Here is a 144,179-nt window from a genome sequence, read left to right as displayed (position 1 = left end):
TGAAGCAGTCTACGCTTTGATCGTTCCCTGGAAGACCAGTAGTAGTTTCCAATGCACATCCGGTGGCATTCTGTAATCTGTGGACTATCAGAGTGTTAATGAAACACAGAAAATGCATCGGGATTGAATACAACAGTCACCATGCGCACTTTCCTCCATAAAAGTAATGTATCAAACAGTCTACGCTTTGATCGTTCCCTGGAAGACCAGTAGTAGTTTCCGATGCACATCAGGTGGCATTCTGTAATATGAGGACTATCAGAGTGTTGATGAAACACAGAAATTGCATCGGGATTGAATAAAACAGTCACCATGCGCACTTTCCCTCATGGGAGTAATGTCTCAAACAGTCTACGCTTTGATCGTTCCCTGGAAGGCCAGTAGTAGTTTCCGATGCACATCTGGTGACATTATGTAAACTGTAGACTATCAGAGTGTTGATGAAACACAGAATTTGCATCGGGATTGAATACAACAGTCTCCATGCGCACTTTCCTCCATGGGAGTAATGTCTCAAACAGTCTACGCTTTGATCGTTCCCTGGAAGACCAGTAGTAGTTTCCGATGCACATCTGGAGGCTTTCTTTAATCTGTGGACTAACTGAGTGTTGATGAAACACAGAAACTGCATCGGGATTGAATACAACAGTCAACATGCGCACTTATCTCCATGGGTGTAATTCTCAATCAGTCTACGCTTTGATCGTTTCCTGGAAGACCAGTAGTAGATTCCGATGGACATCTGGTGGCATTCTGTAATCTGTGGACTATCAGAGTGTTGATGAAACAAAGATAATGCATCTGGATTGAATACAACAGTCACCATGCACACTTTCCTCCATGGGAGTAATGTCTCAAACAGTCTACGCTATGATCGTTCCCTGGAAGACCAGTACTAGTTTCCGATGAACATCTGGAGGCATTCTGTAATCTGTGGACTATCAAAGTGTTGATGAAACACAGAAATTGCATCGGGATTGAATACAACAGTCACCATGCGCACTTTCCTCCACGGGATGTATGTCTCAAACAGACTACGCTTTGATTGTTCAGTGGAAGACCAGTAGTAGTTTCCGATGCACATCTGGTGCATTCTGTAATCTGTGAACTATCAGAGTGTTGATGAAACACAGAAATTGCATTGGGATTGAATACAACAGTCACCATAAGCACTTTCCTCCATGTGGGTAATGTCAGAAACAGTCTACTCTTTCATCGTTCCCTGGAAGACCAGTAGTAGTTTCCGATTTACATCTCGTGGCATTCTATAATCTGTGGACCATCAGAGTGTTGATGAAACACTGAAACTGCATCGGAATTGAATACAACAGTCTCCATGCACACTTTCCTCCATTGGAGTAATGTCTCAAACAGTCTACGCTTTGATCACTCTCTGGAAGACCAGTAGTAGTTTCCGATGCACATCTGGTGGCATTCTGTAATCTGTAATCTATCAGAGTGTTGATGAAACACAGAAATTGCATCGGGATTGAATACAACAGTCACCATGCACACTTTCCTCCATTGTAGTAATGTCTCAAACAGTCTACGCTTTGATCGTTCCCTGGAAGATCAGTAGTAGTTTCCGTTGCACATCTGGTTGCATTCTGTAATCTGTAGACTATCAGAGTGTTGATGAAACACAGAAATTGCATCGGGATTGAATACAACAGTCACCATGAGCACTTTCCTCCATGGGAGTAATGTCTCTAAGAATCTACGCTTTGATCGTTCCCTGGAAGACCAGTAGTAGTTTCCGATGCACATCTGGATGCTTTTGTGATCTGTGGACTATCAGTGTGTTGATGAAACACAGAAATTGCATCGGGATTGAATATAACAGTCACCATGCGCACTTTCCTCCATGGGAGTAATGTCTCTAACAGCCTACGCTTTGATCGTTCCCTGGAAGACCAGTAGTAGTTTCCGATGCACATCTGGATGCTTTCTGTAATCTGTGGAATATCAGAGTGTTGATGAAACACAGAAATTGCATCGGGATTGAATACAACAGTCTCCAAGAGCAGTTTCCTCCATGGGAGTAATGTCTCAAACAGTCTACGCTTTGATTGTTCCCTTGAACACCAGTAGTAGTTTCCGATGCACATCTGGAGGCATTCTGTAATCTGTGGACTATCAGAGTGTTAATGAAACACAGAAATTGCATCGGGAATGAATACAACAGTCACCATGCGCACTTTCCTCCATAAAAGTAATGTCTCAAACAGTCTACGCTTTGATCGTGCCCTGGAAGACCAGTAGTAGTTTCCGATGCACATCTGGTAGCATTCTGTAATCTGTGGATTATCAGAGTGTTGATGAAACACAGAAATTGCATCGGGATTGAATACAACAGTCACCATCCACACTTTACTCCATAGGAGTAATGTCTGAAACAGTCTACGCTTTGATCGTCCCTGGAAGACCAGTAGTAGTTTCCGACGCTCATCTGGTGGCATTCTGTAATGTGTGGACTATCAGAGTGTTGATGAAACACAGAAATTTTATCGGGATTGAATACAACAGTCACCATGCGCACTTTCCTCCACGGGAGTAATGTCTCAAACAGTCTACGCTTTGATCGTTCCCTTGAAGACCAGTAGTAGTTTCCGATGCACATCTGGATACTTTCTGTAATCTGTGGACCATCAGAGTGTTGATGAAACACAGAAATTGCATCGGGATTGAATAAAACAGTCACCATGCGCACTTTCCCTCATGGGAGTAATGTCTCAAACAGTCTACGCTTTGATCGTTCCCTGGAAGGCCAGTAGAAGTTTCCGATGCACATCTGGTGACATTATGTAAACTGTAGACTATCAGAGTGTTGATGAAACACAGAATTTGCAACGGGATTGAATAGAACAGTCTCCATGCGCACTTTCCTCCATGGGAGTAATGTCTCAAACAGTCTACGCTTTGATCGTTCCCTGGAAGACCAGTAGTAGTTTCCGATGCACATCTGGAGGCTTTCTTTAATCTGTGGACTAACTGAGTGTTGATAAAACACAGAAATTGCATCGGGATTGAATACAACAGTCACCATGCGCACTTACCTCCATGGGTGTAATTCTCAATCAGTCTACGGTTTGATCGTTTCCTGGAAGACCAGTAGTAGATTCCGATGCACTTCTGGTGGCATTCTGTAATCTGTGGACTATCAGAGTGTTGATGAAACAACGAAAATGCATCTGGATTGAATACAACAGTCACCATGCACACTTTCCTCCATGGGAGTAATGTCTCAAACAGTCTACGCTATGATCGTTCCCTGGAAGACCAGTTCTAGTTTCCGGTGAACATCTGGAGGCATTCTGTAATCTGTGGACTATCAAAGTGTTGATGAAACACAGAAATTGCATCGGGATTGAATACAACAGTCACCATGCGCACTTACCTCCACGGGATGTATGTCTCAAACAGACTACGCTTTGATCGTTCAGTGGAAGACCAGTAGTAGTTTCCGATGCACATCTGGTGCATTCTGTAATCTGTGAACTATCAGAGTGTTGATGAAACACAGAAATTGCATTGGGATTGAATACAACAGTCACCATGAGCACTTTCCTCCATGTGGGTAATGTCAGAAACAGTCTACGCTTTGATCGTTCCCTGGAAGACCAGTAGTAGTTTCCGATTTACATCTCTTGGCATTCTGTAATCTGTGGACTATCAGAGTGTTGATGAAACACAGAAACTGCATCGGAATTGAATACAACAGTCTCCATGCACACTTTCCTCCATTGGAGTAATGTCTCAAACAGTCTACGCTTTGATCTTTCTCTGGAAGACCAGTAGTAGTTTACGATGCACATCTGGTGGCATTCTGTAATCTGTAGACTATCAGAGTGTTGATGAAACACAGAAATTGCATAGGGATTGAATACAACAGTCACCATGCACACATTGCTCCATTGGAGTAATGTCTCAAACAGTCTACGCTTTGATCGTTCCCTGGAAGACGAGAAGTAGTTTCCGTTGCACATCTGGTGGCATTCTGTAATCTGTAGACTATCAGAGTGTTGATGAAACACAGAAATTGCATCGGGATTGAATACAACAGTCACCATGAGCACTTTCCTCCATGGGAGTAATGTCTCTAAGAGTCTACGCTTTGATCGTTTCCTGGAAGACCAGTAGTAGTTTCCGATGCACATCTGGATGCTTTTGTAATCTGTGGACTATCAGTGTGTTGATGAAACACAGAAATTGCATCGGGATTGAATACAACAGTCTCCATGCGCACTTTCCTCCATGGGAGTAATGTCTCTAACAGCCTACGCTTTGATCGTTCCCTGGAAGACCAGTAGTAGTTTCCGATGCACATCTGGATGCTTTCTGTAATCTGTGGACTATCAGAGTGTTGATGAAACACAGAAATTGCATCGGGATTGAATACAACAGTCTCCATGAGCAGTTTCCTCCATGGGAGTAATGTCTCAAACAGTCTACGCTTTGATTGTTCCCTTGAAAACCAGTAGTAGTTTCCGATGCACATCTGGAGGCATTCTGTAATCTGTCGACTATCAGAGTGTTAATGAAACACAGAAATTGCATCGGGATTGAATACAACAGTCACCATGCGCACTTTCCTCCATAAAAGTAATGTCTCAAACACTCTACGCTTTGATCGTTCCCTGGAAGGCCAGTAGTAGTTTCCGATGCACATCTGGTAGCATTCTGTAATCTGTGGATTATCAGAGTGTTGATGAAACACAGAAATTGCATCGGGATTGAATACAACATTCACCATCCGCACTTTCCTCCATGGAAGTAATGTCTGAAGCAGTCTACGCTTTGATCGTTCCCTGGAAGACCAGTAGTAGTTTCCAATGCACATCCGGTGGCATTCTGTAATCTGTGGACTATCAGAGTGTTAATGAAACACAGAAAATGCATCGGGATTGAATACAACAGTCACCATGCGCACTTTCCTCCATGGGAGTAATGTCTCAAAGAGTTTACGCTTTGATCGTTCCCTGGAAGACCAGTAGTAGTTTCCGATGCACGTCTGGAGGCATTCTGTAATCTGTGGACTATCATAGTGTTGATGAAACACAGAAATTGCATCGGGATTGAATACAACAGTCACCATGCGCACATTCCTCCATTAAACTAATGTCTCAAACAGTCTACGCTTTGATCGTTCCCTTGAAGACCAGTAGTAGTTTCCGATGCACATCTGGATACTTTCTGTAATCTGTGGACTATCAGAGTGTTGATGAAACACAAAAATTGCATCGGGATTGAATACAACAGTCACCATGCGCACTTTCCTCCATAAAAGTAATGTATCAAACAGTCTACGCTTTGATCGTTCCCTGGAAGACCAGTAGTAGTATCCGATGCACATCAGGTGGCATTCTGTAATCTGAGGACTATCAGAGTGTTGATGAAACACAGATATTGCATCGGGATTGAATACAACAGTCACCATCCACACTTTCCTCCATGGGAGTAATGTCTGAAACAGTCTACGCTTTGATCGTTCCCTGGAAGACCAGCAGTAGTTTCCGACCCACATCTGGTGGCATTCTGTAATGTGTGGACTATCAGAGTGTTGATGAAACACAGAAATTTTATCGGGATTGAATACAACAGTCACCATGCGCACTTTCCTCCATATGAGTAATGTCTCAAAGAGTTTACGCTTTGATCGTTCCCTGGAAGACCAGTAGTAGTTTTCGATGCACATCTGGATACTTTCTGTAATCTGTGGACCATCAGAGTGTTGATGAAACACAGAAATTGCATCGGGATTGAATAAAACAGTCACCATGCGCACTTTCCCTCATGGGAGTAATGTCTCAAACAGTCTACGCTTTGATCGTTCCCTGGAAGGCCAGTAGTAGTTTCCGATGCACATCTGGTGACATTATGTAAACTGTAGACTATCAGAGTGTTGATGAAACACAGAATTTGCATCGGGATTGAATACAACAGTCTCCATGCGCACTTTCCTCCATGGGAGTAATGTCTCAAACAGTCTACGCTTTGATCGTTCCCTGGAAGACCAGTAGTAGTTTCCGATGCACATCTGGAGGCTTTCTTTAATCTGTGGACTAACTGAGTGTTGATGAAACACAGAAATTGCATCGGGATTGAATACAACAGTCAACATGCGCACTTATCTCCATGGGTGTAATTCTCAATCAGTCTACGCTTTGATCGTTTCCTGGAAGACCAGTAGTAGATTCCGATGGACATCTGGTGGCATTCTGTAATCTGTGGACTATCAGAGTGTTGATGAAACAAAGATAATGCATCTGGATTGAATACAACAGTCACCATGCACACTTTCCTCCACGGGATGTATGTCTCAAACAGACTACGCTTTGATTGTTCAGTGGAAGACCAGTTGTAGTTTCCGATGCACATCTGGTGCATTCTGTAATCTGTGAACTATCAGAGTGTTGATGAAACACAGAAATTGCATTGGGATTGAATACAACAGTCTCCATGCACACTTTCCTCCATGTGGGTAATGTCAGAAACAGTCTACTCTTTCATCGTTCCCTGGAAGACCAGTAGTAGTTTCCGATTTACATCTCGTGGCATTCTATAATCTGTGGACCATCAGAGTGTTGACGAAACACTGAAACTGCATCGGAATTGAATACAACAGTCTCCATGCACACTTTCCTCCATTGTAGTAATGTCTCAAACAGTCTACGCTTTGATCATTCTCTGGAAGACCAGTAGTAGTTTCCGATGCACATCTGGTGGCATTCTGTAATCTGTAATCTATCAGAGTGTTGATGAAACACAGTAATTGCATCGGGATTGAATACAACAGTCACCATGCACACTTTCCTCCATTGGAGTAATGTCTCAAACAGTCTACGCTTTGATCGTTCCCTGGAAGATCAGTAGTAGTTTCCGTTGCACATCTGGTTGCATTCTGTAATCTGTAGACTATCAGAGTGTTGATGAAACACAGAAATTGCATCGGGATTGAATACAACAGTCACCATGAGCACTTTCCTCCATGGGAGTAATGTCTCTAAGAATCTACGCTTTGATCGTTCCCTGGAAGACTAGTAGTAGTTTCCGATGCACATCTGGATGCTTTTGTAATCTGTGGACTATCAGTGTGTTGATGAAACACAGAAATTGCATCGGGATTGAATACAACAGTCACCATGCGCACTTTCCTCCATGGGAGTAATGTCTCAAACCGTCTACGCTTTGATCGATCCCTGGGAGACCAATAGTAGTTTCCGATGCATATCTGGTGGCATTCTGTAATCTGTAGACTATCAGAGTGTTGATAAAACAAAGATATTGCATCGGGATTGAATATAACAGTCACCATGCGCACTTTCCTCCATGGGAGTAATGTCTCTAACAGCCTACGCTTTGATCGTTCCCTGGAAGACCAGTAGTAGTTTCCGATGCACATCTGGATGCTTTCTGTAAACTGTGGAATATCAGAGTGTTGATGAAACACAGAAATTGCATCGGGATTGAATACAACAGTCTCCAACAGCAGTTTCCTCCATGGGAGTAATGTCTCAAACAGTCTACGCTTTGATTGTTCCCTTGAACACCAGTAGTAGTTTCCGATGCACATCTGGAGGCATTCTGTAATCTGTGGACTATCAGAGAGTTAATGAAACACAGAAATTGCATCGGGAAAGAATACAACAGTCACCATGCGCACTTTCCTCCATAAAAGTAATGTCTCAAACAGTCTACGCTTTGATCGTTCCCTGGAAGACCAGTAGTAGTTTCCGATGCACATCTGGTAGCATTCTGTAATCTGTGGATTATCAGAGTGTTGATGAAACACAGAAATTGCATCGGGATTGAATACAACAGTCACCATGCGCACTTTCCTCCATGGGAGTAATGTCTCAAAGAGTTTACGCTTTGATCGTTCCCTGGAAGACCAGTAGTAGTTTCCGATGCACATCTGGAGGCATTCTGTTATCTGTGGACTATCATAGTGTTGATGAAACACAGAAATTGCATCGGGATTGAATACAACAGTCACCATGCGCACATTTATCCATTAAACTAATGTCTCAAACAGTCTACGCTTTGATCGTTCCCTTGAAGACCAGTAGTAGTTTCCGATGCACATCTGGATACTTTCTGTAATCTGTGGACTATCAGAGTGTTGATGAAACACAAAAATTGCATCGGGATTGAATACAACACTCACTATGCGCACTTTCCTCCATAAAAGTAATGTATCAAACAGTCTACGCTTTGATCGTTCCCTGGAAGACCAGTAGTAGTTTCCGATGCACATCAGGTGGCATTCTGTAATATAAGGACTATCAGAGTGTTGATGAAACACAGAAATTGCATCGGGATTGAATACAACAGACACCATCCACACTTTCCTCCATAGGAGTAATGTCTGAAACAGTCTACGCTTTGGTCGTCCCTGGAAGACCAGTAGTAGTTTCCGACGATCATCTGGTGGCATTCTGTAATGTGTGGACTATCAGAGTGTTGATGAAACACAGAAATTTTATCGGGATTGAATACAACAGTCACCATGCGCACTTTCCTCCACGGGAGTAATGTCTCAAACAGTCTACGCTTTGATCGTTCCCTTGAAGACCAGTAGTAGTTTCCGATGCACATCTGGATACTTTCTGTAATCTGTGGACCATCAGAGTGTTGATGAAACACAGAAATTGCATCGGGATTGAATAAAACAGTCACCATGCGCACTTTCCCTCATGGGAGTAATGTCTCAAACAGTCTACGCTTTGATCGTTCCCTGGAAGGCCAGTAGTAGCTTCCGATGCACATCTGGTGACATTATGTAAACTGTAGACTATCAGAGTGTTGATGAAACACAGAATTTGCAACGGGATTGAATAGAATAGTCTCCATGCGCACTTTCCTCCATGGGAGTAATGTCTCAAACAGTCTACGCTTTGATCGTTCCCTGGAAGACCAGTAGTAGTTTGCGATGCACATCTGGAGGCTTTCTTTAATCTGTGGACTAACTGAGTGTTGATGAAACACAGAAATTGCATCGGGATTGAATACAACAGTCACCATGCGCACTTATCTCCATGGGTGTAATTCTCAATCAGTCTACGGTTTGATCGTTTCCTGGAAGACCAGTAGTAGATTCCGATGCACATCTGGTGGCATTCTGTAATCTGTGGACTATCAGAGTGTTGATGAAACAAAGAAAATTCATCTGGATTGAATACAACAGTCACCATGCACACTTTCCTCCATGGGAGTAATGTCTCAAACAGTCTACGCTATGATCGTTCCCTGGAAGACCAGTACTAGTTTCCGGTGAACATCTGGAGGCATTCTGTAATCTGTGGACTATCAAAGTGTTGATGAAACACAGAAATTGCATCGGGATTGAATACAACAGTCACCATGCGCACTTACCTCCACGGGATGTATGTCTCAAACAGACTACGCTTTGATCGTTCAGTGGAAGACCAGTAGTAGTTTCCGATGCACATCTGGTGCATTCTGTAATCTGTGAACTATCAGAGTGTTGATGAAACACAGAAATTGCATTGGGATTGAATACAACAGTCACCATGAGCACTTTCCTCCATGTGGGTAATGTCAGAAACAGTCTACGCTTTGATCGTTCCCTGGAAGACCAGTAGTAGTTTCCGATTTACATCTCTTGGCATTCTGTAATCTGTGGACTATCAGAGTGTTGATGAAACACAGAAACTGCATCGGAATTGAATACAACAGTCTCCTAGCACACTTTCCTCCATTGGAGTAATGTCTCAAACAGTCTACGCTTTGATCTTTCTCTGGAAGACCAGTAGTAGTTTACGATGCACATCTGGTGGCATTCTGTAATCTGTAGACTATCAGAGTGTTGATGAAACACAGAAATTGCATCGGGATTGAATACAACAGTCACCATGCACACTTTGCTCCATTGGAGTAATGTCTCAAACAGTCTACGCTTTGATCGTTCCCTGGAAGACGAGTAGTAGTTTTCGTTGCACATCTGGTGGCATTCTGTAATCTGTAGACTATCGGAGTGTTGATGAAACACAGAAATTGCATCGGGATTGAATACAACAGTCACCATGAGCACTTTCCTCCATTGGAGTAATGTCTCTAAGAGTCTACGCTTTGATCGTTTCCTGGAAGACCAGTAGTAGTTTCCGATGCACATCTGGATGCTTTTGTAATCTGTGGACTATCAGTGTGTTGATGAAACACCGAAATTGCATCGGGATTGAATACAACAGTCTCCATGCGCTTTCCTCAATGGGAGTAATGTCTCTAACCGTCTACGCTTTGATCGATCCCTGGGAGACCAGTAGTAGTTTCCGATGCATATCTGATGGCAGTCTGTAATCTGTAGACTATCAGAGTGTTGATAAAACAAAGATATTGCATCGGGATTGAATATAACAGTCACCATGCGCACTTTCCTCCATGGGAGTAATGTCTCTAACAGCCTACGCTTTGATCGTTCCCTGGAAGACCAGTAGTAGTTTCCGATGCACATCTGGATGCTTTCTGTAATCTGTGGACTATCAGAGTGTTGATGAAACACAGAAATTGCATCGGGATTGAATACAACAGTCTCCATGAGCAGTTTCCTCCATGGGAGTAATGTCTCAAACAGTCTACGCTTTGATTGTTCCCTTGAAAACCAGTAGTAGTTTCCGATGCACATCTGGAGGCATTCTGTAATCTGTGGACTATCAGAGTGTTAATGAAACACAGAAATTGCATCGGGATTGAATACAACAGTCACCATGCGCACTTTCCTCCATAAAAGTAATGTCTCAAACACTCTACGCTTTGATCGTTCCCTGGAAGACCAGTAGTAGTTTCCGATGCACATCTGGTAGCATTCTGTAATCTGTGGATTATCAGAGTGTTGATGAAACACAGAAATTGCATCGGGATTGAATACAACATTCACCATCCGAACTTTCCTCCATGGGAGTAATGTCTGAAGCAGTCTACGCTTTGATCGTTCCCTGGAAGACCAGTAGTAGTTTCCAATGCACATCCGGTGGCATTCTGTAATCTGTGGACTATCAGAGTGTTAATGAAACACAGAAAATGCATCGGGATTGAATACAACAGTCACCATGCGCACTTTCCTCCATGGGAGTAATGTCTCAAAGAGTTTACGCTTTGATCGTTCCCTGGAAGACCAGTAGTAGTTTCCGATGCACGTCTGGAGGCATTCTGTAATCTGTGGACTATCATAGTGTTGATGAAACACAGAAATTGCATCGGGATTGAATACAACAGTCACCATGCGCACATTCCTCCATTAAACTAATGTCTCAAACAGTCTACGCTTTGATCGTTCCCTTGAAGACCAGTAGTAGTTTCCGATGCACATCTGGATACTTTCTGTAATCTGTGGACTATCAGAGTGTTGATGAAACACAAAAATTGCATCGGGATTGAATACAACAGTCACCATGCGCACTTTCCTCCATAAAAGTAATGTATCAAACAGTCTACGCTTTGATCGTTCCCTGGAAGACCAGTAGTAGTATCCGATGCACATCAGGTGGCATTCTGTAATCTGAGGACTATCAGAGTGTTGATGAAACACAGAAATTGCATCGGGATTGAATACAACAGTCACCATCCACACTTTCCTCCATGGGAGTAATGTCTGAAACTGTCTACGCTTTGATCGTTCCCTGGAAGACCAGCAGTAGTTTCCGAGCCACATCTGGTGGCATTCTGTAATGTGTGGACTATCAGAGTGTTGATGAAACACAGAAATTTTATCGGGATTGAATACAACAGTCACCATGCGCACTTTCCTCCATATGAGTAATGTCTCAAAGAGTTTACGCTTTGATCGTTCCCTGGAAGACCAGTAGTAGTTTCCGATGCACATCTGGAGGCATTCTGTAATCTGTGGACTATCAGAGTGTTGATGAAACACAGAAATTCATCGGGATTGAATACAACAGTCACCATCCACACTTTCCTCCATAGGAGTAATGTCTGAAACAGTCTACGCTTTGATCGTCCCTGGAAGACCAGTAGTACTTTCCGACGCTCATCTGGTGGCATTCTGTAATGTGTGGACTATCAGAGTGTTGATGAAACACAGAAATTGCATCGGGATTGAATACAACATTCACCATCCGCACTTTCCTCCATGGGAGTAATGTCTGAAGCAGTCTACGCTTTGATCGTTCCCTGGAAGACCAGTAGTAGTTTCCAATGCACATCCGGTGGCATTCTGTAATCTGTGGGCTATCAGAGTGTTAATGAAACACAGAAAATGCATCGGGATTGAATACAACAGTCACCATGCGCACTTTCCTCCATGGGAGTAATGTCTCAAAGAGTTTACGCATTGATCGTTCCCTGGAAGACCAGTAGTAGTTTCCGATGCACGTCTGGAGGCATTCTGTAATCTGTGGACTATCATAGTGTTGATGAAACACAGAAATTGCATCGGGATTGAATACAACAGTCACCATGCGCACATTCCTCCATTAAACTAATGTCTCAAACAGTCTACGCTTTGATCGTTCCCTTGAAGACCAGTAGTAGTTTCCGATGCACATCTGGATACTTTCTGTAATCTGTGGACTATCAGAGTGTTGATGAAACACAAAAATTGCATCGGGATTGAATACAACAGTCACCATGCGCACTTTCCTCCATAAAAGTAATGTATCAAACAGTCTACGCTTTGATCGTTCCCTGGAAGACCAGTAGTAGTATCCGATGCACATCAGGTGGCATTCTGTAATCTGAGGACTATCAGAGTGTTGATGAAACACAGAAATTGCATCGGGATTGAATACAACAGTCACCATCCACACTTTCCTCCATGGGAGTAATGTCTGAAACAGTCTACGCTTTGATCGTTCCCTGGAAGACCAGCAGTAGTTTCCGACCCACATCTGGTGGCATTCTGTAATGTGTGGACTATCAGAGTGTTGATGAAACACAGAAATTTTATCGGGATTGAATACAACAGTCACCATGCGCACTTTCCTCCATATGAGTAATGTCTCAAAGAGTTTACGCTTTGATCGTTCCCTGGAAGACCAGTAGTAGTTTTCGATGCACATCTGGATACTTTCTGTAATCTGTGGACCATAAGAGTGTTGATGAAACACAGAAATTGCATCGGGATTGAATAAAACAGTCACCATGCGCACTTTCCCTCATGGGAGTAATGTCTCAAACAGTCTACGCTTTGATCGTTCCCTGGAAGGCCAGTAGTAGTTTCCGATGCACATCTGGTGACATTATGTAAACTGTAGACTATCAGAGTGTTGATGAAACACAGAATTTGCATCGGGATTGAATACAACAGTCTCCATGCGCACTTTCCTCCATGGGAGTAATGTCTCAAACAGTCTACGCTTTGATCGTTCCCTGGAAGACCAGTAGTAGTTTCCGATGCACATCTGGAGGCTTTCTTTAATCTGTGGACTAACTGAGTGTTGATGAAACACAGAAATTGCATCGGGATTGAATACAACAGTCAACATGCGCACTTATCTCCATGGGTGTAATTCTCAATCAGTCTACGCTTTGATCGTTTCCTGGAAGACCAGTAGTAGATTCCGATGGACATCTGGTGGCATTCTGTAATCTGTGGACTATCAGAGTGTTGATGAAACAAAGATAATGCATCTGGATTGAATACAACAGTCACCATGCACACTTTCCTGCACGGGATGTATGTCTCAAACAGACTACGCTTTGATTGTTCAGTGGAAGACCAGTTGTAGTTTCCGATGCACATCTGGTGCATTCTGTAATCTGTGAACTATCAGAGTGTTGATGAAACACAGAAATTGCATTGGGATTGAATACAACAGTCTCCATGCACACTTTCCTCCATGTGGGTAATGTCAGAAACAGTCTACTCTTTCATCGTTCCCTGGAAGACCAGTAGTAGTTTCCGATTTACATCTCGTGGCATTCTATAATCTGTGGACCATCAGAGTGTTGACGAAACACTGAAACTGCATCGGAATTGAATACAACAGTCTCCATGCACACTTTCCTCCATTGTAGTAATGTCTCAAACAGTCTACGCTTTGATCATTCTCTGGAAGACCAGTAGTAGTTTCCGATGCACATCTGGTGGCATTCTGTAATCTGTAATCTATCAGAGTGTTGATGAAACACAGTAATTGCATCGGGATTGAATACAACAGTCACCATGCACACTTTCCTCCATTGGAGTAATGTCTCAAACAGTCTACGCTTTGATCGTTCCCTGGAAGATCAGTAGTAGTTTCCGTTGCACATCTGGTTGCATTCTGTAATCTGTAGACTATCAGAGTGTTGATGAAACACAGAAATTGCATCGGGATTGAATACAACAGTCACCATGAGCACTTTCCTCCATGGGAGTAATGTCTCTAAGAATCTACGCTTTGATCGTTCCCTGGAAGACTAGTAGTAGTTTCCGATGCACATCTGGATGCTTTTGTAATCTGTGGACTATCAGTGTGTTGATGAAACACAGAAATTGCATCGGGATTGAATACAACAGTCACCATGCGCACTTTTCTCCATGGGAGTAATGTCTCAAACCGTCTACGCTTTGATCGATCCCTGGGAGACCAATAGTAGTTTCCGATGCATATCTGGTGGCATTCTGTAATCTGTAGACTATCAGAGTGTTGATAAAACAAAGATATTGCATCGGGATTGAATATAACAGTCACCATGCGCACTTTCCTCCATGGGAGTAATGTCTCTAACAGCCTACGCTTTGATCGTTCCCTGGAAGACCAGTAGTAGTTTCCGATGCACATCTGGATGCTTTCTGTAATCTGTGGAATATCAGAGTGTTGATGAAACACAGAAATTGCATCGGGATTGAATACAACAGTCTCCAAGAGCAGTTTCCTCCATGGGAGTAATGTCTCAAACAGTCTACGCTTTGATTGTTCCCTTGAACACCAGTAGTAGTTTCCGATGCACATCTGGAGGCATTCTGTAATCTGTGGACTATCAGAGAGTTAATGAAACACAGAAATTGCATCGGGAAAGAATACAACAGTCACCATGCGCACTTTCCTCCATAAAAGTAATGTCTCAAACAGTCTACGCTTTGATCGTTCCCTGGAAGACCAGTAGTAGTTTCCGATGCACATCTGGTAGCATTCTGTAATCTGTGGATTATCAGAGTGTTGATGAAACACAGAAATTGCATCGGGATTGAATACAACAGTCACCATGCGCACTTTCCTCCATGGGAGTAATGTCTCAAAGAGTTTACGCTTTGATCGTTCCCTGGAAGACCAGTAGTAGTTTCCGATGCACATCTGGAGGCATTCTGTTATCTGTGGACTATCATAGTGTTGATGAAACACAGAAATTGCATCGGGATTGAATACAACAGTCACCATGCGCACATTTATCCATTAAACTAATGTCTCAAACAGTCTACGCTTTGATCGTTCCCTTGAAGACCAGTAGTAGTTTCCGATGCACATCTGGATACTTTCTGTAATCTGTGGACTATCAGAGTGTTGATGAAACACAAAAATTGCATCGGGATTGAATACAACACTCACTATGCGCACTTTCCTCCATAAAAGTAATGTATCAAACAGTCTACGCTTTGATCGTTCCCTGGAAGACCAGTAGTAGTTTCCGATGCACATCAGGTGGCATTCTGTAATATAAGGACTATCAGAGTGTTGATGAAACACAGAAATTGCATCGGGATTGAATACAACAGTCACCATCCACACTTTCCTCCATAGGAGTAATGTCTGAAACAGTCTACGCTTTGATCGTCCCTGGAAGACCAGTAGTAGTTTCCGACGCTCAACTGGTGGCATTCTGTAATGTGTGGACTATCAGAGTGTTGATGAAACACAGAAATTTAATCGGGATTGAATACAACAGTCACCATGCGCACTTTCCTCCACGGGAGTAATGTCTCAAACAGTCTACGCTTTGATCGTTCCCTTGAAGACCAGTAGTAGTTTCCGATGCACATCTGGATACTTTCTGTAATCTGTGGACCATCAGAGTGTTGATGAAATACAGAAATTGCATCGGGATTGAATAAAACAGTCACCATGCGCACTTTCCCTCATGGGAGTAATGTCTCAAACAGTCTACGCTTTGATCGTTCCCTGGAAGGCCAGTAGTAGCTTCCGATGCACATCTGGTGACATTATGTAAACTGTAGACTATCAGAGTGTTGATGAAACACAGAATTTGCAACGGGATTGAATAGAATAGTCTCCATGCGCACTTTCCTCCATGGGAGTAATGTCTCAAACAGTCTACGCTTTGATCGTTCCCTGGAAGACCAGTAGTAGTTTCCGATGCACATCTGGAGGCTTTCTTTAATCTGTGGACTAACTGAGTGTTGATGAAACACAGAAATTGCATCGGGATTGAATACAACAGTCACCATGCGCACTTATCTCCATGGGTGTAATTCTCAATCAGTCTACGGTTTGATCGTTTCCTGGAAGACCAGTAGTAGATTCCGATGCACATCTGGTGGCATTCTGTAATCTGTGGACTATCAGAGTGTTGATGAAACAAAGAAAATGCATCTGGATTGAATACAACAGTCACCATGCACACTTTCCTCCATGGGAGTAATGTCTCAAACAGTCTACGCTATGATCGTTCCCTGGAAGACCAGTACTAGTTTCCGGTGAACATCTGGAGGCATTCTGTAATCTGTGGACTATCAAAGTGTTGATGAAACACAGAAATTGCATCGGGATTGAATACAACAGTCACCATGCGCACTTACCTCCACGGGATGTATGTCTCAAACAGACTACGCTTTGATCGTTCAGTGGAAGACCAGTAGTAGTTTCCGATGCACATCTGGTGCATTCTGTAATCTGTGAACTATCAGAGTGTTGATGAAACACAGAAATTGCATTGGGATTGAATACAACAGTCACCATGAGCACTTTCCTCCATGTGGGTAATGTCAGAAACAGTCTACGCTTTGATCGTTCCCTGGAAGACCAGTAGTAGTTTCCGATTTACATCTCTTGGCATTCTGTAATCTGTGGACTATCAGAGTGTTGATGAAACACAGAAACTGCATCGGAATTGAATACAACAGTCTCCATGCACACTTTCCTCCATTGGAGTAATGTCTCAAACAGTCTACGCTTTGATCTTTCTCTGGAAGACCAGTAGTAGTTTACGATGCACATCTGGTGGCATTCTGTAATCTGTAGACTATCAGAGTGTTGATGAAACACAGAAATTGCATCGGGATTGAATACAACAGTCACCATGCACACTTTGCTCCATTGGAGTAATGTCTCAAACAGTCTACGCTTTGATCGTTCCCTGGAAGACGAGTAGTAGTTTTCGTTGCACATCTGGTGGCATTCTGTAATCTGTAGACTATCGGAGTGTTGATGAAACACAGAAATTGCATCGGGATTGAATACAACAGTCACCATGAGCACTTTCCTCCATTGGAGTAATGTCTCTAAGAGTCTACGCTTTGATCGTTTCCTGGAAGACCAGTAGTAGTTTCCGATGCACATCTGGATGCTTTTGTAATCTGTGGACTATCAGTGTGTTGATGAAACACCGAAATTGCATCGGGATTGAATAGAACAGTCTCCATGCGCACTTTCCTCCATGGGAGTAATGTCTCTAACCGTCTACGCTTTGATCGATCCCTGGGAGACCAGTAGTAGTTTCCGATGCATATCTGATGGCAGTCTGTAATCTGTAGACTATCAGAGTGTTGATAAAACAAAGATATTGCATCGGGATTGAATATAACAGTCACCATGCGCACTTTCCTCCATGGGAGTAATGTCTCTAACAGCCTACGCTTTGATCGTTCCCTGGAAGACCAGTAGTAGTTTCCGATGCACATCTGGATGCTTTCTGTAATCTGTGGACTATCAGAGTGTTGATGAAACACAGAAATTGCATCGGGATTGAATACAACAGTCTCCATGAGCAGTTTCCTCCATGGGAGTAATGTCTCAAACAGTCTACGCTTTGATTGTTCCCTTGAAAACCAGTAGTAGTTTCCGATGCACATCTGGAGGCATTCTGTAATCTGTGGACTATCAGAGTGTTAATGAAACACAGAAATTGCATCGGGAAAGAATACAACAGTCACCATGCGCACTTTCCTCCATAAAAGTAATGTCTCAAACACCCTACGCTTTGATCGTTCCCTGGAAGACCAGTAGTAGTTTCCGATGCACATCTGGTAGCATTCTGTAATCTGTGGATTATCAGAGTGTTGATGAAACACAGAAATTGCATCGGGATTGAATACAACATTCACCATCCGAACTTTCCTCCATGGGAGTAATGTCTGAAGCAGTCTACGCTTTGATCGTTCCCTGGAAGACCAGTAGTAGTTTCCAATGCACATCCGGTGGCATTCTGTAATCTGTGGACTATCAGAGTGTTAATGAAACACAGAAAATGCATCGGGATTGAATACAACAGTCACCATGCGCACTTTCCTCCATGGGAGTAATGTCTCAAAGAGTTTACGCTTTGATCGTTCCCTGGAAGACCAGTAGTAGTTTCCGATGCACGTCTGGAGGCATTCTGTAATCTGTGGACTATCATAGTGTTGATGAAACACAGAAATTGCATCGGGATTGAATACAACAGTCACCATGCGCACATTCCTCCATTAAACTAATGTCTCAAACAGTCTACGCTTTGATCGTTCCCTTGAAGACCAGTAGTAGTTTCCGATGCACATCTGGATACTTTCTGTAATCTGTGGACCATCAGAGTGTTGATGAAACACAAAAATTGCATCGGGATTGAATACAACAGTCACCATGCGCACTTTCCTCCATAAAAGTAATGTATCAAACAGTCTACGCTTTGATCGTTCCCTGGAAGACCAGTAGTAGTATCCGTTGCACATCAGGTGGCATTCTGTAATCTGAGGACTATCAGAGTGTTGATGAAACACAGAAATTGCATCGGGATTGAATACAACAGTCACCATCCACACTTCCCTCCATGGGAGTAATGTCTGAAACAGTCTACGCTTTGATCGTTCCCTGGAAGACCAGCAGTAGTTTCCGAGCCACATCTGGTGGCATTCTGTAATGTGTGGACTATCAGAGTGTTGATGAAACACAGAAATTTTATCGGGATTGAATACAACAGTCACCATGCGCACTTTCCTCCATATGAGTAATGTCTCAAAGAGTTTACGCTTTGATCGTTCCCTGGAAGACCAGTAGTAGTTTCCGATGCACATCTGGAGGCATTCTGTAATCTGTGGACTATCAGATTGTTGATGAAACACAGATATTGCATCGGGATACAATACAACAGTCACCATGCGCACATTCCTCCATAAGAGTAAAGTCTCAAACAGTCTACGCTTTGATCGTTCCCTGGAAGACCAGTAGTAGTATCCGATGCACATCTGGAGGCATTCTGTAACATGTGGAATATCAGAGTGTTGATGAAACTAAGAAACTGCATCGGGATTGAATACAACAGTCAGCATGCGCACTTTCCATCGTAGGAGTAATGTCTCAAACAGTCTACGCTTTGATCGTTCCCTGGAAGACCAGTAGTAGTTTCCGATGCACATCTGGAGGCTTTCTTTAATCTGTGGACTAACTGAGTGTTGATGAAACACAGAAAATGCATCGGGATTGAATACAACAGTCAACATGCGCACTTATCTCCATGGGTATAATTCTCAATCAGTCTACGCTTTGATAGTTTCCTGGAAGACCAGTAGTAGATTCCGATGGACATCTGGTGGCATTCTGTAATCTGTGGACTATCAGAGTGTTGATGAAACAAAGATAATGCATCTGGATTGAATACAACAGTCACCATGCACACTTTCCTCCATGGGAGTAATGTCTCAAACAGTCTACGCTATGATCGTTCCCTGGAAGACCAGTACTAATTTCCGATGAACATCTGGAGGCATTCTGTAATCTGTGGACTATCAAAGTGTTGATGAAACACAGAAATTGCATCGGGATTGAATACAACAGTCACCATGCGCACTTTCCTCCACGGGATGTATGTCTCAAACAGACTACGCTTTGATTGTTCAGTGGAAGACCAGTAGTAGTTTCCGATGCACATCTGGTGCATTCTGTAATCTGTGAACTATCAGAGTGTTGATGAAACACAGAAATTGCATTGGGATTGAATACAACAGTCACCATGAGCACTTTCCTCCATGTGGGTAATGTCAGAAACAGTCTACTCTTTCATCGTTCCCTGGAAGACCAGTAGTAGTTTCCGATGCACATCTGGTGGCATTCTGTAATCTGTAATCTATCAGAGTGTTGATGAAACACAGAAATTGCATCGGGATTGAATACAACAGTCACCATGCACACTTTCCTCCATTGGAGTAATGTCTCAAACAGTCTACGCTTTGATCGTTCCCTGGAAGATCAGTAGTAGTTTCCGTTGCACATCTGGTTGCATTCTGTAATCTGTAGACTATCAGAGTGTTGATGAAACACAGAAATTGCATCGGGATTGAATACAACAGTCACCATGAGCACTTTCCTCCATGGGAGTAATGTCTCTAAGAATCTACGCTTTGATCGTTCCCTGGAAGACCAGTAGTAGTTTCCGATGCACATCTGGATGCTTTTGTAATCTGTGGACTATCAGTGTGTTGATGAAACACAGAAATTGCATCGGGATTGAATACAACAGTCACCATGCGCACTTTCCTCCATGGGAGTAATGTCTCAAACCGTCTACGCTTTGATCGATCCCTGGGAGACCAATAGTAGTTTCCGATGCATATCTGGTGGCATTCTGTAATCTGTAGACTATCAGAGTGTTGATAAAACAAAGATATTGCATCGGGATTGAATATAACAGTCACCATGCGCACTTTCCTCCATGGGAGTAATGTCTCTAACAGCCTACGCTTTGATCGTTCCCTGGAAGACCAGTAGTAGTTTCCGATGCACATCTGGATGCTTTCTGTAATCTGTGGAATATCAGAGTGTTGATGAAACACAGAAATTGCATCGGGATTGAATACAACAGTCTCCAAGAGCAGTTTCCTCCATGGGAGTAATGTCTCAAACAGTCTACGCTTTGATTGTTCCCTTGAACACCAGTAGTAGTTTCCGATACACATCTGGAGGCATTCTGTAATCTGTGGACTATCAGAGTGTTAATGAAACACAGAAATTGCATCGGGAAAGAATACAACAGTCACCATGCGCACTTTCCTCCATAAAAGTAATGTCTCAAACAGTCTACGCTTTGATCGTTCCCTGGAAGACCAGTAGTAGTTTCCGATGCACATCTGGTAGCATTCTGTAATCTGTGGATTATCAGAGTGTTGATGAAACACAGAAATTGCATCGGGATTGAATACAACAGTCACTATGCGCACTTTCCTCCATGGGAGTAATGTCTCAAAGAGTTTACGCTTTGATCGTTCCCTGGAAGACCAGTAGTAGTTTCCGATGCACATCTGGAGGCATTCTGTTATCTGTGGAATATCATAGTGTTGATGAAACACAGAAATTGCATCGGGATTGAATACAACAGTCACCATGCGCACATTCCTCCATTAAACTAATGTCTCAAACAGTCTACGCTTTGATCGTTCCCTTGAAGACCAGTAGTAGTTTCCGATGCACATCTGGATACTTTCTGTAAACTGTGGACTATCAGAGTGTTGATGAAACACAAAAATTGCATCGGGATTGAATACAACACTCACTATGCGCACTTTCCTCCATAAAAGTAATGTATCAAACAGTCTACGCTTTGATCGTTCATTGGAAGACCAGTAGTAGTTTCCGATGCACATCAGGTGGCATTCTGTAATATAAGGACTATCAGAGTGTTGATGAAACACAGAAATTGCATCGGGATTGAATACAACAGTCACCATCCACACTTTCCTCCATAGGAGTAATGTCTGAAACAGTCTACGCTTTGATCGTCCCTGGAAGACCAGTAGTAGTTTCCGACGCTCATCTGGTGGCATTCTGTAATGTGTGGACTATCAGAGTGTTGATGAAACACAGAAATTTTATCGGGATTGAATACAACAGTCACCATGCGCACTTTCCTCCACGGGAGTAATGTCTCAAACAGTCTACGCTTTGATCGTTCCCTTGAAGACCAGTAGTAGTTTCCGATGCACATCTGGATACTTTCTGTAATCTGTGGACCATCAGAGTGTTGATGAAAGACAGAAATTGCATCGGGATTGAATAAAACAGTCACCATGCGCACTTACCCTCATGGGAGTAATGTCTCAAACAGTCTACGCTTTGATCGTTCCCTGGAAGGCCAGTAGTAGTTTCCGATGCACATCTGGTGACATTATGTAAACTGTAGACTATCAGAGTGTTGATGAAACACAGAATTTGCAACGGGATTGAATAGAACAGTCTCCATGCGCACTTTCCTCCATGGGAGTAATGTCTCAAACAGTCTACGCTTTGATCGTTCCCTGGAAGACCAGTAGTAGTTTCCGATGCACATCTGGAGGCTTTCTTTAATCTGTGGACTAACTGAGTGTTGATGAAACACAGAAATTGCATCGGGATTGAATACAACAGTCTCCATGAGCAGTTTCCTCCATGGGAGTAATGTCTCAAACAGTCCACGCTTTCATCGTTCCCTGGAAGACCAGTAGTAGTTTCCGATGCACATCTGGAGGCATTCTGTAATCTGTGGACTATCCGAGTGTTAATGAAACACAGAAATTGCATCGGGATTGAATACAACAGTCACCATGCACTCTTTCCTCCATAAAAGTAATGTCTCAAACAGTTTACGCTTTGATCGTTCCCTGGAAGACCAGTAGTAGTTTCCACTGCACATCTGGTGGCATTTGGTAATCTGTGGACTATCAGAGTGTTGATGAAACACAGAAATTGCATCGGGATTGAATGCAACAGTCACCATCCGCACTTTCCTCCATGGGAGTAATGTCTGAAACAGTCTACCATTTGATCGTTCCCTGGAAGACCAGTAGTAGCTTCCGATGCACATCTGGAGGCATTCTGATATCTGTGGTCTAACTGAGTGTTGATGATACACAGAAATTGCATCGGGATTGAATACAACAGTCACCATGCGCACTTACCTCCATGGGTGTAATTCTCAAACGGTCTACGCTTTGATCGTTCCCTGGAAGACCAGTAGCAGATTCCGATGCACATCTGGTGGCATTCTGTAATCTGTGGACTATCAGAGTGTTGATGAAACACAGAAAATGCATCTGGATTGAATACAACAGTCACCATGCACACTTTCCTTCATGGGAGTAATATCTCTAAGAGTCTACGCTTTGATCGTTCCCTGGAAGACCAGTAGTAGTTTCCGATGCACATCTGGTGGCATTCTGTAATCTGTAGACTATCAGAGTGTTGATGAAACACACAAAATGCATCGGGATTGAATACAACAGTCTCCATGCGCAGTTTCTTCCATGGGAGTAATTTCTCAAACAGTATACACTTTGATCGTTCCCTGGAAGACCAGTAGTAGTTTCCGATGCACATCTGGAAGCTTTCTCTAATCTGTGGACTATCAGAGTGTTGATGAAACACAGAAATTGCATCGGGATTGAATACAACAGTCTCCATGAGCAGTTTCCTCCATGGGAGTAATGTCTTAAACAGTATACACTTTGATCGTTCCCTGGAAGACCAGTAGTTGTACCCGATGCACATCTGGTGCATTCTGTAATCTGCGGACTATCAGAGTGTTGATGAAACACAGAAATTGCTTTGGGATTGAATACAACGGTCACCATGAGCACTTTCCTCCATGGGGGTAATATCTGAAACAGTGTACGCTTTCATCGTTTCCTGGAAGACCAGTAGTAGTTTCCGATTTACATCTCGTGGCATTCTGTGATCTGTGGACTATCAGAGTGTTGATGAAACACAGAAACTGCATCGGAATTGAATACAACAGTCACCATGCACACACTCCTCCATTGGAGTAATGTCTCAAACAGTCTACGCTTTGAACGTTCCCTGGAAGACCAGTAGTAGTTTCCGATGCACATCTGGTGGCATTCTGTAATCTGTAGACTATCAGAGTGTTGATGAAACACAGAAATTGCATCGGAATTGAATATAACAGTCACCATGAGCACTTTCCCCCATGGGAGTAATGTCTCTAAGAGTCTACGCTTTGATCGTTCCCTGGAAGACCAGTAGTAGTTTCCGATGCACATCTGGAGGCATTCTGTAACATGTGGAGTATCAGGGTGTTGATGAAACTAAGAAACTGCATCGGGATTGAATACAACAGTCACCATGCGCACTTTCCTCCATAGGAGTAATGTCTCAAACAGTCTACGCTTTGATCGTTCCCTGGAAGGCCAGTAGTAGTTTCCGATGCACATCTGGTGACATTCTGTAATCTGTAGACTATCAGAGTGTTGATGAAACACAGAAATTGCATCGGGATTGAATACAAAATTCTCCATGCGCACTTTCCTCCATGGGAGTAATGTCTCAAACAGTCTACCCTTTGATCGTTCCCTGGAAGACCAGTAGTAGTTTCCAATGCACATCTGGAGGCATTCTGATATCTGTGGTGTAACTGAGTGTTGATGAAACACAGAAATTGCATCGGGATTGAATACAACAGTCACCATGCGCACTTATCTCCATGGGTGTAATTCTCAAACAGTCTACGCTTTGATCGTTCCCTGGAAGACCAGTAGCAGATTCCGATGCACATCTGTGGCATTCTGTAATCTGTAGACTATCAGAGTGTTGATAAAACACAGAAATTGCATCGGGATTGAATATAACAGTCACCATGAGCACTTTCCCCCATGGGAGTAAAGTCTCTAAGAGTCTACGCTTTGATCGCTCCCTGGTAGACCAGTAGTAGTTTCCGATGCACATCTGGTGGCATTCTGTAAACTGTAGACTATCAGAGTGTTGATGAAACACAGAAAATGCATCGGGATTGAATACAACAGTCTCCATGCGCAGTTTCCTCAATGGGAGTAATGTCTCAAACAGTATAAACTTTTATCGTTCCCTGGAAGACCAGTAGTGGTTTCCGATGCATATCTGGATGCTTTCTGTAATCTGTGGACTATCAGAGTGTTGATGAAATACAGAAATTGCATCGGGATTGAATACAACAGTCTCCATGAGCAGTTTCCTCCATGGGAGTAATGTCTCAAACAGTATACACTTTGATCGTTCCCTGGAAGACCAGTAGTTGTTTCCGATGCACACCTGGTGCATTCTGTAATCTGCGGACTATCAGAGTGTTGATGAAACACAGAAATTGCAATGGGATTGAATACAACGGTCACCATGAGCACTTTCCTCCATGGGGGTAATATCTGAAACAGTGTACGCTTTCATCGTTTCCTGGAAGACCAGTAGTAGTTTCCGATGCACATCTGGTGGCATTCTGTAATCTGTAGACTATCAGAGTGTTGATGAAACACAGATATTGCATCGGGATTGAATATAACAGTCACCATGAGCACTTTCCCCCATGGGACTAATGTCTCTAAGAGTTTACGCTTTGATCGTTCCCTGGAAGACCAGTAGTAGTTAACGATGCACATCTGGATGCTTTCTGAAATCTGTGGACTATCAGAGTGTTGATGAAACACAGAAAATGCATCGGGATTGAATACAACAGTCTCCATGCGCAGTTTCCTCCATGGGAGTAATGTCTCAAACAGTATACACTTTGATCGTTCCCTGGAAGACCAGTAGTAGTTTCCGATGCACATCTGGATGCCTTCTGAAATCTGTGGACTATCAGAGTGTTGATGAAACACAGAAAATGCTTCGGTATTGAATACAACAGTCTCCATGCGCAGTTTCCTCCATGGGAGTAATGTCTCAAACAGTATACACTTTGATCGTTCCCTGGAAGACCAGTAGTAGTTTCCGATGCACATCTGGATGCTTTCTGTAATCTGTGGACTATCAGAGTGTTGATGAAACACAGAAATTGCATCGGGATTGAATACAACAGTCTCCATGAGCAGTTTCCTCCATGGGAGTAATGTCTCAAACAGTATACACTTTGATCGTTCCCTGGAAGACCAGTAGTTGTTTCCGATGCACACCTGGTGCATTCTGTAATCTGCGGACTATCAGAGTGTTGATGAAACACAGAAATTGCAATGGGATTGAATACAACGGTCACCATGAGCACTTTCCTCCATGGGGGTAATATCTGAAACAGTGTACGCTTTCATCGTTTCCTGGAAGACCAGTAGTAGTTTCCGATGCACATCTGGTGGCATTCTGTAATCTGTAGACTATCAGAGTGTTAATGAAACACAGAAATTGCATCGGGAAAGAATACAACAGTCACCATGCGCACTTTCCTCCATAAAAGTAATGTCTCAAACAGTCTACGCTTTGATCGTTCCCTGGAAGACCAGTAGTAGTTTCCGATGCACATCTGGTAGCATTCTGTAATCTGTGGATTATCAGAGTGTTGATGAAACACAGAAATTGCATCGGGATTGAATACAACAGTCACTATGCGCACTTTCCTCCATGGGAGTAATGTCTCAAAGAGTTTACGCTTTGATCGTTCCCTGGAAGACCAGTAGTAGTTTCCGATGCACATCTGGAGGCATTCTGTTATCTGTGGAATATCATAGTGTTGATGAAACACAGAAATTGCATCGGGATTGAATACAACAGTCACCATGCGCACATTCCTCCATTAAACTAATGTCTCAAACAGTCTACGCTTTGATCGTTCCCTTGAAGACCAGTAGTAGTTTCCGATGCACATCTGGATACTTTCTGTAAACTGTGGACTATCAGAGTGTTGATGAAACACAAAAATTGCATCGGGATTGAATACAACACTCACTATGCGCACTTTCCTCCATAAAAGTAATGTATCAAACAGTCTACGCTTTGATCGTTCATTGGAAGACCAGTAGTAGTTTCCGATGCACATCAGGTGGCATTCTGTAATATAAGGACTATCAGAGTGTTGATGAAACACAGAAATTGCATCGGGATTGAATACAACAGTCACCATCCACACTTTCCTCCATAGGAGTAATGTCTGAAACAGTCTACGCTTTGATCGTCCCTGGAAGACCAGTAGTAGTTTCCGACGCTCATCTGGTGGCATTCTGTAATGTGTGGACTATCAGAGTGTTGATGAAACACAGAAATTTTATCGGGATTGAATACAACAGTCACCATGCGCACTTTCCTCCACGGGAGTAATGTCTCAAACAGTCTACGCTTTGATCGTTCCCTTGAAGACCAGTAGTAGTTTCCGATGCACATCTGGATACTTTCTGTAATCTGTGGACCATCAGAGTGTTGATGAAAGACAGAAATTGCATCGGGATTGAATAAAACAGTCACCATGCGCACTTACCCTCATGGGAGTAATGTCTCAAACAGTCTACGCTTTGATCGTTCCCTGGAAGGCCAGTAGTAGTTTCCGATGCACATCTGGTGACATTATGTAAACTGTAGACTATCAGAGTGTTGATGAAACACAGAATTTGCAACGGGATTGAATAGAACAGTCTCCATGCGCACTTTCCTCCATGGGAGTAATGTCTCAAACAGTCTACGCTTTGATCGTTCCCTGGAAGACCAGTAGTAGTTTCCGATGCACATCTGGAGGCTTTCTTTAATCTGTGGACTAACTGAGTGTTGATGAAACACAGAAATTGCATCGGGATTGAATACAACAGTCTCCATGAGCAGTTTCCTCCATGGGAGTAATGTCTCAAACAGTCCACGCTTTCATCGTTCCCTGGAAGACCAGTAGTAGTTTCCGATGCACATCTGGAGGCATTCTGTAATCTGTGGACTATCCGAGTGTTAATGAAACACAGAAATTGCATCGGGATTGAATACAACAGTCACCATGCACTCTTTCCTCCATAAAAGTAATGTCTCAAACAGTTTACGCTTTGATCGTTCCCTGGAAGACCAGTAGTAGTTTCCACTGCACATCTGGTGGCATTTGGTAATCTGTGGACTATCAGAGTGTTGATGAAACACAGAAATTGCATCGGGATTGAATGCAACAGTCACCATCCGCACTTTCCTCCATGGGAGTAATGTCTGAAACAGTCTACCATTTGATCGTTCCCTGGAAGACCAGTAGTAGCTTCCGATGCACATCTGGAGGCATTCTGATATCTGTGGTCTAACTGAGTGTTGATGATACACAGAAATTGCATCGGGATTGAATACAACAGTCACCATGCGCACTTACCTCCATGGGTGTAATTCTCAAACGGTCTACGCTTTGATCGTTCCCTGGAAGACCAGTAGCAGATTCCGATGCACATCTGGTGGCATTCTGTAATCTGTGGACTATCAGAGTGTTGATGAAACACAGAAAATGCATCTGGATTGAATACAACAGTCACCATGCACACTTTCCTTCATGGGAGTAATATCTCTAAGAGTCTACGCTTTGATCGTTCCCTGGAAGACCAGTAGTAGTTTCCGATGCACATCTGGTGGCATTCTGTAATCTGTAGACTATCAGAGTGTTGATGAAACACACAAAATGCATCGGGATTGAATACAACAGTCTCCATGCGCAGTTTCTTCCATGGGAGTAATTTCTCAAACAGTATACACTTTGATCGTTCCCTGGAAGACCAGTAGTAGTTTCCGATGCACATCTGGAAGCTTTCTCTAATCTGTGGACTATCAGAGTGTTGATGAAACACAGAAATTGCATCGGAATTGAATATAACAGTCACCATGAGCACTTTCCCCCATGGGAGTAATGTCTCTAAGAGTCTACGCTTTGATCGTTCCCTGGAAGACCAGTAGTAGTTTCCGATGCACATCTGGAGGCATTCTGTAACATGTGGAGTATCAGGGTGTTGATGAAACTAAGAAACTGCATCGGGATTGAATACAACAGTCACCATGCGCACTTTCCTCCATAGGAGTAATGTCTCAAACAGTCTACGCTTTGATCGTTCCCTGGAAGGCCAGTAGTAGTTTCCGATGCACATCTGGTGACATTCTGTAATCTGTAGACTATCAGAGTGTTGATGAAACACAGAAATTGCATCGGGATTGAATACAAAATTCTCCATGCGCACTTTCCTCCATGGGAGTAATGTCTCAAACAGTCTACCCTTTGATCGTTCCCTGGAAGACCAGTAGTAGTTTCCAATGCACATCTGGAGGCATTCTGATATCTGTGGTGTAACTGAGTGTTGATGAAACACAGAAATTGCATCGGGATTGAATACAACAGTCACCATGCGCACTTATCTCCATGGGTGTAATTCTCAAACAGTCTACGCTTTGATCGTTCCCTGGAAGACCAGTAGCAGATTCCGATGCACATCTGTGGCATTCTGTAATCTGTAGACTATCAGAGTGTTGATAAAACACAGAACTTGCATCGGGATTGAATATAACAGTCACCATGAGCACTTTCCCCCATGGGAGTAAAGTCTCTAAGAGTCTACGCTTTGATCGCTCCCTGGTAGACCAGTAGTAGTTTCCGATGCACATCTGGTGGCATTCTGTAAACTGTAGACTATCAGAGTGTTGATGAAACACAGAAAATGCATCGGGATTGAATACAACAGTCTCCATGCGCAGTTTCCTCAATGGGAGTAATGTCTCAAACAGTATAAACTTTTATCGTTCCCTGGAAGACCAGTAGTGGTTTCCGATGCATATCTGGATGCTTTCTGTAATCTGTGGACTATCAGAGTGTTGATGAAACACAGAAATTGCATCGGGATTGAATACAACAGTCTCCATGAGCAGTTTCCTCCATGGGAGTAATGTCTCAAACAGTATACACTTTGATCGTTCCCTGGAAGACCAGTAGTTGTTTCCGATGCACACCTGGTGCATTCTGTAATCTGCGGACTATCAGAGTGTTGATGAAACACAGAAATTGCAATGGGATTGAATACAACGGTCACCATGAGCACTTTCCTCCATGGGGGTAATATCTGAAACAGTGTACGCTTTCATCGTTTCCTGGAAGACCAGTAGTAGTTTCCGATGCACATCTGGTGGCATTCTGTAATCTGTAGACTATCAGAGTGTTGATGAAACACAGATATTGCATCGGGATTGAATATAACAGTCACCATGAGCACTTTCCCCCATGGGACTAATGTCTCTAAGAGTTTACGCTTTGATCGTTCCCTGGAAGACCAGTAGTAGTTAACGATGCACATCTGGATGCTTTCTGAAATCTGTGGACTATCAGAGTGTTGATGAAACACAGAAAATGCATCGGGATTGAATACAACAGTCTCCATGCGCAGTTTCCTCCATGGGAGTAATGTCTCAAACAGTATACACTTTGATCGTTCCCTGGAAGACCAGTAGTAGTTTCCGATGCACATCTGGATGCCTTCTGAAATCTGTGGACTATCAGAGTGTTGATGAAACACAGAAAATGCTTCGGTATTGAATACAACAGTCTCCATGCGCAGTTTCCTCCATGGGAGTAATGTCTCAAACAGTATACACTTTGATCGTTCCCTGGAAGACCAGTAGTAGTTTCCGATGCACATCTGGATGCTTTCTGTAATCTGTGGACTATCAGAGTGTTGATGAAACACAGAAATTGCATCGGGATTGAATACAACAGTCTCCATGAGCAGTTTCCTCCATGGGAGTAATGTGTCAAACAGTCCACGCTTTCATCGTTCCCTGGAAGACCAGTAGTAGTTTCCGATGCACATCTGGAGGTATTCTGTAATCTGTGGACTATCAGAGTGTTAATGAAACACAGAAATTGCATCGGGATTGAATACAACAGTCACCATGCACTCTTTCCTCCATAAAAGTAATGTCTCAAACAGTTTACGCTTTGATCGTTCCCTGGAAGACCAGTAGTAGTTTCCGATGCACATCTGGATGCCTTCTGAAATCTGTGGACTATCAGAGTGTTGATGAAACACAGAAATTGCGTCGGGATTGAATGCAACAGTCACCATCCGCACTTTCCTCCATGGGAGTAATGTCTGATACAGTCTACCCTTTGATCGTTCCCTGGAAGACCAGTAGTAGCTTCCGATGCACATCTGGAGGCATTCTGATATCTGTGGTCTAACTGAGTGTTGATGAAACACAGAAATTGCATCGGGATTGAATACAACAGTCACCATGCGCACTTACCTCCATGGGTGTAATTCTCAAACGGTCTACGCTTTGATCGTTCCCTGGAAGACCCGTAGCAGATTCCGATGCACATCTGGTGGCATTCTGTAATCTGTGGACTATCAGAGTGTTGATTAAACACAGAAAATGCATCTGGATTGAATACAACAGTCACCATGCACACTTTCCTTCATGGGAGTAATATCTCTAAGAGTCTACGCTTTGATCGTTCCCTGGAAGACCTGTAGCAGATTCCGATGCACATCTGGTGGCATTCTGTAATCTGTAGACTATCAGAGTGTTTATAAAACACAGAAATTGCATCGGGATTGAATATAACAGTCACCATGAGCACTTTCCCCCATGGGAGTAAAGTCTCTAAGAGTCTACGCTTTGATCGCTCCCTGGTAGACCAGTAGTAGTTTCCGATGCACATCTGGTGGCATTCTGTAAACTGTAGACTATCAGAGTGTTGATGAAACACAGAAAATGCATCGGGATTGAATACAACAGTCTCCATGCGCAGTTTCCTCAATGGGAGTAATGTCTCAAACAGTATAAACTTTTATCGTTCCCTGGAAGACCAGTAGTAGTTTCCGATGCATATCTGGATGCTTTCTGTAATCTGTGGACTATCAGAGTGTTGATGAAACACAGAAATTGCATCGGGATTGAATACAACAGTCTCCATGAGCAGTTTCCTCCATGGGAGTAATGTCTCAAACAGTATACACTTTGATCGTTCCCTGGAAGACCAGTAGTTGTTTCCGATGCACACCTGGTGCATTCTGTAATCTGCGGACTATCAGAGTGTTGATGAAACACAGAAATTGCAATGGGATTGAATACAACGGTCACCATGAGCACTTTCCTCCATGGGGGTAATATCTGAAACAGTGTACGCTTTCATCGTTTCCTGGAAGACCAGTAGTAGTTTCCGATGCACATCTGGTGGCATTCTGTAATCTGTAGACTATCAGAGTGTTGATGAAACACAGATATTGCATCGGGATTGAATATAACAGTCACCATGAGCACTTTCCCCCATGGGAGTAATGTCTCTAAGAGTCTACGCTTTGATCGTTCCCTGGAAGACCAGTAGTAGTTAACGATGCACATCTGGATGCTTTCTGAAATCTGTGGACTATCAGAGTGTTGATGAAACACAGAAAATGCATCGGGATTGAATACAACAGTCTCCATGCGCAGTTTCCTCCATGGGAGTAATGTCTCAAACAGTATACACTTTGATCGTTCCCTGGAAGACCAGTAGTAGTTTCCGATGCACACCTGGTGCATTCTGTAATCTGCGGACTATCAGAGTGTTGATGAAACACAGAAATTGCAATGGGATTGAATACAACGGTCACCATGAGCACTTTCCTCCATGGGGGTAATATCTGAAACAGTGTACGCTTTCATCGTTTCCTGGAAGACCAGTAGTAGTTTCCGATGCACATCTGGTGGCATTCTGTAATCTGTAGACTATCAGAGTGTTGATGAAACACAGAAAATGCATCGGGATTGAATACAACAGTCTCCATGAGCAGTTTCCTCCATGGGAGTAATGTGTCAAACAGTACACGCTTTCATCGTTCCCTGGAAGACCAGTAGTAGTTTCCGATGCACATCTGGAGGTATTCTGTAATCTGTGGACTATCAGAGTGTTAATGAAACACAGAAATTGCATCGGGATTGAATACAACAGTCACCATGCACTCTTTCCTCCATAAAAGTAATGTCTCAAACAGTTTACGCTTTGATCGTTCCCTGGAAGACCAGTAGTAGTTTCCGCTGCACATCTGGTGGCATTTGGTAATCTGTGGACTATCAGAGTGTTGATGAAACACAGAAATTGCGTCGGGATTGAATGCAACAGTCACCATCCGCACTTTCCTCCATGGGAGTAATGTCTGATACAGTCTACCCTTTGATCGTTCCCTGGAAGACCAGTAGTAGCTTCCGATGCACATCTGGAGGCATTCTGATATCTGTGGTCTAACTGAGTGTTGATGAAACACAGAAATTGCATCGGGATTGAATACAACAGTCACCATGCGCACTTACCTCCATGGGTGTAATTCTCAAACGGTCTACGCTTTGATCGTTCCCTGGAAGACCCGTAGCAGATTCCGATGCACATCTGGTGGCATTCTGTAATCTGTGGACTATCAGAGTGTTGATGAAACACAGAAAATGCATCTGGATTGAATACAACAGTCACCATGCACACTTTCCTTCATGGGAGTAATATCTCTAAGAGTCTACGCTTTGATCGTTCCCTGGAAGACCAGTAGTAGTTTCCGATGCACATCTGGTGGCATTCTGTAATCTGTAGACTATCAGAGTGTTGATGAAACACAGAAAATGCATCGGGATTGAATACAACAGTCTCCATGCGCAGTTTCCTCCATGGGAGTAATTTCTCAAACAGTATACACTTTGATCGTTCCCTGGAAGACCAGTAGTAGTTTCCGATGCACATCTGGAAGCTTTCTGTAATCTGTGGACTATCAGAGTGTTGATGAAACACAGAAATTGCATCGGGATTGAATACAACAGTCTCCATGAGCAGTTTCCTCCATGGGAGTAATGTCTTAAACATTATACACTTTGATCGTTCCCTGGAAGACCAGTAGTAGTTTCCGATGCATATCTGGATGCTTTCTGTAATCTGTGGACTATCAGAGTGTTGATGAAACACAGAAATTGCATCGGGATTGAATACAACAGTCTCCATGAGCAGTTTCCTCCATGGGAGTAATGTCTTAAACATTATACACTTTGATCCTTCCCTGGAAGACCAGTAGTTGTACCCGATGCACATCTGGTGCATTCTGTAATCTGCGGACTATCAGAGTGTTGATGAAACACAGAAATTGCATTGGGATTGAATACAACGGTCACCATGAGCACTTTCCTCCATGGGGGTAATATCTGAAACAGTGTACGCTTTCATCGTTTCCTGGAAGACCAGTAGTAGTTTCCGATTTACATCTCGTGGCATTCTGTGATCTGTGGACTATCAGAGTGTTGATGAAACACAGAAACTGCATCGGAATTGAATACAACAGTCACCATGCACACATTCCTCCATTGGAGTAATGTCTCAAACAGTCTACGCTTTGAACGTTCCCTGGAAGACCAGTAGTAGTTTCCGATGCACATCTGGTGGCATTCTGTAATCTGTAGACTATCAGAGTGTTGATGAAACACACAAATTGCATCGGAATTTAATATAACAGTCACCATGAGCACTTTCCCCCATGGGAGTAATGTCTCTAAGAATCTACGCTTTGATCGTTCCCTGGAAGAACAGTAGTAGTTTCCGATGCACATCTGGAGCCATTCTGTAACATGTGGAGTATCAGAGTGTTGATGAAACTAAGAAACTGCATCGGGATTGCATACAACAGTCACCATGCGCACTTTCCTCCATAGAAGTAATGTCTCAAACAGTCTACGCTTTGATCGTTCCCTGGAAGGCCAGTAGTAGTTTCCGATGCACATCTGGTGACATTCTGTAATCTGTAGACTAACAGAGTGTTGATGAAACACAGAAATTGCATCGGGATTGAATACAACATTCTCCATGCGCACTTTCCTCCATGGGAGTAATGTCTCAAACAGTCTACCCTTTGATCGTTCCCTGGAAGACCTGTAGTAGATTCTAATGCACATCTGGAGGCATTCTGATATCTGTGGTCTAACTGAGTGTTGATGAAACACAGAAATTGCATCGGGATTGAATACAACAGTCACCATGCGCACTTATCTCCATGGGTGTAATTCTCAAACAGTCTACGCTTTGATCGTTCCCTGGAAGACCAGTAGCAGATTCCGATGCACATCTGGTGGCATTCTGTAATCTGTAGACTATCAGAGTGTTGATGAAACACAGAAATTGCATCGGGATTGAATATAACAGTCACCATGAGCACTTTCCCCCATGGGAGTAAAGTCTCTAAGAGTCTACGCTTTGATCGTTCCCTGGTAGACCAGTAGTAGTTTCCGATGCACATCTGGTGGCATTCTGTAATCTGTAGACTATCAGAGTGTTGATGAAACACAGAAAATGCATCGGGATTGAATACAACAGTCTCCATGCGCAGTTTCCTCCATGGGAGTAATGTCTCAAACAGTATACACTTTGATCGTTCCCTGGAAGACCAGTAGTAGTTTCCGATGCATATCTGGATGCTTTCTGTAATCTGTGGACTATCAGAGTGTTGATGAAACACAGAAATTGCATCGGGATTGAATACAACAGTCTCCATGAGCAGTTTCCTCCATGGGAGTAATGTCTCAAACAGTATACACTTTGATCGTTCCCTGGAAGACCAGTAGTTGTTTCCGATGCACACCTGGTGCATTCTGTAATCTGCGGACTATCAGAGTGTTGATGAAACACAGAAATTGCATTGGGATTGAATACAACGGTCACCATGAGCACTTTCCTCCATGGGGGTAATATCTGAAACAGTGTACGCTTTCATCGTTTCCTGGAAGACCAGTAGTAGTTTCCGATGCACATCTGGTGGCATTCTGTAATCTGTAGACTATCAGAGTGTTGATGAAACACAGATATTGCATCGGGATTGAATATAAGAGTCACCATGAGCACTTTCTTCCATGGGAGTAATGTCTCTAAGAGTCTACGCTTTGATCGTTCCCTGGAAGACCAGTAGTAGTTAACGATGCACATCTGGATGCATTCTGAAATCTGTGGACTATCAGAGTGTTGATGAAACACAGAAAATGCATCGGGATTGAATACAACAGTCTCCATGCGCAGTTTCCTCCATGGGAGTAATGTCTCAAACAGTATACACTTTGATCGTTCCCTGGAAGACCAGTAGTAGTTTCCGATGCACATCTGGATGCCTTCTGAAATCTGTGGACTATCAGAGTGTTGATGAAACACAGAAAATGCATCGGGATTGAATAGAACAGTCTCCATGCGCAGTTTCCTCCATGGGAGTAATGTCTCAAACAGTATACACTTTGATCGTTCCCTGGAAGACCAGTAGTAGTTTCCGATGCACATCTGGATGCTTTCTGTAATCTGTGGACTATCAGAGTGTTGATGAAACACAGAAATTTCACCGGGATTGAATACAACAGTCTCCATGAGCAGTTTCCTCCATGGGAGTAATGTCTCAAACAGTCCACACTTTGATCGTTCCCTGGAAGACCAGTAGTAGTTTCCGATGCACATCTGGAGGCATTCTGTAATCTGAGGACTATCAGAGTGTTAATGAAACACAGAAATTGCATCGGGATTGAATACAACAGTCACCATGCACTCTTTCCTCCATAAAAGTAATGTCTCAAACAGTTTACGCTTTGATCGTTCCCTGGAAGACCAGTAGTAGTTTCCGCTGCACATCTGGTGGCATTTGGTAATCTGTGGACTATCAGAGTGTTGATGAAACACAGAAATTGCATCGGGATTGAATGCAACAGTCACCATCCGCACTTTCCTCCATGGGAGTAATGTCTGAAACAGTCTACCCTTTGATCGTTCCCTGGAAGACCAGTAGTAGCTTCCGATGCACATCTGGAGGCATTCTGATATCTGTGGTCTAACTGAGTGTTGATGAAACACAGAAATTGCATCGGGATTGAATACAACAGTCACCATGCGCACTTACCTCCATGGGTGTAATTCTCAAACGGTCTACGCTTTGATCGTTCCCTGGAAGACCAGTAGCAGATTCCGATGCACATCTGGTGGCATTCTGTAATCTGTGGACTATCAGAGTGTTGATGAAACACAGAAAATGCATCTGGATTGAATACAACAGTCACCATGCACACTTTCCTTCATGGGAGTAATATCTCTAAGAGTCTACGCTTTGATCGTTCCCTGGAAGACCAGTAGCAGATTCCGATGCACATCTGGTGGCATTCTGTAATCTGTGGACTATCAGAGTGTTGATGAAACACAGAAATTGCATCGGGATTGAATACAACAGTCTCCATGAGCAGTTTCCTCCATGGGAGTAATGTCTTAAACAGTATACACTTTGATCGTTCCCTGGAAGACCAGTAGTTGTACCCGATGCACATCTGGTGCATTCTGTAATCTGCGGACTATCAGAGTGTTGATGAAACACAGAAATTGCATTGGGATTGAATACAACGGTCACCATGAGCACTTTCCTCCATGGGGGTAATATCTGAAACAGTGTACGCTTTCATCGTTTCCTGGATGACCAGTACTAGTTTCCGATTTACATCTCGTGGCATTCTGTGATCTATGGACTATCAGAGTGTTGATGAAACACAGAACCTGTATCGGAATTGAATACAACAGTAACCATGCACACATTCCTCCATTGGAGTAATGTCTCAAACAGTCTACGCTTTGAACGTTCCCTGGAAGACCAGTAGTAGTTTCCGATGCACATCTGGTGTCATTCTGTAATCTGTAGACTATCAGAGTGTTGATGAAACACAGAAATTGCATCGGGATTGAATATAACAGTCACCATGAGCAGTTTCCTCCATGGGAGTAATGTCTCAAACAATATACACTTTGATCGTTCCCTGGAAGACCAGTAGTAGTTTCCGATGCACATCTGGATGCTTTCTGAAATCTGTGGACTATCAGAGTGTTGATGAAACACAGAAAATGCATCGGGATTGAATACAACAGTCTCCATGCACAGTTTCCTCCATGGGAGTAATGTCTCAAACAGTATACACTTTGATCGTTCCCTGAAGACCAGTAGTAGTTTCCGATGCACATCTGGATGCTTTCTGTAATCTGTGGACTATCAGAGTGTTGATGAAACACAGAAATTGCATCGGGATTGAATACAACAGTCTCCATGACCAGTTTCCTCCATGGGAGTAATGTCTCAAACAGTCCACGCTTTGATCGTTCCCTGGAAGACCAGTAGTAGTTTCCGATGCACATCTGGAGGCATTCTGTAATCTGTGGACTATCAGAGTGTTAATGAAACACAGAAATTGCATCGGGATTGAATACAACAGTCACAATGCACACTTTCCTCCATAAAAGTAATGTCTCAAACAGTCTACGCTTTGATCGTTCCCTGGAAGAACAGTAGTAGTTTCCGCTGCACATCTGGTGGCATTTGGTAATCTGTGGACTATCAAAGTGTTGATGAAACACAGAAATTGCATCGGGATTGAATGCAACAGTCACCATCCGCACTTTCCTCCATGGGAGTAATGTCTGAAACAGTCTACGCTTTGATCGTTCCCTGGAAGACCAGTAGCAGTTTCCAATGCACATCTGGTGGCATTCTGTAATCTGTATACTATCAGAGTGTTGATGAAACACAGAAAATGCATCGGGATTGAATACAACAGTCACCATGCGCACTTTCCTCCATGGGAGTAATGTCTCAAAGAGTTTACGCTTTTATCGTTCCCTGGAAGACCAGTAGTAGTTTCCGATGCACATCTGGAGTCATTCAGTAATCTGTGGACTATCAGAGTGTTGATGAAACACAGAAATTGCATCGGGATATAATACAACAGTCACCATGTGCACATTCCTCCATAAAACTATAGTCTCAAGCAGTCTACGCTTTGATCGTTCCCTGGAAGACCAGTAGTAGTTTCCCATGCACATCTGGAGGCATTCTGTAATCTGTGGACTATCAGAGTGTTGATGAATAAAAAAAAATGCAGCGGGATTGAATACAACAGTCACCATGCGCACTTTCCTCCATGTGAGTAATGTCTCAAAGAGTTTACGCTATGATCGTTCCCTGGAAGACCAGTAGTAATTTCCGATGAACATCGGGAGGCATTCTGTAATCTGTGGACTATCAAAGTGTTGATGAAACACAGTAATTGCATCTGGATTGATACAACAGTCACCATGCGCACTTTCCTCCACGGGAGGTATGTCTCAAACAGTCTACGCTTTGATCGTTCCCTGGAAGACCAGTAGTAGTTTCCGATGCACATCTGGACGCTTTCTGTAATCTGTGGACTATCAGAGTGTTGATGAAACACAAATATTGCATCATGATTGAATACAACAGACTCCATCAACAGTTTCCTCCATGGGAGTAATGTCCCTAAGAGTCTACGCTTTGATCGTTCCCTGGAAGACCAGTAGTAGTTACCGATGCATATCTGGAGGCATTCTGAAATCTGTGGACTATCAGAGTGTTGATGAAACACAGAAAATGCATCGCGATTGAATACAACAGTCTCCATGCGCAGTTTCCTCCATGGGAGTAATGTCTCAAACAGTATACACTTTGATCGTTCCCTGGAAGACCATTTGTAGTTTCCGATGCACATCTGGATGCTTTCTGAAATCTGTGGACTATCAGAGTGTTGATGAAACACAGAAAATGCATCGGGATTGAATACAACAGTCTCCATGCGCAGTTTCCTCCATGGGAGTAATGTCTCAAACAGTATACACTTTGATCGTTCCCTGGAAGACCAGTAGTAGTTTCCGATGCACATCTGGATGCTTTCTGTAATCTGTGGACTATCAGAGTGTTGATGAAACACAGAAATTGCATCGGGATTGAATACAACAGTCTCCATGAGCAGTTTCCTCCATGGGAGTAATGTCTCAAACAGGCCACGCTTTGATCGTTCCCTGGAAGACCAGTAGTAGTTTCCGATGCACATCTGGATGCTTTCTGAAATCTGTGGACTATTAGAGTGTTGATGAAACACAGAAAATGCATCGGGATTGAATACAACAGTCTCCATGCGCAGTTTCCTCCATGGGAGTAATGTCTCAAACAGTATACACTTTGATCGTTCCCTGGAAGACCAGTAGTAGTTTCCGATGCACATCTGGATGCTTTCTGTAATCTGTGGACTATCAGAGTGTTAATGAAACACAGAAATTGCATCGGGATTGAATACAACAGTCACCATGCACACTTTCCTCCATAAAAGTAATGTCTCAAACAGTCTACGCTTTGATCGTTCCCTGGAAGACCAGTAGTAGTTTCCGATGCACATCTGGACGCTTTCTGTAATCTGTGGACTATCAGAGTGTTGTTGCAACACAAAAATTGCATCGGGATTGAATACAACAGACTCCATCAACAGTTTCCTCCATGGGAGTAATGTCTCAAACAGTCTACACTTTGATCGTTCCCTGGAAGACCAGTAGTAGTTTCCCATGCACATCTGGAGGCATTCTGTTATCTGTGGACTAACAGAGTGTTGGTGAAACACAGAAATTGCATCGGGAGTCAATACAACAGTCAGCATGCGCACTTTCCTCCATAAAAGTAATGTCTCAAACAGTCTACGCTTTGATCGTTCCCTGGAAGAACAGTAGTAGTTTCCGATGCACATCTGGTGGCATTCTGTAATCTGTGGACTATCAGAGTGTTGATGAAACACAGAAATTGCATCTGGATTGAATACAATAGTCACCATCCGCACTTTCCTCCATGGGAGTAATGTCTGAAACAGTCTACGCATTGATCGGTCCCTGGAAGACCAGTAGTAGTTTCCGATGCACATCTGGTGGCAATTTGTAATCTGTGGACTATCAGAGTGTTGATGAATAAAAAAAATGCAGCGGGATTGAATACAACAGTCACCATGCGCACTTTCCTCCATGTGAGTAATGTCTCAAAGAGTTTACGCTATGATCGTTCCCTGGAAGACCAGTAGAAATTTCCGATGAACATCGGGAGGAATTCTGTAATCTGTGGACTATCAAAGTGTTGATGAAACACAGAAATTGCATCTGGATTGAATACAACAGTCACCATGCGCACTTTCCTCCACGGGAGGTATGTCTCAAACAGTCTACGCTTTGATCGTTCCCTGGAAGACCAGTAGTAGTTTCCGATGCACATCTGGTGCATTCTGTAATCTGTGGACTATCAGAGTGTTGATGAAACACAGACATTGCATTGGGATGGAATACAACAGTCACCATGAGCACTTTCCTCCATGGGGGTAATGTCTGAAACAGTCTACGCTTTCATCGTTTCCTGGAAGACCAGTAGTAGTTTCCGATTTACATCTCATGGCATTCTGTAATCTGTGGACTATCAGAGTGTTGATGAAACACAGAAGTTACATCGGGATTGAATACAACAGTCACCATGCGCACATTCCTGCATAAAACTAATGTCTCAAACAGTCTACGCTTTGATCGTTCCCTGGAAGACCAGTAGTAGTTTCCGATGCACATGTGGACGCATTCTGTAATCTGTGGACTATCAGAGTGTTGATGAAACACAAAAATTGCATCGGGATTGAATACAACAGACTCCATTAACAGTTTCCTCCATGGAAGTAATGTCTCAAACAGTCTACGCTTTGATCGTTCCCTGGAGGACCAGTAGTAGTTTCCCATGCACATCTGGAGGCATTCTGTAATCTGTGGACTATCAGAGTGTTGGTGAAACACAGAAATAACATCGGGATTGAATACAACAGTCACCATGCGCACTTTCCTCCATAAAAGTAATGTCTGAAACAGTCTAAGCTTTGATCGTTCCATGGAAGACCAGTAGAAGTTTCCGATGCACATCTAGTGGCATTCTGTAATCTGTGGACTATCAGAGTGTTGATGAAACACAGAAATTGCATCGGGATTGAATACAACAGTCACTATCCGCACTTTCCTCCATGGGAGTAATGTCTGAAACAGTCTACGCATTGATCGTTCCCTGGAAGACCAGTAGTAGTTTCCGATGCACATCTGGTGGCATTCTGTAATCTGTGGACTATCAGAGTGTTGATGAAACACAGAAAATGCATCGGCATTGAATACAACAGTCACCATGAGCACTTTCCTCCATAAAAGTAATGTCTCAAACAGTCTACGCTTTGATCGTTCCCTGGAAGACCAGTAGTCGTTTCCGATGCACATCTAGTGGCATTCTGTAATCTGTGGACTATCAGTGTGTTGATGAAACACAGAAATTGCATCGGGAATGAATACAACAGTCACCATCCTCACTTTCCTCCATGGGAGTAATGTCTGAAACAGTCTACGCATTGATCGTTCCCTGGAAGACCAGTAGTAGTTTCCGATGCACATCTGGTGGCATTCTGTAATCTGTGGACTATCAGAGTGATGATGAAACACAGAAATTGCATCGGGATTGAATATAAAAGTCACCATGAGCACTTTCCCCCATGGGAGTAATGTCTCTAAGATTCTACGCTTTGATCGTTCCCTGGAAGACCAGTAGTAGTTTCCGATGCACATCTGGATGCTTTCTGAAATCTGTGGACTATCAGAGTGTTGATGAAACACAGAAAATGCATCGGGATTGAATACAACAGTCTCCATGCGCAATTTCCTCCATGGGAGTAATGTCTCAAACAGTATACACTTTGATCGTTCCCTGGAAGACCAGTAGTAGTTTCCGATGCACATCTGGAAGCATTCTGTAATCTGTGGACTATCAGAGTGTTAATGAAACAAAGAAATTGCATCGGGATTGAATACAACAGTCACCATGCGCACTTTCCTCCATAAAAGTAATGTCTCAAACAGTCTACGCTTTGATCGTTCCCTGGAAGACCAGTAGTAGTTTCCGCTGCACATCTGATGGCATTCGCTAATCTGTGGACTATCAGAGTGTTGATGAAACACAGAAATTGCATCGGGATTGAATGCAACAGTCACCATCCGCACTTTCCTCCATGGGAGTAATGTCTGAAACAGTCTACGCTTTGATCGTTCCCTGGAAGACCAGTAGTAGTTTCCAATGTACATCTGGTGGCATTCTGTAATCTGTGGACTATCAGAGTGTTGATGAAACACAGAAAATGCATCGGGATTGAATACAACAGTCACCATGCGCACTTTCCTCCATGGGAGTAATGTCTCAAAGAGTTTACGCTATGATCGTTCCCTGGAAGACCAGTAGTAGTTTCCGATGCATATCTGGAGGCATTCAGTAATCTGTGGACTATCAGAGTGTTGATGAAACACAGAAATTGCATCGGGATTGAATACAACAGTCACCATGCGCACATTCCTCCATAAAACTATTGTCTCAAGCAGTCTACGCTTTGATCGTTCCCTGGAAGACCAGTAGTAGTTTCCGATGGACATCTGGACGCTTTCTGTAATCTGTGGACTATCAGAGTGTTGATGAAACACAAAAATTGCATCGGGATTGAATACAACAGTCTCCATGAGCAGTTTCCTCCATGGGAGTAATGTCTCAAACAGTCTACGCTTTGATCGTTCCCTGGAAGACCAGTAGTAGTTTCCGATGCACATCTGGTGGCATTTGGTAATCTGTGGACTATCAGAGTGTTGATGAAACACAGAAATTGCATCGGGATTGAAAGCAACAGTCTCCATCCGCACTTTCCTCCATGGGAGTAATGTCTGAAACAGTCTACCCTTTGATCGTTCCCTGGAAGACCAGTAGTAGCTTCCGATGCACATCTGGAGGCATTCTGATATCTGTGGTCTAACTGAGTGTTGATGAAACACAGAAATTGCATCGGGATTGAATACAACAGTCACCATGCGCACTTACCTCCATGGGTGTAATTCTCAAACGGTCTACGCTTTGATCGTTCCCTGGAAGACCAGTAGCAGATTCCGATGCACATCTGGTGGCATTCTGTAATCTGTGGACTATCAGAGTGTTGTTGAAACACAGAAAATGCATCTGGATTGAATACAACAGTCACCATGCACACTTTCCTTCATGGGAGTTATATCTCTAAGAGTCTACGCTTTGATCGTTCCCGGGAAGACCAGTAGCAGATTCCGATGCACATCTGGTGGCATTCTGTAATCTATGGACTATCAGAGTGTTGATGAAACACAGAAATTGCATCGGGATTGAATACAACAGTCTCCATGAGCAGTTTCCTCCATGGGAGTAATGTCTTAAACAGTATACACTTTGATCGTTCCCTGGAAGACCAGTAGTTGTACCCGATGCACATCTGGTGCATTCTGTAATCTGCGGACTATCAGAGTGTTGATGAAACACAGAAATTGCATTGGGATTGAATACAACGGTCACCATGAGAACTTTCCTCCATGGGGGTAATATCTGAAACAGTGTACGCTTTCATCGTTTCCTGGAAGACCAGTAGTAGTTTCCGATTTACATCTCGTGGCATTCTGTGATCTGTGGACTATCAGAGTGTTGATGAAACACAGAACCTGCATCGGAATTGAATACAACAGTCACCATGCACACATTCCTCCATTGGAGTAATGTCTCAAACAGTCTACGCTTTGAACGTTCCCTGGAAGACCAGTGGTAGTTTCCGATGCACATCTTGTGGCATTCTGTAATCTGTAGACTATCAGAGTGTTGATGAAACACAGAAATTGCATCGGGATTGAATATAACAGTCACCATGAGCACTTTCCCCCATGGGAGTAATGTCTCTAAGAGTCTACGCTTTGATCGTTCCCTGGAAGACCAGTAGTAGTTTCGGATGCACATCTGGATGCTTTCTGAAATCTGTGGAATATCAGAGTGTTGATGAAACACAGAAAATGCATCGGGATTGAATACAACAGTCTCCATGCGCAGTTTCCTCCATGGGAGTAATGTCTCAAACAATATACACTTTGATCGTCCCCTGGAAGACCAGTAGTAGTTTCCGATGCACATCTGGATGCTTTCTGAAATCTGTGGACTATCAGAGTGTTGATGAAACACAGAAATTGCATTGGGATTGAATACAACAGTCTCCATGAGCAGTTTCCTCCATGGGAGTAATGTCTCAAACAGTCCACGCTTTGATCGTTCCCTGGAAGACCAGTAGTAGTTTCCGATGCACATCTGGAGGCATTCTGTAATCCGTGGACTATCAGAGTGTTAATGAAACACAGAAATTGCATCGGGATTGAATACAACAGTCACCATGCACTCTTTCCTCCATAAAAGTAATGTCTCAAACAGTTTACGCTTTGATCGTTCCCTGGAAGACCAGTAGTAGTTTCCGCTGCACATCTGGTGGCATTTGGTAATCTGTGGACTATCAGAGTGTTGATGAAACACAGAGATTGCATCGGGATTGAATGCAACAGTCACCATCCGCACTTTCCTCCATGGGAGTAATGTCTGAAACAGTCTACCCTTTGATCGTTCCCTGGAAGACCAGTAGTAGCTTCCGATGCACATCTGGAGGCATTCTGATATCTGTGGTCTAACTGAGTGTTGATGAAACACAGAAATTGCATCGGGATTGAATACAACAGTCACCATGCGCACTTACCTCCATGGGTGTAATTCTCAAACGGTCTACGCTTTGATCGTTCCCTGGAAGACCAGTAGCAGATTCCGATGCACATCTGGTGGCATTCTGTAATCTGTGGACTATCAGAGTGTTGATGAAACACAGAAAATGCATCTGGATTGAATACAACAGTCACCATGCACACTTTCCTTCATGGGAGTAATATCTCTAAGAGTGTACGCTTTGATCGTTCCCTGGAAGACCAGTAGCAGATTCCGATGCACATCTGGTGGCATTCTGTAATCTGTGGACTATCAGAGTGTTGATGAAACACAGAAATTGCATCGGGATTGAATACAACAGTCTCCATGAGCAGTTTCCTCCATGGGAGTAATGTCTTAAACAGTATACACTTTGATCGTTCCCTGGAAGACCAGTAGTTGTACCCGATGCACATCTGGTGCATTCTGTAATCTGCGGACTATCAGAGTGTTGATGAAACACAGAAATTGCATTGGGATTGAATACAACGGTCACCATGAGCACTTTCCTCCATGGGGGTAAAATCTGAAACAGTGTACGCTTTCATCGTTTCCTGGAAGACCAGTAGTAGTTTCCGATTTACATCTCGTGGCATTCTGTGATCTGTGGACTATCAGAGTGTTGATGAAACACAGAACCTGCATCGGAATTGAATACAACAGTCACCATGCACACATTCCTCCATTAGAGTAATGTCTCAAACAGTCTACGCTTTGAACGTTCCCTGGAAGACCAGTAGTAGTTTCCGATGCACATCTGGTGGCATTCTGTAATCTGTAGACTATCAGAGTGTTGATGAGACACAGAAATTGCATCGGGATTGAATATAACAGTCACCATGAGCACTTTCCCCCATGGGAGTAATGTCTCTAAGAGTCTACGCTTTGATCGTTCCCTGGAAGACCAGTAGTAGTTTCGGATGCACATCTGGATGCTTTCTGAAATCTGTGGAATATCAGAGTGTTGATGAAACACAGAAAATGCATCGGGATTGAATACAACAGTCTCCATGCGCAGTTCCCTCCATGGGAGTAATGTCTCAAACAATATACACTTTGATCGTTCCCTGGAAGACCAGTAGTAGTTTCCGATGCACATCTGGAGGCATTCTGTAATCTGTGGACTATCAGAGTGTTAATGAAACACAGAAATTGCATCGGGATTGAATACAACAGTCACAATGCACACTTTCCTCCATAAAAGTAATGTCTCAAACAGTCTACGCTTTGATCGTTCCCTGGAAGACCAGTAGTAGTTTCCGCTGCACATCTGGTGGCATTTGGTAATCTGTGGACTATCAGAGTGTTGATGAAACACAGAAATTGCATCGGGATTGAATGCAACAGTCACCATCCCCACTTTCCTCCATGGGAGTAATGTCTCAAAGAGTTTACGCTTTTATCGTTCCCTGGAAGACCAGTAGTAGTTTCCGATGCACATCTGGAGTCATTCAGTAATCTGTGGACTATCAGAGTGTTGATGAAACACAGAAATTGCATCAGGATATAATACAACAGTCACCATGTGCACATTCCTCCATAAAACTATAGTCTCAAGCAGTCTACGCTTTGATCGTTCCCTGGAAGACCAGTAGTAGTTTCCGATGCACATCTGGACGCTTTCTGTAATCCGTGGACTATCAGAGTGTTGATGAAACACAAAAATTGCATCGGGATTGAATACAACAGACTCCATAAACAGTTTCCTCCATGGGAGAAAAGTCTCAAACAGTCTACACTTTGACCGTTCCCTGGAAGACCAGTAGTAGTTTCCCATGCACATCTGGAGGCATTCTGTAATCTGTGGACTATCAGAGTGTTGATGAATAAAAAAAATGCAGCGGGATTGAATACAACAGTCACCATGCGCACTTTCCTCCATGTGAGTAATGTCTCAAAGAGTTTACGCTATGATCGTTCCCTGGAAGACCAGTAGTAATTTCCGATGAACATCGGGAGGCATTCTGTAATCTGTGGACTATCAAAGTGTTGATGAAACACAGTAATTGCATCTGGATTGATACAACAGTCACCATGCGCACTTTCCTCCACGGGGGGTATGTCTCAAACAGTCTACGCTTTGATCGTTCCCTGGAAGACCAGTAGTAGTTTCCGATGCACATCTGGACGCTTTCTGTAATCTGTGGACTATCAGAGTGTTGATGAAACACAAAAATGGCATCGGGATTGAATACAAGAGACTCCATCAACAGTTTCCTCCATGGGAGTAATGTCCCTAAGAGTCTACGCTTTGATCGTTCCCTGGAAGACCAGTAGTAGTTTCCGATGCACATCTGGAGGCATTTTGAAATCTGTGGACTATCAGAGTGTTGATGAAACACAGAAAATGCATCGGGATTGAATACAACAGTCTCCATGCGCAGTTTCCTCCATGGGAGTAATGTCTCAAACAGTATACACTTTGATCGTTCCCTGGAAGACCATTTGTAGTTTCCGATGCACATCTGGATGCTTTCTGAAATCTGTGGACTATTAGAGTGTTGATGAAACACAGAAAATGCATCGGGATTGAATACAACAGTCTCCATGCGCAGTTTCCTCCATGGGAGTAATGTCTCAAACAGTATACACTTTGATCGTTCGCTGGAAGACCAGTAGTAGTTTCCGATGCACATCTGGATGCTTTCTGTAATCTGTGGACTATCAGAGTGTTGATGAAACACAAAAATGGCATCGGGATTGAATACAACAGACTCCATCAACAGTTTCCTCCATGGGAGTAATGTCCCTAAGAGTCTACGCTTTGATCGTTCCCTGGAAGACCAGTAGTAGTTTCCGATGCACATCTGGAGGCATTTTGAAATCTGTGGACTATCAGAGTGTTGATGAAACACAGAAATTGCATCGGGATTGAATGCAACAGTCACCATCCGCACTTTCCTCCATGGGAGTAATGTCTGAAACAGTCTACGCTTTGATCGTTCCCTGGAAGACCAGTAGTAGTTTCCAATGCACATCTGATGGCATTCTGTAATCTGTATACTATCAGAGTGTTGATGAAACACAGAAAATGCATCGGGATTGAATACAACAGTCACCATGCGCACTTTCCCCCATGGGAGTAATGTCTCAAAGAGTTTACGCTTTTATCGTTCCCTGGAAGACCAGTAGTAGTTTCCGATGCACATCTGGAGTCATTCAGTTATCTGTGGACTATCAGAGTGTTGATGAAACACAGAAATTGCATCGGGATTGAATACAACAGTCACCATGTGCACATTCCTCCATAAAACTATAGTCTCAAGCAGTCTACGCTTTGATCGTTCCCTGGAAGACCAGTAGTAGTTTCCGATGCACATCTGGACGCTTTCTGTAATCTGTGGACTATCAGAGTGTTGATGAAACACAAAAATTGCATCGGGATTGTATACAACAGACTCCATCAACAGTTTCCTCCATGGGAGTAATGTCTCAAACAGTCTACGCTTTGATCGTTCCCTGGAAGACCAGTAGTAGTTTCCGATGCACATCTGGTGGCATTCTGTAATCTGTGGACTATCAGAGTGTTGATGAAACACAGAAATTGCATCTGGATTGAATACAATAGTCACCATCCGCACTTTCCTCCATGGGAGTTATGTCTGAAACAGTCTACGCATTGATCGGTCCCTGGAAGACCAGTAGTACTTTCCCATGCACATCTGGAGGCATTCTGTAATCTGTGGACTGTCAGAGTGTTGATGAAACACAGACATTGCATTGGGATGGAATACAACAGTCACCTTGAGCAGTTTCCTCCATGGGGGTAATGTCTGAAACAGTCTACGCTTTCATCGTTTCCTGGAAGACCAGTAGTAGTTTCCGATTTACATCTCATGGCATTCTGTAATCTGTGGACTATCAGAGTGTTGATGAAACACAGACGTTACATCGGGATTGAATACAACAGTCACCATGCGCACATTCCTGCATAAAACTAATGTCTCAAACAGTCTACGCTTTGATCGTTCCCTGGAAGACCAGTAGTAGTTTCCGATGCATATCTGGACGCATTCTGTAATCTGTGGACTATCAGAGTGTTGATGAAACACAAAAATTGCACCGGGATTGAATACAACAGACTCCATTAACAGTTTCCTCCATGGAAGTAATGTCTCAAACAGTCTACGCTTTGATCGTTCCCTGGAGGACCAGTAGTAGTTTCCCATGCACATCTGGAGGCATTCTGTAATCTGTGGACTATCAGAGTGTTGGTGAAACACAGAAATTGCATCGGGATTGAATACAACAGTCACCATGCGCACTTTCCTCCATAAAAGTAATGTCTGAAACAGTCTAAGCTTTGATCGTTCCATGGAAGACCAGTAGTAGTTTCCGATGCACATCTAGTGGCATTCTGTAATCTGTGGACTATCAGAGTGTTGATGAAACACAGAAATTGCATCGGGATTGAATACAACAGTCACTATCCGCACTTTCCTCCATGGGAGTAATGTCTGAAACAGTCTACGCATTGATCGTTCCCTGGAAGACCGGTAGTAGTTTCCGATGCACATCTGGTGGCATTCTGTAATCTGTGGACTATCAGAGTGTTGATGAAACACAGAAAATGCGTCGGCATTGAATACAACAGTCACCATGCGCATTTTCCTCCATAAAAGTAATGTCTCAAACAGTCTACGCTTTGATCGTTCCCTGGAAGACCAGTAGTCGTTTCCGATGCACATCTGGTGGCATTCTGTAATCTGTGGACTATCAGTGTGTTGATGAAACACAGAAATTGCATCGGGATTGAATACAACAGTCACCATCCTCACTTTCCTCCATGGGAGTAATGTCTGAAACAGTCTACGCATTGATCGGTCCCTGGAAGACCAGTAGTAGTTTCCGATGCACATCTGGTGACATTCTGTAATCTGTGGACTATCAGAGTGATGATGAAACACAGAAATTGCATCGGGATTGAATATAACAGTCACCATGAGCACTTTCCCCCATGGGAGTAATGTCTCTAAGAGTCTACGCTTTGATCGTTCCCTGGAAGACCAGTAGTAGTTTCCGATGCACATCTGGATGCTTTCTGAAATCTGTGGACTATCAGAGTGTTGATGAAACACAGAAAATGCATCGGGATTGAATACAACAGTCTCCATGCGCAATTTCCTCCATGGGAGTAATGTCTCAAACAGTATACACTTTGATCGTTCCCTGGAAGACCAGTAGTAGTTTCCGATGCACATCTGGATGCTTCCTGTAATCTGTGGACTATCAGAGTGTTGATGAAACACAGATAATGCATCGGGATTGAATACAACAGTCTCCATGAGCAGTTTCCTCCATGGGAGTAATGTCTCAAACAGTCTACGCTTTGATCGTTCCCTGGAAGACCAGTAGTAGTTTCCGATGCACATCTGGAGGCATTCTGTAATCTGTGGACTATCAGAGTGTTAATGAAACAAAGAAATTGCATCGGGATTGAATACAACAGTCACCATGCGCACTTTCCTCCATAAAAGTAATGTCTCAAACAGTCTACGCTTTGATCGTTCCCTGGAAGACCAGTAGTAGTTTCCGATGCATATCTGGAGGCATTCAGTAATCTGTGGACTATCAGAGTGTTGATGAAACACAGAAATTGCATCTGGATTGAATACAACAGTCACCATGCGCACATTCCTCCATAAAACTATTGTCTCAAGCAGTCTACGCTTTGATCGTTCCCTGGAAGACCAGTAGTAGTTTCCGATGGACATCTGGACGCTTTCTGTAATCTGTGGACTATCAGAGTGTTGATGAAACACAAAAATTGCATCGGGATTGAATACAACAGTCTCCATGAGCAGTTTCCTCCATGGGAGTAATGTCTCAAACAGTCTACGCTTTGATCGTTCCCTGGAAGACCAGTAGTAGTTTCCGATGCACATCTGGTGGCATTCTGTAATCTGTGGACAATCAGAGTGTTGATGAAACACAGATATTGCATCGGGATTGAATATAACAGTCACCATGAGCACTTTCCCCCATTGGAGTAATGTCTCTAAGAGTCTACGCTTTGATCGTTCCCTGGAAGACCAGTAGTAGTTTCCGATGCACATCTGGATGCTTTCTGAAATCTGCGGACTATCAGAGTGTTGATGAAACACAGAAAATGCATCGGGATTGAATACAACAGTCTCCATGCGCAATTTCCTCCATGGGAGTAATGTCTAAACAGTATACACTTTGATCGTTCCCTGGAAGACCAGTAGTAGTTTCCGATGCACATCTGCATGCTATCTGTAATCTGTGGACCATCAGAGTGTTGATGGAACACAGAAATTGCATCGGGATTGAATACAACAGTCTCCATGAGCAGTTTCCTCCATGGGAGTAATGTCTCAAACAGTCTACGCTTTGATCGTTCCCTGGAAGACCAGTAGTAGTTTCCGATGCACATCTGGAGGCATTCTGTAATCTGTGGACTATCAGAGTGTTAATGAAACACAGAAATTGCATCGGGATTGAATACAACAGTCACCATGCGCACTTTCCTCCATAAAAGTAATGTCTCAAACAGTCTACGATTTGATCGTTCCCTGGAAGACCAGTAGTAGTTTCCGCTGAACATCTGGTGGCATTCGCTAATCTGTGGACTATCAGAGTGTTGATGAAACACAGAAATTGCATCGGGATTGAATGCAACAGTCACCATGCGCACATTCCTCCATAAAACTATTGTCTCAAGCAGTCTACGCTTTGATCGTTCCCTGGAAGACCAGTAGTAGTTTCCGATGCACATCTGGACGCTTTCTGTAATCTGTGGACTATCAGAGTGTTGATGAAACACAAATATTGCATCGGGATTGAATACAACAGACTCCATCAACAGTTTCCTCCATGGGAGTAATGTCTCAAACAGTCTACACTTTGATCGTTCCCTGGAAGACCAGTAGGGGTTTCCCATGCACATCTGGAGGCATTCTGTAATCTGTGGACTATCAGAGTGTTGGTGAAACACAGAAATTGCATCGGGATTGAATACAACAGTCACCATGCGCACATTCCTCCATAAAACTAATGTCTCAGTCTACGCTTTGATCGTTCCCTGGAAGACCAGTAGTAGTTTCCGATGCACATCTCTACGCTTTCTGTAATCTGTGGACTATCAGAGTGTTGATGAAACACAAAAATTGCATCGGGATTGAATACAACAGGCTCTATTAACAGTTTCCTCCATGGAAGTAATGTCTCAAACAGTCTACGCTTTGATCGTTCCCTGGAGGACCAGTAGTAGTTTCCCATGCACATCTGGAGGCATTCTGTAATCTGTGGACTATCAGAGTGTTGATGAAACACAGAAATTGCATCGGGATTGAATACAACGGTCACCATCCGCACTTTCCTCCATGGGAGTAATGTCTGAAACAGTCTACGCATTGATCGTTCCCTGGAAGACCAGTAGTAGTTTCCGATGCACATCTGGTGGCAGTCTGTAATCTGATGACTATCAGAATGTTGATGAAACACAGAAAATGCATCGGGATTGAATACAACAGTCACCATGCGCACTTTCCTCCATGGGGGTAATGTCTCAAAGAGTTTACGCTTTGATCGTTCCCTGGAAGACCATTAGTAGTTTCCGATGCACATCTGGAGGCATTCTGTAATCTGTGGACTATCAGAGTGTTGATGAAACACAGAAATTGCATCGGGATTGAATACAACAGTCACCATGCGCACATTCCTCCATAAAAGTAATGTCTCAAACAGTCTACGCTTTGATCGTTCCCTGGAAGACCAGTAGTAGTTTCCGATGCACATCTGGAAGCTTTCTTTAATCTGTGGACTATCAGAGTGTTGATGAAACACAGAAATTGCATCGGGATTGAATACAACAGTCACCATGCGCACATTCCACCATGGGAGTAATATCTCAAACAGTCTACGCTTTGATCGTTCCCTGTAAGACCAGTAGTAGTTTCCGATGCACATCTGGAGGCATTCTGTAATCTGTGGACTATCAGAGTGTTGATGAAACACAGAAATTGCATCGGGATTGAATACAACAGTCACCATGCGCACATTCCTCCATAAAAGTAATGTCTCAAACAGTCTACGCTTTGATCGTTCCCTGGAAGACCAGTAGTAGTTTCCGATGCACATCTGGAAGCTTTCTTTAATCTGTGGACTATCAGAGTGTTGATGAAACACAGAAATTGCATCGGCATTGAATGCAACAGTCACCATCCGCGCTTTCCTCCATGGGAGTAATGTCTGAAACAGTCTACGCTTTGATCGTTCCCTGGAAGACCAGTAGTAGTTTCCAATGCACATCTGGTGGCATTCTGTAATCTGTGGACTATCAGAGTGTTGATGAAACACAGAAAATGCATCGGGATTGAATACAACAGTCACCATGCGCACTTTCCTCCATGGGAGTAATGTCTCAAAGAGTTTACGCTTTGATCGTTCCCTGGAAGACCAGTAGCAGTTTCCGATGCACATCTGGAGGCATTCAGTAATCTGTGGACTATCAGAGTGTTGATGAAACACAGAAATTGCATCGGGATTGAATACAACAGTCACCATGCGCACATTCCTCCATAAAAGTAATGTCTCAAACAGTCTACGCTTTGATCGTTCCCTGGAAGACCAGTAGTAGTTTCCGATGCACATCTGGAAGCTTTCTTTAATCTGTGGACTATCAGAGTGTTGATGAAACACAGAAATTGCATCGGGATTGAATACAACAGTCACCATGCGCACATTCCACCATGGGAGTAATATCTCAAACAGTCTACGCTTTCATCGTTCCCTGTAAGACCAGTAGTAGTTTCCGATGCACATCTGGAGGCATTCTGTAATCTGTGGAATAACAGAGTGTTGATGAAACTAAGAAATTGCATCGGGATTGAATACAACAGTCACCATGCGCACTTTCCTCCATGGGAGTAATGTCTCAAACAGTCTACGCTTTGATCGTTCCCTGGAAGGGCAGTAGTAGTTTCCGATGCACATCTGGTGGCGTTCTGTAATCTGTGGACTATCAGAGTGTTGATGAAACACAGAAATTGCATCGGCATTGAATGCAACAGTCACCATCCGCGCTTTCCTCCATGGGAGTAATGTCTGAAACAGTCTACGCTTTGATCGTTCCCTGGAAGACCAGTAGTAGTTTCCAATGCACATCTGGTGGCATTCTGTAATCTGTGGACTATCAGAGTGTTGATGAAACACAGAAAATGCATCGGGATTGAATACAACAGTCACCATGCGCACTTTCCTCCATGGGAGTAATGTCTCAAAGAGTTTACGCTTTGATCGTTCCCTGGAAGACCAGTAGCAGTTTCCGATGCACATCTGGAGGCATTCAGTAATCTGTGGACTATCAGAGTGTTGATGAAACACAGAAATTGCATCGGGATTGAATACAACAGTCACCATGCGCACATTCCTCCATAAAAGTAATGTCTCAAACAGTCTACGCTTTGATCGTTCCCTGGAAGACCAGTAGTAGTTTCCGATGCACATCTGGAAGCTTTCTTTAATCTGTGGACTATCAGAGTGTTGATGAAACACAAAAATTGCATCGGGATTGAATACAACAGGCTCTATTAACAGTTTCCTCCATGGAAGTAATGTCTCAAACAGTCTACGCTTTGATCGTTCCCTGGAGGACCAGTAGTAGTTTCCCATGCACATCTGGAGGCATTCTGTAATCTGTGGACTATCAGAGTGTTGATGAAACACAGAAATTGCATCGGGATTGAATACAACGGTCACCATCCGCACTTTCCTCCATGGGAGTAATGTCTGAAACAGTCTACGCATTGATCGTTCCCTGGAAGACCAGTAGTAGTTTCCGATGCACATCTGGTGGCAGTCTGTAATCTGATGACTATCAGAATGTTGATGAAACACAGAAAATGCATCGGGATTGAATACAACAGTCACCATGCGCACTTTCCTCCATGGGAGTAATGTCTCAAAGAGTTTACGCTTTGATCGTTCCCTGGAAGACCATTAGTAGTTTCCGATGCACATCTGGAGGCATTCTGTAATCTGTGGACTATCAGAGTGTTGATGAAACACAGAAATTGCATCGGGATTGAATACAACAGTCACCATGCGCACATTCCTCCATAAAAGTAATGTCTCAAACAGTCTACGCTTTGATCGTTCCCTGGAAGACCAGTAGTAGTTTCCGATGCACATCTGGAAGCTTTCTTTAATCTGTGGACTATCAGAGTGTTGATGAAACACAGAAGTTGCATCGGGATTGAATACAACAGTCACCATGCGCACATTCCACCATGGGAGTAATATCTCAAACAGTCTACGCTTTGATCGTTCCCTGTAAGACCAGTAGTAGTTTCCGATGCACATCTGGAGGCATTCTGTAATCTGTGGAATAGCAGAGTGTTGATGAAACTAAGAAATTGCATCGGGATTGAATACAACAGTCACCATGCGCACTTTCCTCCATGGGAGTAATGTCTCCAACAGTCTACGCTTTGATCGTTCCCTGGAAGGGCAGTAGTAGTTTCCGATGCACATCTGGTGGCGTTCTGTAATCTGTGGACTATCAGAGTGTTGATGAAACACAGAAATTGCATCGGCATTGAATGCAACAGTCACCATCCGCGCTTTCCTCCATGGGAGTAATGTCTGAAACAGTCTACGCTTTGATCGTTCCCTGGAAGACCAGTAGTAGTTTCCAATGCACATCTGGTGGCATTCTGTAATCTGTGGACTATCAGAGTGTTGATGAAACACAGAAAATGCATCGGGATTGAATACAACAGTCACCATGCGCACTTTCCTCCATGGGAGTAATGTCTCAAAGAGTTTACGCTTTGATCGTTCCCTGGAAGACCAGTAGCAGTTTCCGATGCACATCTGGAGGCATTCAGTAATCTGTGGACTATCAGAGTGTTGATGAAACACAGAAATTGCATCGGGATTGAATACAACAGTCACCATGCGCACATTCCTCCATAAAAGTAATGTCTCAAACAGTCTACGCTTTGATCGTTCCCTGGAAGACCAGTAGTAGTTTCCGATGCACATCTGGAAGCTTTCTTTAATCTGTGGACTATCAGAGTGTTGATGAAACACAGAAATTGCATCGGGATTGAATACAACAGTCACCATGCGAACATTCCACCATGGGAGTAATATCTCAAACAGTCTACGCTTTGATCGTTCCCTGTAAGACCAGTAGTAGTTTCCGATGCACATCTGGAGGCATTCTGTAATCTGTGGAATAACAGAGTGTTGATGAAACTAAGAAATTGCATCGGGATTGAATACAACAGTCACCATGCGCACTTTCCTCCATGGGAGTAATGTCTCAAACAGTCTACGCTTTGATCGTTCCCTGGAAGGGCAGTAGTAGTTTCCGATGCACATCTGGTGGCGTTCTGTAATCTGTGGACTATCAGAGTGTTGATGAAACACAGAAATTGCATCGGCATTGAATGCAACAGTCACCATCCGCGCTTTCCTAAATGGGAGTAATGTCTGAAACAGTCTACGCTTTGATCGTTCCCTGGAAGACCAGTAGTAGTTTCCAATGCACATCTGGTGGCATTCTGTAATCTGTGGACAATCAGAGTGTTGATGAAACACAGAAAATGCATCGGGATTGAATACAACAGTCACCATGCGCACTTTCCTCCATGGGAGTAATGTCTCAAAGAGTTTACGCTTTGATCGTTCCCTGGAAGACCAGTAGCAGTTTCCGATGCACATCTGGAGGCATTCAGTAATCTGTGGACTATCAGAGTGTTGATGAAACACAGAAATTGCATCGGGATTGAATACAACAGTCACCATGCTCACATTCCTCCATAAAACTAATGTCTCAAAGAGTCTACGCTTTGATCGTTCCCTGGAAGACCAGTAGTAGTTTCCGATGCACATCTGGTGCATTCTGTAATCTGTTGACTATCAGAGTGTTGATGTCACACAGAAATTGCATTGGGAATGAATACAACAGTCACCATGAGCACATTGATCCGTGGGGGTAATGTCTGAAACAGTCTACGCTTTCATCGTTTCCTGGAAGACCAGTAGTAGTTTCCGATTCACATCTCGTGGCATTCTGTAATCTGTGGACTAACAGAGTGTTGATAAAACACAGAAACTGCATCGGAATTGAATACAACAGACACCATGCACACTTTCCTCCATTGGAGTAATGTCTCAAACAGTCTACGCTTTGATCGTTCCCTGGAAGTCCAGTAGTAGTTTCCGATGCACATCTGGTGGCATTCTGTAATCTGTAGACTATCAGAGTGTTGATGAAACACAGAAATTGCATCGGGATTGAATACAACAGTCACCATGAGCACTTTCCCCCATGGGAGTAATGTCTCTAAGAGTCTACGCTTTGATTGTTCCGTGGAAGACCAGTAGTAGTTTTCGATGCACATCTGGATGCTTTCTGTAATCTGTGGATTATCAGAGTGTTGATGAAACACACAAAATGCATCGGGATTGAATACAACAATCTCGATGCGCAGTTTCCTCCATGGGAGTTATGACTCAAACAGTCTACGCTTTATCGTTCCCTGGAAGACCAGCAGTAGTTTCCGATGCACATCTGGATGCTTTGTGTAATCTGTGGACTATCAGAGTGTTGATGAAACACAGAAATTCCATCGGGATTGAATACAACAGTCTCCATGAGCAGTTTCCTCCATGGGAGTAATGTCTCAAACAGTCTACGCTTTGATCGTTTCATGGAAGACCAGTAGTAGTTTCCGATGCACATCTGGAGACATTCTGTAATGTGTGGACTATCAGAGTGTTGATGAAACACAGAAATTGCATCGGGATTGAATACAACAGTCTCCATGAGCAGTTTCCTCCATGGGAGTAATGTCTCAAACAGTCTACGCTTTGATCGTTCCATGGAAGACCAGTAGTAGTTTCCGATGCACATCTGGAGACATTCTGTAATGTGTGGACTATCAGAGTGTTGTTGAAACACAGAAATTGCATCGGGATTGAATACAACAGTCACCATGCGCACTTTCCTCCATGGGAGTAATGTCTCAAGGAGTTTACGCTATGATCGTTCCCTGGAAGACCAGTAGTAGTTTCCGATGCACATCTGGTGCATTCTGTAATCTGTGGACTATCAGAGTGTTGATGGAACACAGAAATTGCATTGGGATTGAATACAACAGTCACCATGAGCACTTTCCTCCATGGGGCAAATGTCTGAAACAGCCTACGCTTTCACCGTTTCCTGGAAGACCAGTAGTAGTTTCCGATTTACATCTCGTGGCATTCTGTAATCTGTGGACTATCAGAGTGTTGATGAAACACAGAAGTTGCATCGGGATTGAATACAACAGTCACCATGCGCACATTCCTCCATAAAACTAATGTCTCAAACAGTTTACGCTTTGATCGTTCCCTGGAAGACCAGTAGTAGTTTCCGATGCACATCTGGACGCTTTCTGTAATCTGTGGACTATCAGAGTGTTGATGAAACACAAAAATTGCATCGGGATTGAATACAACAGACTCCATTAACAGTTTCCTCCATTTAAGTAATGCCTCAAACAGTCTACGCTTTGATCGTTCCCTGGAGGACCAGTAGTAGTTTCCCATGCACATCTGGAGGCATTCTGTAATCTGTGGACTATCAGAGTGTCGGTGAAACACAGAAATTGCATCGGGATTGAATACAACAGTCACCATGCGCACTTTCCTCCATAAAAGTAATGTCTCAAACAGTCTATGCTTTGATCGTTCCCTGGAAGACCAGTAGTAGTTTCCGATGCACATCTAGTGGCATTCTGTAATCTGTGGACTATCAGAGTGTTGATGAAACACAGAAATTGCATCGGGATTGAATACAACAGTCACCATCCGCACTTTCCTCCTGGGAGTAATGTCTGAAACAGTCTACGCATTGATCGTTCCCTGGAAGACCAGTAGTTGTTTACGATGCACATCTGGTGGTATTCTGTAATCTGTGGACTATCAGAGTGTTGATGAAACACAGAAAATGCATCGGGATGGAATACAACAGTCACCATGCGCACATTCCTCCATAAAAGTAATGTCTCAAACAGTCTACGCTTTGATCGTTCCCTGGAAGACCAGTAGTAGTTTCCGATGCACATCTGGAGGCATTCTGTAACCTGTGGACTATCAGAGTGTTGGTGAAACACAGAAATTGCATCGGGATTGAATACAACAGTCACCATGCGCACTTTCCTCCATAAAAGTAATGTCTCAAACAGTCTACGCTTTGATCGTTCCCTGGAAGACCAGTAGTAGTTTCCGATGCACATCTGGTGGCATTCTGTAATCTGTGGACTATCAGTGTATTGATAAAACACAGATATTGCATCGGGATTGAATACAACAGTCACCGTCCGCACTTTCCTCCATGGGAGTATTGTATGAAACAGCCTACGCATTGATCGTTCCCTGGAAGACCAGTAGTAGTTTCCGATCCACATCTGGTGGCATTCTGTAATCTGTGGACTATCAGAGTGTTGATGAAACACAGAAAATGCAGCGGGATTGAATACAACAGTCACCATGCGCACTTTCCTCCATGGGAGTAATGTCTCAAAGAGTTTACGCTATGATCGTTCCCTGGAAGACCAGTAGTAGTTTCCGATGAACATCTGGAGGCATTCTGTAATCTGTGGCCTATCAAAGTGTTGTTGAAATACATAAGTTGCATCTGGATTGAATACAACAGTCACCATGTGCACTTTCCTCCAGGGGAGGTATATCTCAAACAGTCTACGCTTTGATCTTTCCCTGGAAGACCAGTAGTAGTTTCCGATGCACATCTGGTGCATTCTGTAATCTGTGGACTATCAGAGAGTTGATGAAACACAGAAATTGCATTGGGATTGAATACAACAGTCACCATGAGCACTTTCCTCAATGAGGGTAATGTCTGGAACAGTCTACGCTTTCATCGTTTCCTGGAAGACCAGTAGTAGTTTCCGATGCACATCTGGACGCTTTCTGTAATCTGTGGACTATCAGAGTGTTGATGAAACACAAAAATTGCATCGGGATTGAATACAAGAGACTCTATTAACAGTTTCCTCCATGGAAGTAATGTCTCAAACAGTCTACGCTTTGATCGTTCCCTGGAGGACCAGTAGTAGTTTCCCATGCACATCTGGAGGCATTCTGTAATCTGTGGAATATCAGAGTGTTGGTGAAACACAGAAATTGCATCGGGATTGAATATAACAGTCACCATGCGCACTTTCCTCCATAAAAGTAATGTCTCAAACAGTCTACGCTTTGATCGTTCCTTGGAAGACCAGTAGTAGTTTCCGATGCACATCTAGTGGCATTCTGTAATCTGTGGACTATCAGAGTGTTGATGAAACACAGAAATTGCATCGGGATTGAATACAACGGTCACCATCCGCACTTTCCTCCATGGGAGTAATGTCTGAAACAGTCTACGCATTGATCGTTCCCTGGAAGACCAGTAGTAGTTTCCGATGCACATCTGGTGGCAGTCTGTAATCTGTGGACTATCAGAATGTTGATGAAACACAGAAAATGCATCGGGATTGAATACAACAGTCACCATGCGCACATTCCACCATGGGAGTAATGTCTCAAACAGTCTACGCTTTGATCGTTCCCTGGAAGACCAGTAGTAGTTTCCGATGCACATCTGGAGGCATTCTGTAATCTGTGGAATATCAGAGTGTTGATGAAACTAAGAAACTGCATCGGGATTGAATACAACAGTCACCATGCACACTTTCCTCCATGGGAGTAATGTCTCAAACAGTCTACGCTTTGATCGTTCCCTGGAAGGGCAGTAGTAGTTTCCGATGCACATCTGGTGGCGTTCTGTAATCTGTGGACTATCAGAGTGTTGATGAAACACAGAAATTGCATCGGCATTGAATGCAACAGTCACCATCCGCGCTTTCCTCCATGGGAGTAATGTCTAAAACAGTCTACGCTTTGATCGTTCCCTGGAAGACCAGTAGTAGTTTCCGATGCACATCTGGAGGCATTCTGTAATCTGTGGACTATCAGAGTGTTGGTGAAACACAGAAATTGCATCGGGATTGAATACAACAGTCACCATGCGCACTTTCCTCCATAAAAGTAATGTCTCAAACAGTCTACGCTTTGATCGTTCCCTGGAAGACCAGTAGTAGTTTCCGATGCACATCTGGTGGCATTCTGTAATCTGTGGACTATCAGTGTATTGATAAAACACAGATATTGCATCGGGATTGAATACAACAGTCACCGTCCGCACTTTCCTCCATGGGAGTATTGTATGAAACAGCCTACGCATTGATCGTTCCCTGGAAGACCAGTAGTAGTTTCCGATCCACATCTGGTGGCATTCTGTAATCTGTGGACTATCAGAGTGTTGATGAAACACAGAAAATGCAGCGGGATTGAATACAACAGTCACCATGCGCACTTTCCTCCATGGGAGTAATGTCTCAAAGAGTTTACGCTATGATCGTTCCCTGGAAGACCAGTAGTAGTTTCCGATGAACATCTGGAGGCATTCTGTAATCTGTGGCCTATCAAAGTGTTGTTGAAACACATAAGTTGCATCTGGATTGAATACAACAGTCACCATGTGCACTTTCCTCCAGGGGAGGTATATCTCAAACAGTCTACGCTTTGATCTTTCCCTGGAAGACCAGTAGTAGTTTCCGATGCACATCTGGTGCATTCTGTAATCTGTGGACTATCAGAGTGTTGATGAAACACAGAAATTGCATTGGGATTGAATACAACAGTCACCATGAGCACTTTCCTCCATGGGGGTAATGTCTGGAACAGTCTACACTCTCATCGTTTCCTGGAAGATAAGTAGTAGTTTCCGATTTACATCTCGTGGCATTCTGTAATCTGTGGACTATCAGAGTGTTGATGAAACACAGAAGTTGCATCGGGATTGAATACAACAGTCACCATGCGCTCATTCCTCCATAAAACTAATGTCTCAAACAGTCTACGCTTTGATCGTTCCCTGGAAGACCAGTAGTAGTTTCCGATGCACATCTGGACGCTTTCTGTAATCTGTGGACTATCAGAGTGTTGATGAAACACAAAAATTGCATCGGGATTGAATACAACAGACTCTATTAACAGTTTCCTCCATGGAAGTAATGTCTCAAACAGTCTACGCTTTGATCGTTCCCTGGAGGACCAGTAGTAGTTTCCCATGCACATCTGGAGGCATTCTGTAATCTGTGGAATATCAGAGTGTTGGTGAAACACAGAAATTGCATCGGGATTGAATATAACAGTCACCATGCGCACTTTCCTCCATAAAAGTAATGTCTCAAACAGTCTACGCTTTGATCGTTCCTTGGAAGACCAGTAGTAGTTTCCGATGCACATCTAGTGGCATTCTGTAATCTGTGGACTATCAGAGTGTTGATGAAACACAGAAATTGCATCGGGATTGAATACAACGGTCACCATCCGCACTTTCCTCCATGGGAGTAATGTCTGAAACAGTCTACGCATTGATCGTTCCCTGGAAGACCAGTAGTAGTTTCCGATGCACATCTGGTGGCAGTCTGTAATCTGTGGACTATCAGAATGTTGATGAAACACAGAAAATGCATCGGGATTGAATACAACAGTCACCATGCGCACATTCCACCATGGGAGTAATGTCTCAAACAGTCTACGCTTTGATCGTTCCCTGTAAGACCAGTAGTAGTTTCCGATGCACATCTGGAGGCATTCTGTAATCTGTGGAATATCAGAGTGTTGATGAAACTAAGAAATTGCATCGGGATTGAATACAACAGTCACCATGCACACTTTCCTCCATGGGAGTAATGTCTCAAACAGTCTACGCTTTGATCGTTCCCTGGAAGGGCAGTAGTAGTTTCCGAAGCACATCTGGTGGCGTTCTGTAATCTGTGGACTATCAGAGTGTTGATGAAACACAGAAATTGCATCGGCATTGAATGCAACAGTCACCATCCGCGCTTTCCTCCATGGGAGTAATGTCTGAAACAGTCTACGCTTTGATCGTTCCCTGGAAGACCAGTAGTAGTTTCCAATGCACATCTGGTGGCATTCTGTAATCTGTGGACTATCAGAGTGTTGATGAAACACAGAAAATGCATCGGGATTGAATACAACAGTCACCATGCGCACTTTCCTCCATGGGAGTAATGTCTCAAAGAGTTTACGCTTTGATCGTTCCCTGGAAGACCAGTAGTAGTTTCCGATGCACATCTGGAGGCATTCAGTAATCTGTGGACCATCAGAGTGTTGATGAAACACAGAAATTGCATCGGGATTGAATACAACAGTCACCATGCTCACATTCCTCCATAAAACTAATGTCTCAAAGAGTCTACGCTTTGATTGTTCCCTGGAAGACCAGTAGTAGTTTCCGATGCACATCTGGTGCATTCTGTAATCTGTGGACTATCAGAGTGTTGATGTAACACAGAAATTGCATTGGGATTGAATACAACAGTCACCATGAGCACTTTCCTCCGTGGGGGTAATGTCTGAAACAGTCTACGCTTTCATCGTTTCCTGGAAGACCAGTAGTAGTTTCCGATTCACATCTCGTGGCATTCTGTAATCTGTGGACTATCAGAGTGTTGATGAAACACAGAAACTGCATCGGAATTGAATACAACAGGCACCATGCACACTTTCCTCCATTGGAGTAATGTCTCAAACAGTCTACGCTTTGATCGTTCCCTGGAAGTCCAGTAGTAGTTTCCGATGCACATCTGGTGGCATTCTGTAATATGTAGACTATCAGAGTGTTGATGAAACATATAAATTGCATCGGGATTGAATACAACAGTCACCATGAGCACTTTCCCCCATGGGAGTAATGTCTCTAAGAGTCTACGCTTTCATCGTTCCCTGGAAGACCAGTAGTAGTTTTCGATGCACATCTGGATGCTTTCTGTAAACTGTTTATTATCAGAGTGTTGATGAAACACACAAAATGCATCGGGATTGAATACAACAATCTCGATGCGCAGTTTCCTCCATGGGAGTTATGTCTCAAACAGTCTACGCTTTGATCGTTCCCTGGAAGACCAGTAGTAGTTTCCGATGCACATCTGGATGCTTTGTGTAATCTGTGGACTATCAGAGTGTTGATGAAACACAGAAATTCCATCGGGATTGAATACAACAGTCTCCATGAGAAGTTTCCTCCATGGGAGTAATGTCTGAAACAGTCTACGCTTTGATCGTTCCATGGAAGACCAGTAGTAGTTTCCGATGCACATCTGGAGACATTCTGTAATGTGTGGACTATCAGAGTGTTCATGAAACACAGAAATTGCATCGGGATTGAATACAACAGTCATTATGCGCACTTTCCTCCATAAAAGTAATGTCTCAAACAGTCTACGCTTGGTCGTTCCCTGGAAGACCAGTAGTAGTTTCCGATGAACATCTGGAGGCATTCTGTAATCTGTGGACTATCAAAGTGTTGATGAAACGCAGAAATTGCATCTGGATTGAATACAACTGTCACCATGCGCACTTTCCTCATCGGGAGGTATGTCTCAAAAAGTCTACGCTTTGATCGTTCCCTGGAAGACCAGTAGTAGTTTCCGATGCACATCTGTTGCATTCTGTAATCTGTGGACTATCAGAGTGTTGATGAAACACAGAAATTGCATTGGGATTGAATACAACAGTCACCATGAGCACTTTCCTCCATGGGGGTAATGTCTGGAACAGTCTACGCTTTCATCGTTTCCTGGAAGACCAGTAGTAGTTTCCGATATACATCTCGTGGCATTCTGTAATCTGTGGACTATCAGAGTGTTGATGAAACACAGAAGTTGCATCGGGATTGAATGCAACAGTCACCATGCGCACATTCCTCCATAAAACTAATGTCTCAAACAGTCTACGCTTTGATCGTTCCCTGGAAGACCAGTAGTAGTTTCCGATGCACATCTGGACACTTTCTGTAATCTGTGGACTATCAGAGTGTTGATGAAACACAAAAATTGCATCGGGATTGATTACAACAGACTCCATTAACAGTTTCCTCCATGGAAGTAATGTCTCAAACAGTCTACGCTTTGATCGTTCCCTGGAGGACCAGTAGTAGTTTCCCATGCACATCTGGAGGCATTCTGTAATCTGTGGACTATCAGAGTGTTGGTGAAACACAGAGATTGCATCGGGATTGAATACAACAGTCACCATGCGCTCTTTCCTCCATAAAAGTAATGTCTCAAACAGTCTACGCTTTGATCGTTCCCTGGAAGACCAGTAGTAGTTTCCGATGCACATCTGGAAGCTTTCTTTAATCTGTGGACTATCAGACTGTTGATGAAACACAGAAAATGCATCGGGATTGAATACAACAGTCACCATGCGCACTTTCCTCCATGGGAGTAATGTCTCAAAGAGTTTACGCTTTGATCGTTCCCTTGAAGACCATTACTAGTTTCCGATGCACATCTGGAGGCATTCACTAAACTGTGGACTATCAGAGTGTTGATGAAACACAGAAATTGCATCGGGATTGAATACAACAGTCACTATGCTCACATTCCTCCATAAAACTAATGTCTCAAACAGTCTACGCTTTGAAGGTTCCCTGGAAGACCAGTAGTAGTTTCCGATGCACATCTGGACGCTTTCTTTTATCTGTGGACTGTCAGAGTGTTGGTGAAACACTAAAATTGCATCGGGATTGAATACTACAGTCACCATGCGCACTTTCCTCCATGGGAGTAATGTCTCAAACAGTCTACGCTTTGATCGTTCCCTGTAGGACCAGTAGTAGTTTCCGATGCACATCTGGATGCTTTCTGTAATCTGTGGACTATCAGAGTGTTGATGAAACACAGAAATTGCATCGGGATTGAATACAACAGTCTCCATGAGCAGTTTCCTCCATGGGAGTAAAGTCTCAAACAGTCTACGCTTTGATCGTTCCATGGAAGACCAGTAGTAGTTTCCGATGCACATCTGGAGACATTCTGTAATGTGTGGACTATCAGAGTGTTGTTGAAACACAGAAATTGCATCGGGATTGAATACAACAGTCACCATGCGCACTTTCATCCATGGGAGTAATGTCTCAAAGAGTTTACGCTATGATCGTTCCCTGGAAGACCAGTAGTAGTTTCCGATGAACATCTGGAGGCATTCTGTAATCTGTGGACTATCAAAGTGTTGATGAAACACAGAAATTGCATCTGGATTGAATACAACAGTCACCATGCGCACTTTCCTCCACGGGAGGTATGTCTCAAAAAGTCTACGCTTTGATCGTTCCCTGGAAGACCAGTAGTAGTTTCCGATGCACATCTGGTGTATTCTGTAATCTGTGGACTATCAGATTGTTGATGAAACACAGAAATTGCATTGGGATTGAATACAACAGTCACCATGAGCTGTTTCCTCCATGGGGGTAATGTCTGAAACAGTCTACGCTTTCATCGTTTCCTGGAAGACCAGTAGTAGTTTCCGATTTACATCTCGTGGCATTCTGTAATCTGTGGACTATCAGAGTGTTGATGAAACACAGAAGTTGCATCGGGATTGAATACAACAGTCACCATGAGCAGTTTCCTCCATGGGGGTAATGTCTGAAACAGTCTACGCTTTCATCGTTCCCTGGAAGACCAGTAGTAGTTTCCAATGCACATCTGGTGGCATTCTGTAATCTGTGGACTATCAGAGTGTTGATGAAACACAGAAAATGCATCGGGATTGAATACAACAGTCACCATGCGCACTTTCCTCCATGGGAGTAATGTCTCAAAGAGTTTACGCTTTGATCGTTCCCTGGAAGACCAGTAGTAGTTTCCGATGCACATCTGGAGGCTTTCAGTAATCTGTGGACTATCAGAGTGTTGATGAAACACAGAAATTGCATCGGGATTGAATACAACAGTCACCATGCTCACATTCCTACATAAAACTAATGTCTCAAAGAGTCTACGCTTTCATCATTCCCTGGAAGACCAGTAGCAGTTTCCGATGCACATCTGGTGCATTCTGTAATCTGTGGACTATCAGAGTGTTGATGTAACACAGAATTTGCATTGGGATTGAATACAACAGTCACCATGAGCACTTTCCTCCGTGATGTTAATGTCTGAAACAGTCTACGCTTTCATCGTTTCCTGGAAGACCAGTAGTAGTTTCCGATTCACATCTCGTGGCATTCTGTAATCTGTGGACTATCAGAGTGTTGATGAAACACAGAAACTGCATCGGAATTGAATACAACAGGCACCATGCACACTTTCCTCCATTGGAGTAATTTCTCAAACAGTCTACGCTTTGATCGTTCCCTGGAAGACCAGTAGTAGTTTCCGATGCACATCTGGTGCATTCTGTAATCTGTGGACTATCAGAGTGTTGATGAAACACAGAAATTGCATTGGGATTGAATACAACAGTCACCATGAGCACTTTCCTCCATGGGGGTAATGTCTGGAACAGTCTACACTTTCATCGTTTCCTGGAAGACCAGTAGTAGTTTCCGATTTACATCTCGTGGCATTCTGTAATCTGTGGACTATCAGAGTGTTAATGAAACACAGAAGTTGCATCGGAATTGAATGCAACAGTCACCATGCGCACATTCCTTCATAAAACTAATGTCTCAAACAGTCTACGCTTTGATCGTTCCCTGGAAGACCAGTAGTAGTTTCCGATGCACATCTGGACACTTTCTGTAATCTGTGGACTATCAGAGTGTTGATGAAACACAAAAATTGCATCGGGATTGAATACAACAGTCACCATGAGCACTTTCCCCCATGGGAGTAATGTCTCTAAGAGTCTACGCTTTGATCGTTCCCTGGAAGACCAGTAGTAGTTTTCGATGCACATCTGGATGCTTTCTGTAATCTGTGGATTATCAGAGTGTTGATGAAACACACAAAATGCATTGGGATTGAATACAACAATCTCGATGCGCAGTTCCCTCCATGGGAGTTATGTCTCAAACAGTCTACGCTTTGATCGTTTCCTGGAAGACCAGTAGTAGTTTCCGATACACATCTGGATGCTTTGTGTAATCTGTGGACTATCAGAGTGTTGATGAAACACAGAAATTCCATCGGGATTGAATACAACAGTCTCCATGAGCAGTTTCCTCCATGGGAGTAATGTCTCAAACAGTCTACGCTTTGATCGTTCCATGGAAGACCAGTAGTAGTTTCCGATGCACATCTGGGGACATTCTGTAATGTGTGGACTATCAGAGTGTTGATGAAACACAGAAATTGCATCGGGATTGAATACAACAGTCATTATGCGCACTTTCCTCCATAAAAGTAATGTCTCAAACAGTCTACGCTTGGTCGTTCCCTGGAAGACCAGTAGTAGTTTCCGATGAACATCTGGAGGCATTCTGTAATCTGTGGACTATCAAAGTGTTGATGAAACACAGAAATTGCATCTGGATTGAATACAACAGTCACCATGCGCACTTTCCTCATCGGGAGGTATGTCTCAAAAAGTCTACGCTTTGATCGTTCCCTGGAAGACCAGTAGTAGTTTCCGATGCACATCTGGTGCATTCTGTAATCTGTGGACTATCAGAGCGTTGATGAAACACAGAAATTGCATTGGGATTGAATACAACAGTCACCATTAGCACTTTCCTCCATGGGGGTAATGTCTGGAACAGTCTACGCTTTCATCGTTTCCTGGAAGACCAGTAGTAGTTTCCGATTTACATCTCGTGGCATTCTGTAATCTGTGGACTATCAGAGTGTTGATGAAACACAGAAGTTGCAACGGGATTGAATGCAACAGTCACCATGCGCACATTCCTCCATAAAACTAATGTCTCAAACAGTCTACGCTTTGATCGTTCCCTGGAAGACCAGTAGTAGTTTCCGATGCACATCTGGACACATTCTGTAATCTGTGGACTATCAGAGTGTTGATGAAACACAAAATTTGCATCGGGATTGAATACAACAGACTCCATTAACAGTTCCCTCCATGGAAGTAATGTCTCAAACAGTCTACGCTTTGATCGTTCCCTGGAGGACCAGTAGTAGTTTCCCATGCACATCTGGAGGCATTCTGTAATCTGTGGACTATCAGAGTGTTGGTGAAACACAGAGATTGCATCGGGATTGAATACAACAGTCACCATGCGCACTTTCCTCCATAAAAGTAATGTCTCAAACAGTCTACGCTTTGATCGTTTCCTGGAAGACCAGTAGTAGTTTCCGATGCACATCTGGAAGCTTTCTTTAATCTGTGGACTATCAGAGTGTTGATGAAACACAGAAAATGCATCGGGATTGAATACAACAGTCACCATGCGCACTTTCCTCCATGGGAGTAATGTCCCAAAGAGTTTACGCTTTGATCGTTCCCTGGAAGACCAGTACTAGTTTCCGATGCACATCTGGAGGAATTCGCTAAACTGTGGACTATCAGAGTGTTGATGAAACACAGAAATTGCATCGGGATTGAATACAACAGTCACCATGCTCACATTCCTCCATAAAACTAATGTCTCAAACAGTCTACGCTTTGAAGGTTCCCTGGAAGACCAGTAGTAGTTTCCGATGCACATCTGGACGCTTTCTGTAATCTGTGGACTGTCAGAGTGTTGGTGAAACACAAAAATTGCATCGGGATTGAATACTACAGTCACCATGCGCACTTTCCTCCATGGGAGTAATGTCTCAAACAGTCTACGCTTTGATCGTTCCCTGTAGGACCAGTAGTAGTTTCCGATGCACATCTGGATGCTTTCTGTAATCTGTGGACTATCAGAGTGTTGATGAAACACAGAAATTGCATCGGGATTGAATACAACAGTTTCCATGAGCAGTTTCCTCCATGGGAGTAATGTCTCAAACAGTCTACGCTTTGATCGTTCCATGGAAGACCAGTAGTAGTTTCCGATGCACATCTGGAGACATTCTGTAATGTGTGGACTATCAGAGTGTTGTTGAAACACAGAAATTGCATCGGGATTGAATACAACAGTCACCATGCGCACTTTCCTCCATGGGAGTAATGTCACAAAGAGTTTACGCTATGATCGTTCCCTGGAAGACCAGTAGTAGTTTCCGATGAACATCTGGAGGCATTCTGTAATCTGTGGACTATCAAAGTGTTGATGAAACACAGAAATTGCATCTGGATTGAATACAACAGTCACCATGCGCACATTCCTCCACGGGAGGTATGTCTCAAAAAGTCTACGCTTTGATCGTTCCCTGGAAGACCAGTAGTAGTTTCCGATGCACATCTGGTGTATTCTGTAATCTGTGGACTATCAGAGTGTTGATGAAACACAGAAGTTGCATTGGGATTGAATACAACAGTCACCATGAGCTGTTTCCTCGATGGGGGTAATGTCTGAAACAGTCTACGCTTTCATCGTTTCCTGGAAGACCAGTAGTAGTTTCCGATTTACATCTCGTGGCATTCTGTAATCTGTGGACTATCAGAGTGTTGATGAAACACAGAAGTTGCATCGGGATTGAATACAACAGTCACCATGAGCAGTTTCCTCCATGGGGGTAATGTCTGAAACAGTCTACGCTTTCATCGTTCCCTGGAAGACCAGTAGTAGTTTCCAATGCTCATCTGGTGGCATTCTGTAATCTGTGGACTATCAGAGTGTTGATGAAACACACAAAATGCATAGGGATTGAATACAACAATCTCGATGCGCAGTTCCCTCCATGGGAGTTATGTCTCAAACAGTCTACGCTTTGATCGTTCCCTGGAAGACCAGTAGTAGTTTCCGATGCACATCTGGATGCTTTGTGTAATCTGTGGACTATCAGAGTGTTGATGAAACACAGAAATTCCATCGGGATTGAATACTACAGTCTCCATGAGCAGTTTCCTCCATGGGAGTAATGTCTCAAACAGTCTACGCTTTGATCGTTCCATGGAAGACCAGTAGTAGTTTCCGATGCACATCTGGGGACATTCTGTAAATTGTGGACTATCAGAGTGTTGATGAAACACAGAAATTGCATCGGGATTGAATACAACAGTCACTATGCGCACTTTCCTCCATAAAAGTAATGTCTCACACAGTCTACGCTTGGTCGTTCCCTGGAAGACCAGTAGTAGTTTCCGATGAACATCTGGAGGCATTCTGTAATCTGTGGACTATCAAAGTGTTGATGAAACACAGAAATTGCATCGGGATTGAATACAACAGTCACCATGCGCACTTTCCTCCATGGGAGTAATGTCACAAAGAGTTTACGCTATGATCGTTCCCTGGAAGACCAGTAGTAGTTTCCGATGAACATCTGGAGGCATTCTGTAATCTGTGGACTATCAAAGTGTTGATGAAACACAGAAATTGCATCTGGATTGAATACAACAGTCACCATGCGCACATTCCTCCACGGGAGGTATGTCTCAAAAAGTCTACGCTTTGATCGTTCCCTGGAAGACCAGTAGTAGTTTCCGATGCACATCTGGTGTATTCTGTAATCTGTGGACTATCAGAGTGTTGATGAAACACAGAAGTTGCATTGGGATTGAATACAACAGTCACCATGAGCTGTTTCCTCGATGGGGGTAATGTCTGAAACAGTCTACGCTTTCATCGTTTCCTGGAAGACCAGTAGTAGTTTCCGATTTACATCTCGAGGCATTCTGTAATCTGTGGACTATCAGAGCGTTGATGAAACACAGAAGTTGCATCGGGATTGAATACAACAGTCACCATGAGCAGTTTCCTCCATGGGGGTAATGTCTGAAACAGTCTACGCTTTCATCGTTCCCTGGAAGACCAGTAGTAGTTTCCAATGCACATCTGGTGGCATTCTGTAATCTGTGGACTATCAGAGTGTTGATGAAACACACAAAATGCATAGGGATTGAATACAACAATCTCGATGCGCAGTTCCCTCCATGGGAGTTATGTCTCAAACAGTCTACGCTTTGATCGTTCCCTGGAAGACCAGTAGTAGTTTCCGATGCACATCTGGATGCTTTGTGTAATCTGTGGACTATCAGAGTGTTGATGAAACACAGAAATTCCATCGGGATTGAATACAACAGTCTCCATGAGCAGTTTCCTCCATGGGAGTAATGTCTCAAACAGTCTACGCTTTGATCGTTCCATGGAAGACCAGTAGTAGTTTCCGATGCACATCTGGGGACATTCTGTAAATTGTGGACTATCAGAGTGTTGATGAAACACAGAAATTGCATCGGGATTGAATACAACAGTCACTATGCGCACTTTCCTCCATAAAAGTAATGTCTCAAACAGTCTACGCTTGGTCGTTCCCTGGAAGACCAGTAGTAGTTTCCGATGAACATCTGGAGGCATTCTGTAATCTGTGGACTATCAAAGTGTTGATGAAACACAGAAATTGCATCTGGATTGAATACAACAGTCACCATGCGCACTTTCCTCATCGGGAGGTATGTCTCAAAAAGTCTACGCTTTGATCGTTCCCTGGAAGACCAGTAGTAGTTTCCGATGCACATCTGGTGCATTCTGTAATCTGTGGACTATCAGAGTGTTGATGAAACACAGAAATTGCATTGGGATTGAATACAACAGTCACCATGAGCACTTTCCTCCATGGGGGTAATGTCTGGAACAGTCTACGCTTTCATCGTTTCCTGGAAGACCAGTAGTAGTTTCCGATTTACATCTCGTGGCATTCTGTAATCTGTGGACTATCAGAGTGTTGATGAAACACAGAAGTTGCAACGAGATTGAATGCAACAGTCACCATGCGCACATTCCTCCATAAAACTAATGTCTCAAACAGTCTACGCTTTGATCCTTCCCTGGAAGACCAGTAGTAGTTTCCGATGCACATCTGGACACTTTCTGTAATCTGTGGACTATCAGAGTGTTGATGAAACACAAAATTTGCATCGGGATTGAATACAACAGACTCCATTAACAGTTCCCTCCATGGAAGTAATGTCTCAAACAGTCTACGCTTTGATCGTTCCCTGGAGGACCAGTAGTAGTTTCCCATGCACATCTGGAGGCATTCTGTAATCTGTGGACTATCAGAGTGTTGGTGAAACACAGAGATTGCATCGGGAATGAATACAACAGTCACCATGCGCACTTTCCTCCATAAAAGTAATGTCTCAAACAGTCTACGCTTTGATCGTTTCCTGGAAGACCAGTAGTAGTTTCCGATGTACATCTGGAAGCTTTCTTTAATCTGTGGACTATCAGAGTGTTGATGAAACACAGAAAATGCATCGGGATTGAATACAACAGTCACCATGCGCACTTTCCTCCATGGGAGTAATGTCTCAAAGAGTTTACGCTTTGATCGTTCCCTGGAAGACCAGTACTAGTTTCCGATGCACATCTGGAGGAATTCACTAAACTGTGGACTATCAGAGTGTTGATGAAACACAGAAATTGCATCGGGATTGAATACAACAGTCACCATGCTCACATTCCTCCATAAAACTAATGTCTCAAACAGTCTACGCTTTGAAGGTTCCCTGGAAGACCAGTAGTAGTTTCCGATGCACATCTGGACGCTTTCTGTAATCCGTGGACTGTCAGAGTGTTGGTGAAACACAAAAATTGCATCGGGATTGAATACTACAGTCACCATGCGCACTTTCCTCCATGGGAGTAATGTCTCAAACAGTCTACGCTTTGATCGTTCCCTGTAGGACCAGTAGTAGTTTCCGATGCACATCTGGATGCTTTCTGTAATCTGTGGACTATCAGAGTGTTGATGAAACACAGAAATTGCATCGGGATTGAATACAACAGTCTCCATGAGCAGTTTCCTCCATGGGAGTAATGTCTCAAACAGTCTACGCTTTGATCGTTCCATGGAAGACCAGTAGTAGTTTCCGATGCACATCTGGAGACATTCTGTAATGTGTGGACTATCAGAGTGTTGTTGAAACACAGAAATTGCATCGGGATTGAATACAACAGTCACCATGCGCACTTTCCTCCATGGGAGTAATGTCACAAAGAGTTTACGCTATGATCGTTCCCTGGAAGACCAGTAGTAGTTTCCGATGAACATCTGGAGGCATTCTGTAATCTGTGGACTATCAAAGTGTTGATGAAACACAGAAATTGCATCTGGATTGAATACAACAGTCACCATGCGCACTTTCCTCCACGGGAGGTATGTCTCAAAAAGTCTACGCTTTGATCGTTCCCTGGAAGACCAGTAGTAGTTTCCGATGCACATCTGGTGTATTCTGTAATCTGTGGACTATCAGAGTGTTGATGAAACACAGAAATTGCATTGGGATTGAATACAACAGTCACCATGAGCTGTTTCCTCCATGGGGGTAATGTCTGAAACAGTCTACGCTTTCATCGTTTCCTGGAAGACCAGTAGTAGTTTCCGATTTACATCTCGTGGCTTTCTGTAATCTGTGGACTATCAGAGTGTTGATGAAACACAGAAGTTGCATCGGGATTGAATACAACAGTCACCATGAGCAGTTTCCTCCATGGGGGTAATGTCTGAAACAGTCTACGCTTTCATCGTTCCCTGGAAGACCAGTAGTAGTTTCCAATGCACATCTGGTGGCATTCTGTAATCTGTGGACTATCAGAGTGTTGATGAAACACAGAAAATGCATCGGGATTGAATACAACAGTCACCATGCGCACTTTCCTCCATGGGAGTAATGTCTCAAAGAGTTTACGCTTTGATCGTTCCCTGGAAGACCAGTAGTAGTTTCCGATGCACATCTCGTGGCATTCTGTAATCTGTGGACTATCAGAGTGTTGATGAAACACAGAAATTGCATCGGGATTGAATACAACAGTCACCATGCTCACATTCCTCCATAAAACTAATGTCTCAAAGAGTCTACGCTTTCATCATTCCCTGGAAGACCAGTAGCAGTTTCCGATGCACATGTGGTGCACTCTGTAATCTGTGGACTATCAGAGTGTTGATGTAACACAGAAATTGCATTGGGATTGAATACAACAGTCACCATGAGCACTTTCCTCCGTGATGTTAATGTCTGAAACAGTCTACGCTTTCATCGTTTCCTGGAAGACCAGTAGTAGTTTCCGATTCACATCTCGTGGCATTCTGTAATCTGTGGACTATCAGAGTGTTGATGAAACACAGAAACTGCATCGGAATTGAATACAACAGGCACCATGCACACTTTCCTCCATTGGAGTAATGTCTCAAACAGTCTACGCTTTGATCGTTCCCTGGAAGACCAGTAGTAGTTTCCGATGCACATCTGGATGCTTTGTGTAATCTGTGGACTATCAGAGTGTTGATGAAACACAGAAATTCCATCGGGATTGAATACAACAGTCTCCATGAGCAGTTTCCACCATGGGAGTAATGTCTCAAACAGTCTACGCTTTGATCGTTCCATGGAAGACCAGTAGTAGTTTCCGATGCACATCTGGGGACATTCTGTAATGTGTGGACTATCAGAGTGCTGATGAAACACAGAAATTGCATCGGGATTGAATACAACAGTCATTATGCGCACTTTCCTCCATAAAAGTAATGTCTCAAACAGTCTACGCTTGGTCGTTCCCTGGAAGACCAGTAGTAGTTTCCGATGAACATCTGGAGGCATTCTGTAATCTGTGGACTATCAAAGTGTTGATGAAACACAGAAATTGCATCTGGATTGAATACAACAGTCACCATGCGCACTTTCCTCATCGGGAGGTATGTCTCAAAAAGTCTACGCTTTGATCGTTCCCTGGAAGACCAGTAGTAGTTTCCGATGCACATCTGGTGCATTCTGTAATCTGTGGACTATCAGAGTGTTGATGAAACACAGAAATTGCATTGGGATTGAATACAACAGTCACCATGAGCACTTTCCTCCTTGGGGGTAATGTCTGGAACAGTCTACGCTTTCATCGTTTCCTGGAAGACCAGTAGTAGTTTCCGATTTACATCTCGTGGCATTCTGTAATCTGTGGACTATCAGAGTGTTGATGAAACACAGAAGTTGCAACGGGATTGAATGCAACAGTCACCATGCGCACATTCCTCCATAAAACTAATGTCTCAAACAGTCTACGCTTTGATCGTTCCCTGGAAGACCAGTAGTAGTTTCCGATGCACATCTGGACACTTTCTGTAATCTGTGGACTATCAGAGTGTTGATGAAACACAAAATTTGCATCGGGATTGAATACAACAGACTCCATTAACAGTTCCCTCCATGGAAGTAACGTCTCAAACAGTCTACGCTTTGATCGTTCCCTGGAGGACCAGTAGTAGTTTCCCATGCACATCTGGAGGCATTCTGTAATCTATGGACTATCAGAGTGTTGGTGAAACACAGAGATTGCATCGGGATTGAATACAACAGTCACCATGCGCACTTTCCTCCATAAAAGTAATGTCTCAAACAGTCTACGCTTTGATCGTTTCCTGGAAGACCAGTAGTAGTTTCCGATGCACATCTGGAAGCTTTCTTTAATCTGTGGACTATCAGAGTGTTGATGAAACACAGAAAATACATCGGGATTGAATACAACAGTAACCATGCGCACTTTCCTCCATGGGAGTAATGTCTCAAAGAGTTTACGCTTTGATCGTTCCCTGGAAGACCAGTACTAGTTTCCGATGCACATCTGGAGGAATTCACTAAACTGTGGACTATCAGAGTGTTGATGAAACACAGAAATTGCATCGGGATTGAATACAACAGTCACCATGCTCACATTCCTCCATAAAACTAATGTCTCAAACAGTCTACGCTTTGAAGGTTCCCTGGAAGACCAGTAGTAGTTTCCGATGCACATCTGGACGCTTTCTGTAATCTGTGGATTGTCAGAGTATTGGTGAAACACAAAAATTGCATCGGGATTGAATACTACAGTCACCATGCGCACTTTCCTCCATGGGAGTAATGTCTCAAACAGTCTACGCTTTGATCGTTCCCTGTAGGACCAGTAGTAGTTTCCGATGCACATCTGGATGCTTTCTGTAATCTGTGGACTATCAGAGTGTTGATGAAACACAGAAATTGCATCGGGATTGAATACAACAGTCTCCATGAGCAGTTTCCTCCATGGGAGTAATGTCTCAAACAGTCTACGCTTTGATCGTTCCATGGAAGACCAGTAGTAGTTTCCGATGCACATCTGGAGACATTCTGTAATGTGTGGACTATCAGAGTGTTGTTGAAACACAGATATTGCATCGGGATTGAATACAACAGTCACCATGCGCACTTTCCTCCATGGGAGTAATGTCACAAAGAGTTTACGCTATGATCGTTCCCTGGAAGACCAGTAGTAGTTTCCGATGAACATCTGGAGGCATTCTGTAATCTGTGGACTATCAAAGTGTTGAAGAAACACAGAAATTGCATCTGGATTGAATACAACAGTCACCATGCGCACTTTCCTCCACGGGAGGTATGTCTCAAAAAGTCTACGCTATGATCGTTCCCTGGAAGACCAGTAGTAGTTTCCGATGCACATCTGGTGCATTCTGTAATCTGTGGACTATCAGAGTGTTGATGAAACACAGAAATTGCATTGGGATTGAATACAACAGTCACCATGAGCAGTTTCATCCATGGGGGTAATGTCTGAAACAGTCTACGCTTTCATCGTTTCCTGGAAGACCAGTAGTAGTTTCCGATTTACATCTCGTGGCATTCTGTAATCTGTGGACTATCAGAGTGTTGATGAAACACAGAAGTTGCATCGGGATTGAATACAACAGTCACCATGCGCACATTCCTCCATAAAACTAATGTCTTAAACAGTCTACGCTTTGATCGTACCCTGGAAGACCAGTAGTAGTTTCCGATGCACATCTGGACGCTTTGTGTAATCTGTGGACTATCAGAGTGTTGATGAAACACAAAAATTGCATCGGGATTGAATACAACAGACTCCATTAACAGTTTCCTCCATGGAAGTAATGCCTCAAACAGTCTACGCTTTGATCGTTCCCTGGAGGACCAGTAGTAGTTTCCCATGCACATCTGGAGGCATTCTGTAATCTGTGGACTATCAGAGTGTTGGTGAAACACAGAAATTGCATCGGGATTGAATACAACAGTCACCATGCGCACTTTCCTCCATAAAAGTAATGTCTCAAACAGTCTACGCTTTGATCGTTCCCTGGAAGACCAGCAGTAGTTTCCGATGCACATCTAGTGGCATTCTGTAATCTGTGGACTATCAGAGTGTTGACGAAACACAAAAATTGCATCGGGATTGAATACAACAGACTCCATTAACAGTTTCCTCCATGGAAGTAATGCCTCAAACAGTCTACGCTTTGATCGTTCCCTGGAGGACCAGTAGTAGTTTCCCATGCACATCTGGAGGCATTCTGTAATCTGTGGACTATCAGAGTGCTGGTGAAACACAGAAATTGCATCGGGATTGAATAAAACAGTCACCATGCGCACTTTCCTCCATAAAAGTAATGTCTCAAACAGTCTACGCTTTGATCGTTCCCTGGAAGACCAGTAGTAGTTTCCGATGCACATCTAGTGGCATTCTGTAATCTGTGGACTATCAGAGTGTTGATGAAACACAGAAATTGCATCGGGATTGAATACAACAGTCACCATCCGCTCTTTCCTCCATGGGAGTAATGTCTGAAACAGCCTACGCATTGATCGTTCCCTGGAAGACCAGTAGTTGTTTACGATGCACATCTGGTGGCATTCTGTAATCTGTGGACTATCAGAGTGTTGATGAAACACAGAAAATGCATCGTAATGGAATACAACAGTCACCATGCGCACATTCCTCCATAAAAGTAATGTCTGAAACAGTCTACGCTTTGATCGTTCCCTGGAAGACCAGTAGTAGTTTCCGATGCACATCTGGAGGCATTCTGTAATCTGTGGACTATCAGAGTGTTGATGAAACACAGAAATTGCATCGGGATTGAATACAACAGTCACCATGCGCACATTCCTCCATAAAAGTAATGTCTCAAACAGTCTACGCTTTGATCGTTCCCTGGAAGACCAGTAGTAGTTTCCGATGCACATCTGGAAGCTTTCGTTAATCTGTGGACTATCAGAGTGTTGATGAAACAAAGATATTGCATTGGGATTGAATACAACAGTCACCATGCGCACATTCCACCATGGGAGTAATGTCTCAAACAGTCTACGCTTTGATCGTTCCCTGTAAGACCAGTAGTAGTTTCCGATGCACATCTGGAGGCATTCTGTAATCTGTGAACTATCAGAGTGTTGATGAAACTAAGAAATTGCATCGGGATTGAATACAACAGTCACCATGCGCACTTTCCTCCATGGGAGTAATGTCTCAAATGGTCTACGCATTGATCGTTCCCTGGAAGGGCAGTAGTAGTTTCCGATGCACATCTGGTGGCGTTCTGTAATCTGTGGACTATCAGAGTGTTGATGAAACACAGAAATTGCATCGGGATTGAATGCAACAGTCACCATCCGCACTTTCCCCCATGGGAGTAATGTCTCTAAGAGTCTACGCTTTGATCGTTCCCTGGAAGACCAGTAGTAGTTTCCGATGCACATCTGGATGCTTTCTGTAATCTGTGGACTATCAGAGTGTTGATGAAACACACAAAATGCATCGGGATTGAATACAACATTCTCCATGCGCAGTTTCCTCCATCTACATGCATGACTACTCTGCAATTCACATTTAAGTGCTTGGCAGAGGGTTCATCGAACCACAATCATACTATCTCTCTACTATTCCACTCCCGAACAGCGAGCGGGAAAAACGAACACCTAAACCTTTCTGTTCGAGATCTGATTTCTCTTATTATATTTTGATGATCATTCCTACCTATGTAGGTTGGGCTCAACAAAATATTTTCGCATTCGGAAGAGAAAGTTGGTGACTGAAATTTCGTAAAAAGGTCTCGCCGCGACGAAAAACGTCTATGCTGTAATGACTTCCATCCCAACTCGTGTATCATATCTGCCACACTCTCTCCCCTATAACGCGATAATACAAAACGAGCTGCCCTTCTTTGCACCCTCTCGATGTCCTCCATGGGAGTAATGGCTTAAACAGTCTACGCTTTGATCGTTCCCTGGAAGACCAGTAGTAATTTCCGATGCACATCTGGATGCTTTCTGTAATCTGTGGACTATCAGAGTGTTGATGAAACACAGAAATTGCATCGGGATTGAATACAACAGTCTCCATGAGCAGTTTCCTCCATGGGAGTAATGTCTCAAACAGTCTACGCTTTGATCGTTCCATGGAAGACCAGTAGTAGTTTCCGATGCACATCTGGAGGCATTCTGTTATGTGTGGACTATCAGAGTGTTGATGAAACACAGAAATTGCATCAGGATTGAATTCAACAGTCACCATGCGCACTTTCCTCCATAACAGTAATGTCTCAAACAGTCTACGCTTGGTCGTTCCCTGGAAGACCAGTTGTAGTTTCCGCTGCACATCTGGTGGCATTCTGTAATCTGTGGACTATCAGAGTGTTGATGAAACACAGAAATTGCTTCGGGATTGAATGCAAGAGTCACCATCCGCACTTTCCTCCATGGGAGTAATGTCTGAAACAGTCTACGTTTTGATCGTTCCCTGGAAGACCAGTAGTAGTTTCCAATGCACATCTGGTGGCATTCTGTAATCTGTGGACAATCAGAGTGTTGATGAAACACAGAAAATGCATCGGGATTGAATACAACAGTCACCATGCGCACTTTCCTCCATGGTAGTAATGTCTCAAAGAGTTTACGCTTTGATCGTTCCCTGGAAGACCAGTATTAGTTTCCGATGCACATCTGGAGGCATTCAGTAATCTGTGGACTATCAGAGTGTTGATGAAACACAGAAATTGCTTCGGGATTGAATACAACAGTCACCATGCGCACATTCCTCCATAAAACTAATGTCTCAAACAGTCTACGCTTTGATCGTTCCCTGGAAGACCAGTAGTAGTTTCCGATGCACATCTGGACGCTTTCTGTAATCTGTGGACTATCAGAGTGTTGATGAAACACAAAAATTGCATCGGGATTGAATACAACAGACTCCATGAACAGTTTCGTCCATGGGAGTAAAGTCTCAAGCAGTCTACGCTTTGATCGTTCCCTGGAAGACCAGTAGTAGTTTCCCATGCACATCTGGAGGCATTCTGTAATCTGTGGACTATCAGAGTGTTGGTGAAACCCAGAAATTGCATCGGGATTGAATACAACAGTCACCATGGGCACTTTCCTCCATAAAAGTAATGTCTCAAACAGTCTACGTTTTTGATCGTTCCCTGGAAGACCAGTAATAGTTTCCGATGCACATCTGGTGGCATTCTGTAATCTGTGGACTATCAGAGTGTTGATGAAACACAGAAATTGCATCGGGATTGAATACAACAGTCACCATCCGCACTTTCCTCCATGGGAGTAATGTCTGAAACAGTCTACGCATTGATCGTTCCCTGGAAGACCAGTAGTAGTTTCCGATGCACATCTGGTGGCATTTCGTAATCTGTGGACTATCAGAGTGTTGATGAAACACAGAAAATGCATCGGAATTGAATACAACAGTCACCATGCGCACTTTCCTCCATGGGAGTAATATCTCAAAGAGTTTACGATATGATCGTTCCCTGGAAGACCAGTAGTAGTTTCCGATGAACATCTGGAGGCATTCTGTAATCTGTGGACTATCAAAGTGTTGATGAAACACAGAAATTGCATCTGGATTGAATACAACAGCCACGATGCGCCCATTCCTCCACGGGAGGTATGTCTCAAACAGTCTACGCTTTGATCGTTCTCTGGAAGACCAGTAGTAGTTTCCAATGAACATCTGGACTCTTTCTGTAATCTGTGGACTATCAGAGTGTTGATGAAACACAAAAATTGCATCGGGATTGAATACAACAGACTCAATGAACAGTTTCCTCCATGGGAGTAATGTCTCAAACAGTCTACGCTTTGATCGTTCCCTGGAGGACCAGTAGTAGTTTCCCATGCACATCTGGAGGCATTCTGTAATCTGTGTTGGTGAAACACAGAAATTATATCGGGATTGAATACAACAGTCACCATGCGCACTTTCCTCCATAAAAGTAATGTCTCAAAGAGTTTACGCTTTGATCGTTCCCTGGAAGACCATTAGTAGTTTCCGATGCACATCCAGAGGCATTCTGTAATCTGTGGACTATCAGAGTGTTGATGACACTAAGAAATTGCATCGGGATTGGATACACCAGTCACCATGCGCACATTCCACCATAGGAGTAATGTCTCAAACAGTCTACGCTTTGATCTTTCCCTGTAAGACCAGTACTAGTTTCCGATGCACATCTGAAGGCATTCTGTAATCTGTGGACTATCAGAGTGTTGATGAAACTAAGAAATTGCATCGGGATTGAATACAACAGTCACCATGCGCACTTTATTCCATGGGAGTAATGTCTCAAAGAGTTTACTCTTTGATCGTTCCCTGGAAGACCAGTAGTAGTTTCCGATGCACATCTGGAGGCATTCAGTAATCTGTGGACTATCAGAGTGTTGATGAAACACAGAAATTGCATCGGGATTGAATACAACAGTCACCATGCGCACATTCCTCCATAAAACTAATGTCTCAATTATTCTACGCTTTGAAGGTTCCCTGGAAGACCAGTAGTAGTTTCCGATGCACATCTGGACGCTTTCTGTAATCTGTGGACTATCAGAGTGTTGGAGAAACACAAAAATTGCATCGGGATTGAATACAACAGACTCCATGAACAGTTTCCTCCATGGGAGTAATGTCTCAAACAGTCTACGCTTTGATCGTTCCCTGGAAGACCAGTAGTAGTTTCCGTTGCATATCTGGATGCTTTCTGTAATCTGTCAACTATCAGAGTGTTGATGAAACACAGAAATTTCATCGGGATTGAATACAACAGTCTCAATGCGCAGTTTCCTCCATGGGAGTAATGTCTCAAACAGTCTACGCTTTGATCGGTCCCTGGAAGACCAGTTGTAGTTTCCAAAGCACATCTGGTGGCATTCTGTAATCTGTGGACTATCAGAGTGTTGATGAAACACAGAAAATGCATCGGGATTGAATACAACAGTCACCATGCGCAGTTTCCTCCATGGGAGTAATGTCTAGAAGAGTTTACGCTATGATCGTTCAGTGGAAGACCAGTAGTAGTTTCCGATGAACATCTGGAGGCATTCTGTAATCTGTGGACTATCAAAGTGTTGATGAAACACAGAAATTGCATCGGGATTGGATACAACAGTCACCATGCGCACTTTCCTGTACGGGAGTAATGTCTCAAACAATCTACGCTTTGATCGTTCCCTGGAAGACCAGTAGTAGTTTCCGATGCACATCTGGTGGCATTCTGTAATCTGTAGACTATCAGAGTGTTGATGAAACACAGAAATTGCATCGGGATAGAATACAACAGTCACCATGAGCACTTTCCAACATGGGAGTAATGTCTCTAAGAGTCTACGCTTTGATCGTTCCCTAGAAGACCAGTAGTAGTTTCCGATGCACATCTGCATGCTTTCTGTAATCTGTCGACTATCAGAGTGTTGATGAAACACAGAAAAAGCATCGGGATTGAATACAACAGTCTCCATGCGCAGTTTCCTCCATGGGAGTAATGTCTCAAACTGTCCACGCTTTGATCGTTCCCTGGAAGACCAGTAGTAGTTTCCGATGCACATCTGGATGCTTTCTGTAATCTGTGGACTATCAGAGTGTTGATGAAACACAGAAATTGCTTCGGGATTGAATACAACAGTCTCCATGAGCAGTTTCCGCCATGGGAATAATGTCTCAAACAGTCTACGCTTTGATCGTTCCCTGGAAGACCAGTAGTAGTTTCCGATGCACATATGGTGGCAATCTGTAATCTATGGACTATCAGAGTGTTAATGAAGCACAGAAATTGCATCGGGATTGAATACAACTGTCACCATGCGCACTTTCCTCCATAAAAGTAATGTCTCAAACAGTCTACGCTTTGATCGTTCCCTGGAAGACCAGTAGTAGTTTCCTCTGCACATCTGGTGGCATTCTGTAATCTGTGGACTATCAGAGTGTTGATGAAACACAGAAATTGCATCGGGATTTAATGCAACAGTCACCATCCGCACTTTCCTCCATGGGAGTAATGTCTGAAACAGTCTACGCTTTGATCGTTCCCTGGAAGACCAGTAGTAGTTTCCAATGCACATCTGGTTGCATTCTGAAATCTGTGGACTATCAGAGTGTTGATGAAACACAGAAAATGCATCGGGATTGAATACAACAGTCTCCATGCGCACTTTCCTCCATGGGAGTAATGTCTCAAAGAGTTTACGCTTTGATCGTTCCCTGGAAGACCAGTAGTAGATTCCGACGCACATCTAGAGGCATTCTGTAATCTGTGGACTATCAGAGTGTTGATGAAACACAGAACTTGCATCGGGATTGAATACAACAGTCACCATGCGCACATTCCTCCATAAAACTAATGTCTCAAACAGTCTACGCTTAGAACGTTCCCTGGAAGACCAGTAGTAGTTTCCGATGCACATCTGGACGCTTTCTGTAATCTGTGGACTATCAGAATGTTGATGAAACACAAAAATTGCATCGGGATTGAATACAACAGACTCCATGCGCACTTTCCACCATGGGAGTAATGTCTCAAAGAGTTTACGCTTTGATCGTTCCCTGGAAGACCAGTAGTAGTTTCCGATGCACATCTGGAGGCATTCTGTAATCTGTGGACTATCAGAGTGTTGATGAAACACAGAATTTGCTTCGGGATTGAATACAACAGTCATCATGCGCACATTCCTAAATAGAAGTAGTGTCTCAAACAGTCTACGCTTTGATCGTTCCCTGGAAGACCAGTAGTAGTTTCCGATGCACATCTGGTGGCATTCTGTAATCTGTGGACCATCAGAGTGTTGATGAAAAACAGAAATGGCATCGTGATTGAATACAACAGTAATTACGCGCACATTCCTCCATAAAGTAATGTCTCAAACAGTCTACGCTTTGATCGTTCCCTGGAAGACCAGTAGTAGTTTCCGTTGCACATCTGGATGCTTTCTGTAATCTGTTGACTATCAGAGTGTTGATGAAACACAGAAATTGCATCGGAATTGAATACAACAGTCACCATGCGCACATTCCTCCTTAAAACTAATGTCTCAAACAGTCTACGCTTTGATCGTTTCCTGGAAGACCAGTAGTAGTTTCCGATGCACATCTGGAGGCATTCTGTAATCTGTGGACTATCAGATTGTTGAAGAAACACAGAATATGCATCGGGATTTAATGCAACAGTCACCATGAGCACATTCCTCCATAAAAGTAATGTCTCAAACAGTCTACGCTTTGATCGTTCCCTGGAAGACCAGTTGTAGTTTCCGATGCACATCTGGTGGCATTCTGTAATCTGTGGACTATCAGAGTGTTGATGAAACACAGAAATTACATCGGGATTGAATACAACAGTCACCATCCGCACTTTCCTCCATGGGAGTAATGTCTGAAACAGTCTACGCATTGATCGTTCCCTGGAATACCAGTAGTAGTTTCCGATGCACATCTGGTGGCATTCTGTAATCTGTGGACTATTAGAGTGTTGATGAAACACAGAAATTGCATCGGGATTGAATACAACAGTCACCATGCGCACTTTCCTCCATGGGAGTAATGTCTAGAAGAGTTTACGCTATGATCGTTCAGTGGAAGACCAGTAGTAGTTTCCGATGAACATCTGCAGGCATTCTGTAATCTGTGGACTATCAAAGTGTTGATGAAACACAAAAATTGCATCGGGATTGAATACAACAGACTCCATGCGCACATTCCTCCATGGGAGTAATGTCTCAAAGAGTTTACGCTTTGATCGTTCCCTGGAAGACCAGTAGTAGTTTCCGATGCACATCTGGAGGCATTCTGTAATCTGTGGACTATCAGAGTGTTGATGAAACACAGAATTTGCTTCGGGATTGAATACAACAGTCATCATGCACACATTCCTAAATAGAAGTAGTGTCTCAAACAGTCTACGCTTTGATCGTTCCCTGGAAGACCAGTAGTAGTTTCCGATGCACATCTGGTGGCATTCTGTAATCTGTGGATCATCAGAGTGTTGATGAAACACAGAAATGGCATCGTGATTGAATACAACAGTCATTACGCGCACATTCCTCCATAAAGTAATGTCTCAAACAGTCTACGCTTTGATCGTTCCCTGGAAGACTAGTAGTAGTTTCCGATGAACATCTGGAGGCATTCTGTAATCTGTGGACTATCAGAGTGTTGATGAAACACAGAAATTGCATCGGGATTGAATACAACATTCACCATGCGCACTTTCCTCCATGGGAGTAATATCTCTAACAGTCTACGCTTTGATCGTTCCCTGGAAGACCAGTAGTAGTTTCCTTTTGCACATCTGGTGGCATTCTGTAATCTGTGGACTATCAGAGTGTTGATGAAACTAAGAAATAGCATCGGGATTGAATACATCAGTCACCATGCGCAATTTCCTCCATGGGATTAACGTCTCAAACAGTCTACGCTTTGATCGTTCCTTGGAAGACCACTAGTAGTTTCCGATGCACATCTGAGGGCATTCTGTAATCTGTGGACTATCAGAGTGTTGATGAAACACAGAAATTGCATCGGGATTGAATACAACAGTCACCATGCGCACTTTACTCCATGGGAGTAATGCCTCAAAGAGTTTACGTTTTGATCGTTCCCTGGAAGACCAGTAGTAGTTTCCGATGCACATCTGGAGGCATTCTGTAATCTTTGGACTATCTGAGTGTTGATGAAACACAGAATTTGCTTCGGGATTGAATACAACAGTCATCATGCGCACATTCCTCCATAGAAGTAGTGTCTCAAACAGTCTACGCTTTGATCGTTCCCTGGAAGATTAGTAGTAGTTTCCGATGCACATCTGGTGGCATTCTGTAATCTGTCGACCATCAGAGTGTTGATGAAACACAGATATGGCATCGTGATTGAATACAACAGTCATTACGCGCACATTCCTCCATAAAGTAATGTGTCAAACAGTCTACGCTTTGATCGTTCCCTGGAAGACCAGTAGTAGTTTCCAATGCACATCTGGTGGCATTCTGAAGTGTGAGGACTATCAGAGTGTTGATGAAACACAGAAAATGCTTCGGGATTGAATACAACAGTCTCCATGCGCACTTTCCTCCATGGGAGTAATGTCTAAAAGAGTTTACGCTTTGATCGTTCCCTGGAAGACCAGTAGTAGATTCCGATGCACATCTGGAGGCATTCTGTAATCTGTGGACTATCAGAGTGTTGATGATACACAGAAGTTGCATTGGGATTGAATACAACAGTCACCATGCGCACATTCCTCCATAAAACTAATGTCTCAAACAGTCTACGCTTAGATCGTTCCCTGGAAGACCAGTAGTAGTTTCCGATGCACATCTGGACGCTTTCTGTAATCTGTGGACTATCAGAGTGTTGATGAAACACAAAAATTGCATCGGGATTGAATACAACAGACTCCATGAACAGTTTCCTCCATGGGAGTAATGTCTCAAACAGTCTACGCTTTGATCGTTCCCTGGAAGACCAGAAGTAGTTTCCCATGCGGATCTGGAGGCATTCTGTAATCTGTGGACTATCAGAGTGTTGATGAAACACAGAAATTGCATCGGGATTGAATACAACAGTAACCATGCGCACTTTCCTCCATAAAAGTAATGTCTCAAACAGTCTACGCTTTGATCGTTCCCTGGAAGACCAGTAGTAGTTTCCGATGCACATCTGGTGGCATTCTGTAATCTGTGGACTATCAGAGTGTTGATGAAACTAAGAAATAGCATCGGGATTGAATACATCAGTCACCAAGCGCACTTTCCTCCATGGGATTAATGTCTCAAACAGTCTACGCTTTGATCGTTCCTTGGAAGACCAGTAGTAGTTTCCGATGCACATCTGGGGCATTCTGTAGTCAGTGGACTATCAGAGTGTTGATGAAACACAGAAATTGCATCGGGATTGAATACAACAGTCACCATGCGCACTTTCCTCCATGGGAGTAATGTCTCAAAGAGTTTACGCTTTGATCGTTCCCTGGAAGACCAGTAGTAGTTTCCGATGCACATCTGGAGGCATTCTGTAATCTGTGGACTATCAGAGTGTTGATGAAACACAGAAATTGCATCGGGATTGGATACAACAGTCTCCATGCGCAGTTTCCTCCATGGGAGTAATGTCTCAAACTGTCCACGCTTTGATCGTTCACTGGAAGACCAGTAGTAGTTTCCGATGCACATCTGGATGCTTTCTGTAATCTGTGGACTATCAGAGTGTTGATGAAACACAGAAATTGCATCGGGATTGAATACAACAGTCTCCATGAGCAGTTTCCTCCATGGGAGTAATGTCTCAAACAGTCTACGCTTTGATCGTTCCCTGTAAGACCAGTAGTAGTTTCCGATGCACATCTGGAGGCATTCTGTAATCTATGGACTATCAGAGTGTTAATGAAGCACAGAAATTGCATCGGGATTGAATACAACAGTCACCATGCGCACTTTTCTCCACAAAAGTAATGTCTCAAACAGTCTACGCTTTGATCGTTCCCTGGAAGACCAGTAGTAGTTTCCTCTGCATATCTGGTGGCATTCTGTAATCTGTGGACTATCAGAGTGTTGATGAAACACAGAAATTGCATCGGGATTGAATGCAACAGTCACCATCCGCACTTTCCTCCATGGGAGTAATGTCTGAAACAGTCTACGCTTTGATCGTTCCCTGGAAGACCAGTAGTAGTTTCCAATGCACATCTGGTTGCATTCTGAAATCTGTGGACTATCAGAGTGTTGATGAAACACAGAAAATGCATCGGGATTGAATACAACAGTCTCCATGCGCACTTTCCTCCATGGGAGTAATGTCTCAAAGAGTTTACGCTTTGATCGTTCCCTGGAAGACCAGTAGTAGATTCCGATGCACATCTGGAGGCATTCTGTAATCTGTGGACTATCAGAGTGTTGATGAAACACAGAAGTTGCATCGGGATTGAATACAACAGTCACCATGCGCACATTCCTCCATAAAATTAATGTCTCAAACAGTCTACGCTTAGAACGTTCCCTGGAAGACCAGTAGTAGTTTCCGATGCACATCTGGACGCTTTCTGTAATCTGTGGACTATCAGAGTGTTGATGAAACACAAAAATTGCATCGGGATTGAATACAACAGACTCCATGCGCACTTTTCTCCATGGGAGTAATGTCTCAAAGTGTTTACGCTTTGATCGTTCCCTGGAAGACCAGTAGTAGTTTCCGATGCACATCTGGAGGCATTCTGTAATCTGTGGACTATCAGAGTGTTGATGAAACACAGAATTTGCTTCGGGATTGAATACAACAGTCATCATGCACACATTCCTAAATAGAAGTAGTGTCTCAAACAGTCTACGCTTTGATCGTTCCCTGGAAGACCAGTAGTAGTTTCCGATGCACATCTGGTGGCATTCTGTAATCTGTGGACCATCAGAGTGTTGATGAAACACAGATATGGCATCGTGATTGAATACAACAGTCACCATGCGCACATTCCTCCATAAAGTAATGTCTCAAACAGTCTACGCTTTGATCGTTCCCTGGAAGACTAGTAGTAGTTTCCGATGCACATCTGGAGGCATTCTGTAATCTGTGGACTATCAGAGTGTTGATGAAACACAGAATTTGCTTCGGGATTGAATACAACAGTCATCATGCGCACAATCCTCCATAGAAGTAGTGTCTCAAACAGTCTACGCTTTGATCGTTCACTGGAAGACCAGTAGTAGTTTCCGATGCACATGTGGTGGCGTTCTGTAATCTGTGGACCATCAGAGTGTTGATGAAACACAGATATGGCATCGTGATTGAATACAACAGTCACCATGCGCACATTCCTCCATAAAACTAATGTCTCAAACAGTCTACGCTTAGATCGTTCCCTGGAAGACCAGTTGTAGTTTCCGATGCAGATCTGGTGGCATTCTGTAATCTGTGGACTATCAGAGTGTTGATGAAACACAGAAATTACATCGGGATTGAATAGAACAGTCACCATCCGCACTTTCCTCCATGGGAGTAATGTCTGAAACAGTCTACGCATTGATCGTTCCCTGGAATACCAGTAGTAGTTTCCGATGCACATCTGGTGGCATTCTGTAATCTGTGGACTATCAGAGTGTTGATGAAACACAGAAAATGCATCGGGATTGAATACAACAATCACCATGCGCACTTTCCTCCATGGGAGTAATGTCTAGAAGAGTTTACGTTATGATCGTTCCCTGGAAGACCAGTAGTGGTTTCCGATGAACATCTGGAGGCATTCTGTAATCTGTGGACTATCAAAGTGTTGATGAAACACAGAAATTGCATCGGGATTGGATACAACAGTCACCATGGGCACTTTCCTGTACGGGAGTAATGTCTCAAACAATCTACGCTTTGATCGTTCCCTGGAAGAACAGTAGTAGTTTCCGATGCACATCTGGTGGCATTCTGTAATCTGTGGACCATTAGAGTGTTGATGAAACACAGAAATGGCATCGTGATTGAATACAACAGTCATTACGCGCACATTCCTCCATAAAGTAATGTCTCAAACAGTCTACGCTTTGATTGTTCCCTGGAAGACTAGTAGTAGTTTCCGATGAACATCTGGGGCATTCTGTAATCTGTGGACTATCAGAGTGTTGATGAAACACAGAAATTGCATCGGGATTGTATACAACATTCACCATGCGCACTTTCCTCCATGGAAGTAATGTCTGAAACAGTCTACGCTTTGATCGTTCCCTGGAAGACCAGTAGTAGTTTCCAATGCACATCTGGTTGCATTCTGAAATCTGTGGACTATCAGAGTGTTGATGAAACACAGATAATGCATCGGGATTGAATACAACAGTCTCCATGCGCACTTTCCTCCATGGGAGTAATGTCTAAAAGAGTTTACGCTTTGATCGTTCCCTGGAAGACAAGTAGTAGATTCCGATGCACATCTGGAGGCATTCTGTAATCTGTGGACTATCAGAGTGTTGATGATACACAGAAGTTGCATCGGGATCGAATACAACAGACACCATGCGCACATTCCTCCATAAAACTAATGTCTCAAACAGTCTACGCTTAGATCGTTCCCTGGAAGACCAGTAGTAGTTTCCGATGCACATCTGGACGCTTTCTGTAATCTGTGGACTATCAGAGTGTTGATGAAACACAAAAATTGCATCGGGATTGAATACAACATACTCCATGAACAGTTTCCTCCATGGGAGTAATGTCTCAAACAGTCTACGCTTTGATCGTTCCCTGGAAGACCAGTAGTAGTTTCCGATGCACATCTGGTGGCATTCTGTAATCTGTGGACTATCAGAGTGTTGATGAAACTAAGAAATAGCATCGGGATTGAATACATCAGTCACCATGCGCAGTTTCCTCCATGGGATTAATGTCTCAAACAGCCTACGATTTGATCGTTCCTTGGAAGACCAGTAGTAGTTTCCGATGCACATCTGAGGGCATTCTGTAGTCTGTGGACTATCAGAGTGTTGATGAAACACAGAAATTGCATCGGGATTGAATACAACAGTCACCATGCGCACTTTCCTCCATGGGAGTAATGTCTCAAAGTGTTTACGCTTTGATCGTTCCCTGGAAGACCAGTAGTAGTTTCCGATGCACATCTGGAGGCATTCTGTAATCTGTGGACTATCAGAGTGTTGATGAAACACAGAATTTGCTTCGGGATTGAATACAACAGTCATCATGCGCACAATCCTCCATAGAAGTAGTGTCTCAAACAGTCTACGCTTTGATCGTTCCCTGGAAGACCAGTAGTAGTTTACGATGCACATCTGGTGGCATTCTGTAATCTGTGGACCATCAGAGTGTTGATGAAACACAGAAATGGCATCGTGAATGAATACAACAGTCACCATGCGCACATTCCTCCATAAAACTAATGTCTCAAACAGTCTACGCTTAGATCGTTCCCTGGAAGACTAGTTGTAGTTTCCAATGCTGATCTGGTGGCATTCTGTAATCTGTGGACTATCAGAGTGTTGATGAAACACAGAAATTACATCGGGATTGAATACAACAGTCACCATCCGCACTTTCCTCCATGGGAGTAATGTCTGAAACAGTCTACGCATTGATCGTTCCCTGGATACCAGTAGTAGTTTCCGATGCACATCTGGTGGCATTCTGTAATCTGTGGACTATCAGAGTGTTGATGAAACACAGAAAATGCATCGGGATTGAATACAACAATCACCATGAGCACTTTCCTCCATGGGAGTAATGCCTAGAAGAGTTTATGCTATGATCGTTCCCTGGAAGACAAGTAGTGGTTTCCGATGAACATCTGGAGGCATTCTGTAATCTGTGGACTATCAAAGTGTTGATGAAACACAGAAATTTCATCGGGATTGGATACAACAGTCACCATGCGCACTTTCCTGTACGGGAGTAATGTCTCAAACAATCTACGCTTTGATCGTTCCCTGGAAGAACAGTAGTAGTTTCCGATGCACATCTGGTGGCATTCTGTAATCTGTGGACCGTCAGAGTGTTGATGAAACACAGAAATAGCATCGTGATTGAATACAACAGTCATTACGCGCACATTCCTCCATAAAGTAATGTGTCAAACAGTCTACGCTTTGATCGTTCCCTGGAAGACTGGTAGTAGTTTCCGATGAACATCTGGGGCATTCTGTAATCTGTGGACTATCAGAGTGTTCATGAAACACAGAAATTGCATCGGGATTGAATACAACATTCACCATGCGCACTTTCCTCCATGGAAGTAATGTCTGAAACAGTCTACGCTTTGATCGTTCCCTGGAAGACCAGTAGTAGTTTCCAATGCACATCTGGTTGCATTCTGAAATCTGTGGACTATCAGATTATTGATGAAACACAGAAGTTGCATCGGGATTAAATACAACAGTCACCATGCGCACATTCCTCCATAAAACTAATGTCTCAAACAGTCTACGCTTTGATCGTTCCCTGGAAGACAAGTAGTGGTTTCCGATGAACATCTGGAGGCATTCTGTAATCTGTGGACTATCAAAGTGTTGATGAAACACAGAAATTGCATCGGGATTGGATACAACAGTCACCATGCGCACTTTCCTGTACGGGAGTAATGTCTCAAACAATCTACGCTTTGATCGTTCCCTGGAAGAACAGTAGTAGTTTCCGATGCACATGTGGTGGCGTTCTGTAATCTGTGGACCATCAGAGTGTTGATGAAACACAGATATGGCATCGTGATTGAATACAACAGTCACCATGCGCACATTCCTCCATAAAACTAATGTCTCAAACAGTCTACGCTTAGATCGTTCCCTGGAAGACCAGTTGTAGTTTCCGATGCAGATCTGGTGGCATTCTGTAATCTGTGGACTATCAGAGTGTTGATGAAACACAGAAATTACATCGGGATTGAATAGAACAGTCACCATCCGCACTTTCCTCCATGGGAGTAATGTCTGAAACAGTCTACGCTTTGATCGTTCCCTGGAATACCAGTAGTAGTTTCCGATGCACATCTGGTGGCATTCTGTAATCTGTGGACTATCAGAGTGTTGATGAAACACAGAAAATGCATCGGGATTGAATACAACAATCACCATGCGCACTTTCCTATATGGGAGTAATGTCTAGAAGAGTTTACGTTATGATCGTTCCCTGGAAGACCAGTAGTGGTTTCCGATGAACATCTGGAGGCATTCTGTAATCTGTGGACTATCAAAGTGTTGATGAAACACAGAAATTGCATCGGGATTGGATACAACAGTCACCATGGGCACTTTCCTGTACGGGAGTAATGTCTCAAACAATCTACGCTTTGATCGTTCCCTGGAAGAACAGTAGTAGTTTCCGATGCACATCTGGTGGCATTCTGTAATCTGTGGACCATCAGAGTGTTGATGAAACACAGAAATGGCATCGTGATTGAATACAACAGTCATTACGCGCACATTCCTCCATAAAGTAATGTCTCAAACAGTCTACGCTTTGATTGTTCCCTGGAAGACTAGTAGTAGTTTCCGATGAACATCTGAGGCATTCTGTAATCTGTGGACTATCAGAGTGTTGATGAAACACAGAAATTGCATCGGGATTGTATACAACATTCACCATGCGCACTTTCCTCCATGGAAGTAATGTCTGAAACAGTCTACGCTTTGATCGTTCCCTGGAAGACCAGTAGTAGTTTCCAATGCACATCTGGTTGCATTCTGAAATCTGTGGACTATCAGAGTGTTGATGAAACACAGATAATGCATCGGGATTGAATACAACAGTCTCCATGCGCACTTTCCTCCATGGGAGTAATGTCTAAAAGAGTTTACGCTTTGATCGTTCCCTGGAAGACAAGTAGTAGATTCCGATGCACATCTGGAGGCATTCTGTAATCTGTGGACTATCAGAGTGTTGATGATACACAGAAGTTGCATCGGGATCGAATACAACAGACAAGATGCGCACATTCCTCCATAAAACTAATGTCTCAAACAGTCTACGCTTAGATCGTTCCCTGGAAGACCAGTAGTAGTTTCCGATGCACATCTGGACGCTTTCTGTAATCTGTGGACTATCAGAGTGTTGATGAAACACAAAAATTGCATCGGGATTGAATACAACATACTCCATGAACAGTTTCCTCCATGGGAGTAATGTCTCAAACAGTCTACGCTTTGATCGTTCCCTGGAAGACCAGTAGTAGTTTCCGATGCACATCTGGTGGCATTCTGTAATCTGTGGACTATCAGAGTGTTGATGAAACTAAGAAATAGCATCGGGATTGAATACATCAGTCACCATGCGCAGTTTCCTCCATGGGATTAATGTCTCAAACAGCCTACGATTTGATCGTTCCTTGGAAGACCAGTAGTAGTTTCCGATGCACATCTGAGGGCATTCTGTAGTCTGTGGACTATCAGAGTGTTGATGAAACACAGAAATTGCATCGGGATTGAATACAACAGTCACCATGCGCACTTTCCTCCATGGGAGTAATGGCTCAAAGAGTTTACGCTTTGATCGTTCCCTGGAAGACCAGTAGTAGTTTCCGATGCACATCTGGAGGCATTCTGTAATCTGTGGACTATCAGAGTGTTGATGAAACACAGAATTTGCTTCGGGATTGAATACAACAGTCATCATGCGCACAATCCTCCATAGAAGTAGTGTCTCAAACAGTCTACGCTTTGATCGTTCCCTGGAAGACCAGTAGTAGTTTACGATGCACATCTGGAGGCATTCTGTAATCTGTGGACCATCAGAGTGTTGATGAAACACAGAAATGGCATCGTGAATGAATACAACAGTCACCATGCGCACATTCCTCCATAAAACTAATGTCTCAAACAGTCTACGCTTAGATCGTTCCCTGGAAGACTAGTTGTAGTTTCCAATGCTGATCTGGTGGCATTCTGTAATCTGTGGACTATCAGAGTGTTGATGAAACACAGAAATTACATCGGGATTGAATACAACAGTCACCATCCGCACTTTCCTCCATGGGAGTAATGTCTGAAACAGTCTACGCATTGATCGTTCCCTGGAATACCAGTAGTAGTTTCCGATGCACATCTGGTGGCATTCTGTAATCTGTGGACTATCAGAGTGTTGATGAAACACAGAAAATGCATCGGGATTGAATACAACAATCACCATGAGCACTTTCCTCCATGGGAGTAATGTCTAGAAGAGTTTACGCTATGATCGTTCCCTGGAAGACAAGTAGTGGTTTCCGATGAACATCTGGAGGCATTCTGTAATCTGTGGACTATCAAAGTGTTGATGAAACACAGAAATTGCATCGGGATTGGATACAACAGTCACCATGCGCACTTTCCTGTACGGGAGTAATGTCTCAAACAATCTACGCTTTGATCGTTCCCTGGAAGAACAGTAGTAGTTTCCGATGCACATCTGGTGGCATTCTGTAATCTGTGGACCATCAGAGTGTTGATGAAACACAGAAATAGCATCGTGACTGAATACAACAGTCATTACGCGCACATTCCTCCACAAAGTAATGTGTCAAACAGTCTACGCTTTGATCGTTCCCTGGAAGACTGGTAGTAGTTTCCGATGAACATCTGGGGCATTCTCTAATCTGTGGACTATCAGAGTGTTCATGAAACACAGAAATTGCATCGGGATTGAATACAACATTCACCATGCGCACTTTCCTCCATGGAAGTAATGTCTGAAACAGTCTACGCTTTGATCGTTCCCTGGAAGACCAGTAGTAGTTTCCAATGCACATCTGGTGGCATTCTGAAATCTGTGGACTATCAGATTATTGATGAAACACAGAAGTTGCATCGGGATTAAATACAACAGTCACCATGCGCACATTCCTCCATAAAACTAATGTCTCAAACAGTCTACGCTTTGATCGTTCCCTGGAAGACAAGTAGTGGTTTCCGATGAACATCTGGAGGCATTCTGTAATCTGTGGACTATCAAAGTGTTGATGAAACACAGAAATTGCATCGGGATTGGATACAACAGTCACCATGCGCACTTTCCTGTACGGGAGTAATGTCTCAAACAATCTACGCTTTGATCGCTCCCTGGAAGAACAGTAGTAGTTTCCGATGCACATCTGGTGGCATTCTGTAATCTGTGGACCATCAGAGTGTTGATGAAACACAGAAATAGCATCGTGATTGAATACAACAGTCATTACGCGCACATTCCTCCATAAAGTAATGTGTCAAACAGTCTACGCTTTGATCGTTCCCTGGAAGACTGGTAGTAGTTTCCGATGAACATCTGGGGCATTCTGTAATCTGTGGACTATCAGAGTGTTCATGAAACACAGAAATTGCATCGGGATTGAATACAACATTCACCATGCGCACTTTCCTCCATGGAAGTAATGTCTGAAACAGTCTACGCTTTGATCGTTCCCTGGAAGACCAGTAGTAGTTTCCAATGCACATCTGGTTGCATTCTGAAATCTGTGGACTATCAGAGTGTTGATGAAACACAGAAAATCCATCGGGATTGAATACAACAGTCTCCATGCGCACTTTCCTCCATGGGAGTAATGTCTCAAAGAGTTTACGCTTTGATCGTTCCCTGGAAGACCAGTAGTAGATTCCGATGCACACCTGGAGGCATTCTGTAATCTGTGGACTATCAGATTGTTGATGAAACACAGAAGTTGCATCGGGATTAAATACAACAGTCACCATGCGCACATTCCTCCATAAAACTAATGTCTCAAACAGTCTACGCTTTGATCGTTCCCTGGAAGACCAGTAGTAGTTTCCGATGCACATCTGGACGCTTTCTGTAATCTGTGGGCTATCAGAGTGTTGATGAAACACAAAAATTGCATCGGGATTGAATACAACAGCCTCCATGAACAGTTTCCTCCATGGGAGTAATGTCTCAAACAGTCTACGCTTTGATCGTTCCCTGGAAGACCAGAAGTAGTTTCCCATGCGGATCTGGAGGCATTCTGTAATCTGTGGACTATCAGAGTGTTGATGAAACACAGAAATTGCATCGGGATTGAATACAACAGTCACCATGCGCACTTTCCTCCATAAAAGTAATGTCTCAAACAGTCTACGCTTTGATCGTTCCATGGAAGACCAGTAGTAGTTTCCGATGCACATCTGGTGGCATTCTGTAATCTGTGGACTATCAGAGTGTAGATGAAACTAAGAAATAGCATCGGGATTGAATACATCAGTCACCAAGCGCACTTTCCTCCATGGGATTAACGTCTCAAACAGTCTACGCTTTGATCGTTCCTTGGAAGACCAGTAGTAGTTTCCGATGCACATCTGAGGGCATTCTGTAGTCAGTGGACTATCAGAGTGTTGATGAAACACAGAAATTGCATCGGGATTGAATACAACAGTCACCATGCGCACTTTCCTCCATGGGAGTAATGTCTCAAAGAGTTTACGCTTTGATCGTTCCCTGGAAGACCAGTAGTAGTTTCCGATGCACATCTGGAGGCATTCTGTAATCTGTGGACTATCAGAGTGTTGATGAAACACAGAATTTGCTTCGGGATTGAATACAACAGTCATCATGCACACAATCCTCCATAGAAGTAGTGTCTCAAACAGTCTACGCTTTGATCGTTCCCTGGAAGACCAGTTGTAGTTTCCGATGCACATGTGGTGGCATTCTGTAATCTGTGGACCATCAGAGTGTTGATGAAACACAGAAATGGAATCGTGATTGAATACAACAGTCACCATGCGCACATTCCTCCATAAAACTAATGTCTCAAACAGTCTACGCTTAGATCGTTCCCTGGAAGACCAGTTGTAGTTTCCGATGCAGATCTGGTGGCATTCTGTAATCTGTGGACTATCAGAGTGTTGATGAAACACAGAAATTACATCGGGATTGAATAGAACAGTCACCATCCGCACTTTCCTCCATGGGAGTAATGTCTGAAACAGTCTACGCATTGATCGTTCCCTGGAATACCAGTAGTAGTTTCCGATCCACATCTGGTGGCATTCTGTAATCTGTGGACTATCAGAGTGTTGATGAAACACAGAAAATGCATCGGGATTGAATACAACAATCACCATGCGCACTTTCCTCCATGGGAGTAATGTCTAGAAGAGTTTACGCTATGATCGTTCCCTGGAAGACTAGTAGTGGTTTCCGATGAACATCTGGAGGCATTCTGTAATCTGTGGACTATCAAAGTGTTGATGAAACACAGAAATTGCATCGGGATTGGATACAACAGTCACCATGCGCACTTTCCTGTACGGGAGTAATGTCTCAAACAATCTACGCTTTGATCGTTCCCTGGAAGAACAGTAGTAGTTTCCGATGCACATCTGGTGGCATTCTGTAATCTGTGGACCATCAGAGTGTTAATGAAACACAGAAATGGCATCGTGATTGAATACAACAGTCATTACGCGCACATTCCTCCATAAAGTAATGTCTCAAACAGTCTACGCTTTGATCTTTCCCTGGAAGACTAGTAGTAGTTTCCGATGATCATCTGGGGCATTCTGTAATCTGTGGACTATCAGAGTGTTGATGAAACACAGAAATTGCATCGGGATTGAATACAACATTTACCATGCGCACTTTCCTCCATTGAAGTAATGTCTGAAACAGTCTACGCTTTGATCGTTCCCTGGAAGGCCAGTAGTAGTTTCCAATGCACATCTGGTTGCATTCTGAAATCTGTGGACTATCAGAGTGTTGATGAAACACAGAAAATGCATCGGGATTGAATACAACAGTCTCCATGCGCACTTTCCTCCATGGGAGTAATGTCTAAAAGAGTTTACGCTTTGATCGTTCCCTGGAAGACCAGTAGTAGATTCCGATGCACATCTGGAGGCATTCTGTAATCTGTGGACTATCAGAGTGTTGATGATACACAGAAGTTGCATCGGGATCGAATACAACAGTCACCATGCGCACATTCCTCCATAAAACTAATGTCTCAAACAGTCTACGCTTAGATCGTTCCCTGGAAGACCAGTAGTAGTTTCCGATGCACATCTGGACGCTTTCTGTAATCTGTGGATTATCAGAGTGTTGATGAAACACAAAAATTGCATCGGGATCGAATACAACAGTCACCATGCGCACATTCCTCCATAAAACTAATGTCTCAAACAGTCTACGCTTAGATCGTTCCCTGGAAGACCAGTAGTAGTTTCCGATGCACATCTGGACGCTTTCTGTAATCTGTGGACTATCAGAGTGTTGATGAAACACAAAAATTGCATCGGGATTGAATACAACAGACGCCATGAACAGTTTCCTCCATGGGAGTAATGTCTCAAACAGTCTACGCTTTGATCGTTCCCTGGAAGACCAGAAGTAGTTTCCCATGCGGATCTGGAGGCATTCTGTAATCTGTGGACTATCAGAGTGTTGATGATACACAGAAGTTGCATCGGGATCGAATACAACAGTCACCATGCGCACATTCCTCCATAAAACTAATGTCTCAAACAGTCTAAGCTTAGATCGTTCCCTGGAAGACCAGTAGTAGTTTCCGATGCACATCTGGTGGCATTCTGTAATCTGTGGACTATCAGAGTGTTGATGAAACTAAGAAATAGCATCGGGATTGAATACATCAGTCACCATGCGCAGTTTCCTCCATGGGATTAATGTCTCAAACAGTCTACGATTTGATCGTTCCTTGGAAGACCAGTAGTAGTTTCCGATGCACATCTGAGGGCATTCTGTAGTCTGTGGACTATCAGAGTGTTGATGAAACACAGAAATTGCATCGGGATTGAATACAACATTCACCATGCGCACTTTCCTCCATGGGAGTAATGTCTCAAAGAGTTTACGCTTTGATCGTTCCCTGGAAGACCAGTAGTAGTTTCCGATGCACATCTGGAGGCATTCTGTAATCTGTGGACTATCAGAGTGTTGATGAAACACAGAATTTGCTTCGGGATTGAATACAACTGTCATCATGCGCACAATCCTCCATAGAAGTAGTGTCTCAAACAGTCTACGCTTTGATCGTTCCCTGGAAGACCAGTAGTAGTTTACGATGCACATCTGGTGGCATTCTGTAATCTGTGGACCATCAGAGTGTTGATGAAACACAGAAATGGCATCGTGATTGAATACAACAGTCACCATGCGCACATTCCTCCATAAAACTAATGTCTCAATCAGTCTACGCTTAGATCGTTCCCTGGAAGACTAGTTGTAGTTTCCAATGCAGATCTGGTGGCATTCTGTAATCTGTGGACTATCAGAGTGTTGATGAAACACAGAAATTACATCGGGATTGAATACAACAGTCACCATCCGCACTTTCCTCCATGGGAGTAATGTCTGAAACAGTCTACGCATTGATCGTTCCCTGGAATACCAGTAGTAGTTTCCGATGCACATCTGGTGGCATTCTGTAATCTGTGGACTATCAGAGTGTTGATGAAACACAGAAAATGCATCGGGATTGAATACAACAATCACCATGCGCACTTTCCTCCATGGGAGTAATGTCTAGAAGAGTTTACGCTATGATCGTTCCCTGGAAGACAAGTAGTGGTTTCCGATGAACATCTGGAGGCATTCTGTAATCTGTGGACTATCAAAGTGTTGATGAAACACAGAAATTGCATCGGGATTGGATACAACAGTCACCATGCGCATCTTCCTGTACGGGAGTAATGTCTCAAACAATCTACGCTTTGATCGTTCCCTGGAAGAACAGTAGTAGTTTCCGATGCACATCTGGTGGCATTCTGTAATCTGTGGACCATCAGAGTGTTGATGAAACACAGAAATGGCATCGTGATTGAATACAACAGTCATTACGCGCACATTCCTCCATAAAGTAATGTGTCAAACAGTCTACGCTTTGATCGTTCCCTGGAAGACTGGTAGTAGTTTCCGATGAACATCTGGGGCATTCTGTAATCTGTGGACTATCAGAGTGTTCATGAAACACAGAAATTGCATCGGGATTGAATACAACATTCACCATGCGCACTTTCCTCCATGGAAGTAATGTCTGAAACAGTCTACGCTTTGATCGTTCCCTGGAAGACCAGTAGTAGTTTCCAATGCACATCTGGACGCTTTCTGAAATCTGTGGACTATCAGAGTGTTGATGAAACACAGAAAATCCATTGGGATAGAATACAACAGTCTCCATGCGCACTTTCCTCCATGGGAGTAATGTCTCAAAGAGTTTACGCTTTGATCGTTCCCTGGAAGACCAGTAGTAGATTCCGATGCACATCTGGAGGCATTCTGTAATCTGTGGACTATCAGATTGTTGATGAAACACAGAAGTTGCATCGGGATTAAATACAACAGTCACCATGCGCACATTCCTCCATAAAACTAATGTCTCAAACAGTCTAGGCTTTGATCGTTCCCTGGAAGACCAGTAGTAGTTTCCGATGCACATCTGGACGCTTTCTGTAATCTGTGGACTATCAGAGAGTTGATGAAACACAAAAATTGCATCGCGATTGAATACAACAGACTCCATGAACAGTTTCCTCCATGGGAGTAATGTCTCAAACAGTCTACGCTTTGATCGTTCCCTGGAAGACCAGAAGTAGTTTCCCATGCGGATCTGGAGGCATTCTGTAATCTGTGGACTATCAGAGTGTTGATGAAACACAGAAATTGCATCGGGATTGAATACAACAGTCACCATGCGCACTTTCCTCCATAAAAGTAATGTCTCAAACAGTCTACGCTTTGATCGTTCCCTGGAAGACCAGTAGTAGTTTCCGATGCACATCTGGTGGCATTCTGTAATCTGTGGACTATCAGAGTGTTGATGAAACTAAGAAATAGCATCGGGATTGAATACATCAGTCACCATGCGCAGTTTCCTCCATGGGATTAATGTCTCAAACAGTCTACGATTTGATCGTTCCTTGGAAGACCAGTAGTAGTTTCCGATGCACATCTGAGGGCATTCTGTAGTCTGTGGACTATCAGAGTGTTGATGAAACACAGAAATTGCATCGGGATTGAATACAACATTCACCATGCGCACTTTCCTCCATGGGAGTAATGTCTCAAAGAGTTTACGCTTTGATCGTTCCCTGGAAGACCAGTAGTAGTTTCCGATGCACATCTGGAGGCATTCTGTAATCTGTGGACTATCAGAGTGTTGATGAAACACAGAATTTGCTTCGGGATTGAATACAACAGTCATCATGCGCACAATCCTCCATAGAAGTAGTGTCTCAAACAGTCTACGCTTTGATCGTTCCCTGGAAGACCAGTAGTAGTTTACGATGCACATCTGGTGGCATTCTGTAATCTGTGGACCATCAGAGTGTTGATGAAACACAGAAATGGCATCGTGATTCAATACAACAGTCACCATGCGCACATTCCTCCATAAAACTAATGTCTCAAACAGTCTACGCTTAGATCGTTCCCTGGAAGACTAGTTGTAGTTTCCAATGCAGATCTGGTGGCATTCTGTAATCTGTGGACTATCAGAGTGTTGATGAAACACAGAAATTACATCGGGATTGAATACAACAGTCACCATCCGCACTTTCCTCCATGGGAGTAATGTCTGAAACAGTCTACGCATTGATCGTTCCCTGGAATACCAGTAGTAGTTTCCGATGCACATCTGGTGGCATTCTGTAATCTGTGGACTATCAGAGTGTTGATGAAACACAGAAAATGCATCGGGATTGAATACAACAATCACCATGCGCACTTTCCTCCATGGGAGTAATGTCTAGAAGAGTTTACGCTATGATCGTTCCCTGGAAGACAAGTAGTGGTTTCCGATGAACATCTGGAGGCATTCTGTTATCTGTGGACTATCAAAGTGTTGATGAAACACAGAAATTGCATCGGGATTGGATACAACAGTCACCATGCGCACTTTCCTGTACGGGAGTAATGTCTCAAACAATCTACGCTTTGATCGTTCCCTGGAAGAACAGTAGTAGTTTCCGATGCACATCTGGTGGCATTCTGTAATCTGTGGACCATCAGAGTGTTGATGAAACACAGAAATGGCATCGTGATTGAATACAACAGTCATTACGCGCACATTCCTCCATAAAGTAATGTGTCAAACAGTCTACGCTTTGATCGTTCCCTGGAAGACTGGTAGTAGTTTCCGATGAACATCTGGGGCATTCTGTAATCTGTGGACTATCACAGTGTTCATGAAACACAGAAATTGCATCGGGATTGAATACAACATTCACCATGCGCACTTTCCTGCATGGAAGTAATGTCTGAAACAGTCTACGCTTTGATCGTTCCCTGGAAGACCAGTAGTAGTTTCCAATGCACATCTGGTTAGATTCTGAAATCTGTGGACTATCAGAGTGTTGACGAAACACAGAAAATCCATCGGGATTGAATACAACAGTCTCCATGCGCACTTTCCTCCATGGGAGTAATGTCTCAAAGAGTTTACGCTTTGATCGTTCCCTGGAAGACCAGTAGTAGATTCCGATGCACATCTGGAGGCATTCTGTAATCAGTGGACTATCAGATTGTTGATGAAACACAGAAGTTGCATCGGGATTAAATACAACAGTCACCATGCGCACATTCCTCCATAAAACTAATGTCTCAAACAATCTAGGCTTTGATCGTTCCCTGGAAGACCAGTAGTAGTTTCCGATGCACATCTGGACGCTTTCTGTAATCTGTGGACTATCAGAGTGTTGATGAAACACAAAAATTGCATCGGGATTGAATACAACAGCCTCCATGAACAGTTTCCTCCATGGGAGTAATGTCTCAAACAGTCTACGCTTTGATCGGTCCCTGGAAGACCAGAAGTAGTTTCCCATGCGGATCTGGAGGCATTCTGTAATCTGTGGACTATCAGAGTGTTGATGAAACACAGAAATTGCATCGGGATTGAATACAACAGTCACCATGCGCACTTTCCTCCATAAAAGTAATGTCTCAAACAGTCTACGCTTTGATCGTTCCATGGAAGACCAGTAGTAGTTTCCGATGCACATCTGGTGGCATTCTGTAATCTGTGGACTATCAGAGTGTTGATGAAACTAAGAAATAGCATCGGGATTGAATACATCAGTCACCAAGCGCACTTTCCTCCATGGGATTAATGTCTCAAACAGTCTACGCTTTGATCGTTCCTTGGAAGACCAGTAGTAGTTTCCGATGCACATCTGAGGGCATTCTGTAGTCAGTGGACTATCAGAGTGTTGATGAAACACAGAAATTGCATCGGGATTGAATATAAACAGTCACCATGCGCACTTTCCTCCATGGGAGTAATGTCTCAAAGAGTTTACGCTTTGATCGTTCCCTGGAAGACCAGTAGTAGTTCCCGATGCACATCTGGAGGCATTCTGTAATCTGTGGACTATCAGAGTGTTGATGAAACACAGAATTTGCTTCAGGATTGAATACAACAGTCATCATGCGCACAATCCTCCATAGAAGTAGTGTCTCAAACAGTCTACGCTTTGATCGTTCCCTGCAAGACCAGTAGTAGTTTCCGATGCACATGTGGTGGCATTCTGTAATCTGTGGACAATCAGAGTGTTGATGAAACACACAAATGGCATCGTGATTGAATACAACAGTCACCATGCGCACATTCCTCCATAAAACTAATGTCTCAAACAGTCTACGCTTAGATCGTTCCCTGGAAGACCAGTTGTAGTTTCCAATGCAGATCTGGTGGCATTCTGTAATCTGTGGACTATCAGAGTGTTGATGAAACACAGAAATTACATCGGGATTGAATAGAACAGTCACCATCCGCACTTTCCTCCATGGGAGTAATGTCTGAAACAGTCTACGCATTGATCGTTCCCTGGAATACCAGTAGTAGTTTCCGATGCACATCTGGTGGCATTCTGTAATCTGTGGACTATCAGAGTGTTGATGAAACTAAGAAATAGCATCGGGATTGAATACATCAGTCACCAAGCGCACTTTCCTCCATGGGATTAATGTCTCAAACAGTCTACGCTTTGATCGTTCCCTGGAAGACCAGTAGTAGTTTCCAATGCACATCTGGTTAGATTCTGAAATCTGTGGACTATCAGAGTGTTGACGAAACACAGAAAATCCATCGGGATTGAATACAACAGTCTCCATGCGCACTTTCCTCCATGGGAGTAATGTCTCAAAGAGTTTACGCTTTGATCGTTCCCTGGAAGACCAGTAGTAGATTCCGATGCACATCTGGAGGCATTCTGTAATCAGTGGACTATCAGATTGTTGATGAAACACAGAAGTTGCATCGGGATTAAATACAACAGTCACCATGCGCACATTCCTCCATAAAACTAATGTCTCAAACAATCTAGGCTTTGATCGTTCCCTGGAAGACCAGTAGTAGTTTCCGATGCACATCTGGACGCTTTCTGTAATCTGTGGACTATCAGAGTGTTGATGAAACACAAAAATTGCATCGGGATTGAATACAACAGCCTCCATGAACAGTTTCCTCCATGGGAGTAATGTCTCAAACAGTCTACGCTTTGATCGGTCCCTGGAAGACCAGAAGTAGTTTCCCATGCGGATCTGGAGGCATTCTGTAATCTGTGGACTATCAGAGTGTTGATGAAACACAGAAATTGCATCGGGATTGAATACAACAGTCACCATGCGCACTTTCCTCCATAAAAGTAATGTCTCAAACAGTCTACGCTTTGATCGTTCCATGGAAGACCAGTAGTAGTTTCCGATGCACATCTGGTGGCATTCTGTAATCTGTGGACTATCAGAGTGTTGATGAAACTAAGAAATAGCATCGGGATTGAATACATCAGTCACCAAGCGCACTTTCCTCCATGGGATTAATGTCTCAAACAGTCTACGCTTTGATCGTTCCTTGGAAGACCAGTAGTAGTTTCCGATGCACATCTGAGGGCATTCTGTAGTCAGTGGACTATCAGAGTGTTGATGAAACACAGAAATTGCATCGGGATTGAATATAAACAGTCACCATGCGCACTTTCCTCCATGGGAGTAATGTCTCAAAGAGTTTACGCTTTGATCGTTCCCTGGAAGACCAGTAGTAGTTCCCGATGCACATCTGGAGGCATTCTGTAATCTGTGGACTATCAGAGTGTTGATGAAACACAGAATTTGCTTCAGGATTGAATACAACAGTCATCATGCGCACAATCCTCCATAGAAGTAGTGTCTCAAACAGTCTACGCTTTGATCGTTCCCTGCAAGACCAGTAGTAGTTTCCGATGCACATGTGGTGGCATTCTGTAATCTGTGGACAATCAGAGTGTTGATGAAACACACAAATGGCATCGTGATTGAATACAACAGTCACCATGCGCACATTCCTCCATAAAACTAATGTCTCAAACAGTCTACGCTTAGATCGTTCCCTGGAAGACCAGTTGTAGTTTCCAATGCAGATCTGGTGGCATTCTGTAATCTGTGGACTATCAGAGTGTTGATGAAACACAGAAATTACATCGGGATTGAATAGAACAGTCACCATCCGCACTTTCCTCCATGGGAGTAATGTCTGAAACAGTCTACGCATTGATCGTTCCCTGGAATACCAGTAGTAGTTTCCGATGCACATCTGGTGGCATTCTGTAATCTGTGGACTATCAGAGTGTTGATGAAACACAGAAAATGCATCGGGATTGAATACAACAATCACCATGCGCACTTTCCTCCATGGGAGTAATGTCTAGAAGAGTTTACGCTATGATCGTTCCCTGGAAGACCAGTAGTGGTTTCCGATGAACATCTGGAGGCATTCTGTAATCTGTGGACTATCAAAGTGTTGATGAAACACAGAAATTGCATCGGGATTGGATACAACAGTCACCATGCGCACTTTCCTGTACGGGAGTAATGTCTCAAACAATCTACGCTTTGATCGTTCCCTGGAAGAACAGTAGTAGTTTCCGATGCACATCTGGTGGCATTCTGTAATCTGTGGACCATCAGAGTGTTGATGAAACACAGAAATGGCATCGTGATTGAATACAACAGTCATTACGCGCACATTCCTCCATAAAGTAATGTCTCAAACAGTCTACGCTTTGATCGTTCCCTGGAAGACTAGTAGTAGTTTCCGATGAACATCTGGGGCATTCTGTAATCTGTGGACTATCAGAGTGTTGATGAAACACAGAAATTGCATCGGGATTGAATACAACATTCACCATGCGCACTTTCCTCCATGGAAGTAATGTCTGAAACAGTCTACGCTTTGATCGTTCCCTGGAAGACCAGTAGTAGTTTCCAATGCACATCTGGTTGCATTCTGAAATCTGTGGACTATCAGAGTGTTGATGAAACACAGAAAATGCATCGGGATTGAATACAACAGTCTCCATGCGCACTTTCCTCCATGGGAGTAATGTCTAAAAGAGTTTACGCTTTGATCGTTCCCTGGAAGACCAGTAGTAGATTCCGATGCACATCTGGAGGCATTCTGTAATCTGTGGACTATCAGAGTGTTGATGATACACAGAAGTTGCATCGGGATCGAATACAACAGTCACCATGCGCACATTCCTCCATAAAACTAATGTCTCAAACAGTCTACGCTTTGATCGTTCCCTGGAAGACCAGTAGTAGTTTCCGATGCACATCTGGTGGCATTCTGTAATCTGTGGACTATCAGAGTGTTGATGAAACTAAGAAATAGCATCGGGATTGAATACATCAGTCACCATGCGCAGTTTCTTCCATGGGATTAATGTCTCAAACAGTCTACGATTTGATCGTTCCCTGGAAGACCAGTAGTAGTTTCCGATGCACATCTGAGGGCATTCTGTAGTCTGTGGACTATCAGAGTGTTGATGAAACACAGAAATTGCATCGGGATTGAATACAACAGTCACCATGCGCACTTTCCTCCATGGGAGTAATGTCTCAAAGAGTTTACGCTTTGATCGTTCCCTGGAAGACCAGTAGTAGTTTCCGATGCACATCTGGAGGCATTCTGTAATCTGTGGACTATCAGAGTGTTGATGAAACACAGAATTTGCTTCGGGATGAATACAACAGTCATCATGCGCACAATCCTCCATAGAAGTAGTGTCTCAAACAGTCTACGCTTTGATCGTTCCCTGGAAGACCAGTAGTAGTTTACGATGCACATCTGGTGGCATTCTGTAATCTGTGGACAATCAGAGTGTTGATGAAACACAGAAATGGCATCGTGATTGAATACAACAGTCACCAGGCGCACATTCCTCCATAAAACTAATGTCTCAAACAGTCTACGCTTAGATCGTTCCCTGGAAGACTAGTTGTAGTTTCCAATGCAGATCTGGTGGCATTCTGTAATCTGTGGACTATCAGAGTGTTGATGAAACACAGAAATTACATCGGGATTGAATACAACAGTCACCATCCGCACTTTCCTCCATGGGAGTAATGTCTGAAACAGTCTACGCATTGATCTTTCCCTGGAATACCAGTAGTAGTTTCCGATGCACATCTGGTGGCATTCTGTAATCTGTGGACTATCAGAGTGTTGATGAAACACAGAAAATGCATCGGGATTGAATACAACAATCACCATGCGCACTTTCCTCCATGGGAGTAATGTCTAGATGAGTTTACGCTATGATCGTTCCCTGGAAGACTAGTAGTGGTTTCCGATGAACATCTGGAGGCATTCTGTAATCTGTGGACTATCAAAGTGTTGATGAAACACAGAAATTGCATCGGGATTGGATACAACAGTCACCATGCGCACTTTCCTGTACGGGAGTAATGTCTCAAACAATCTACGCTTTGATCGTTCCCTGGAAGAACAGTAGTAGTTTCCAATGCACATCTGGTGGCATTCTGTAATCTGTGGACCATCAGAGTGTTGATGAAACACAGAAATGGCATCGTGATTGAATACAACAGTCATTACGCGCACATTCCTCCATAAAGTAATGTGTCAAACAGTCTACGCTTTGATCGTTCCCTGGAAGACTGGTAGTAGTTTCCGATGAACATCTGGGGCATTCTGTAATCTGTGGACTATCAGAGTGTTCATGAAACACAGATATTGCATCGGGATTGAATGCAACATTCACCATGCGCACTTTCCTCCATGGAAGTAATGTCTGAAACAGTCTACGCTTTGATCGTTCCCTGGAAGACCAGTAGTAGTTTCCAATGCACATCTGGTTGCATTCTGAAATCTGTGGACTATCAGAGTGTTGATGAAACACAGAAAATCCATCGGGATTGAATACAACAGTCTCCATGCGCACTTTCCTCCATGGGAGTAATGTCTCAAAGAGTTTACGCTTTGATCGTTCCCTGGAAGACCAGTAGTAGATTCCGATGCACATCTGGAGGCATTCTGTAATCTGTGGACTATCAGATTGTTGATGAAACACAGAAGTTGCATCGGGATTAAATACAACAGTCACCATGCGCACATTCCTCCATAAAACTAATGTCTCAAACAGTCTACGCTTTGATCGTTCCCTGGAAGACCAGTAGTAGTTTCCGATGCACATCTGGACGCTTTCTGTAATCTGTGGACTATCAGAGTGTTGATGAAACACAAAAATTGCATCGGGACTGAATACAACAGACTCTATGAACAGTTTCCTCCATGGGAGTAATGTCTCAAACAGTCTACGCTTTGATCGTTCCCTGGAAGACCAGAAGTAGTTTCCCATGCGGATTTGGAGGCATTCTGTAATCTGTGGACTATCAGAGTGTTGATGAAACACAGAAATTGCATCGGGATTGAATACAACAGTCACCATGCGCACTTTCCTAAATAAAAGTAATGTCTCAAACAGTCTACGCTTTGATCGTTCCCTGGAAGACCAGTAGTAGTTTCCGATGCACATCTGGTGGCATTCTGTAATCTGTGGACTATCAGAGTGTTGACGAAACTAAGAAATAGCATCAGGATTGAATACATCAGTCACCATGCGCACTTTCCTCCATGGGATTAATGTCTCAAACAGTCTACGCTTTGATCGTTCCTTGGAAGACCAGTAGTAGTTTCCGATGCACATCTGAGGGCATTCTGTAGTCTGTGGACTATCAGAGTGTTGATGAAACACAGAAATTGCATCGGGATTGAATACAACAGTCACCATGCCCACTTTCCTCCATGGGAGTAATGTCTCAAAGAGTTTACGCTTTGATTGTTCCCTGGAAGACCAGTAGTAGTTTCCGATGCACATCTGGAGGCATTCTGTAATCTGTGGACTATCAGAGTGTTGATGAAACACAGAATTTGCTTCCTGATTGAATACAACAGTCATCATGCGCACATTCCTCCATAGAAGTAGTGTCTCAAACAGTCTACGCTTTGATCGTTCCCTGGACGACCAGTAGTAGTTTCCGATGCACATCTGGTGGCATTCTGTAATCTGTGGACCATCAGAGTGTTGATGAAACACAGAAATGGCATCGTGATTGAATACAACAGTCACCATGCGCACAATCCTCCATAAAACTAATGTCTCAAACAGTCTACGCTTAGATCGTTCCCTGGAAGACCAGTTGTAGTTTCCGATGCACACCTGGTGGCATTCTGTAATCTGTGGACTATCAGAGTGTTGATGAAACACAGAAATTACATCGGGATTGAATACAACAGTCACCATCCGTACTTTCCTCCTTGGGTGTAATGTCTGAAACAGTCTACGCATTGATCGTTCCCTGGAATACCAGTAGTAGTTTCCGATGCACATCTGGTGGCATTCTGTAATCTGTGGACTATCAGAGTGTTGATGAAACACAGAAAATGCATCGGGATTGAATACAACAGTCACCATGCGCACTTTCCTCCATGGGAGTAATGTCTAGAAGAGTTTACGCTATGATCGTTCCCTGGAAGACCAGTAGTAGTTTCCAATGAACATCTGGAGGCATTCTGTAATCTGTGGACTATCAAAGTGTTGATGAAACACAGAAATTGCATCGGGATTGGATACAACAGTCACCATGCGCACTTTCTTGTACGGGAGTAATGTCTCAAACAATCTACGCTTTGATCGTTCCCTGGAAGACCAGTAGTAGTTTCCGATGCACATCTGGATGCTTTCTGTAATCTGTGGACTATCAGAGTGTTGATGAAACACAGAAAAAGCATCGGGATTGGATACAACAGTCTCCATGCGCAGTTTCCTCCATGGGAGTAATGGCTCAAACTGTCCACGCTTTGATCGTTCCCTGGAAGACCAGTAGTAGTCTCCGATGCACATCTGGATGCTTTCTGTAATCTGTGGACTATCAGAGTGTTGATGAAACACAGAAATTGCATCGGGATTGAATACAACAGTCTCCATGAGCAGTTTCCTCCATGGGAGTATTGTCTCAAACAGTCTACGCTTTGATCGTTCCCTAGAAGACCAGTAGTAGTTTCCGATGCACATCTGGATGCATTCTGTAATCTGGGGACTATCAGAGTGTTAATGAAGCACAGAAATTGCATAGGGATTGAATACAACAGTCACCATGCGCACTTTCCTCCATAAAAGTACTGTCTCAAACAGTCTACGCTTTGATCGTTCCCTGGAAGACCAGTAGTAGTTTCCTCTGCACATCTGGTGGCATTCTGTAATCTGTGGACTATCAGAGTGTTGATGAAACACAGAAATTGCATCGGGATTGAATGCAACAGTCACCATGCACACTTTCCTCCATGGGAGTAATGTCTCAAAGAGTTTACGCTTTGATCGTTCCCTGGAAGACCAGTAGTAGATCCCGATGCACATCTGGACGCTTTCTGTAATCTGTGGACTATCAGAGTGTTGATGAAACACAAAAATTGCATCGGGATTGAATACAACAGACTCCATGAACAGTTTCCTCCATGGGAGTAATGTCTCAAACAGTCTACGCTTTGATCGTCCCCTAGAAGACCAGAAGTAGTTTCCCATGCGGATCTGGAGGCATTCTGTAGTCTGTGGACTATCAGAGTGTTGTTGAAACACAGAAATTGCATCGGGATTGAATACAACACTCACCATGCGCACTTTCCTCCATAAAAGTAATGCATCAACAGTCTACGCTTTGATCGTTCCCTGGAAGACCAGTAGTAGTTTCCGATGCACATCTGGTGGCATTCTGTAATCTGTAGACTATCAGAGTGTTGATGAAACACAGATATTGCATCGGGATTGAATACAACAGTCACCATGCGCACTTTCCCCCATGGGAGTAATGTCTCTAAGAGTCTACGCTTTGATCGTTCCCTGGAAGACCAGTAGTAGTTTCCGATGCACATCTGGATGCTTTCTGTAATCTGTGGACTATCAGAGTGTTGATGAAACACAGAAAAAGCATCGGGATTGAATACAACAGTCTCCATGGGCAGTTTCCTCCATGGGAGTAATGTCTCAAACTGTCCACGCTTTGATCGTTCCCTGGAAGACCAGTAGTAGTTTCCGATGCACATCTGGATGCTTTCTGTAATCTGTGGACTATCAGAGTGTTGATGAAACACAGAAAAAGCATCGGGATTGAATACAACAGTCTCCATGCGCAGTTTCCTCCATGGGAGTAATGACTCAAACTGTCCACGCTTTGATCGTTCCCTGGAAGACCAGTAGTAGTCTCCGATGCACATCTGGATGCTTTCTGTAATCTGTGGACTATCAGAGTGATGATGAAACACAGAAATTGCATCGGGATTGAATACAACAGTCTCCATGAGCAGTTTCCTTTATGGGAGTAATGTCTCAAACAGTCTACGCTTTGATAGTTCCCTGGAAGACCAGTAGTAGTTTCCGATGCACATCTGGATGCATTCTGTAATCTGTGGACTATCAGGGTGTTAATGAAGCACAGAAATTGCATCGGGATTGAATACAACAGTCAGCATGCGAACTTTCCTCCATAAAAGTAATGTCCCAAACAGTCTACGCTTTGATCGTTCCCTGGAAGACCAGTAGTAGTTTCCGATGCACATCTGGTGGCATTCTGTAATCTGTGGACTATCAGAGTGTTGATGAAACACAGAACTTGCATCGGGATTGAATGCAACAGTCACCATCCGCACTTTCCTCCATGGGAGTAATGTCTGAAACTGTCTACGCTTTGATCGTTCCCTGGAAGACCAGTAGTAGTTTCCAATGCACATCTGGTTGCATTCTGAAATCTGTGGACTATCAGAGTGTTGATGAAACACAGAAAATGCATCGGCATTGAATTCAACAGTCTCCATGCGCACTTTCCTCCATGGGAGCAATGTCTCAAAGAGTTTACGCTTGGATCGTTCCCTGGAAGACCAGTAGTAGATTCCGATGCACATCTGGACGCTTTCTGTAATCTGTGGACTATCAGAGTGTTGATGAAACACAAAAATTGCATCGGGATTGAATACAACAGACTCCATGAACAGTTTCCTGCATGGGAGTAATGTCTCAAACAGTCTACGCTTTGATCGTTCCCTGGAAGACCAGAAGTAGTTTCCCATGCGGATCTGGAGGCATTCTGTAGTCTTTTAACTATCAGATTGTTGATGAAACACAGAAATTGCATCGGGATTGAATACAACAGTCACCATGTGCACTTTCCTCCATAAAAGTAATGTCTCAAACAGTCTACGCTTTGATCGTTTCCTGGAAGACCAGTAGTAGTTTCCGATGCACATCTGGTGGCATTCTGTAATCTGTGGACTATCAGAGTGTTGATGAAACTAAGAAATAGCATCGGGATTGAATACATCAGTCACCATGCGCACTTTCCTCCATGGGATTAATGTCTCAGACAGTCTACGCTTTGATCGTTCCTTGGAAGACCAGTAGTAGTTTCCGATGCACATCTGAGTGCATTCTGTAATCTGTGGACTATCAGAGTGTTGATGAAACACAGAAATTGCATCGGGATTGAATACAACAGTCACCATGCGCACTTTCCTCCATGGGAGTAATGTCTTAAAGAGTTTACGCTTTGATCGTTCCCTGGAAGACCAGTAGTAGTTTCCGATGCACATCTGGAGGCATTCTGTAATCTGTGGACTATCAGAGTGTTAATGAAACACAGAATTTGCTTCGGGATTGAATACAACAGTCATCATGCGCACATTCCTCCATAGAAGTAGTGTCTCAAATAGTGTACGCTTTGATCGTTCCCTGGAAGACCAGTAGTAGTTTCCGATCCACATCTGGAGGCATTCTGATATCTGTGGACTAACTGAGTGTTGATGAAACACAGAATTTGCATCGGGATTGAATACAACAGTCACCATGCGCACTTTCCTCCACTGGTGTAATTCTCAAACAGTCTACGCTTTGATCGTTCCCTGGAAGACCAGTAGTAGATTCCGATGCACATCTGGTGGCATTCTGTAATCTGTGGACTATCAGAGTGTTGATGAAACACAGAAAAGGCATCGGGATTGAATACAACAGTCACCATGCACACTTTCCTCCATGGGAGTAATGTCTCAAACTGTTTACGCTATGATCGTTCCCTGGAAGACCAGTAGTAGTTTCGATGAACATCTGGAGGCATTCTGTAATCTGTGGACTATCAGAGTGTTGATGAGACACAGAAATTGCATCCGGATTGAATACAATAGTCACCATGCGCACTTTCCTCCATGGGAGTAATGTCTCAAAGATTTTACGCTTTGATCGTTCCCTGGGAGACCAGTAGTAGTTTCCGATGCACATCTGGAGGCATTCTGTTATCTGTGGACTATCAGAGTGTTGATGAAACACAGAAATTGTATCGGGATGGAATACAAAAGTCACCATGCGCACTTTCCTGTACGGAAGCAATGTCTCAAACAATCTACGCTTTGAACGTTCCCTGGAAGACCAGTAGTAGTTTCCGATGCATATCTGGTCGCATTCTGTAATGTGTAGACTATCAGAGTGTTGATGAAACACAGTAATTGCATCGGGATTGAATACAACAGTCACCATGCGCACTTTCCTCCATCGAAGTAATGTCTCTAACAGTCTACGATTTGATCGTACCCTGGAAGACGAGTAGTAGTCTCCGATGCACATCTGGAGGCATTCTGTAATCTGTGGACTTTCAGAGTGTTGATGAAACACAGAAATTGCATGGAGATTGAATACAACTGTCATCATGCGCACATTCCTCCATAAAAGTAGTGTCTCAAACAGTCTACGCTTTGATCGTTCCCTGGAAGACCAGTTGTAGTTTCCGATGCACATCTGGTGGCATTCTGTAATCTGTAGACTATCAGAGTTTTGATGAAACACAGCAATTGCATTGGGATTGAATACAACAGTCACCATCCGCACTTTCCTCCATGCGAGTAATGTCTGAAACAGTCTACGCTTCCATCGTTCCATGGAAGACCAGTAGTAGTTTCCGATCCACATCTCTTGGCATTCTGTAATCTGTGGACTATCAGAGTGTTGATGAAACACAGAAAATGCATCGGGATTGAATACAACAGTAATTTCGCGCACATTCCTCCATAAAGTAATGTTTCAAACAGTCTACGCTTTGATCGTTCCCTGGAAGACTAGTACTAGTTTCCGATGAACATCTGGAGGCATTCTGTAATATGTAGACTATCAGAGTGTTGATGAAACACAGAAATTGCATCGGCAAGAGTCACCATGCGCACATTCCTCCATAAAAGTATTGTCTCAAGCAGTCTACGCTTTGATCGTTAACTGGAAGACCAGCAGTAGTTTCCGATGCACATCTGGAGGCATTCTGTAGTCTGTGGACTATCAGAGGGTTGATGAAAGACAGAAAATGAATCGGGATTGAATACAACAGTCACGATGCGCACTTTCCTCCATGGACGTAATTTCACAAAGAGTTTTCGTTCTGATCGTTCCCATGAAGACCAGTAGTAGGTTCCGATGTACTTCTGGAGGCATTCTGTAATCTGTGGACTATCAGAGTGATGATGAAACACAGAAATTGCATCGGGATTGAATACAACAGTCATTACGCGCACATTCCTCCATAAAGTAATGTCTCAAACAGTCTACGCTTTGATCGTTCCCTGGAAGACTAGTAGTAGTTTCCGATGAACATCTGGAGGCATTCTGTAATCTGTGGAATATCAGAGTGTTGATGAAACAAAGAAATTGCATCGGGATTGAATACAACATTTACCATGCGCACTTTCCTCCATGGGAGTAATATCTCTAACAGTCAACGCTTTGATCGTTCCCTTGAAGACCAGTAGTAGTTTCCTCTGCACATCTGGTGGCATTCTGTAATCTGTGGACTATCAGAGTGTTGAAGAAACACAGAAATTGCATCGGGATTGAATGCAACAGTCACCATCCGCACTTTCCTCCATGGGTGTAATGTCTGAAACAGTCTACGCTTTGATCGTTCCCTGGAAGACCAGTAGTAGTTTCTAATGCACATCTGGTTCATTCTGAAATCTGTGGACTATTAGAGTGTTGATGAAACACAGAAAATGCATCGGGATTGAATACAACAGTCTCCATGCGCACATTCCTCCATGGGAGTAATGTCTCAAAGAGTTTACGCTTTGATCGTTCCCTGGAAGACCAGTAGTAGATTCCGATGCACATCTGGAGGCATTCTGTAATCTGTGGACTATCAGAGTGTTGATGAAACACAGAAGTTGCATCGGGATTGAATACAACAGTCACCATGCGCACATTCCTCCATAAAACTAATGCCTCAAACAGTCTACGCTTAGATCGTTCCCTGGAAGACCAGTAGTAGTTTCCGATGCACATCTGGACGCTTTCTGTAATCTGTGGACTATCAGAGTGTTGATGAAACACAAAAATTGCATTGGGATTGAATACAACAGACTCCGTGAACAGTTTCCTCCATGAGAGTATTGTCTCAAACAGTCTACGCTTTGATCGTTCCCTGGAAGACCAGAAGTAGTTTCCCATGCGGATCTGGAGGCATTCTGTAATCTGTGGACTATCAGAGTGTTGATGAAACAGAGAAATTGCATTGGGATTGAATACAACAGTCACCATGCGCATTTTCCTCCATAAAAGTAATGTCTCAAGCAGTCTACGCTTTGATCGTTCCCTGGAAGGCCAGTAGTGGTTTCCGATGAACATCTGGTGACATTCTGTAATCTCTAGACTATCAGACTGTTGATGAAACACAGAAATTGCACCGGGATTGAATACAACACTCTCCATGCGCACTTTCCACCATGGGAGTAATGTCTCAAACAGTCTACGCTTTGATCGTTCCCTGGAAGACCAGTAATAGTTTCCGATCCACATCTGGAGGCATTCTGATATCTGTGGACTAACTGAGTGTTGATGAAACACAGAAATTGCATCGGGATTGAATACAACAGTCATAATGCGCACTTTCCTCCACTGGTGTAATTCTCAAACAGTCTACGCTTTGATCGTTCCCTGGAAGACCAGTAGTAGATTCCAATGCACATCTGGTGGCATTCTGTAATCTGAGGACTATCAGAGTGTTGATGAAACACAGAAAATGCATCGGGATTGAAAACAACAGTCACCATGCACACTTTCCTCCATGGGAGTAATGTCTCAAACTGTTTACGCTATGATCGTTCCCTGGAAGTCCAGTAGTAGTTTCGATGATCATCTGGAGGCATTCTGTAATCTGTGGACTATCAGAGTGTTGATGAAACACAGAAATTGCATCGGCATTGAATACAACAGTCACCATGCGCACTTTCCTCCATGGGAGTAATGTCTCAAAGAGTTTACGCTTTGATCGTTCCCTGGAGAAACCAGTAGTAGTTTCCGATGCACATCTGGAGGCATTCTGTTATCTGTGGACTATCAGAGTGTTGATGAAACACAGAAATTGTATCGGGATTGAATACAAAAGTCACCATGTGCACTTTCCTGTACGGAAGCAATGTCTCAAACAATCTACGCTTTGATCGTTCCCTGGAATACCAGTAGTAGCTTCCGATGCACATCTGGAGGCATTCTGTTATCTGTGGACTATCAGAGTGTTGATGAAACACAGAAATTGTATCGGGATTGATACAAAATTCACTATGCGCATTTTGCTGTACGGAAGTAATGTCTCAAACAATCTACGCTTTGATCTTTCCCTGGAAGAACAGTAGTAGTTTCCGATCCACATCTCTTAGCATTCTGTAATCTGTGGACTATCAGAGTGTTGATGAAACACAGAAAATGCATCGGGATTGAATACAACAGTCACCATGCGCACTTCCCTCCATGGGAGTAATGTCTCAAAGAGTTTACGCCTTGATCGTTCCCTGGATGACCAGTACCAGTTTCCGATGCACATCTGGAGGCATTCTGTAATATTTAGACTATCAGAGTGTTGATGAAACACAGAAATTGCATCGGGATTGAATACAACAGTCACCATGCGCAGTTTCCTCCACGGAAGGTATGTCTCAAACAGTCTACGCATTGATCGTTCCCTGGAAGACCAGTAGTAGACTCCGACGCATATCTGGAGGCATTCTGTAATCTGTGGACTATCAGAGTGCTGATGAAACACAGAAATTGCTTCGGGATTGAATACAACAGTCATCATGCGCACATTCCTCCATAAAAGTAGTGTCCCAAACAGTCTACGTTTTGATCGTTCCCATGAAGACCAGTAGTAGTTTCCGATGCACATCTGGAGGCATTCTGTAATATGTAGATTATCAGAGTGTTGATGAAACACAGAAATTGCATCGGGATTGAATACAACAGTCACCATGCGCACTTTCCCCATCGGAGTAATGTCTCTAACAGTCTACGCTTTGATCGTTCCCTTTAAGACGAGTAGTAGCCTCCGATGCACATCTGGAGGAATTCTGTAATCTGTGGACTATCAGAGTGTTGATGAAACACAGAAATTGCTTCGAGATTGAATACAACAGTCAGCATGCGCACATTCCTCCATAAAAGTAGTGTCTCAAACAGTCTACGCTTTGATCGTTCCCTGGATGACCAGATGTAGTTTCCGATGGACATCTGGTGGCATTCTGTAATCTGTGGACAATCAGAGTGTTGATGAAACACAGAAATTGCATCGGGATTGAATACAACAGTCACCATGCGCACTTTTCTCCACGGGAGGTATGTCTCAAACAGTCTACGCTTTGATCGTTCCCGGGAAGACCAGTAGTTGTCTCCGATGCACATCTGGAGGCATTCTGTAATCTGTGGACTATCAGAGTGCTGATGAAACACAGAAATTGCTTCGGGATTGAATAAAACAGTCATCATGCGCACATTCCTCCATTAAAGTAGTGTCTCAAACAGTCTACGCCTTGGTCGTTCCCTGGCAGACCAGTAGTAGTTTCCGATGCACATCTGGTGGCATTGTGTAATCTGTGGACTATCAGAGTTTTGATGAAACACAGAAAATGCATCGGGACTGAATACAACAGTCACAATGCGCACTTTCCTTCATGGGAGTAATTCTCAAGCAGTCTACGCTTTGATCGTTCCCTGGAAGGCCAGTAGTGGTTTCCGATGCACATCTGGTGACATTCTGTAATCTGTAGACTATCAGAGTGTTGATGAAACACAGAAATTGCATCGGGATTGAATACAACACTATCCATGCTCACTTTCCTCCATGGGAGTAATGTCTCAAACAGTCTACGCTTTGATCGTTCCCTGGAAGACCAGTAGTAGTTTCCAATCCACATCTGGAGGCATCTGATATCTGCGGACTAACTGAGTGTTGATGAAACACAGAAATTGCATCGGGATTGAATACCACAGTCACCATGCGCACTTTCCTCCATGGGAGTAATGTCTCAAAGAGTTTACGCTTTGATCGTTCCCTGGAAGACCTTTAGTAGTTTCCGATGCACATCTGGAGGCATTCTGTTATCTGTGGACTATCAGAGTGTTGATGAAACACAGAAATTGTATCGGGATTGATACAAAATTCACTATGCGCATTTTGCTGTACGGAAGTAATGTCTCAAACAATCTACGCTTTGATCGTTCCCTGGAAGACCAGTGGTAGTTTCCGATCCACATCCCTTAGCATTCTGTAATCTGTGGACTATCAGAGTGTTGATGAAACACAGAAAATGCATCGGGATTGAATACAACAGTCACCATGCGCACTTCCCTCCATGGGAGTAATGTCTCAAAGAGTTTACGCTTTGATCGTTCCCTGGATGACCAGTACCAGTTTCCGATGCACATCTGGAGGCATTCTGTAATATGTAGACTATCAGAGTGTTGATGAAACACAGATATTGCATCGGGATTGAATACAACAGTCACTATGCGCAGTTTCCTCCACGGGAGGTATGTCTCAAACAGTCTACGCATTGATCGTTCCCTGGAAGACCAGTAGTAGACTCCGACGCGTATCTGGAGGCATTCTGTAATCTGTGGACTATCAGAGTGCTGATGAAACACGGAAATTGCTTCGGGATTGAATACAACAGTCACCATGCGCACATTCCTCCATAAAAGTAATGTCTCAAACAGTGTACGCTTTGATCGTTCCCTGGAAGACCAGCAGTAGTTTCCAATGCACATCTGGTGGCATTCTGTAATCTGTGGACTATCAGAGTGTTGATGAAACACAGAAATTGCATTGGGATAGAATACAACAGTCACCATCCGCACTCTCCTCCATGGGAGTAATGTCTGAAACAGTCTACGTTTTCATCGTTCCCTGGAAGACCAGTAGTAGTTTCCGATGCACACCACGTGGCATTCTGTAATCTGTGGACTGTCAGAGTGTTGATGAAACACAGATAATGCATCGGGATTGATTACAACAGTCACGATGCGCACTTTCCTCCATGGACGTAATGTCACAAATAGTTTACGTTTTGATCGTTCCCATGAAGACCAGTAGTGGTTACCGATGCACATCTGGAGGCATACTGTAATCTGTGGACTATGAGAGGTTTGATGAAACACAGAAATTGCATCGGGATTGAATACAACAGTCACCACGCGCACATTCCTCCATAAAGTAATGTCTCAAACAGTCTACGCTTTGATCGTCCCCTGGAAGACTAGTAGTAGTTTCCGATGAACATCTGGAGGCATTCTGTAATCTGTGGAATACCAGAGTGTTGATGAAACAAAGAAATTGCATCGGGATTGAATACAACAGTCACGATGCGCACTTTCCTAAATGGACGTAATGTCACAAATAGTTTACGTTTTGATCGTTCCCATGAAGACCAGTAGTGGTTACCGATGCACATCTGGAGGCATACTATAATCTGTGGACTATGAGAGGTTTGATGAAACACAGAAATTGCATCGGGATTGAATGCAACAGTCACCATCCGCACTTTCCTCCATGGGTGTAATGTCTGAAACAGTCTACGCTTTGATCGTTCCCTGGAAGACCAGTAGTAGTTTCTAATGCACATCTGGTTCATTCTGAAATCTGTGGACTATTAGAGTGTTGATGAAACACAGAAAATGCATCGGGATTGAATACAACAGTCTCCATGCGCACATTCCTCCATGGGAGTAATGTCTCAAAGAGTTTACGCTTTGATCGTTCCCTGGAAGACCAGTAGTAGATTCCGATGCACATCTGGAGGCATTCTGTAATCTGTGGACTATCAGAGTGTTGATGAAACACAGAAGTTGCATCGGGATTGAATACAACAGTCACCATGCGCACATTCCTCCATAAAACTAATGCCTCAAACAGTCTACGCTTAGATCGTTCCCTGGAAGACCAGTAGTAGTTTCCGATGCACATCTGGACGCTTTCTGTAATCTGTGGACTATCAGAGTGTTGATGAAACACAAAAATTGCATTGGGATTGAATACAACAGACTCCGTGAACAGTTTCCTCCATGGGAGTATTGTCTCAAACAGTCTACGCTTTGATCGTTCCCTGGAAGACCAGAAGTAGTTTCCCATGCGGATCTGGAGGCATTCTGTAATCTGTGGACTATCAGAGTGTTGATGAAACAGAGAAATTGCATCGGGATTGAATACAACAGTCACCATGCGCATTTTCCTCCATAAAAGTAATGTCTCAAGCAGTCTACGCTTTGATCGTTCCCTGGAAGGCCAGTAGTGGTTTCCGATGAACATCTGGTGACATTCTGTAATCTCTAGACTATCAGACTGTTGATGAAACACAGAAATTGCACCGGGATTGAATACAACACTCTCCATGCGCACTTTCCACCATGGGAGTAATGTCTCAAACAGTCTACGCTTTGATCGTTCCCTGGAAGACCAGTAATAGTTTCCGATCCACATCTGGAGGCATTCTGATATCTGTGGACTTACTGAGTGTTGATGAAACACAGAAATTGCATCGGGATTGAATACAACAGTCATAATGCGCACTTTCCTCCATTGGTGTAATTCTCAAACAGTCTACGCTTTGATCGTTCCCTGGAAGACCAGTAGTAGATTCCGATGCACATCTGGTGGCATTCTGTAATCTGAGGACTATCAGAGTGTTGATGAAACACAGAAAATGCATCGGGATTGAAAACAACAGTCACCATGCACACTTTCCTCCATGGGAGTAATGTCTCAAACTGTTTACGCTATGATCGTTCCCTGGAAGTCCAGTAGTAGTTTCGATGATCATCTGGAGGCATTCTGTAATCTGTGGACTATCAGAGTGTTGATGAAACACAGAAATTGCATCGGCATTGAATACAACAGTCACCATGCGCACTTTCCTCCATGGGAGTAATGTCTCAAAGAGTTTACGCTTTGATCGTTCCCTGGAAGATCAGTAGTAGTTTCCGATGCACATCTGGAGGCATTCTGTTATCTGTGGACTATCAGAGTGTTGATGAAACACAGAAATTGTATCGGGATTGAATACAAAAGTCACCATGTGCACTTTCCTGTACGGAAGCAATGTCTCAAACAATCTACGCTTTGATCGTTCCCTGGAATACCAGTAGTAGCTTCCGATGCACATCTGGAGGCATTCTGTTATCTGTGGACTATCAGAGTGTTGATGAAACACAGAAATTGTATCGGGATTGATACAAAATTCACTATGCGCATTTTGCTGTACGGAAGTAATGTCTCAAACAATCTACGCTTTGATCTTTCCCTGGAAGACCAGTAGTAGTTTCCGATCCACATCTCTTAGCATTCTGTAATCTGTGGACTATCAGAGTGTTGATGAAACACAGAAAATGCATCGGGATTGAATACAACAGTCACCATGCGCACTTCCCTCCATGGGAGTAATGTCTCAAAGAGTTTACGCCTTGATCGTTCCCTGGATGACCAGTACCAGTTTCCGATTCACATCTGGAGGCATTCTGTAATATGTAGACTATCAGAGTGTTGATGAAACACAGAAATTGCATCGGGATTGAATACAACAGTCACCATGCGCAGTTTCCTCCACGGAAGGTATGTCTCAAACAGTCTACGCATTGATCGTTCCCTGGAAGACCAGTAGTAGACTCCGACGCATATCTGGAGGCATTCTGTAATCTGTGGACTATCAGAGTGCTGATGAAACACAGAAATTGCTTCGGGATTGAATACAAGAGTCATCATGCGCACATTCCTCCATAAAAGTAGTGTCCCAAACAGTCTACGTTTTGATCGTTCCCATGAAGACCAGTAGTAGCTTCCGATGCACATCTGGAGGCATTCTGTAATATGTAGATTATCATAGTGTTGATGAAACACAGAAATTGCATCGGGATTGAATACAACAGTCACCATGCGCACTTTCCCCATCGGAGTAATGTCTCTAACAGTCTACGCTTTGATCGTTCCCTTTAAGACGAGTAGTAGCCTCCGATGCACATCTGGAGGAATTCTGTAATCTGTGGACTATCAGAGTGTTGATGAAACACAGAAATTGCTTCGAGATTGAATACAACAGTCAGCATGCGCACATTCCTCCATAAAAGTAGTGTCTCAAACAGTCTACGCTTTGATCGTTCCCTGGATGACCAGATGTAGTTTCCGATGGACATCTGGTGGCATTCTGTAATCTGTGGACAATCAGAGTGTTGATGAAACACAGAAATTGCATCGGGATTGAATACAACAGTCACCATGCGCACTTTTCTCCACGGGAGGTATGTCTCAAACAGTCTACGCTTTGATCGTTCCCGGGAAGACCAGTAGTTGTCTCCGATGCACATCTGGAGGCATTCTGTAATCTGTGGACTATCAGAGTGCTGATGAAACACAGAAATTGCTTCGGGATTGAATAAAACAGTCATCATGCGCACATTCCTCCATTAAAGTAGTGTCTCAAACAGTCTACGCCTTGGTCGTTCCCTGGCAGACCAGTAGTAGTTTCCGATGCACATCTGGTGGCATTGTGTAATCTGTGGACTATCAGAGTTTTGATGAAACACAGAAAATGCATCGGGACTGAATACAACAGTCACAATGCGCACTTTCCTCCATGGGAGTAATTCTCAAGCAGTCTACGCTTTGATCGTTCCCTGGAAGGCCAGTAGTGGTTTCCGATGCACATCTGGTGACATTCTGTAATCTGTAGACTATCAGAGTGTTGATGATACACAGAAATTGCATCGGGATTGAATACAACACTATCCATGCTCACTTTCCTCCATGGGAGTAATGTCTCAAACAGTCTACGCTTTGATCGTTCCCTGGAAGACCAATAGTAGTTTCCAATCCACATCTGGAGGCATCTGATATCTGCGGACTAACTGAGTGTTGATGAAACACAGAAATTGCATCAGGATTGAATACCACAGTCACCATGCGCACTTTCCTCCATGGGAGTAATGTCTCAAAGAGTTTACGCTTTGATCGTTCCCTGGAAGACCTTTAGTAGTTTCCGATGCACATCTGGAGGCATTCTGTTATCTGTGGACTATCAGAGTGTTGATGAAACACAGAAATTGTATCGGGATTGATACAAAATTCACTATGCGCATTTTGCTGTACGGAAGTAATGTCTCAAACAATCTACGCTTTGATCGTTCCCTGGAAGACCAGTAGTAGTTTCCGATCCACATCCCTTAGCATTCTGTAATCTGTGGACTATCAGAGTGTTGATGAAACACAGAAAATGCATCGGGATTGAATACAACAGTCACCATGCGCACTTCCCTCCATGGGAGTAATGTCTCAAAGAGTTTACGCTTTGATCGTTCCCTGGATGACCAGTACCAGTTTCCGATGCACATCTGGAGGCATTCTGTAATATGTAGACTATCAGAGTGTTGATGAAACACAGATATTGCATCGGGATTGAATACAACAGTCACTATGCGCAGTTTCCTCCACGGGAGGTATGTCTCAAACAGTCTACGCATTGATCGTTCCCTGGAAGACCAGTAGTAGACTCCGACGCGTATCTGGAGGCATTCTGTAATCTGTGGACTATCAGAGTGCTGATGAAACACGGAAATTGCTTCGGGATTGAATACACCAGTCACCATGCGCACATTCCTCCATAAAAGTAATGTCTCAAACAGTGTACGCTTTGATCGTTCCCTGGAAGACCAGCAGTAGTTTCCAATGCACATCTGGTGGCATTCTGTAATCTGTGGACTATCAGAGTGTTGATGAAACACAGAAATTGCATTGGGATAGAATACAACAGTCACCATCCGCACTCTCCTCCATGGGAGTAATGTCTGAAACAGTCTACGTTTTCATCGTTCCCTGGAAGACCAGTAGTAGTTTCCGATGCACACCACGTGGCATTCTGTAATCTGTGGACTGTCAGAGTGTTGATGAAACACAGATAATGCATCGGGATTGATTACAACAGTCACCATGCGCACTTTCCTCCATGGGAGTAATGTCTGAAACCGTCTACGGTTCCATCGTTTCCTGGAAGGCCAGTAGTTGTTTCCGTTGCACATCTGGAGGCATTCTGTAATATGTAGACTATCAGAGTGTTGATGAAACACAGAAATGGCATCGGGATTGAATACAACAGACACCATGCGCACATTCCTCCATAAAAGTAATGTCTCAAACAGTCTACGCTTTGATCGTTCCCTGGAAGACCAGCAGTAGTTTCCGATGCACATCTGGAGGCATTCTGCAATCTGTGGACTATCAGAAGGTTGGTGAAAGACGGAAAATGCATCGGGATTGAATACAACAGTCACGATGCGCACTTTCCTCCATGGACGTAATGTCACAAATAGTTTACGTTTTGATCGTTCCCATGAAGACCAGTAGTGGTTACCGATGCACATCTGGAGGCATACTATAATCTGTGGACTATGAGAGGTTTGATGAAACACAGAAATTGCATCGGGATTGAATACAACAGTCACCACGCGCACATTCCTCCATAAAAGTAATGTCTCAAACAGTCTGCGCTTTGATCGTTCCCTGGAAGACTAGTAGTAGTTTCCGATGAATATCTGGAGGCATTCTGTTATCTGTGGACTATCAGAGTGTTGATGAAACACAGAAATTGCATCGGGATTGAATACAACAGTCACCATGCGCACTTTCCTGTACGGGAGTAATGTCTCAAAAAATCTACGCTTTGATCGTTCCCTGGAAGACCAGTAATAGTTTCCGATGCACATCTGGTCGCATCCTGTAATGTGTAGACTATCAGAGTGTTGATGAAACACAGTAATTGCATCGGGATTGAATACAACCGTCACCATGCGCACTTTCCTACACGGGAGTTATGTCTCAAACAGTCTACGCATTGATCGTTCCCTGGAAGACCAGTAGTAGACTCCGACGCATATCTGGAGGCATTCTGTAATCTGTGGACTATCAGAGTGCTGATGAAACACAGAAATTGCATCGGGATTGAATACAACAGTCACCACGCGCACATTCCTCCATAAAAGTTATGTCTCAAACAGTCTGCGCTTTGATCGTTCCCTGGAAGACTAGTAGTAGTTTCCGATGAATATCTGGCGGCATTCTGTTATCTGTGGACTATCAGAGTGTTGATGAAACACAGAAATTGCATCGGGATTGAATACAACAGTCACCATGCGCACTTTCCTGTACGGGAGTAATGTCCCAAACAGTCTACGTTTTGATCGTTCCCATGAAGACCAGTAGTAGTTTCCGATGCACATCTGGAGGCATTCTGTAATATGTAGATTATCAGAGTGTTGATGAAACACAGAAATTGCATCGGGATTGAATACAACAGTCACCATGCGCACTTTCCCCATCGGAGTAATGTCTCTAACAGTCTACGCTTTGATCGTTCCCTTTAAGACGAGTAGTAGCCTCCGATGCACATCTGGAGGAATTCTGTAATCTGTGGACTATCAGAGTGTTGATGAAACACAGAAATTGCTTCGAGATTGAATACAACAGTCAGCATGCGCACATTCCTCCATAAAAGTAGTGTCTCAAACAGTCTACGCTTTGATCGTTCCCTGGATGACCAGATGTAGTTTCCGATGGACATCTGGTGGCATTCTGTAATCTGTGGACAATCAGAGTGTTGATGAAACACAGAAATTGCATCGGGATTGAATACAACAGTCACCATGCGCACTTTTCTCCACGGGAGGTATGTCTCAAACAGTCTACGCTTTGATCGTTCCCGGGAAGACCAGTAGTTGTCTCCGATGCACATCTGGAGGCATTCTGTAATCTGTGGACTATCAGAGTGCTGATGAAACACAGAAATTGCTTCGGGATTGAATAAAACAGTCATCATGCGCACATTCCTCCATTAAAGTAGTGTCTCAAACAGTCTACGCCTTGGTCGTTCCCTAGCTGACCAGTAGTAGTTTCCGATGCACATCTGTTGGCATTGTGTAATCTGTGGACTATCAGAGTTTTGATGAAAGACAGAAAATGCATCGGGACTGAATACAACAGTCACAATGCGCACTTTCCTCCATGGGAGTAATTCTCAAGCAGTCTACGCTTTGATCGTTCCCTGGAAGGCCAGTAGTGGTTTCCGATGCACATCTGGTGACATTCTGTAATCTGTGGACTATCAGAGTGTTGATGAAACACAGAAATTGCATTGGGATAGAATACAACAGTCACCATCCGCACTCTCCTCCATGGGAGTAATGTCTGAAACAGTCTACGTTTTCATCGTTCCCTGGAAGACCAGTAGTAGTTTCCGATGCACACCACGTGGCATTCTGTAATCTGTGGACTGTCAGAGTGTTGATGAAACACAGATAATGCATCGGGATTGATTACAACAGTCACCATCCGCACTTTCCTCCATGGGAGTAATGTCTGAAACAGTCTACGGTTCCATCGTTTCCTGGAAGGCCAGTAGTTGTTTCCGTTGCACATCTGGAGGCATTCTGTAATATGTAGACTATCAGAGTGTTGATGAAACACAGAAATGGCATCGGGATTGAATACAACAGACACCATGCGCACATTCCTCCATAAAAGTAATGTCTCAAACAGTCTACGCTTTGATCGTTCCCTGGAAGACCAGCAGTAGTTTCCGATGCACATCTGGAGGCATTCTGCAATCTGTGGACTATCAGAAGGTTGGTGAAAGACAGAAAATGCATCGGGATTGAATACAACAGTCACGATGCGCACTTTCCTCCATGGACGTAATGTCACAAATAGTTTACGTTTTGATCGTTCCCATGAAGACCAGTAGTGGTTACCGATGCACATCTGGAGGCATACTGTAATCTGTGGACTATGAGAGGTTTGATGAAACACAGAAATTGCATCGGGATTGAATACAACAGTCACCACGCGCACATTCCTCCATAAAAGTAATGTCTCAAACAGTCTGCGCTTTGATCGTTCCCTGGAAGACTAGTAGTAGTTTCCGATGAATATCTGGAGGCATTCTGTTATCTGTGGACTATCAGAGTGTTGATGAAACACAGAAATTGCATCGGGATTGAATACAACAGTCACCATGCGCACTTTCCTGTACGGGAGTAATGTCTCAAACAATCTACGCTTTGATCGTTCCCTGGAAGACCAGTAATAGTTTCCGATGCACATCTGGTCGCATCCTGTAATGTGTAGACTATCAGAGTGTTGATGAAACACAGTAATTGCATCGGGATTGAATACAACCGTCACCATGCGCACTTTCCTCCATGGGAGTAATGTCTCTAACAGTCTACGCTTTGATCGTTCCCTGGAAGACCAGTAGTAGTTTCCGATGCACATCTGGTGGCATTCTGTAATCTGTGGACTATCAAAGTGTCGATGAAACACAGAAATTGCATCTGGATTGAATACAACAGTCTCCATGCGCACTTTCCTCCACGGGAGTTATGTCTCTAACAGTCTACGCTTTGATCGTTCCCTGGAAGACCTGTAGTTGTTTCCGATGCACATCTGGTGGCATTATGTAATCTGTGGACTATCAGAGTGTTGATGAAACACAGAAATTGCATCGGGATTGAATACAACAGTCACCTTGCGCACTTTCCTCCACGGGGGGTATGTCTCAAAGAGTCTACGCTTTGATCGTTCCCTGGAAGACCAGTAGTAGTCTCCGATGCATATCTGGAGACATTCTGTAATCTGTGGACTATCAGAGTGCTGATGAAACACAGTAATTGCTTCGGGATTGAATACAACAGTCATCATGCGCACATTCCTCCATAAAAGTTGTGTCTCAAACAGTCTACGCTTTGACCGTTCCCTGGAAGACCAGTAGTAGTTTCCGATGCACATCTGGTGGCATTCTGTAATCTGTGGACTATCAGAGTGTTGATGAAACACAGAAATTGCATTGGGATTGAATACAACAGTCACCACCCGCACTTTCCTCCATGGCAGTAATGTCACAAAGAGTTTACGCTTTCATCGTTCCCTGGAAGACCAGTAGTAGTTTCCGATCCACACCACGTGGCATTCTGTAATCTGTGGACTGTCAGAGTGTTGATGAAACACAGAAAATGCATCGGGATTGATTACAACAGTCACCATGCGCACTTTCCTCCATGGGAGTAATGTCTGAAACAGTCTACGGTTCCATCGTTTCCTGGAAGGCCAGTAGTTGTTTCCGTTGCACATCTGGAGGCATTCTGTAATATGTAGACTATCAGAGTGTTGATGAAACACAGAAATGGCATCGGGATTGAATACAACAGACACCATGCGCACATTCCTCCATAAAAGTAATGTCTCAAACAGTCTACGCTTTAATCGTTCCCTGGAAGACCAGCAGTAGTTTCCGATGCACATCTGGAGGCATTCTGTAATCTGTGGACTATCAGAAGGTTGGTGAAAGACAGAAAATGCATCGGGATTGAATACAACAGTCACGATGCGCACTTTCCTCCATGGACGTAATGTCACAAAGAGTTTACGTTTTGATCGTTCCCATGAAGACCAGTAGTGGTTACCGATGCACATCTGGAGGCATACTGTTATCTGTGGACTATGAGAGGTTTGATGAAACACAGAAATTGCATCGGGATTGAATACAACAGTCACCACGCGCACATTCCTCCATAAAAGTAATGTCTCAAACAGTCTGCGCTTTGATCGTTCCCTGGAAGACTAGTAGTAGTTTCCGATGAATATCTGGAGGCATTCTGTTATCTGTGGACTATCAGAGTGTTGATGAAACACAGAAATTGCATCGGGATTGAATACAACAGTCACCATGCGCACTTTCCTGTACGGGAGTAATGTCTCAAACAATCTACGCTTTGATCGTTCCCTGGAAGACCAGTAGTAGTTTCCGATGCACATCTGGTCGCATCCTGTAATGTGTAGACTATCAGAGTGTTGATGAAACACAGTAATTGCATCGGGATTGAATACAACCGTCACCATGCGCACTTTCCTCCATGGGAATAATGTCTCTAACAGTCTACGCTTTGATCGTTCCCTGGAAGACCAGTAGTAGTTTCCGATGCACATCTGGTTTCATTCTGTAATCTGTGGACTATCAAAGTGTTGATGAAACACAGAAATTGCATCTGGATTGAATACAACAGTCTCCATGCGCACTTTCCTCCACGGGAGTTATGTCTCTAACAGTCTACGCTTTGATCGTTCCCTTGAAGACCTGTAGTTGTTTCCGATGCACATCTGGTGGCATTATGTAATCTGTGGACTATCAGAGTGTTGATGAAACACAGAAATTGCATCGGGATTGAATACAACAGTCACCTTGCGCACTTTCCTCCACGGGAGGTATGTCTCAAACAGTCTACGCTTTGATCGTTCCCTGGAAGACCAGTGGTAGTCTCCGATGCATATCTGGAGACATTCTGTAATCTGTGGACTATCAGAGTGCTGATGAAACACAGTAATTGCTTCGGGATTGAATACAACAGTCATCATGCGCACATTCCTCCATAAAAGTTGTGTCTCAAACAGTCTACGCTTTGATCGTTCCCTGGAAGACCAGTAGTAGTTTCCGATGCACATCTGGTGGCATTCTGTAATCTGTGGACTATCAGAGTGTTGATGAAACACAGAAATTGCATTGGGATTGAATACAACAGTCACCACCCGCACTTTCCTCCATGGCAGTAATGTCACAAAGAGTTTACGCTTTTATCGTTCCCTGGAAGACCAGTAGTAGTTTCTGATCCACACCTCGTATCATTCTGTAATCTGTGGACTGTCAGAGTGTTGATGAAACACAGAAAATGCATCGGGATTGAATACAACACTCTCCATACTCACTTTCCTCCATGGGAGTAATGTCTCAAACAGTCTACGCTTTGATCGTTCCCTGGAAGACCAGTAGTAGTTTCCAATCCACATCTGGAGGCATCTGATATCTGCGGACTAACTGAGTGTTGATGAAACACAGAAATTGCATCGGGATTGAATACAACAGTCACCATGCGCACTTTCCTCCATCGGAGTAATGTCTCTAACAGTCTACGCTTTGATCATTCCCTTTAAGACCAGTAGTAGTTCCCGATGCACATCTGGAGGCATTCTGTAATCTTTGGACCATCAGAGTGTTGATGAAACACAGAAATTGCATCGGGATTGAATACAACAGTCACCATGCGCACTTTCCTCCGTGGGAGTAATGTCTGAAACAGTTTACGGTTCCATCGTTTCCTGGAAGGCCAGTAGTAGTTTCCGTTGCACATCTGGAGGCATTCTGCAATATGTAGACAATCAGAGTGTTGATGAAACACAGAATTGGCATCGGGATTGAATACAACAGACACCATGCGCACATTCCTCCATAAAAGTAATGTCTCAAACAGTCTACGCTTTGATCGTTCCCTGGAAGACCAGCAGTAGTTTCCGATGCACATCTGGAGGCATTCTGTAATCTGTGGACTATCAGAAGGTTGATGAAAGACAGAAAATGCATCGGGATTGAATACAACAGTCACGATGCGCACTTTCCACCATGGGAGTAATGTCACAAAGAGTTTACGTTTTGATCGTTCCCATGAAGACCAGTAGTAGTTTCCGATGCACATCTGGAGGCATTCTGTAATATGTAGATTATCAGAGTGTTGATGAAACACAGAAATTGCATCGGGATTGAATACAACAGTCACCATGCGCACTTTCCCCATCGGAGTAATGTCTCTAACAGTCTACGCTTTGATCGTTCCCTTTAAGACGAGTAGTAGCCTCCGATGCACATCTGGAGGAATTCTGTAATCTGTGGACTATCAGAGTGTTGATGAAACACAGAAATTGCTTCGAGATTGAATACAACAGTCAGCATGCGCACATTCCTCCATAAAAGTAGTGTCTCAAACAGTCTACGCTTTGATCGTTCCCTGGATGACCAGATGTAGTTTCCGATGGACATCTGGTGGCATTCTGTAATCTGTGGACAATCAGAGTGTTGATGAAACACAGAAATTGCATCGGGATTGAATACAACAGTCACCATGCGCACTTTTCTCCACGGGAGGTATGTCTCAAACAGTCTACGCTTTGATCGTTCCCGGGAAGACCAGTAGTTGTCTCCGATGCACATCTGGAGGCATTCTGTAATCTGTGGACTATCAGAGTGCTGATGAAACACAGAAATTGCTTCGGGATTGAATAAAACAGTCATCATGCGCACATTCCTCCATTAAAGTAGTGTCTCAAACAGTCTACGCCTTGGTCGTTCCCTAGCTGACCAGTAGTAGTTTCCGATGCACATCTGTTGGCATTGTGTAATCTGTGGACTATCAGAGTTTTGATGAAAGACAGAAAATGCATCGGGACTGAATACAACAGTCACAATGCGCACTTTCCTCCATGGGAGTAATTCTCAAGCAGTCTACGCTTTGATCGTTCCCTGGAAGGCCAGTAGTGGTTTCCGATGCACATCTGGTGACATTCTGTAATCTGTGGACTATCAGAGTGTTGATGAAACACAGAAATTGCATTGGGATAGAATACAACAGTCACCATCCGCACTCTTCTCCATGGGAGTAATGTCTGAAACAGTCTACGTTTTCATCGTTCCCTGGAAGACCAGTAGTAGTTTCCGATGCACACCACGTGGCATTCTGTAATCTGTGGACTGTCAGAGTGTTGATGAAACACAGATAATGCATCGGGATTGATTACAACAGTCACCATCCGCACTTTCCTCCATGGGAGTAATGTCTGAAACAGTCTACGGTTCCATCGTTTCCTGGAAGGCCAGTAGTTGTTTCCGTTGCACATCTGGAGGCATTCTGTAATATGTAGACTATCAGAGTGTTGATGAAACACAGAAATGGCATCGGGATTGAATACAACAGACACCATGCGCACATTCCTCCATAAAAGTAATGTCTCAAACAGTCTACGCTTTGATCGTTCCCTGGAAGACCAGCAGTAGTTTCCGATGCACATCTGGAGGCATTCTGCAATCTGTGGACTATCAGAAGGTTGGTGAAAGACAGAAAATGCATCGGGATTGAATACAACAGTCACGATGCGCACTTTCCTCCATGGACGTAATGTCACAAATAGTTTACGTTTTGATCGTTCCCATGAAGACCAGTAGTGGTTACCGATGCACATCTGGAGGCATACTGTAATCTGTGGACTATGAGAGGTTTGATGAAACACAGAAATTGCATCGGGATTGAATACAACAGTCACCACGCGCACATTCCTCCATAAAAGTAATGTCTCAAACAGTCTGCGCTTTGATCGTTCCCTGGAAGACTAGTAGTAGTTTCCGATGAATATCTGGAGGCATTCTGTTATCTGTGGACTATCAGAGTGTTGATGAAACACAGAAATTGCATCGGGATTGAATACAACAGTCACCATGCGCACTTTCCTGTACGGGAGTAATGTCTCAAACAATCTACGCTTTGATCGTTCCCTGGAAGACCAGTAATAGTTTCCGATGCACATCTGGTCGCATCCTGTAATGTGTAGACTATCAGAGTGTTGATGAAACACAGTAATTGCATCGGGATTGAATACAACCGTCACCATGCGCACTTTCCTCCATGGGAGTAATGTCTCTAACAGTCTACGCTTTGATCGTTCCCTGGAAGACCAGTAGTAGTTTCCGATGCACATCTGGTGGCATTCTGTAATCTGTGGACTATCAAAGTGTCGATGAAACACAGAAATTGCATCTGGATTGAATACAACAGTCTCCATGCGCACTTTCCTCCACGGGAGTTATGTCTCTAACAGTCTACGCTTTGATCGTTCCCTGGAAGACCTGTAGTTGTTTCCGATGCACATCTGGTGGCATTATGTAATCTGTGGACTATCAGAGTGTTGATGAAACACAGAAATTGCATCGGGATTGAATACAACAGTCACCTTGCGCACTTTCCTCCACGGGGGGTATGTCTCAAAGAGTCTACGCTTTGATCGTTCCCTGGAAGACCAGTAGTAGTCTCCGATGCATATCTGGAGACATTCTGTAATCTGTGGACTATCAGAGTGCTGATGAAACACAGTAATTGCTTCGGGATTGAATACAACAGTCATCATGCGCACATTCCTCCATAAAAGTTGTGTCTCAAACAGTCTACGCTTTGACCGTTCCCTGGAAGACCAGTAGTAGTTTCCGATGCACATCTGGTGGCATTCTGTAATCTGTGGACTATCAGAGTGTTGATGAAACACAGAAATTGCATTGGGATTGAATACAACAGTCACCACCCGCACTTTCCTCCATGGCAGTAATGTCACAAAGAGTTTACGCTTTCATCGTTCCCTGGAAGACCAGTAGTAGTTTCCGATCCACACCACGTGGCATTCTGTAATCTGTGGACTGTCAGAGTGTTGATGAAACACAGAAAATGCATCGGGATTGATTACAACAGTCACCATGCGCACTTTCCTCCATGGGAGTAATGTCTGAAACAGTCTACGGTTCCATCGTTTCCTGGAAGGCCAGTAGTTGTTTCCGTTGCACATCTGGAGGCATTCTGTAATATGTAGACTATCAGAGTGTTGATGAAACACAGAAATGGCATCGGGATTGAATACAACAGACACCATGCGCACATTCCTCCATAAAAGTAATGTCTCAAACAGTCTACGCTTTAATCGTTCCCTGGAAGACCAGCAGTAGTTTCCGATGCACATCTGGAGGCATTCTGTAATCTGTGGACTATCAGAAGGTTGGTGAAAGACAGAAAATGCATCGGGATTGAATACAACAGTCACGATGCGCACTTTCCTCCATGGACGTAATGTCACAAAGAGTTTACGTTTTGATCGTTCCCATGAAGACCAGTAGTGGTTACCGATGCACATCTGGAGGCATACTGTTATCTGTGGACTATGAGAGGTTTGATGAAACACAGAAATTGCATCGGGATTGAATACAACAGTCACCACGCGCACATTCCTCCATAAAAGTAATGTCTCAAACAGTCTGCGCTTTGATCGTTCCCTGGAAGACTAGTAGTAGTTTCCGATGAATATCTGGAGGCATTCTGTTATCTGTGGACTATCAGAGTGTTGATGAAACACAGAAATTGCATCGGGATTGAATACAACAGTCACCATGCGCACTTTCCTGTACGGGAGTAATGTCTCAAACAATCTACGCTTTGATCGTTCCCTGGAAGACCAGTAGTAGTTTCCGATGCACATCTGGTCGCATCCTGTAATGTGTAGACTATCAGAGTGTTGATGAAACACAGTAATTGCATCGGGATTGAATACAACCGTCACCATGCGCACTTTCCTCCATGGGAATAATGTCTCTAACAGTCTACGCTTTGATCGTTCCCTGGAAGACCAGTAGTAGTTTCCGATGCACATCTGGTTTCATTCTGTAATCTGTGGACTATCAAAGTGTTGATGAAACACAGAAATTGCATCTGGATTGAATACAACAGTCTCCATGCGCACTTTCCTCCACGGGAGTTATGTCTCTAACAGTCTACGCTTTGATCGTTCCCTTGAAGACCTGTAGTTGTTTCCGATGCACATCTGGTGGCATTATGTAATCTGTGGACTATCAGAGTGTTGATGAAACACAGAAATTGCATCGGGATTGAATACAACAGTCACCTTGCGCACTTTCCTCCACGGGAGGTATGTCTCAAACAGTCTACGCTTTGATCGTTCCCTGGAAGACCAGTGGTAGTCTCCGATGCATATCTGGAGACATTCTGTAATCTGTGGACTATCAGAGTGCTGATGAAACACAGTAATTGCTTCGGGATTGAATACAACAGTCATCATGCGCACATTCCTCCATAAAAGTTGTGTCTCAAACAGTCTACGCTTTGATCGTTCCCTGGAAGACCAGTAGTAGTTTCCGATGCACATCTGGTGGCATTCTGTAATCTGTGGACTATCAGAGTGTTGATGAAACACAGAAATTGCATTGGGATTGAATACAACAGTCACCACCCGCACTTTCCTCCATGGCAGTAATGTCACAAAGAGTTTACGCTTTTATCGTTCCCTGGAAGACCAGTAGTAGTTTCTGATCCACACCTCGTATCATTCTGTAATCTGTGGACTGTCAGAGTGTTGATGAAACACAGAAAATGCATCGGGATTGAATACAACACTCTCCATACTCACTTTCCTCCATGGGAGTAATGTCTCAAACAGTCTACGCTTTGATCGTTCCCTGGAAGACCAGTAGTAGTTTCCAATCCACATCTGGAGGCATCTGATATCTGCGGACTAACTGAGTGTTGATGAAACACAGAAATTGCATCGGGATTGAATACAACAGTCACCATGCGCACTTTCCTCCATCGGAGTAATGTCTCTAACAGTCTACGCTTTGATCATTCCCTTTAAGACCAGTAGTAGTTCCCGATGCACATCTGGAGGCATTCTGTAATCTTTGGACCATCAGAGTGTTGATGAAACACAGAAATTGCATCGGGATTGAATACAACAGTCACCATGCGCACTTTCCTCCGTGGGAGTAATGTCTGAAACAGTTTACGGTTCCATCGTTTCCTGGAAGGCCAGTAGTAGTTTCCGTTGCACATCTGGAGGCATTCTGCAATATGTAGACAATCAGAGTGTTGATGAAACACAGAATTGGCATCGGGATTGAATACAACAGACACCATGCGCACATTCCTCCATAAAAGTAATGTCTCAAACAGTCTACGCTTTGATCGTTCCCTGGAAGACCAGCAGTAGTTTCCGATGCACATCTGGAGGCATTCTGTAATCTGTGGACTATCAGAAGGTTGATGAAAGACAGAAAATGCATCGGGATTGAATACAACAGTCACGATGCGCACTTTCCACCATGGGAGTAATGTCACAAAGAGTTTACGTTTTGATCGTTCCCATGAAGACCAGTAGTAGTTACCGATGCACATCTGGAGGGATACTGTAATCTGTGGACTATGAGAGGTTTGATGAAACACAGAAATTGCATCGGGATTGAATACAACAGTCACCACGCGCACATTCCTCCATAAAAGTAATGTCTCAAACAGTCTACGCTTTGATCGTTCCCTGGAAGACTAGTAGTAGTTTCCGATGAACATCTGGAGGCATTCTGTTAACTGTGGACTATCAGAGTGTTGATGAAACACAGAAATTGCATCGGGATTGAATACAACAGTCACCATCCGCACTTTCCTCCATGGGAGTAATGTCTGAAACAGTCTACGCTTCCATCGTTCCCTGGAAGACCAGTAGTAGTTTCCGATCCACATCTCTTGGCATTCTGTAATCTGTGGACTAGCAGAGTGTTGATAAAACACAGAAAATGCATCGGGATTGAATACAACAGTCCCCATGCGCACTTCCCTCCATGGGAGTAATGTCTCAAAGAGTTTACGCTTTGATCGTTCCCTGGATGACCAGTACCAGTTTCCGATGCACATCTGGAGGCATTCTGTAATATGTAGACTATCTGAGTGTTGATGAAACACAGAAATTGCATCGGGATTGAATACAACAGTCACCATGCGCAGTTTCCTCCACGGGAGGTATGTCTCAAACAGTCTACGCTTTGATCGTTCCCTGGAAGACCAGTAGTAGACTCCGACGCATATCTGGAGGCATTCTGTAATCTGTGGACTATCAGAGTGCTGATGAAACACAGAAATTGCTTCGGGATTGAATACAACAGTCATCATGCGCACATTCCTCAAGAAAAGTAGTGTCTCAAACAGTCTGCGCTTTGATCGTTCCCTGGAAGACCAGTAGTAGTTTCCGATGCACATCTGGTGGCATTCTGTAATCTGTGGACAATCAGTGTTTTGATGAAACACAGAAATTGCATCGGGATTGAATACAACAGTCACCATCCGCACTTTCCTCCATGGGAGTAATGTCTGAAACAGTCTACGCTTCCATCGTTTCCTGGAAGACCAGTAGTAGTTTCCGATCCACATCTCTTGGCATTCTGTAATCTGTGGACTATCAGAGTGCTGATGAAACACAGAAATTGCTTCGGGATTGAATACAACAGTCATCATGCGCACATTCCTCAAGAAAAGTAGTGTCTCAAACAGTCTGCGCTTTGATCGTTCCCTGGAAGACCAGTAGTAGTTTCCGATGCACATCTGGTGGCATTCTGTAATCTGTGGACTATCAGTGTTTTGATGAAACACAGAAATTGCATTGGGATTGAATACAACAGTCACCATCCGCACTTTCCTCCATGGGAGTAATGTCTCAAACAGTCTACGCTTTGATCGTTCCCTGGAAGACCAGCAGTAGTTTCCGATGCACATCTGGAGGCATTCTGTAATCTGTGGACTATCAGAGTGTCGATGAAACACAGAAAATGCATCGGGATTGAATACAACAGTCACCATGCGCACTTCCCTTTATGGGAGTAATGTCTCAAACAGTCTACGCTTTGATCTTTCATTGGAAGACCAGCAGTAGTTTCCAATGCACATCTTGTGGCATTCTGTATTCTGTGGACTATCCGAGTGTTGATGAAACACAGAAATTGCATTGGGATAGAATACAACAGTCACCATCCGCACTTTCCTCCATGGGAGTAATGTCTGAAACAGTTTACGCTTTCATCGTTCCCTGGAAGACCAGTAGTAGTTTACGATCCACACCACGTGGCATTCTGTAATCTGTGGACTGTCAGAGTGTTGATGAAACACAGAAAGTGCATCGGGATTGATTACAACAGTCACCATGCGCACTTTCCTCCATGGGATGATGTCTCAACGAGTTTACGCTTTGATCGTTACCTGGAAGACCAGTAGCAGTTTCCGATGCACATCCGGAGGCATTCTGAAATCTGTGGACTATCAGAGTGTTGATGAAACACAGAAATTCTATCGATATTGAATACAACAGTCACCATGCGCACATTCCTCCATAAAAGTAATGTCTCAAGCAGTCTACGCTTTGATCGTTCCCTGGAAGACCAGTATTAGTTCCCGATGCACATCTGGAGGCATTCTGTAATCTGTGGACCATCAGAGTGTTGATGAAACACAGAAATTGCATCGGGATTGAATACAACAGTCACCATGCGCACTTTCCTGAATGGGAGTAATGTCTGAAACAGTCTACGGTTCCGTCGTTTCCTGGAAGGCCAGTAGTAGTTTCCGTTGCACATCTGGAGGCATTCTGTAATATGTAGACTATCAGAGTGTTGATGAAACACAGAAATGGCATCGGGATTGAATACAACAGACACCATGCGCACATTCCTCCATAAAAGTAATGTCTCAAACAGTCTACGCTTTGATCGTTCCCTGGAAGACCAGCAGTAGTTTCCGATGCACATCTGGAGGCATTCTGTATTCTGTGGACTATCAGAAGGTTGATGAAAGACAGAAAATGCATCGGGATTGAATACAACAGTCACGATGCGCACTTTCCTCCATGGGAGTAATGTCACAAAGAGTTTACGTTTTGATCGTTCCCATGAAGGCCAGTAGTAGTTACCGATGCACATCTGGAGGCATACTGTAATCTGTGGACTATGAGAGGTTTGATGAAACACAGAAATTGCATCGGGATTGAATACAACAGTCTCCTTGCGCACTTTCCTCCACGGGAGTTATGTCTCTAACAGTCTACGCTTTGACCGTTCCCTGGAAGACCAGTAGTAGTTCCCGATGCACATCTGGTGGCATTATGTATTCTGTGGACTATCAGAGTGTTGATGAAACACAGAAATTGCATCGGGATTGAATACAACAGTCACCATGCGCACTTTCCTCCACGGGAGGTATGTCTCAAACAGTCTACGCTTTGATCGTTCCCTGGAAGACCAGTAGTAGTCTCCGATGCATATCTGGAGACATTCTGTAATCTGTGGACTATCAGAGTGCTGATGAAACACGGTAATTGCTTCGGGATTGAATACAACAGTCATCATGCGCACATTCCTCCATAAAAGTTGTGTCTCAAACAGTCTACGCTTTGATCGTTCCCTGGAAGACCAGTAGTAGTTTCCGATGCACATCTGGTGGCATTCTGTAATCTGTGGACTATCAGAGTTTTGATGAAACACAGTAATTGCATTGGTATTGAATACAACAGTCACCATCCGCACTTTCCTCCATGGGAGTAATGTCTTAAACAGTCTACGCTTCCATCGTTCCCTGGAAGACCAGCAGTAGATTCCGATCCACATCTCTTGGCATTCTGTAATCTGTGGACTATCAGAGTGTTGATGAAACACAGAAAATGCATCGGGATTGAATACAACAGTCACCATGCGCGCTTCCCTCCATGGGAGTAATGTCTCAAAGAGTTTTCGCTTTGATCGTTCCCTGGAAGACCAGTACCAGTTTCCGATGCACATCTGGAGGCATTCTGTAATATGTAGACTATCAGAGTGTTGATGAAACACAGAAATTGCATCGGGATTGAATACAACAGTGACCATGAGCACATTCCACCATAAAAGTAATGTCACAAACAGTCTACGCTTTGATCGTTCCCTGGAAGACCAGCAGTAGTTTCCGATGCACATCTGGTTCAATTCTGTAAACTGTGGACTATCAGAGTGTTGATGAGACACAGAAATTGCATTGGGATTGAATACAACAGTCACCACCCGCACTTTCCTCCATGGCAGTAATGTCACAAAGAGTTTACGCTTTCATCGTTCCCTGGAAGACCAGTAGTAGTTTCCGATCCACACCTCGTGGCATTCTGTAATCTGTGGACTGTCAGAGTGTTGATGAAACACAGAAAATGCATCGGGATTGAATACAACACTCTCCATGCTCACTTTCCTCCATGGGAGTAATGTCTCAAACAGTCTACGCTTTGATCGATCCCTGGAAGACCAGTAGTAGTTTCCAATCCACATCTGGAGGCATCTGATATCTGCGGACTAACTGAGTGTTGATGAAACACAGAAATTGCATCGGGATTGAATACAACAGTCACCATGCGCACTTTCCTCCATCGGAGTAATGTCTCTAAAAGTCTACGCTTTGATCATTCCCTGGAAGACCAGTAGTAGTTCCCGATTCACATCTGGAGGCATTCTGTAATCTGTGGACCATCAGAGTGTTGATGAAACACAGAAATTGCATCGGGATTGAATACAACAGTCACCATGCGCACTTTCCACCATGGGAGTAATGTCACAAAGAGTTTACGTTTTGATCGTTCCCATGAAGACCAGTAGTAGTTACCGATGCGCATCTGGAGGCATACTGTAATCTGTGGACTATGAGAGGTTTGATGAAACACAGAAATTGCATCGGGATTGAATACAACAGTCACCACGCGCTTATTCCTCCATAAAAGTAATGTCTCAAACAGTCTACGCTTTGATCGTTCCCTGTAAGACTAGTAGTAGTTTCCGATGAACATCTGGAGGCATTCTGTTATCTGTGGACTATCAGAGTGTTGATGAAACACAGAAATTGCATCGGGATAGAATACAACAGTCACCATGCGCAGTTTCCTCCACGGGAGGTATGTCTCAAACAGTCTACGCTTTGATCGTATAGTAGACTCCGACGCATATCTGGGGGCATTCTGTAATCTGTGGACTATCAGAGTGCTGATGAAACACAGAAATTGCTTCGGGATTGAATACAACAGTCATCATGCGCACATTCCTCAAGAAAAGTAGTGTCTCACACAGTCTGCGCTTTGATCGTTCCCTGGAAGACCAGTAGTAGTTTCCGTGCACAAATGGAGGCATTCTGTAATCTGTGGAGTATCAGAGTGTTGATGAAACACAGGAATTGCATCGGGATTGAATACAACAGTCACCATGCGCAGTTTCCTCCACGGGAGGTATGTCTCAAACAGTCTACGCTTTGATCGTTCCCTGGAAGACCAGTAGTAGACTCCGACGCATATCTGGAGGCATTCTGTAATCTGTGGACTATTAGAGTGCTGATGAAACACAGAAATTGCTTCGGGATTAAATACAACAGTCATCATGCGCACATTCCTCAAGAAAAGTAGTGTCTCAAACAGTCTGCGCTTTGATCGTTCCCTGGAAGACCAGTAGTAGTTTCCGATGCACATCTGGTGGCATTCTGTAATCTGTGGACAATCAGTGTTTTGATGAAACACAGAAATTGCATCGGGATTGAATACAACAGTCACCATCCGCACTTTCCTCCATGGGAGTAATGTCTGAAACAGTCTACGCTTCCATCGTTTCCTGGAAGACCAGTAGTAGTTTCCGATCCACATCTCTTGGCATTCTGTAATCTGTGGACTATCAGAGTGCTGATGAAACACAGAAATTGCTTCGGGATTGAATACAACAGTCATCATGCGCACATTCCTCAAGAAAAGTAGTGTCTCAAACAGTCTGCGCTTTGATCGTTCCCTGGAAGACCAGTAGTAGTTTCCGATGCACATCTGGTGGCATTCTGTAATCTGTGGACTATCAGTGTTTTGATGAAACACAGAAATTGCATTGGGATTGAATACAACAGTCACCATCCGCACTTTCCTCCATGGGAGTAATGTCTCAAACAGTCTACGCTTTGATCGTTCCCTGGAAGACCAGCAGTAGTTTCCGATGCACATCTGGAGGCATTCTGTAATCTGTGGACTATCAGAGTGTCGATGAAACACAGAAAATGCATCGGGATTGAATACAACAGTCACCATGCGCACTTCCCTTTATGGGAGTAATGTCTCAAACAGTCTACGCTTTGATCTTTCATTGGAAGACCAGCAGTAGTTTCCAATGCACATCTTGTGGCATTCTGTATTCTGTGGACTATCCGAGTGTTGATGAAACACAGAAATTGCATTGGGATAGAATACAACAGTCACCATCCGCACTTTCCTCCATGGGAGTAATGTCTGAAACAGTTTACGCTTTCATCGTTCCCTGGAAGACCAGTAGTAGTTTACGATCCACACCACGTGGCATTCTGTAATCTGTGGACTGTCAGAGTGTTGATGAAACACAGAAAGTGCATCGGGATTGATTACAACAGTCACCATGCGCACTTTCCTCCA

Source organism: Schistocerca gregaria, unplaced genomic scaffold, assembly GCF_023897955.1.
Source record: "Schistocerca gregaria isolate iqSchGreg1 unplaced genomic scaffold, iqSchGreg1.2 ptg000001l___fragment_3, whole genome shotgun sequence".
NCBI classification, from domain to species: domain Eukaryota; kingdom Metazoa; phylum Arthropoda; class Insecta; order Orthoptera; family Acrididae; genus Schistocerca; species Schistocerca gregaria.
Note: the sequence above shows the minus strand (reverse complement) of the source record.